Source organism: Sander lucioperca, chromosome 1 (assembly GCF_008315115.2).
Source record: "Sander lucioperca isolate FBNREF2018 chromosome 1, SLUC_FBN_1.2, whole genome shotgun sequence".
NCBI classification, from domain to species: Eukaryota; Metazoa; Chordata; class Actinopteri; order Perciformes; family Percidae; genus Sander; species Sander lucioperca.
This window is the reverse complement of record NC_050173.1, coordinates 36010356-36132251: the sequence shown is the minus strand read 5'-3', so window position 1 is coordinate 36132251 and position 121896 is coordinate 36010356. Positions and strand designations below refer to the sequence as shown.

General features: G+C 40.8%; 10 protein-coding genes, 2 long non-coding RNA genes and 1 pseudogene across 15 annotated transcripts; 8 read left to right on the top strand and 5 right to left on the bottom strand.

Annotated features, from left to right (window-relative positions):
* Positions 1-406: 406 nt before the first annotated feature.
* Positions 407-6462, bottom strand: sfxn1 (sideroflexin 1). Its single transcript, XM_031319628.2, has 11 exons — positions 6352-6462; positions 4504-4673; positions 4227-4397; positions 3575-3673; positions 3380-3455; positions 2957-3042; positions 2700-2827; positions 2473-2522; positions 2155-2204; positions 1124-1171; positions 407-939 (listed from the first exon to the last, which is right to left on the bottom strand). The coding sequence occupies exons 2-11, from the start codon at positions 4665-4667 to the stop codon at positions 843-845; spliced, it is 969 nt and encodes a 322-aa protein (XP_031175488.1). The 5' UTR covers positions 4668-4673; positions 6352-6462; the 3' UTR covers positions 407-842.
* A 618-nt stretch (positions 6463-7080) lies between these two features.
* LOC116064419 (serine/threonine-protein phosphatase 2A catalytic subunit alpha isoform) lies at positions 7081-10485 on the bottom strand. The gene is made up of 7 exons (XM_031319629.2): positions 9944-10485; positions 9255-9464; positions 8928-9101; positions 8747-8836; positions 8220-8381; positions 7986-8104; positions 7081-7860 (listed from the first exon to the last, which is right to left on the bottom strand). Exons 1-7 carry the CDS (start codon positions 10043-10045, stop codon positions 7788-7790), a joined length of 930 nt encoding a protein of 309 aa, XP_031175489.1. The 5' UTR covers positions 10046-10485; the 3' UTR covers positions 7081-7787.
* A 3187-nt stretch (positions 10486-13672) lies between these two features.
* Positions 13673-16227, top strand: atp5po (ATP synthase peripheral stalk subunit OSCP). Its single transcript, XM_031319634.2, has 7 exons — positions 13673-13804; positions 14099-14149; positions 14241-14351; positions 14641-14770; positions 15413-15525; positions 15717-15803; positions 15960-16227. Exons 1-7 carry the CDS (start codon positions 13778-13780, stop codon positions 16068-16070), a joined length of 630 nt encoding a protein of 209 aa, XP_031175494.1. The 5' UTR covers positions 13673-13777; the 3' UTR covers positions 16071-16227.
* Positions 16228-16492: 265 nt separating this feature from the next.
* Positions 16493-18543, top strand: si:ch1073-44g3.1 (UPF0461 protein C5orf24 homolog). 2 transcript variants are annotated; one of them, XM_031319632.2, is made up of 2 exons: positions 16493-16763; positions 17046-18543. In XM_031319632.2, exon 2 carries the CDS (start codon positions 17049-17051, stop codon positions 17715-17717), a length of 669 nt encoding a protein of 222 aa, XP_031175492.1. In that variant the 5' UTR covers positions 16493-16763; positions 17046-17048; the 3' UTR covers positions 17718-18543. The 2 variants fall into 2 exon arrangements, with proteins under 2 accessions (XP_031175492.1, XP_031175491.1); XM_031319631.2 differs by having other exon boundaries at positions 16510-16712.
* Positions 18544-19552: 1009 nt separating this feature from the next.
* On the top strand, positions 19553-34004 carry nsd1a (nuclear receptor binding SET domain protein 1a). Of its 3 annotated transcripts, none has more exons than XM_031319626.2 (23): positions 19553-19992; positions 20590-21455; positions 21957-22098; positions 22301-22473; positions 22555-24421; positions 24617-24741; positions 25426-25642; positions 25820-25923; positions 26028-26087; positions 26195-26416; positions 26530-26622; positions 26739-26862; positions 26945-27145; positions 28761-28940; positions 29809-29965; positions 30065-30270; positions 30406-30518; positions 30623-30892; positions 30997-31113; positions 31225-31366; positions 31498-31604; positions 31697-31901; positions 32535-34004. In XM_031319626.2, exons 2-23 carry the CDS (start codon positions 20607-20609, stop codon positions 33302-33304), a joined length of 6444 nt encoding a protein of 2147 aa, XP_031175486.1. In that variant the 5' UTR covers positions 19553-19992; positions 20590-20606; the 3' UTR covers positions 33305-34004. The 3 variants fall into 3 exon arrangements, with proteins under 3 accessions (XP_031175486.1, XP_031175484.1, XP_031175485.1); XM_031319624.2 differs by having other exon boundaries at positions 25423-25642; XM_031319625.2 differs by lacking the exon at positions 19553-19992 and adding an exon at positions 20137-20229 and having other exon boundaries at positions 25423-25642.
* Positions 34005-34876: 872 nt separating this feature from the next.
* Positions 34877-40490, top strand: slu7 (SLU7 homolog, splicing factor). The gene is made up of 15 exons (XM_031319669.2): positions 34877-35051; positions 35294-35471; positions 36108-36261; positions 36353-36433; positions 36572-36736; positions 37097-37162; positions 37252-37383; positions 37589-37686; positions 37774-37841; positions 38689-38828; positions 39356-39517; positions 39608-39709; positions 39823-39900; positions 40023-40148; positions 40263-40490. Exons 2-15 carry the CDS (start codon positions 35302-35304, stop codon positions 40440-40442), a joined length of 1722 nt encoding a protein of 573 aa, XP_031175529.1. The 5' UTR covers positions 34877-35051; positions 35294-35301; the 3' UTR covers positions 40443-40490.
* Positions 40491-42703: 2213 nt separating this feature from the next.
* Positions 42704-45272, top strand: c1qtnf2 (C1q and TNF related 2). Its single transcript, XM_031319743.2, has 3 exons — positions 42704-42731; positions 43014-43268; positions 44154-45272. Exons 1-3 carry the CDS (start codon positions 42704-42706, stop codon positions 44792-44794), a joined length of 924 nt encoding a protein of 307 aa, XP_031175603.1. The 3' UTR covers positions 44795-45272.
* Positions 45273-46075: 803 nt separating this feature from the next.
* On the top strand, positions 46076-65109 carry ccnjl (cyclin J-like). The gene is made up of 6 exons (XM_031319539.2): positions 46076-46411; positions 47123-47230; positions 50814-51024; positions 60688-60987; positions 61124-61283; positions 62833-65109. The coding sequence occupies exons 2-6, from the start codon at positions 47153-47155 to the stop codon at positions 63353-63355; spliced, it is 1272 nt and encodes a 423-aa protein (XP_031175399.1). The 5' UTR covers positions 46076-46411; positions 47123-47152; the 3' UTR covers positions 63356-65109.
* A 10244-nt stretch (positions 65110-75353) lies between these two features.
* LOC116064369 (gastrotropin-like) lies at positions 75354-76437 on the bottom strand. The gene is made up of 4 exons (XM_031319540.2): positions 76296-76437; positions 76033-76193; positions 75822-75911; positions 75354-75703 (listed from the first exon to the last, which is right to left on the bottom strand). Exons 1-4 carry the CDS (start codon positions 76360-76362, stop codon positions 75644-75646), a joined length of 378 nt encoding a protein of 125 aa, XP_031175400.1. The 5' UTR covers positions 76363-76437; the 3' UTR covers positions 75354-75643.
* Positions 76438-80610: 4173 nt separating this feature from the next.
* Positions 80611-82482, top strand: LOC116064371. Its single transcript, XR_004108512.2, has 3 exons — positions 80611-81684; positions 81894-82030; positions 82274-82482. It is a non-coding gene; the product is annotated as an uncharacterized LOC116064371 (long non-coding RNA).
* Positions 82483-82581: 99 nt separating this feature from the next.
* On the top strand, positions 82582-86139 carry LOC116064370. The gene is made up of 5 exons (XR_004108511.1): positions 82582-82829; positions 82933-83061; positions 83646-83767; positions 83939-83977; positions 86085-86139. It is a non-coding gene; the product is annotated as an uncharacterized LOC116064370 (long non-coding RNA).
* A 4794-nt stretch (positions 86140-90933) lies between these two features.
* On the bottom strand, positions 90934-92119 carry LOC116064243 (annotated as a pseudogene).
* A 512-nt stretch (positions 92120-92631) lies between these two features.
* On the bottom strand, positions 92632-105554 carry LOC116064454 (alpha-1A adrenergic receptor-like). The gene is made up of 2 exons (XM_031319684.2): positions 103841-105554; positions 92632-93849 (listed from the first exon to the last, which is right to left on the bottom strand). Exons 1-2 carry the CDS (start codon positions 104805-104807, stop codon positions 93284-93286), a joined length of 1533 nt encoding a protein of 510 aa, XP_031175544.1. The 5' UTR covers positions 104808-105554; the 3' UTR covers positions 92632-93283.
* Between the last annotated feature and the right edge of the window lie 16342 nt (positions 105555-121896).

Sequence of the window (121896 nt, the reverse complement as noted above, 5' to 3'; positions counted from 1 at the left end):
AAAATAGTTCACTGAAACGTGTTTCTGAAAACATTTTAAGCGAGAAATATGCCATACAGTTGCTGAATCGGTCTTCATTTCAGATTGACAAAGGTCAGTTTAAAAGATTTGTCAATTTTGAGAGGCATTCGTCACTCATCCCGCTCGTTATTTCCGGGTTAGCACAGATTGGTAGAGTGAGTCCGACTGCCTGCCCTCTGAACCAGCAAGTCAGGTCGGCCAAAGTGAAGGCCGACAGCTCCTCCGACGGACGACGGCACGGAACACACAGACCTCACTGACCTCACCAGACTGTCCGACGGCCAATTATCGTTTTGGTGTGTCAGGGCCATAAAAAAAAAACATTGTGAGGACAGATTTGGCAAATGCATGAACTGCAGAGGTCTTTGTATAATCAACGTTAAAATCTGATTATAATCAATTATAATGCAGGTAAGAAATAAGATGACTGCCAACCTCAGGTAGGAGAGTATGAAATGGTTTGGCGGTGACAAGTCACCAACTTAAAAATACTGTACAGAAAAAAATTTCCACTTAAAACAACCTAACACTGGCCACTATACAGTATCTGTCACGATAAACATCGTATTTTTCATCCGGCCCAGTCGGATAAAATCTTCTCTAGCAGTTACAATAAATTTCAACAATCACAGTGACAAAAGCAAACATCTTGTTTACAAAGAGACTAACTGAGAGAGGGAGTCCTCAGATATCCATCTGAATGGTGGAAATGAGGAGACACAAACTTAACTTTGGCACACTGAATGAAGCGGGCTGGCAGAGAGGCGAGGACTGAGTCTGCAGCTGTGTTATGGCAGTGTTTGGATGAGGGGGCTGCACACTCATAGCCCTTTGTTGAAGTAGACCCTCTCCACTCCGGGGTGGCTGGCCCGGATTTTTTCCTGCAGCTCCGGCTCCAGGCGGCTGACTGGCATAGAGCTTGATCAGGGGGAGGATTGGGAGAAATGCAGGGGTTAATGGGTCAAACACATATACTGTAGGCGTATTACGCAACTTTTCAGGCAGAGAAGAATCATGCAAACTGCATATATTTACCTAGAGAAAGGGCTGTGGCAATGGCAGTTACTTTTATCTCAGGGTCAAGCTTTAACATTTCACTCACCTCTTCTGAGGGAACAATGCACAGCACAGTGGAGTGGCAAACACCAGGCTGAAAATCAAACACAGATCTATGAAACATACTGCACAGACGTACAGTCCAGAGCTTCCTGTTCTGACGTCATCCGATTGTCTAAAAAGAAGAGTAAGGCTAAATTCTGCTGTGTAGTCATAGCAAGCTGGTTGTTTCATGTTTTTCAAGCTTTAAAAACAATTTTCATTATTATTATTGATATGATCCTTTTAGGGAAGATCAGTGAAGAAACTGTTTATAGATAAAACAAGTCTATCAGTCTACAGTCATGCTGGCAGCTCTGTGAGGTTTTACTATGGCACATTTACGCTTTGTGTTGCATGCAAATGCTACAATAGCATGCTAACATGTGCTCAATGACAATGTTAGTATGCTGATGTTTAGCTGGTGTAATGTTAACCACCTTAGCTTAGCATGTTAGCATGCTAACATTTGAGAATTGACATTGAATCCCTTACAATATTGGAACAATCAGATATATTTAAAAAAAATCTCTTACAGAGGAATTTACAGAAATACAGTACGACACGTCTGCTCTTGTGTGTGCTAGTTGGCAGGATATGCTGCTCAAAATCACTGTCATGACCTCTGAGCCAAACTGAAGTAAGTTACACATGATTTAATCATCGGCCACTCTGAGGTCACGGGAGGCACAGTGGAGCCAGGAAAACCTCAGCAAAACACGGAGGGGAAGGATATGTGCTTCATTTGTTAGAGGAAGACAGGACAGGCTCTGTGGCATGTTTGTTTAAACTACTGAAAATTCAGAAATGTAAAAAGGGCTGAGCTGGGCCAAGAGAGCTTTATGATATTATCAAGGGCACTAACAATCTTATGAGCACATTCCTCTTGTGATACTTCACAATAACTTAAACAGCAACGCTTTAAGTGACATAAATCTTAGGATTACTGACATTTAATATCCTTATAAGACAATAAGTGGAAATTTCAATGGACTTTGACATGGCTGCTTATCAGGCGGACGATCTCTGACGACTCACCAGAATCCCACCAGGCTGACTTGAATAGGTGCACTCATCCATGGGAACTTCTGAAAAGACCAGGCAGAAAAACGAATGAGAGGCACAAAAGCAGTGGTGAATTCCCATACTAGAGTGGCCTCATGTCCTCAGCGCTTTTCATTCCTCTGATGTGTGATCACGAAAAGAAAACCGAGCAGTAGACACGGTGTGGAACATGAGCTTCCCACCATTTAATCTAAACCTTCATGTTTTTTTAAACCTGTGATGATGAAGCTTAAATGTTGCAGAGGTTACGTTGTGTTTTAAAGAATGTAAGTCATTTAGAAATATGCTTACCCTCAGAAAGGCCTTCTTTTCCAGGTGGTTCATTAAAAACGGGGGGATTGCTGAAAAGACACAAACAAAATACCACTGCACAATGCATTTTCTGTATAACAAAGTTGGTGGTTTAGAATGTATTTTGTTTTTCTTTTGATTCAATGATGCCACCAGCTGCCAGGGGAGGAGTTAACGAACCTCACAGCAGGTGTCTAATTAGACTGATGATACAAAGACATTCATACCCATTCCTGGAGAAGCCATGAGGATTCTGGACACCACAACCTGAGAGATAGCCTGCTGTGCAGCTTTCGTCGACTCTCCTAACCTGTTGTCATTCTCATCTGTTATGGGAATACCGTGTTGAAGTTCTCTGAAGGAGCAAAGCACATTAAATCAGAATCATGGGACATTTTCACCATTAGTGTTGCAACTTCTCGAGGTCAAAGCCATTATGTATTGCAACGATGACGTACTTTTGAGTGTTGCATGGCCTCCTTACCTTTGTCTCATCAGTGGGATGTTGATACAGTTAGCAGCAGCTACAGCAGCAAATGGAACAAACCGTCCAATCAGGGGTGAGATGTGCTACAGCAGGAGAGAGGAGGCATAAACACTAAAGGTAAGAAATTAATAATTTGGGTCTGCTGTGCTCTGATAGCACAACCGATTAAACCTTTCAGACCAGTGGAAGTTATTGAAGGTTATATTTCTTCTTTCTACCATAAATCAAGTGTATAACACAAAGTCACTATAAAAGCTGGCAGGGCAACAGGCTGATACCAAGGCATGACCCTGTAAATATTACTGCTCTTCTATGACAAAGACACTATTTGTGCGTGGCTAACTTCATGTCAGCACTGCCATGCGGCTGAAGTCGATATAATTAAAATGAGATGTAGAATTAGGTTAGATGAACTGATACCTTTGTTAGTGCATTTAGTCCTAGAGCGGTGGCAACTGCCCCTGTGGTGGCAGACACATAAGCTGTGCCAAGCTGACTGCAAACAAAAGAGTCACCGGTCACATCACACAAAAACTGTCCACACACAACAAAAACTGTTGAATTAAAGGGTTAATATGAGCCAGTGTCGGTGCCAAAAAACGTCTTGTCTCTTACCTGACTGTGATTGGAGCATCACCGCTCCTGTTGGTGTAATTGACTATTGCATTAAAAGACTGATTGATCCACTGCCACAGCAGCACAGCTGGAGTTGTCCTGCAAGATTGAAAACCGCAATGTCAAGCAAGAACAGTGTAGAAGAGTCCGCAGAAGAACAGATGTGCACTGTGCTGGTTGTAGTTAGAAAGTATGAAAAATGACTTAATTCGACAGTTTAAATGACTAGAAACATTTAATATAAAATACTAAGCTTAAACAAATATTTTCATTTCCAGATGTCCTTCAGAAATACATAAAAATGCATAACATTTGAGCTGTAGGTACACTATCAGACAAGGAACAAGTAACAATTTGACTTGTCAAAGCAGTAACCGGTGTTAATAACATTAACGATGGCTCCGTTCTATTTAATATCGTTCTATCTGCACAATACCAGGACCCTGAAACTGAAGCGGCTAAATGGAATTCAGCCATCATCCATTTTGTTATTCATCACACCTGTGCTTTTCTTACTGTGACATGTCAAAATGTCTTCTGTGAAAAAGGCCCGTAATGTTACAGTTTCAGCAGTAGTAATAGTGATAGTATTAAATCTATAAGCATGGGCGGAACCGTTACAGTTTGACAATAAAATCCTTCATGTTCTTACTTGTAAAATGTCATCATGCATCCAGTGATCGTCATGTTCATTGGAACCTGTGCGGACATGCGTCCAATTAGAATCATCTTCTCCCCAGTATCAGGGTGGAAAGCCGAATCAAAAACATATTTTGCTCTCCACAGTTCATCTTCTGTCAGTCCTGGAGAGACTATACCTTTCCTAGGAGACAGGAAACATTTAAAGCAAACTTTCATAAGAGCACTGAATTTACATCCTGTTACTGGTGTATTGCTACAACTGTACTTGCAGCTGTAGCCTGGTTTACCTGTAGTCAGTGACGACTTTGTGTGCATGTGCTAGTTGTTCGTCGGTGAGGAGAATGTTCCTGGGGTCAGTGACGGTGAAGAAATGTTTAGCCCGACCTACAAATGTGGTCTGGTCCCACCGGGGCTCCTTGATGTTTATGGAAGTGGATAGCTCTGCTGCCATATTTATCTGGGGAAAGGAAAGCATTACAATAATCATATCAGGTATTTGTCAGCGCACAAAAGCATGTAGGAACGATGATTTACTCATGAGTAAATAGATCAAAGCACATGTTTCATAACTGCATTGCATTAGGCTGATATTGTTCCAGGGCCCTGCTCCCCCACTCACCCCACGAGTTACAGACCCTCACTTTTTGTTTCTTTTGCACACACAAGTCTGTGGAGGACTCGTGAAAATAATGCTCCTCTCTGGATTGCCATGCTGCTTATTGAGCATAAATAAGCAGTTGCTATGGTGATGGCTGACCTGACACAGGGGTTGTGAAGCACTAAATTGCAAAGCCCTATTATGGGCGCACACCAACCCCCAAACTGGCTGAGAAGCAGCTCTTGGAAAGTGAGAAAGCCCTCTGCATGTGCATAGATAACTGTAAATGGCTGCACACAGTTTATTTTTTTAATCAAACTACAAATTGTATTAGGGTTGTCAGCAAAGCAGTTAGGTTATGCAATCTTTTATAATCACCACCACTAGTGAGTATTTCATTGTAGTGCTATGCATTTGATCTCACAATCCAAAACCAGATAAGACTGGCCTGCACTGAATAGACGCTGCACTATCAAAAACATCAGCTTTGTGGATGTGCATGCAGCATGCTCATTCTTAGTGTGTGAGTGTGTCCAGATAACCCAGTCTGATCTGGTTTTTAACCATTTGTTCCATGCTCCAGCTGAACTACTGGGGGACCAGGGACACACCAAAGCGCATGCAGGAATCTGCAGCAGCATGATGAAACTCCACCTGAAATTGCACCAAAGATGGCTGCTGGATTGACAATAAAACCGAAAACTCTCGTTTGCTGGCGGCAGGAGGCGTGCTGTCTCTTTAAATGTAATTAAACAACATGGGATTCTCACGAGATGACAACAAAGCACACCCTTCTCTGAGATTGCCCAATGAAAAACTGTATGGATATCACTGTATGGGTTTGAACAGAGCAATTCCTGCTGTCAAACCCGTAATAACATTAATACAAATAGTTCATAAATGAAGGTGATATCAGAACTGAACTTTGTACTGACACGGCCTTTGATCTATAAACCCTCTGCGGCCCCTGCCCTCACTCTCAGCCAATCAAAGGCCTGCGTGGCTACACATTAACCTGCATTTCACAACAACTCCTCACAATCAAATATATCATCCAATTAGTACATGCAGCGTCTCATGACAGCTATTTCAACCTTCATTCCTTGTGTATCCGGCATCTATTACACTGGAAATAGCTGCTTTCTGTCTGTGGTCGCGGGGTAAACATGCTCTGTGACTGGATACGGTTAATTGTTCAGCCCGACGTAGACCAGCCAAATCTGGACTGTAACTGGAGGTGTTTCTGTATCTGAACAAAGCGACCAAACCTTTATCAGACATTACAAATCAAAAAGTATCATCATTTTAAAACGACCAATTAGGCACGGCATCTGTCCAGCCCGATAATTGTCCAGCTGTGCGCCCCAGATTCAACTAGTATCAGCCTGCCACATCCACACATCCAGCAGGCTTCTCAAGGAGCCCCACACGTCTAATGGCAGTTTCCCCGACCTCGGACACAAAGTGCACGCTGGTCTTTTTCTATATCGACGTCTGGATGGATCCATTTAAAAATATATATGGATAGCTGACTTACTGCACTGTGGGCTCCGGCGGTCCGCAAGAGGTGTCCCTGAAAGGCTGCAGCCAGCTAATTTTACATGCAGCAGCGTCAGCACAGCTACAGAGACACATCCCCCAGCGCCAGGAAACCCACCGACAAAATAAGAGTCCCGCCTCAAAGCGGCTATTCACACCGGCAAAGGTTGGAGTTGTAACGATAAATGACCGATAGAAAAAAAGTCTTGAAAGGCTACTACTCTTCTATAAAACAATACAATCGTAGGTAAACACTTGAGGTGGCAAACTAAGTTTACTTTAACTTCGTGCTTTAAATGAGGCTTTTATTTTCAGCAGCGATCTGAGCACCACATCCGTTAATGCTCTGACATTTTCGCCACCTTGATTCACATGCAGTATGAATCATTAATTACTGGTAAAACTTTGGATTTCCACACAAACGACTCTTACGACAGTACGAAGTGTCCCTTAACAAACGCATTCTTTGGTTCATATGTATACATGAGTCACCTATATGGCAAACCAGCCTTCAAATCACTTTCATGTTTCACAATTATGATATACCAAATACCTGTAATAAATACATACATTAATAAAACTGCCCAATTTCCTGCACACATTCACAGTAAGCCTGATAATCACTATGCTGATTATTATTATAACAGAGATGATTATCAGCAGTCTTTTTCTGTCTGTTTCCATCTAGTGGTGACTGATAGGGAATAATACCACAAAACTGCCTAAATGAAGTAAATGACGAAGCAACTTCAGTCTTTATTTCGTATTGCTGTGGCTGCAAAACATTAAGTCATTTTCTTTTACAACTGATGTCATTTGTACCAATGTTGCCTACTTAAATGAATTACATTAACTCCCATAAGAGACAGCAGAGCAGAAAACGAGCTACTAACACTATACCAGGGTATAAAAAAGAAAATTGTCTGTCAGTGCCATGTGATAAAAATCAAATACAAAAGTGCAAAGAGAACGGACTCATTTCCGACGTCTAACCCTATCATCTCACTTCACAAAATAAACTGTTGCGCTTCAGTTACAAAAAGAAAGAGTTTACATTATATTTCCTCCAACCTTTGAGTTGAGGCCATGCCAAGTGAAAGATGCAGCTTAAATACTGTATATGGAAACACTCTGATCTCTCATCATTAACACTCTAACACAAATATGACTTACATTTAGTTGTTATTCTCAGCATTAGTTCATTCATGTTTCCTGACAAACCAGCAGGTATTGTGACGGTATTGTTCATAGTAGCAATAATTTCTAGCAATAAAAACTTCATGCACAGAGGGGAGAAAGTTGAAAGGATGGTGGTCTTTAGCTAGGTGTGATAGTTTCCATTTCATTGTGATTTTGGCACACATTGTTTTGGTCCATGGGGTTATGAATGCTTCTTTTCTCTGTGTACCCTCTTGCCATCCTTGCCAGTGATCTTTACAGGAAATAGTCTGGCGTGCGCCGCGTCACATGCGGCTCTCCTCTGCGAGGTGCAGGGTCGAACTGTAGGCTGAAGCAAACAAAGGGCAAGACTCCTCATCAACTCACATTTTCATTCATAATCCATTTTTTAAGAAGGTGCCAAAATATGAAAAAGCAACAAGTTTATATCAATTCAAAAAAGAATGTACTTACAAGGAGTATTTCAATGTGTCATCAAGTTCCATGATTGCTGCCTGGTTTCCACAACGATAACAATAGTTTGGTGCACTGAAGATGGTCACTACATTGCGGTCGTGGCACCAATTATATCCCTAGATCAAGAGATTACATGCATGTTACCTATTTTAAATTCACAACATGTATGTCAAAGCTGCATCAGCAGTTAAAAACAGAATTACTTTCAGCAGATACACAAAGTTAAGGTACCTCCATCACCAGCTGGTGGGCTCTAGAAACCAAAGTTAGGCCGTTTGCGTGGTTGAAGGTCTCGGAAATGTCCTGCCCGAAGGTGTAACCAGCACCACGGGGGGAGATGCCCCAACCACCACGGTCATCTGGGTCTGACCATAACAAGTCACACATTGGACCCTGAAACAAGGAGGAAACATCCGTGTTGTTTAGTCTATTGTACATGCTAACACAAAATCTATCCATGTAGAAGTTTTAGGATGCAGTTAGACTTGCAGACTTGCTTTTCTATGGTTGACAATTTGATTTATCGACTAATCATTTCAACTCTAAAATGTTAAATCTGATAATTGTGCACGTATAACAGATTATGATATAATAATTGTAAAATTGTACGAGCATCCTGGCAGCTACATGCACCTTAATATAAATGTAAGATCCATATGCTATGACAGTAAATATCAAAATAATGCACAAGCTAGAAAAGTCTTCAAGAGAAGTTTGTCTCATGTCAAATGTTTAGAGTTGACATGGACTAAATTTACCTCATGAGGAACCTCCTGCAAGCGATCCAGCGCTCTGATGTGTTCCAGTGTGTCTATTGAAGGGGACAATCCTCCATGGAGGCAGAAAATCTTACAAAATAAAGAGAAAATAAATGAAGAGTGATGAATGACCTGTATCTGTGCTTTATGTCACATGATACATCTGAATACACAACCTTACCTGATTATCTACCAGTGCGGTAAGGGGCAGATAGTCAAACAGATCTGTGAAGTACTTCCAAACATTGGCATTTCCATATTTCCTTAAGCACTCGTCGTAGAAGCCGTACACTTGTGTGATCTGTCTGCTCTCATGGTTCCCTCTGAGAATTGTGATTCGTTCACGGAACCTTACCTGCAAAGAAAGATTTAAAAAACGAGAATAATTAGACATAAACATTATCTTTGCCCCAACTCTAAATTGATATCCCAGTTGTAGTTGACTTGCTTAATATGTATCACAGCATCAGTGGCATTTTGTCTTTTTTTTTTTTTTTTTTTTTTTTACCTTAAGAGAAACCAGGAGACTAACTGTCTCCACAGAATAGTAGCCTCTGTCAACATAGTCTCCCATGAAGAGATAGTTAGTGTCTGGAGACTTCCCTCCGATCTTAAACAGCTCCATTAGGTCATGAAACTGACCATGGACATCTCCGCAGACTGTCACCGGACATCTCACCTCCTGCACATTGGACTCCTTTGTCAGGATCTCCTTGGCCTTAAATGGAGAACCAAGAAAATATAGGATGATGCTGATTAACAGGTAACAGTGTAAGTTGTAGGCAGTGTAGAAGTGCACAATGGGCATGTGTTTTACACAATCCTTAATACCCTGAGACACTGAATATTCATCATTTTTCAGATTGTGAAGGATACAGCAGATCATTATAGTTTGCTGTGGTAGTGTCAGTACACTCCAGTGAGGAAGAGGTAACAGGAGTGGGCGTAGCTAGGGAAAACATTTGAAGGCATCCTCCTCCATCTTCTTGGCTAGTTGCTTTCCTTAGCAATGTAACGGTCCTGCATGCAGCTGCAGCCAAATGGTGTCCTCCAAAGCAAGGCCACATGCATTAGCTGACGTTAAGTCCAAGCAATTACTTATGATTCAGGAGATGTTAACAGCGAATGGTCCGCTAGCACTGTAGAAAGCTAATGACATGTATTAATAGCTCTCCTGCCTTCCTGCGCAAACCTTACCTTTTCACATAGGACTTTGACCTGATTCTCGCTCAACTGTTTGCACTCATTCAGTTGTTCAATCCATCCGTCCAGCTCCTTGGTGAATGACTTGTCGTCCATGCCTGTTTTGCCGTCAGCTATCGAGCTGACCAGCTCTAACCAGCTTTAAAATTTCTCAGGAAAACCGTTAGCTGTTTCGATACGTTTTGATGGCCCCGGCTATGCTGTATCCTAGCAAGCTCTCTAGTCATTCGCAGCAGCTCGTATGTGCGTGTGTGTGCTCCGCGAACACGAATGCGTCAACTGCCCTGCGTCCCTGCAGTTTGGTGGGGACAAAAGTGTTTAGTTCACATGATACAAATAAATATGATGATGTTCTTCTCCTTGTTTAACGACCAAGGTCATACCGTAGCCTATTTATTATTTTTTTTTTTTATCGCAAAGATTAGCTCAGAGAAATTGTAGACCCAACCCTGCCAACTCCGGTCCAGAGCGAGGCTGAGCAACAAATCATATACGTCATCGGATCCCTGGTGGCCCATTCGAGACGGATACTAATTGTTTTGTTTATTAGTCCTTGCGGGTTGAAATCTGTTTGAAAAAGGCTATAATAGGTTTATTATCTTGCTGGTTTTGAGTTTTCTGGAAGTCTGTTATCTAAAACGTGAATTTTTACTAGTTGATCTGCCCTCAAATTATTGAACGTGCTGGTTAACAGTCGTAGTTAGTCTGTAGATATGGGAAAGGAGTGGAGCATCACAGTATAGGCCTACAGTTGAGACAGGGGTAGATACAGGTTAAAATGTTTTATTTAAATATTTAAATGAAACAAGAGTTATTGTCCATAATATAGCTAATTTTGTTATAGTGTTGGTTGTTTAAAGTCATGATGTCACACACTCAATAGGTGGCGGCATGCACCTTAAACGTTGGTTTGTAGCCTGCCAATAATACTAAAGAAGAAGAAGCTCTGCCCTCTGCTGGACGAAAACGGGACATCCATGGACCAACCACTGCTGAACAGTAATATAGAAAACATCACATTTCACAGGTTAGTTAGCTATTAGCTAGCTTTGTTTGTGAATACATCCCAACAGTTAACTATCTCATAATAAATAACACAAGTGTAACCTGTGATAAAGTTTTATTTAATCTATTTGTAGCTGGCGGTTAGGGGCAGTTTTGGTTCTCATGGAAAACCGTAAGCTATTAAACTGTAGCTCTGAGCCTCTAACGGCTGTTTTAAAGCTAACTAGCTTAGCTGTGAAATCAGCAGTCAGCTAGCTACTAGGCTATGTAGCTATTTTAGAGATGTAATCTTTGTTTTTATATGCACTCTAGCGGTGTATATTACTCTTTCCTACTTTGTACTACAACTGCTGTACAAAATTTCCTACTGGATATAAATTTTTTAAAAAAAAGGTTATATATTATCATATAACATTAGCTAAGTTAGATAAATGGAAATGGAAATTTCCAGCCAGTTGATTGGCTCAGAGAGTCAGATCATGTGTTAACCCTAGGCTCTAGGGTTAAAGTGCTCATATTATGCTTTTTTTGGCTTTTTCCCTTTTCTTTATTGTGTTATTTTTTTTGTGTGCACGTTATAGGTTTACAAAGTGAAAAAGCCCAAAGTCCACCCCAAAAAGACTTACCATCTCCAACAGAAAACACTGTTCACAAACTCCTCCAAACCGCTCTATTAGTTCAGCCTTTACTTCCGTGACGAACGTGCGTCACTTTGTAACACGTTATAATGCTCGCCTAGCTGCTAGCATGGCACACCCTGATACTCTGCTTCTGACTGGGTAGTAGTCTTGCATTGCCAGACCTCATCTTCACAGTGTTGCAGAGGAAGGTCTGGCAACAGGAGCATACACTTCTGCATTGAAGAAAAACACTCAGGGGTTGTTTACATTTTTTTTAAACCAATCACAATCGTCTTGGGCAGCACTAAGCTCCGGACGCTGCGCCCTTTGTAAACTTCGTAAACTGTAACTTTCTATTTTCAGCGTGTAACCTTGCTCCAAGGTTCCAGTTAATGTTCATCGATGCGACCAGAGTTTAATGTAAACACATTACATTACGACTGTCTTTATGGGGCTGTAGCGGGCTCTAATGAATATATTCATATCATATGAAACTAGACCATGGCATGTCTTTTAGCTTGTCGGGAAGTGAGCTAAATAAAGCTCCAAAGTTAGGCTAAAATGTTTCCCTTGACCTCTGACCTCAAGATATCTGAATGAAAATGGGTAACCACGAGTCTCCCCTTTACAGACATGCCCACTTTATGATAATCCAATTCAGTTTTTGGCAAAACCATGCTGTTTTTCTCATGCCCGTATAAATATGTTATTTTCGCCTATTCTAAAATGGTGTATTTCAATATTTCTGCATACTGGGGTCCCTAAACAGTCTTGGAGTTGCAAAAATTGGTCTGACTGGAAAGCTGACTTGTGGATTCAACGAGCCCAATTGTATTCATGTGTGAAGTTGTAAGTCCCCATAGTAGCCATTTCATTGTAGTGAATCCATTTTTTGAAACTTGATCTTACTGTTTAAAATGACCTGTTGTGACCATAGACTGTATATAAAGAGCAGGGATACACCGAATCCAGGATTCGGATTCGGCCAAATATTGGGCTTTTTGACGGGGTTTGGTTTCTGCCAAACCTTAGAAATCTTTTCCACCGAACCCTACGCTTGCACTACGCGCGCTACGCTGGTCGACGTAATGACGCCGCCGGAACTCGTGAGCAGAAACAGTGTTGTTTAGCAATACTTTCAGTCAAAAGAAGGCGATTCAAGTCGAGCTACATGTTCAATTTGCAATGCCGATTTGTCTCGTGGGGGCAAGGACCCTAAACAATACACAATATCGCCGCTGTTAAAACATTTGCGTATGAAACATCCGAAAGAATACGAATTGTGCATGAAGGAATCTACAGACAGCAGCCAAAATGCAGCAACTTCAGGTACATTACATACATTAATGTGTTTACTGTGTTAATGGACTGAGGATGGGAGTAGGATTCGGTATTCAGCTGAACCCCAGAAATCTGGATTCGGTGCATCCCTAATAAAGAGGTTGTGACCTCTAGGATAATTACAGCCTCATGAAACTTAACAACCACAAACTAGAGACCTAGTGCATTCAGAGGATGTATGGCTCTCCGGTTTCTTGATAATAAGGGGTTCTGAGCAGTTTCCAGAACACAAGTGCTCACCATCCAATCGCAGAAAAATGCAATTCTTGCAATAATCTACAAATGTAAAATCACAGCATGTTTTTTCTGTGGTGTTCTTCAATGTCTTGTTGTCTTAATGAGGTATTATGGAGGGATTTAGGACAATTTTTATCAATCCTTGAGTATCAAAAATGGTTATATATGCACCAAATCTCTGTCAACCCAAAAGTGTGTGTGTGTGTGTGTGTGTGTGTGTGTGTGTGTGTGTGTGTGTGTGGCTATGGCCTAATGGTACCACGCAAATAATATTTATTTATTATTACTATCTGTCAGGTAGGAAATACCTAATAAACTACCAGTAAATGTACTTTATATAAAAGGTATTCTGTCAGAAGGAATCACCAGTATATGCCACTAAAACTGTGCTTTAAAATATAACATTGATTTCATCAATTTGATAGCACTTTTCCACTTGACAGAATACGTTTAGCAAGATATTTTAAACTATTTTAAGAAACTTGTAGTTGTCCATTTAGATAGCCTTTTCCAAAACTGTCAGAATGCGCCACACCGGAGAGACTACATTACCCACAGTTGGGCACCTTCCTCTCAATTGCACATGCGCAATAGATTATTCTACTCTGGACAGCTGTAGGAGAAAATGGCAGCACTCATGCTAGGGCAGCAGGTAAGACATTCAATGATTTTGGTGATTTATTTTATTTTATGGCAGTTTTGACCGAATTATTTATAGCTTAAAAACATGTCTTACTGTATTGTAATTCATCTGGAGACCAGGAGGAAACACTAAATGTCCAAAAAATCCACACGAGGCATTGTACTTGAATGACTGCTAACGTGTTAGCCTACCAGCTAGTTGTCTTTCACGTAAATGGTACCAAGCGTGCAGAAAGTTAATCAGCTCAAGTTTTGGTTTCTCTGTGTTGACATGCATTCATTTCATTTCATTACATTTGTATAGGTCCGCCAGTTCAGCACGTCTGTGGTCAGACCTGCATCAAAACTGGTTAAGGTAAATAACGTCAGACTGCACGACCGAATCGCTCTGTCTAGTAGAAATAGTGTTCGCAATCTAGTTAATGTGTGTGTAAATGTCCTTTTAGCCTCCCATCCAGGTTTATGGAGTGGAGGGCCGCTATGCCACTGCTCTGTTCTCAGCGGCCAGTAAGCAGAACAATCTGGACCAAGTGGAGCAGGAGCTCAAAAAAGTGTCTGTAAGTCCAAAATTAAGAACCTGAGTTGTAGTTTAATGAAGATCCATGAATGATGAAAGTAGTGTTTTCCTCAACATTTAACGCAAGGTGATGTGGATTTGTTGGTAATTCATTTACACGGTGTAAAAAAAAATATAGTCAAATGTGCTGTATATCAGAGGAATGATACATTGGCATAATTATCTTATCATTGTCAAATTTTTCTAATCTATGCCATTTCAACTCAACCTACCTTGCTTCTAGTACATACATTCAGTTGCCCTTTGCTGTGTGCCATCTTGTTTTTTAGCTTCTGATCAAGGACCCCAATCTTTCTGGTATTGTGATGAATCCTCATGTAAGGCGCAGCGTCAAGCAGAAGACTTTCAATGATGCTCTTACAAAGGCCAAGGTTTCACCCATCACTGTCAACCTCATCAGTATGTGATCACTGATTCCTGCTATGCGTTTTAGCATGATATTATCTTAATATAGCTAAGTAGACCATAGGTAGGCTCTGTAAATTGTATAGTGTGAGTGTAGTCTTCATTGTAAACTATTTGGTTATGTTAGTAGAGGTCACAGGAGTAATAATAAAAAGGAGTCCTCCAGCACACAACAGATAGGATACCAACGCTTAATTGTTGCATGGTTAAGAATACCATCTTGTGCTGTTTAATTTAGAAAAACAATATGTATTTAGAATTTAACTGTCATTTTAAGACTGTAGATAGTTTAGCTTATAGGCACAAAAAATGGCTTTTCCATAGGCCAATTGTAAGCTCCACAGCAGTAGTACTCCACAAACCCTATGGTTCAGTCCTCAAAGGAGTTCTATAATGATATTGATGTAAATAAACTTTGGAGCATATGTTTCCAAATTTGACATTTAAGTGAATAATTTATATTGCAGGACCAGTTGGATGAAATCCTAAACAATATTTATTTTTTGAAATGATGTAATACGAATGCTGTAAACTTGTTTTCTCAACTTAAGGCTGTCAGGTAGTAATGCAGAGAAACAGAAAACTCTTGAATGTCGCTCGATAACGTATCCTGCTGTTTTGCTTTTCTTTTTTTAGATGTTTTGTCTGACAACGGTCGTCTTCCTCGAACTGGTGATGTTATCACTGCCTTTGGCAAGATGATGAGTGCACACCGTGGAGAGGTCATCTGCACCGTCACCACTGCTCAGGTGTGAAATGGGTGGACATATGTTATGTGTGTGGTACTGCACATCCTTGTTGAATATCCTAAACTTTATAACTGGTGACCTAGTACAACAGTCCCTGTAATGTATCAGTCACTTAAAAGTAATTAATTGCATTCTTTTTTCTTTACTGTAAATGTGCTATACAATCAACCAAATAATATTATCCATTTTAGCCTTTGGATGAAGCTAATCTTGCTGACCTGAAAGTAGCGCTCAAGGGCTTCCTTCAGAAGGGTGAAACTATCAAGCTAGAAACAAAGGTACAGTGTCAATGCATGATCCCAGAAACATACAAATGACCATTTTGCAGTTGGTGTGACTTTATCTTAATGTTAGTAAAGGTGATTTATAAACCAGTCTGATGCTAATCATATTTAGAGCCCTCTGTAATTTCAACTGTTGTCTCCTCTTCCCAGTCTGATTCTTCAATCCTGGGGGGCATGATCGTCAGTATCGGGGACAAGTACGTGGACATGTCCACCAAAACAAAGATTCAGAAGCTGACCAAGCTCATGAGAGAAACTTAAGTCCTGTGGACTTAAGTTTGCAAAGGATCGCAGATGAACATCGGGGGAAATGCTGATAAATGTATATTGCTATCTGTTCTGGCACTGCAGTTGCTCCATAAACCCAGTGTCTATACTTAAGTTCATATGGATGTTAATAAAACGTACAACAAATGGAGAGTGGCCTTTGTCGTCATTGTGGCACTTGCATGCTCGTATTTCCTATCAATGACCAGTGATTATAATTTTGACACATAGTTTAGTTAATGGAAATTCTAGACAGTGTTGCAATTATATAGTTGCTGATGTGTCAATTTATAATATTTTGGTTATAACGTAACTAGTCTATGTAAATTACGTACGCATATTTATACGTACGCTTCTAAAATACTTCTTTGTTTAATTTGCCGGAACCACATTGAGTGACAATCTGTTTCCTGGAAGCGTTTGTGCGCATGCGTGGTCAGTGCATCCTGTTTTATTAAAAAAATTTCCAGGCGAAAATGGCTGCCTCTCTCATCTAAACCTCTGCTGAAAGGATTAAATGAGCATGAAATAGGCAGCCGAAATCGCAGTCCCTCTTCAAGACGATACTCATGGACGCCAGGGCGTAGTTTGTGCAGCGTCTTCACAAAGATGTTGTGGCTGCCAGAGGGGGAAAAGGTATTCGATCCGAAATTAACCCTTTCCATCTAACAACCACCAACAAATAAGGTACGAACTATTCGTTGTACGTTCTTAAAATATTTTCGCATTTTCGTGGGAAAACTAACATTTATTTTTGCGCATGCATCTTTTTTGTGCAAACTATAACTGTAGTTTACCTCGCATTGTCTTGACATCTCTCTTTTTGTGTGTGTGTGTTGCAACGCTAAAAGGCCTGTTGGCTTCCCCAAAAAGTGAGCTACTGAAAGTGTTTCTTTGGGTTTGTGTTTGCTTTGGTACACGTGTGCATGTGTAGCTTTTCTACCTAATTTGTGTATATTTCTCCAACAGAAAATGATGCATCAAGTGACCAACAGCAACAGTGACTTTTGTATGAGTGAACTGGCAGAAGACTGTCATCCAGCCAGCCACTTCGATTTATGTAGCACACAATCCAACAAATTCTACCCCTCTCCGACAACCCCTGGTCTGCAGCTGTCCCTTGCCAGCCTAGCCCCTTTGCCACAGGGCATGCACAAGGCCATGGTATGTCAAATGCAAGACACCCAGAATGACTTCCAGCCTCAGACAGTGAGAATCAGGGGCAGTGAGGCTGCAGGGCCCGATGGCTCTAAGAAGAAGAAGGGCACAGGGAAGTCGGGGCGGAGAGGGAGGCCATCAGGGACCACAAAGTCAGCTGGTTACCGTACAAGTACTGGGCGTCCACTTGGGACAACTAGAGCAGCTGGATTCAAAACCAGCCCAGGGAGGCCCCTCGGTACCACCAAAGCAGCAGGATATAAGGTCAGCCCCGGCAGGCCCCCCGGCAGCATCAAGAGTCTAGCTCGGCTCAAGAAGCTGGAGTTTGGTTGTGACAGTGCCAAGAAACTTGACTTTAGCAACTGTAGTGTTCCCAAGAAACTAGACTTCACTGGCTGTGATGTTCCACCTTTTCCATACACCATGATGGAGAAAAGACCCCTCTGTGAGCCCAGTGCCAAGGTGGATGAAAGCAGCGAATAGTTTTGCAGCTTTCTCAGTCTCCAGTGCTTGAAAAACATTTCAGTGCATGAGCAAGAAGATGCTTAGGAAAACATTTCTCCCAAATGTCGGGGGGGAAAGAACTTTTTGCCATTTAGAAATGGCTCTGATTGTTTGTACAGTGTTTGACATTGTCTTCATCCTCTCATAATACATGACTGAATTAGTAGTATGTTATTCCAGTTTGGCAGACATGCATGCATGAATTTATCACACCAATCAGTATAAGCAAAAAAATTTTTTCATCAGTTTGTTGTCAAACCTTACTAGAGAGAATATCTTTTTTCCTTCAAGCATTTCGTTCCTGATATGTGACTTGTTTTCTTTTTTTCTGTTTTAACATTTCTATGGCTGGGTTCTTGTGACATTTTCTACATTTATAAAAATTCCCTTTTAGTACAAACAGCAAATCAAATTTGTCCTAAGCATAAATATGTGGATGTATAGTTGTCCTTTCTGTGTTGTCCAGTTCAATGTGTTATTTTGTGATATCCTGCGTCATACCTAAAACGGGAGGACACTGCGATACATTTTGAATTAGCTTGAACTGATAAAACTCAGTACATAATATAATTTTGAACACAGTATTTGTTATTTCTGCACTTTGTGAATATACTTTTGATTATGTATTGTAACAGCCTGTTTTTTGTCCCCAAATTCACTTGATAAACAGATTGACATGTATGTTACGCTGTTTATTATGAAAAAAAAAAAATACTTAAACAGAAAAATGCTTTGTGGTATATGTAATAAATGCTTATGTGCTGTATGTGAAACCAAAATAAAACAAAGAAATTGTCTTTTTCACCATTTCCTGTCAAAATCGAAAGCATGCAATTCTCCCTGTAGACACAAGAGGGCACGTGTCCCCAGACAATAGTAATCACCTTGTAATAATACCTTTATTTACCCTCTGTTAAATTACGGCCTACTGACATACGTTGTCCTACCTTTTTGATGTGTTGTTACACAGTGTGATAGCAAAGCTGGTTTAAAAAAACTAAGACGGCCGTGTTTTAATGTAAACGCTAGACAGCTGATATATTAGGGTGGGTGAGTTGGTTACCTATATCGAATCTATCTAATGTTTCTACAGGATCATTCACCCAAAAGGTTAGGCAAATTAACCACCTAAAGATCTGAAGCAACATCCCTCGTAGTTTAAATAAAAACCTGCAGAGAGAGGTAAGTTCCTCTGCTGTCAAGCGGCATGTCTCTGAATGGTCTTTGTTTGATCTTCAAGGACTGGCCCACTGCAGCGAGCCTGTTGTGCTCTGTAAGTTTGCGTGTTTATTGATATGTATCAATTTGATCTACAATATGCGCACCGAATCATTATTAGTGTTATGTAAGGGCAAGCTGGAAGACGATCACGGAGTTTTTAATCGGAGCAAACCCCGTTTTTTTTACTGACTCCTTTATCTTCGTTTCCTGAGCGCCTAGCGGCCTGTTTCCTCATGTCAGAGGACTCTGGAAAGGCAACATGGCGCACGGAGTTTGGTTTGACCGGGGAGGCCGTGTGGCTGTTGGCGATGTCGGTACACGACAGGCGCTTTGCAATCATTTTGTATTCTCGATCTCCCATCGCCACACACACATGTACACAGGCCTGCAGTAGAGTTAAGCTCAGAAACAATGGGACAGACGCGCAGAAATGGGGCTTTTAAAAAAAAAAAAAAAAACCAGGTCATTCAATCATCTGTGGTTATTATATTATAGCTGTTTAATATATAGGCCTACCACTGACTATTAAAACTTCACCTGGATGTGCATGCGCGCGGACGTGCATGTTTGTGTGCGTGCGTGCTTGTGTGCGCGTTTGGAGGGTGAGTGTCACGGCCCTATGCAGACGGGGGGTTGGGTAGCAGTGCCGATTGGTTGCTGCTCACCAACACAGTCAGTCTGGGCTTGTTTTAACATAACCGGGGGCACTTCGACAGCAGGCAAAAAATCATGTAGTAAATAAGCTGCTGTGGCTGCTAGGGGACCGGTTATGGCACACTGAATTTCGCCGCTGTATGATGTTGCAGCGTAATGGAGATTTACTTGTTATTTCGTATTTAAGGTGACAGTTTTTAGGGGGCCGCCGCTGATGAGGCGATGAAGTGCAGAGAATGAGAGCTGTGCCTTGGCCTACTGCTAGTGCTGCTGCAGCTGGGATTGTGCAGATCCGCTTTTACAAACCGAGAAAAATATTCGCTTTGTGCCACATTATCAAACATCCGCTGTTGGTTTCTCTGTGGCCGATTTCCAAATGGTGAGTTTTTTGCGTTTTTCCACGTGTTGAGAGTGTTGTGAACTTAATGCCGATCAACCCTTTTTTGTGAGTTAATAGTAGCTTCCTATGTCGGTGTGTGGCTGTAGCTTGTTTGTGTGAGCCACTCACTGTGTTTCTGTGATGGCTCAGTGTCACCACCTCTACTACAGCCTCAGCGCTTCTTCATTGACTGTTCTAGTCAGCGATCGCCATGACCGACAACCATCAGACAAAGCGGTACTATTTTCTCATATAGTTTGTGAATGAAATGTGTCAAAGGAACGGATCAGCGGCTGTGTTCTGTGTTTTTTTTCTTGTGCAGTCCGACCGGCCTCTAGTATGGAGGCCATGCGATGTCGGCTTATTAGTGTGTGTGAGTGTGTGTGTGTGCACGCACAGTTCATGGCTGGTAGGCTCCTTCTGTTTGTGTTTATTCGATATGATTGTCGCTCTATTTCCGCAACGTTTGTATGTGTCTGTCAGCATGCTTTATTTTATTAACAGTACAAGTCTCATTAACTCCCACAGATTATAGTTTGTGAGAAACTTAAATGGCACATTTCCCTCGTCTAACCTGCCTCTTTTTTTATTTGACAGGATATAACCATGACAACATGAATCAGTCATACAGACCGGCTGTTAGGGGAGGCTCAGTGTTTGGCTCAGGCCAGCCAGAGCGGAGGCCCCGCAATGGTCTTATGGGCACTTCCTATGGAAACCAATGTGGCATTGTGAGACCTGGGTCAGACCAACCGTCAGCCGTGCAACAGCCATCCTCTAGCCTCAAACATCCATCTGTACTGGGGTACAGTCAGCCAGACCGATCTCACTGCTACAGCCCGGTGAAGAGACAGCAGGACCAGAACACTGTGGTCAACAGGCCTGACCTAGAAAGGGACCTCCATCCTAGGAACCACTTGCACTGTGCAAGCCCAATCAGTGATGATGGTGAGTTTGAGGCACCGTCAGTCCAGCTGCCTCCTTCTCCAAGCAATGAGGATATGGATCCCTTTGAGACTCTGCAGGACGTGAACAGAAATGGCTTCTCCCCTCACAGTCCTGACAGCATGGAGCGCTGTTCTCCCATCCCCAATGGCTACCTGCATTTTGAGTCCACGCTGTTTGACAGCAGTGACATCAAGGAGGAGGATGAGGACGGGGAGGGCAGTAGTAGTGAGGACATGGCGCCTTTTCACCACTCGCCAAAGTTGAGTCAGGACCGAACTGTGACTGACAATAAGACTTCAAGCAGCTCAGGGGTGGATAAAAGAACATACAAACCTACTGTCTTTAACCTGATGTCCAAAACTATATCTGAACTCAACCCTACACTAAGCCCCAGCGCACTGCCAGAAATCACTATGAGAGATGGGTGGAGCTTGGGTGAGGAATCAGACAGTGATGGTGAACTTACCTCTCCTGTTGACCCTGGACTTAGTTCACCAGCTGGTACCAACTCGAACGTGAGTCTGAAACACCTGGGATACTTCTTTTATCTTTACCTCTGTACAACCAAGGCTACATGATGTTGTCAAAGATTATCTTGGTTATGTATTTCCACTGAGAAAGGCAGTACGAATGCCCATGCGCTGAAGTGATAACTAAGTATAATTTGGTTGAACCTGGACCACCTGCCTGCTACCAGCTGTAGACCTGTAACAAAGCCATGCCAAGTATAATTTTATCGATCTTTTAGAAATGAATTGTACCATGTGTAAAATATGAACACAAAACAACAGAACAGTTGAGTTGAGTCAGTGCTAACACAATAGACAATACAGGTTCCTAACAGTGTAAATATTATATTATATTGGGATGCAAAGGTAAATAATGCAAAATATGATCTTATCTTGTAATCTGCTATTACTCAAAAATGTCTGAATGAATTTTGATTTGATACTCATGATATACAATACCACTGTTTTCTGTATGAGATATTAAAGTATTTTCATTGTCCTGGTTAGTCCAACAGCCCAAAGAAAAAGCCTCTTCCTGCAGTAAAATACATGGAAGGGGACTTGGTGTGGGCTAAATTCAACAGACGGCCCTGGTGGCCCTGCCACATCACCTGTGACCCAGACCAGGCGATCTACACTAAGATGAAAGGTGAGGTTTCAGTTATAAAGAGTAGTAAAGGAGAGGAGGTTTGATTCAAATATGGATTTTTATAGTCAAATTCTTTCCCACAACTAAACCTTTACCTGGCAGGTTTACACCAACCAAACACATTAGAGTGTGTGTGTGTGTGTGTGTGTGTGTGTGTGCAAGGTATTTAATAAATTGACCGTTATATTTTATTTTGTTTCAGTTCCCAGTCCCCGTCCTTGTCGGATGTATTTCCTGGAGACAATTGGGGAGATTGTAGAAGGTGCCTGGGTCCCCGGGAATGCCATACTTTCTTTTGAAGGAGGCCATCAGTTTGAAGACCTGCCTGTGCTTAGACGGAGAGGGAAGCAGAAGGAGAAAAACTACAAATATACGGTAAATTCATGAAATTACTTGAGAAATATCATATAATGTTATTGTGAACACTATTTTGAATGTTATTTCTGTTCTTGGCAGATACCCAAAAGTTTACTCACTGCGTGGAAAGTCAGTGTGGCAGAAGCTGAGGTTATGCTCCCAGATCGACAAAGGAATACTGAAAGCGTGCTTTCAATATCTGTCAACGGAGAGGAGCGTGTGCCTAGCCCACTCCCTACTGAAAAGCCACAGGAGGCCCCCTCTGTCTCTGTGGATCCTGGTCGATCCCCATCACCCAGTATGGCCCCTAACGGAAATAAGCACAATCTCATAAAAAACTCTGCTGCAGTTCAATCCAATAAGAGCAAAACTTGTAAGAAGAAAAAGAAATGTTTGTCAGACATATTTGGCCATATAGTTGGTGGCTCAAAGGAATTATCTACCATCACAAACACAGCGGATCAGTTTCATACAACAACTCGTGCACTAAAAGATGAGCCAAAGGACTCGCCTTATGCAGACCTGGATTCAGTTCCAATACTGCATCGCCCCAAACGCACAGCCGTGTCTGCAATACAAGATATAGACAGATTGTTCAGAAAAGAACAGGGTTCAACAAAAGCTAAAACAAAGTTTACTGAAAAAGTGAACCATTCTACAGATCCCCGTGAATCCTCTAGCATTTTAACAAATAAATTGACATCTAAAGATACAAATTCTGAACAGAGTTTGGGCAGCTGTAGTGAATTGTCGTACAGTTCAACTGAAAAGCACTCTATGAATCTTCCTGCCAGCAGTCGTCTGATGACGAGGGCTCTGAAAGCAGAGGAAGAGACAGATCTCAAAGATGCCCTGGCCACAAGCCAAATCTCAACAAAAGCCCTCACTGATGAGTGTCTTGACAATACACCTACTGATGCACCCATCAAAACTGAAAGGTCTCCGCACTTGGAATCACCAATCACCATCAGCAATGCATCTTCCTCCACAAATCACAGCTCTCTAAAAAGACGTGCAAGGAAACCTGATAAGAAACACATTCGTAATGGCTCATTGATAAAGTCTAATTGCGTCGATTCAAGTGCACCCACTGCACAACCGGTTAAGATCAAGACCGAAAACCCAGATCTATCCTCTTGTGCTTCCCCGTCCTCATCTCTATCTCCAATGGATCCTTTCCAGGATGTCAAGGAACTAATGTTTAAATCTCTTGTGAAGGAGGACAGCAGTGACTCTGAATTAATAAATTTTCGGCCTGATTCCAATTATAAATTCAGCACCTTCCTGATGCTCCTGAAGGACATGCACGATACCAGACAACAAGAAGGTAAACCCCTGGCTGTCCCGCCATCGCCAGTCCTCATCAAGGAGGAACCCCTGGTCATGCCTACTTCTACAGAAGGAGATCTGATGAAGGGTTCTTGTGATGGTTTAACCAAAGGGATCAAAACAGAGAATGGGAGGTCAGGGAAATCCACAACACCCAAAAACACAGCGGTGAAAGCCAAGAATAGGACTAAAGCTATCATGACAGCTGGCACCTACCATTGTGAAGACTTTCCTGTTCGCTCTCAGATCGGGAACTCAGACAAGCAGCGTAGAAAACAAAGGATACCTGCCAAACTGAAACTCAGCATTCCTGGCCTTTCTTCGGACCTCGCTGGTTTGGCTTACGGCAGGGAGTTTGTTAGCGGCCACGCTGACTTAGCTGATCCTGGGTGCTGTCCTCCCGCTGCTGCTGATCCCTCGGCCAGCTACCTCAATAAGAACTCAGGATCCGCAGTGGCTCCAAAGAAGCGCTGGCAGATGGTTGATGGGGCTGCTGAGAATAAGAGCGAAGTTATGAATGAGGTGTCTGCTGAGATGAATGGGTCTTACACCATGAGAGCATCACCAGATCTTGATCTGGGAGTTGAGAAGCAGGCAGAGAATGACTTGCACTTCTCAGAGGCAAGCAGCACAGCTGGTGAGATACAAACTGATAATGGTGAAATGAGTACGAAAGTGTTATACCTGTATATTTGTTGTGTTGAGGCACTTTTTCTTGAAGACTTTGCCTTGATCTATTGTGGCTTGGATTGGACCTCATTTGAATGTCACTTTGGACAAAAATGTCTGCCAAATGATTAAATGTGTAAATGTATTTTATGCGTTTACACAGGACATTCAGAGAACAAACGTCTCCGGAAACCCACTAAAAGGCTCCTGGAGTCAACTGAGGATTATGAACAAATATTTATCCCAAAAAAGAAATCAAAGAAACACACCTCAGAATCTTCCAAAATGGTAAGATGTGCCTCTTTCTTTTAGTTTCCAGCAGCTGATAATTAGAACTGGCAATTATAAAGTATCATTCATTCATTTGGTTCTTGAATATTCTGTGTATTCAAGAAAGTAAATTACATATCAAATTATGCTCTTACAGTATTTTTCTCTGTTAACATGAAACTAATCCCCTCGTACTTTAACTAAAGCACCATAAAGCTGCCTACACGTGCTCTGCGGTAAAACTGCTGGCTGTGCCATTTTTTTCCCCAATGGGGAGAGCGGTGGAGACAACTAGGAGGAAGCTCTACCCTTGGCCTGGGGCACCGCTCGAAATTGCCACCGGGCGCTGCACTCAAAGTAAAAATTATTTCAACCTTAACCTCGTTGCCGCTGACCTTTTTTTTTTTTAAGCGAAACCAATGAGATAAGGAGGTAGCCAGAAGCGGTGATGACGTATACCTGACTTTGCCTCTGAAATGCCTGCGCTGTGCTCTGCGCCCTACCTCGTGGGTGGACGGCTTTAGAATCACACCATTCTTATTACATGTGTACAAATAGGTGAATCGTTCCATCATTAATGGTTGTCTTGCTAGGTTATCAAGATACCATTGCAGAACCAAAGCATAGCAACTTGATAGACTTCTCATCTCTGAAAAACACGATTGGAACTTGATGCTTCGTTTTCTTGTGTGTACCCAGCAGACATCAGGGATGACAGCACTCTATGATCTCAGCACCACACCGGAAAGAAATACCTCAGCCTCGTCTTCTGTTGAGCCCACCGAGGCTCCGGCAGAGCAGGAACAGAGTCCACCTCAGTGTGAACTTTTTCCCGTAGCATCCTCAGTATCTCCAGCCATAACACAACCCTCCCTTGATGCAGAGACAGCAGAAGAAACTGATCCACCTCCTGAATCTGGTAAATAGGGTTTAAGTGTGTCTTTTTACTGATTTATTATGTTTAATCCAGCGTCAAGTGTCTTGCTGTGTGATGTAAACTGGATGACTGGTGATTATGAAATAATTATTTTTGTCCCAGGGATGCATACTTTTACATTTGAATATATAATGCATTAATGAGTTTTTTTTACTTTAGATACAGGGTTGTTGGTCCAAGAAAGAAAGAGGCCAAGGAAGCTGTCGCATAAGGTGCTGGAATGTACCATAGAAGAAGTGTCTGTTGCTCATACAAAGATGAAGGTGTGTTGGGATTTAGATGGCAGTGGAGGAGTGTTCCAACTACTCCAGTTACTGTTTTGGACTAGGAAATGTTGAATGTATTTCACAATCTGTTTGTTTTCTAGGAGCCAAAGCGACCCAGTGGAGTTACCTCAGAGGTGAAAATGTTAGCCAAGAAAACTCAGGTACTACAAAAGCCCAAACTCAAAGCAATCACTATCCTCATGTACCGCCAATGATGTTAAAAATATATTTAACCATCCCATACACAATGAAATCTCACATTGGATAGGTTGAATCTGTGAAAAAAGAGAAGCCTGTACCAAGCACATCCTCTGCTCCTGCTGCTGCCCCCCAGCACTCAGAAAGCAAAGATCTCCCCGTGGTCCTCACTCCAAACAGGCCTCCCAGCCCTCCAGGATCTAAGACCCCCAAGCAGGAGGCCGAGGTGGAGGCCTGCAGCACTGAGGAGAAACAAAATGTACACACTGGAACGCTAACTCCCAAACCTGAGGTGTGCATGTTGTCTTGTTCAGCTAATAAGACATTGGTCATCCATCGAAGAGGAAAATAATCTATAGCCTTGTATCCATTGAGTGTAACAGTATCTCTTTTTCATCTATGTAGGTGCTGTCTGTTAGTTTGAATGACAACCTCTCTTCCCAAGTGGATGTAAAAGGGAAAATAGGCGCTACATCCTTAAAGGAGAATGTCTGTCAGGTGAGATAATCTACCAGAAAGTATATATTCTTTGCTTTGTATGGCTTGGCTCCTGACACATCATTTCTTTGTAACGCGTAGATCATCAGCATGTTTCTCATTGTGTGTTTGTGCAGGTGTGTGAGAGGACAGGAGACCTGCTGGTGTGTGACGGCCACTGTTACGGAGCCTTTCACCCGCTGTGTATTGGCCTGTCAGCGGCTCCCAAGGGGAAATTCCTCTGTCGTGAATGCAACGCTGGTGGGTACACCTTGAGTCTGAATCGTCACTGTTCATAAAATGTGTCCTTACGCACTTCAAAAAATGTACTTGTTGCTTTCAGGTGTCCACACATGCTTTGTGTGTAAGAAGTCTGATAATGGGGTAAAGCGCTGCATCATACCATTGTGTGGGAAGTTCTACCACACAGACTGCATATTGGTGTACTCAGCGACCCAGCCACATAACAAAGGCTTCCGCTGCCCTTTGCACGTGTGTCTGTCCTGCCACATCACCAACCCTCTCAACATCTGTAGCTCTAAAGGTAAGCTCCACATGTGCCTGTGGATTTAAACCACATATGATATGATACCTATGACATGTTAGAAACGGTCCGCAAATATTTGAAGCCATGTTGATTTTACAGCGTCATACTGATTTTTAAAAAATGTTGTTTGACCTGCTCATCAACAATGTGTATACACTAAGTGGCTAATAGGACGCTCCTGAACAACCTCAGCACCATCCTGTAGTATTGGTGTTTTTTTTTTTGTTTTTTTTTACTAAACTCTGAACCTGCTATCACTACGTCACAGTTTTTGGTGATCATGTGCCAATTAGCGTCATCTCATTGTTGTTATCTGACATTCCTTGAGCCCATCAATGCCTTTTGCTGCTTGAGGTTTTAAGAAGTTCATTCTCTTCATCAATCAGCACACAATGTTTTAGATTAGATTAGATTCAACTTTATTGTCATTGTGCAGAGTACAAGTACAAAGACAACGAAATGCAGTTTGCATCCAACCAGAAGTGGAAAAATAGCAGAAAAGTGCAATGTAATATTGAAGTATAGACAGGACAAGAAATATAGTGCAGTGTAGACAGTAGCGTACAGTTGGTTAACAGAAGGTGGTTTAGAGTAATATAAATTAAATATAAATGTGTGCAGCGTATTAGCAGTTACCTTTTTATAAGAGCAGAATAAATATGGCTATGTAATATGAACAATGTATGAACAACATGTACAGATATGTGCAATGTAGCAGCAGTAACATTATAATAGTAAAAATAATATAGATATATGCATTGTATTATATAAGAATACATGCAACAATGTTGAGTAAGTATCTCTTCTAAACTTATTATTACAGGGCTTTTTAGCTTTGTGATTTGTATGAGTGACTCACTGTCTGTAGCAGTGAGCTGTTTGAACAAATGGAGAGCTATACCTATTATAGTGGCTGTAAGTGATAACTCTTTGGTAGAGCCCGACCGATAAAGGATTTTTAAGGCCGATATCGATACAAATATTTGGTGATTTTAAAAATCCTCACTAAAATAATATAATTCAGTTTAAAAATAAACTTGTTTGTTTTATTGTCACAACAGAACAGAGGAACATCAAAATATATTAAAGTTCTGATAAATAAAATGCATAAAAATACTTACAAAATGTCCTTTGAACAAAAACACAATTACAAAAAAAAACAAAAAAAAAAAACATAACATGGTTGAAGGGTGTTTCGTCCGTTTTTATTTTATTTTTTAAATATTAATTTATCGGCCATTATAAATGCCGATACCGATAGTTTGGAAAATGCCTAATATCGACCGATATATCGGTCGGGCCCTACTCTTTGGCATCTTTGCTCATATGTCGTTAGAAACAGTGGCAGTAGTCTGAGATTCTTTGCTCATACAACATCCTTGAAACAGCACCTGATGCTGCGATGCAAACAGTGTGTGTGTCAGCTAGGATTTTGGCAATTTATCCTGGCTCTATAAAACACTTGCTGCACACAGGATTTTGGCTAGGCATCGGCTGCTCAATTCAGTGGACTAAGAGCACTCTGTGTTGTCGGGTTATTGTTACTAAACTTCAATTAAATGTCCAGATGGGCATGGATTAAGCTGTCTTTGCTCCTCTGTTTTTATCGCAGGTAGGCTAGCTCGATGTGTACGCTGTCCTGTGGCCTATCATGCTAACGACAACTGTATGGCAGCAGGCAGCTTGGTGCTGGCAAACAACAGTTTCCTCTGTCCAAACCACTTCACTCCCCGCAAGGGCTGCAAGAACCACGAACACATCAACGTTAGCTGGTGCTTTGTATGCTCAGAGGGTAAGTCTGGTCTGGTTTTGTGGTAATTTTAACCATCACCATGTCATCAAAACCGCTTTACTACTATGATCATGCATAAGTTATAATATGTGTTAAATTATTTTGATCTGAATACACCTTTTACAAACTGTCTCCATGTTTCAAATGTTAATTAAAACCGCGAAAGGGGCTTCTTTGGAAAATGCACTGCGCTTTATTCTTCGGGAGAGCATAATGTGTTATGTAATTCATTTTTATGCCCCATCCTATTTTTCAATGAAATGCTCCCTCTTGGCAAAGTGCTGCTTTTCCTTCTTGTATGCTGTCTAATCTGACAGATCTGCCTCTGAAACCCAGGGTCTGCCATGCAACACTAACGGAATATGTCTTTGCATTACCACATGTTGGAGTCATCATTAATAACTAGGGTTGCAAAGGGGCTGAAATTTTCCTGTAAATTTCTGGAAACTTTCCATGGAAAGTTAAGCTGGGGAATTTTGGAAACATTCCAGTTTGGAAACTTTCATGGGAATTAATGGAAATTATGAGAATTAACTGGAAATGTTGGGTAATTCATACAAACTCAATCTTATACAAACATAAATATAAACATTTTGTTTTGTAATAAGCAGACATATAGCATAGACATAAGCATATACAGTCAATACAAATGTTGAGTTATTCGTCAGTAGAACTTCATACTGATATTCATTCATTGATATTCTTTCATTGATCAACAAAAAAACATGTATGTTGAATAAAATAAACATACTCCCTATGCCCCCCTAAATAAGCTTTGGGTTCTGACAATAAGACCGATGAATACAAAAATATAAGCAATAAACTAATAATGAAAATAACATTGATTTGTTTTGCTGTGATTTTGTAGGGGGTAGTCTGCTGTGTTGTGAGGCCTGTCCTGCTGCTTTCCATCGGGAATGTTTGAATATAGAGATGCCTCAGGGCAGCTGGTTCTGCAATGACTGCAAAGCTGGAAAGAGGCCTCGTATTAAGGACATACTGTGGGTCAAATGGGGACGTTACAGGTAAGGTCACAACATTGCATTCGCCATACACACAGTGACTTTAAGCAACAGCTAAAAGTACCTGTGTTTGTATTCCTGAAACCCGATCTGACTCTTTAGGTGGTGGCCTGCAGAGGTCTGTCTGGCCAAAGATGTCCCGAATAACATCTTGAGGATGAAACATGAGGTGGGAGAGTTTCCAGTGCAATTCTTTGGCTCCAAAGATTTTGTGTGGACGTACCAAGCCAGAGTCTTCCCCTACATGGAGGGGGACACTCACAGCATAGAGAAAATGGGAAAGGGTACAGATGCTGTGTACAAAAATGGTATGTACTTGGTCCATTGTTGTATTTCATATTAGATATATGTTCCTGCTTCTGATATTAAGAATAAAAGTGTCAATTTAGATATTTAGGTTGTGTTTTAATTGTGAGAGTTAAGATCATGTCTTGTCTTTATAGCCCTGACTGAAGCAGCAGAGCGGTTCAGAGAGCTCCAGGCAGAAAAGGAGATGAAGCAACTTCAGGAGGAAAGAAAAAGTGACAAGAAACCTCCTCCATACAAGCCCATTAAGGTACTGTGTGTCACCACATAGTCATTTGTACTTTTCTGCTCTGACAAGAGAGCATTTCACTGACATGTATGGTAAAAAATTCCACCCCTGTGTCCGTCTCGTAGGTAAACCGGCCCATTGGGAAGGTGCAGATCATTACTGCCGACCTATCGGAGATCCCGCGTTGCAACTGTAAGGCGTCTGACGAGAACCCATGCGGCATCGACTCCGAGTGCATTAATCGCATGCTGATGTATGAGTGCCACCCTCAGGTGTGTGCAGCAGGGGAGAGATGTCAGAACCAGGCCTTCACAAAGCGCCAGTACACACCTGTGGAAATTGTCAGGACGCTGTCCTGCGGCTGGGGTTTAGTTGGTGTGTCGGACATCAAGAAGGTACGCTAGAAGAAATCGGATAATGACAAATGTGTGTGCCTATGATACTCACATTTCTCTCTCTCTGTTATTAATACTCTCGTTCTTTTTCTGTTGCTTCTCAGGGAGCCTTTGTGTGTGAATATGTGGGAGAGGTGATCGATGAAGAAGAATGCCGAGCCAGGATCAGACACGCCCAGGAGAACGACATCTGTAACTTCTACATGCTTACACTGGACAAGGTGATTCTGAGCCTGTTGTCCACAAACACAACACTCTGTATATGATACAGCTTAGCAACACAATTGATTCATAATGTAGAACAGATGCTAGTTTGTATTTTGTTATTCCAGGACCGCATCATTGATGCCGGGCCCAAAGGGAACCAGGCTCGCTTCATGAACCATTGTTGCCAGCCAAACTGTGAGACTCAGAAGTGGACTGTGAATGGGGACACCAGGGTGGGGCTATTTTCTCTACAAGACATCCCAAAAGGTTTGAATGACAGCCTACTTCTCATTTTGTTTGTGTTTTGTATTATGTTGGAATAAGAATGCAGATTATTTCATTAATTTACAGTCTACACATCTAAGTGCAGCATCGATCTAATACAACATGTACTTTAGGTATGGAGCTGAATTTTAACTACAACCTGGAGTGTCTTGGCAATGGGAAAACTGCCTGTAAATGTGGAGCACCCAACTGCAGTGGTTTCTTGGGTGTCCGGCCAAAGGTAAAAGCTTTAGAAAAACACTTTTACCGTCCCTGCCTGAATTTACAACTTGAAAGAAGAGCTGCCTTGTAACCTCTCTTTTCCTTGTTCAGAACCAGCTGTCAGCTGAGAAACTGAAACTGAAGGAAGGTAAGAGGAAGGTCCCGATGAAGAAGAAGACCAAGCAAGAAGTGACCAAGGAGAGGGAAGACGAGTGCTTCAGCTGTGGCGACGGGGGCCAGATAGTGTCCTGTAAGAAGCCGGGTTGCCCGAAGGTCTATCACGCAGACTGTCTCAACCTGGCCAAGAGGCCTGCAGGCAAGTAGAGGTGGAGGGCTGTTATTGTTTAAGTAAAGATGACTTGGTGCCTCTTTAGCAGTATAATATGGGCTCAATTTAGTCTAAATTCTTGTGTAGCCAGCCTCTGATTAGAGTTGACTAGATTTGGTGGAATGTTAAATTTGGAAACAAATTGTATTTTAGTTTGTTTATAAAAAAATATATAAATAAACTATTTAACGTAAGGTAATACTTGTGAAAATGTTGTATAAAATTGTCCGAATTTTGCTAATGGTAGCATGGACAAATTTAGATGATATTGTTATGCTGAATGTAGATGAACGTTGACCAAACCGCAGCATTTTTAGTGAAGTACGTTTTGGGCTAAATGATGGTAGATAGCCCAGGTTTATCTTTGATAACAGGCTGATTCTGGAGACATCAGCTAGGTGAGGGGCTACCTTTTGAATTTTCATGATCTCATCGCAATGTTTTAAGGAGATTTTGACTAGACCTCTGAACTTTTTTTAGACAATGCTGTCATTGTGCAAAATAAGTAATTTTTATCAACCCGTTTTTGGTCAAAAATCTTACTATGGGCACCTTCAGTCTAAAAAAAAAAAGGAAATATATATTTTCTAAACCTAGTAATGACGGTGATCTTGTCTCCAGGGCGATGGGAGTGTCCATGGCACCAGTGTGACATCTGTGGTAAAGAGGCAGCTTCGTTCTGTGAGATGTGCCCCAACTCTTACTGTAAGGAGCATCGTGAAGGCATGCTCTTCATCTCCAAGCTGGACGGGAAGCTGTCCTGCAGTGAACACGACCCCTGTGGGCCTGACCCACTGGAGCCGGGGGAGATTCGTGAATATGTGCCCAACATGACCTCCGTGAGGCCAGGGGCCATGGCTGAGCCTGTCACTCTCTCGCAAGGCCCAGATTCCAGAGGAGCCAGTTCTGCTGCCATCACTTCCCCTGCTGGCCAGGCTGCGTCGGCCAGACAGGGGCCTCCTCCTCCTCCTCCTCGTCTCTATATCAACACAAAGACTGCTACCTCCAGCTTCGTCCCCTCCAGCAGGTCATACCACACAGACAGGACTGAAGGGAGAGGGTTTTCCACTCCTACCTCCTCCAAGGAGGAGAGAGAGGACGGTGAGGTGGAGGACGGGGAGGTGTGTGGGTTAGAGATGGAGGAGGTGGAAGACGACGATGAAGAAGCGGAGGAGGAAGAGGACGACGACATGGAGGAGATGGAGATAGTGGAAGATGAGGAGGATGAGCCGCTGTATGGAGGTGATCTTCTGGAGGAAGGTGATGATGACGAAGAGGAGGACGAAGGAGGGGATGGGGATGATGCTTGGGGTGACTATGTGGATGAAGATGCTGATGCTGATGATGGGGAGGGGGAGGAGTGGGGGAGAGTAGAGGACGATGACCAGTGACTCAGTCCACCCATTGCTCACTACTCAGCAAAAACTCTCAATAGACATTCAAAGGACAACAAAGTTAGTGAAAGACGGAGAGAGTTTGGTATTTTGGTACCTACCTGAACGCGACACTGCCTTCACTTTGGTTGCGCGTTGCCTTCTCATCCCGAGGCTGCTGGACTGACAGTGGGGATGTGTACTGGTGCTAAGGCTCGAGGACTGACTCAGTCCGTCTCTTTATACTTCTGTCAATGTTTATTTGTGTCTGGTGCTGTTATGTTCTTTTGTTTGTTCTCTCAACATTGTTTACATTATTTGGCCTTTTTTTAGTGTTTGGAATATAAGAAAAAGGTGAGAAGTTTCACCTGACCAGTCATCATAAGGGCATCTTATGTTGTTGTTACTGTCTTAACTCGTCTTTCTAAGAGTGATCCAAATAGTGTTCTCACTGATCCGTGTTACCGTTGGGCACAACAACACCTGCTTGGTGCTTCTGAGGAATGCAAAAATAAACCCACTGGAGTCCTAAAGACCTTCGATGATTCTTCTCACTACAAAAACAGCCTGTTCTTTCTTTGATTTACAGTTTCTATACACAGTGGGTCAGAGCTCAGGATCGAAGGCCAGGGGAAATAAAGTACTGTAATGACATTCTACAATCTCTAAATGCATCACAGATATAACTAACATTTGTTTTGCATCCATCACTTCTGTTCCATTCACTAAGTTAGAAAATAAAATCAAAGTACTTATTCCCTTGGTATCCAGTTTTCGCTTTCTTACAGTCACATCTGATGAATGGCAATGAAGGAAATAATAAGCTTTTTTTTTTTTTTTTAAAAGACATATATATTAGATATATTTTATATTTAAGCTCTATTAGAGGACCCCAGGGCAAAAATGAGCTGCTGGGCCCCTATTAACCCTGCTCCTCGCTCTTTCTGTGCAATGTGTTCAGTTTTCTGTGCTAGAATACAACCTGACCTCACACTTGCTGTGGGAGAATTTGATTTAACACATTCGGGGAGATTTGCACCAAACAAGCAGAACATGTCAATTAAGAGATCATAAAACACATACAAGGACCTGCCTTATGGGCCTTATATCAGTTGATATTGTGCTTTGATGTTGCATATTCCTAACTTAACTAACTAACTAACTTCAATAAATTAGCACAAACCAGAAGACACACAGGAAGTTTCCCACTTGCACTGTTGGTAATCCATCAGGTCAAAGTGAGCTTGTGCCCCCAATTTAATGGTATGAATGGTGCATCATTTACATTTCAGAGGAGTTATGAACAAGTTTAATAACATCTGCCATGCACCACACAAAAAGAAAAAGTACTGATTAGATTACACAATCATATAAACAACAGTGTGCGAGCGGTTGAGGTGGTGAATCATGGCAAGCAGCTGTGTTCACTAGATGCTGCTCTTTCCGACCGGAAGTAATGTTACATTGGTGATTTCAACACCACGATAGAAAAAAGGACGTAATAAAATAGAAAGTATTTGTGTTGTTTAGTATCGTTTTGTTTCCTGCTAATCTACTGTTTCACACTCCGGTCCAATAGGTGGCGGTAATGCACCTCTAAGCTGACCCAGAGACGAAGAAAGGACGTGACGTAGCTGTAGTTGATGTGAAATGGCGACTATCGTGTGTTAGTCAAAACAGGGACGAGCTCAAACACAGAGCAAGACATATAGAAAACTAGCTAGTGAAATATCAACCGCTGTGTTATTTGTTGGATCTTACCAAGGTAAGCAAGTTATTGATTTTCATCTTTTCATAAGATATAATATACTTATTTCACTTCCAAGTTACTCGGCAGGTAAACAGCTAGGTTAGCTAACGAAAAGAGCTTCTGTTATAACGTTTATCATTTGAACCACTGCTTGGAGAGCTATGTAGGAGCATATTTAGGACAGATATGTTTCTACTAACTAGCTAGCTAAACACTTCGCTGTGTTACACGGTTGTACTAAAAGCTCCTTTTGGCAGGTTCAGCCATGGCCGAGCAGGCGACTGACGTGGTCGTTGGCGTTGGCGTCAGCTCGGAGGGGATCGTGGGCCTGGATGAGCCCAAGAAGATGACCAGGGAGGACTGGAGGAAGAAGAAGGAGCTGGAGGAGCAGAGGAAGCTGGGAAACGCTCCAGCTGAGGTGGACGAGGAGGGGAAGTAAGTTTATGTCTGCGCAGAGAGTGGGTCCTCCCCCCTGAGGAAATGCTCCAAAAAAACAAGCAAGCACAGACTTCCACAGAAACCAGTCACACAGTGCTTCACAATCGAAGAAATAAAATCCAATACAGTCATGTAGGCCTAAATAAAGCAAAGATGAAACGCCAAATAAAAAAATACAAGGAAAACAGACTAGAGAGAGAGAGAGAGAGAGAGAGAGAGAGAGAGAGAGAGAGAGAGAGAGAGAGAGAGAGAGAGAGAGAGAGAGAGAGAGATCCATCCATCCACAGATCCACCAGGTGAGCTACACGGGCACCCATGAAACCCAAATGTAATGGATTTTGTTCTATACGTTAAGTGCGCTGTGTTTTTGACCCTCGCGCAACCGACTCTGCAATCATAGTTATCTTATATGTGAACGACTGCAAAACCCCAGTTTGTAACACAGGCTTTCTATTGTAACTTTGGAGTCTCCAAGCTGAAGCTGAGGTAATCCTAAACCCTTTTTCAGACTTGACAAAGTTTCTCCAAAGCTACAGAAGGCATTAAACAACCATGCCCCTTTTTTATTGACATATTTACAATAAAGCTACTGTATTAATTTGACCCACTTGTGCTGCGTCCTTTCTTTTCCAGGGACATAAACCCTCACATCCCACAGTATATTTCATCGGTGCCATGGTACATCGACCCATCCAAAAGGCCCACACTAAAGCATCAGAGGCCACAGGATGAAATTGAGGCCCAATACTCATCCATTGGAGAGTGGTACAAGAGAGGCGTGCAAGAGGTGAGGGTATATCAATGAGTTACTGACGTGTAGCCATTACAAATAAACTTGAAAGTTAAAAGCTAAAAAAAAAAAAAAATTCTCCAAACAGACTGCTGTCGCCACTAAATTTCGTAAGGGAGCTTGTGAAAACTGTGGTGCCATGACACACAAGAAGAAGGACTGCTTGGAGGTAAAATGCAATAAAGCAATTTTTCATATTCAGTAGACATTTAGTACACTCACACACATTTTATTATCCTGTACATTAAAAGAATGCTATATCTGTCATAAATAATGTAAACCTGACTTTTGCTTTTGTCTTTAACAGCGACCCAGAAAAGTTGGGGCGAGGTACACAGGCACCAGCATAGCTCCAGATGAACACAGCCAGTTACAGCTCGACTTGGACTACGATGGGAAGCGAGATCGCTGGAACGGGTATGACCCTGAGGATCATCAGCGCATCGTGGAAGAGTACGCCAAAGTAGATCTGGTAAGCAGTCCAGTGATATTAATTAAGCTTAGTTTAACTCTGGAGTGTTCAGTTGGTTTGGTTTGTTAAGAACAACAAACAAACTTTGGTGGCACCATATAATCTCTGTCAGTACCAAAAACGTCAAAAAGTCTGTGTTGTCTACTACCTGTTTAGCACATGAATCAGACTTATTGTTATATATTTATTATTATTATTATTACTATTACTATTACTACTGTTTTTAAATGCATCATATAAAATACAATTGCAGTGAAATGTAATCTGTCAGCTTGAAGGAGCTGACAGATTACATTTCACTGCAATTGTATTTTATATGATTTCACGTGACAAGTAAATAAATTGATTTCTGTCTCTCAGGCCAAAAGGACACTGAAGGCACACAAGCTTCAGGATGAGTTGGCCTCTGGAAAACTGGACCACGCTGTAAGTGTGCATCGTTGTCTTAATTTAAGAGATAAAAGGCTTTTGTCTAGAAGACTAACCTTTTAATTCTTTAAATCATTTCTCTGCAGGAGCGGGAACACGACAGTGAGGATGAGGATGAGGATAAATATGCAGACGACATCGACATGCCTGGTCAGAACTTTGACTCCAAGAGACGAATCACTGTTAGAAATCTGCGTATCAGAGAAGACACAGCTAAAGTAAGGGACACATTTGGAAATGCAGGCCAATTTGCATATTTGCAGCTACGATGTTAGTCTTAGCTGTCTAACTGAGATGATTTAAACCATGTTTGGTGGCCTCTAATGTCCACTGTTAAAGCTGTTGATTTCAGTGAGAGGTGAGGTCATTTTACTAACGCCGAGACGCTCATTTATCTGAACTTCTCATGTCTGTTTCTCACAGTACTTGAGGAATTTGGATCCAAATTCAGCATATTATGATCCAAAGACTCGAGCAATGAGAGAGAACCCCTACTCCAACACTGGCATGAACCCCGACGAGTAAGTCGTTGTAAATGAGTTTCCTGATAGCTCAAAAACTCTCATTGGCTGACATTGAAATAACTCTTAAACTGTTTTCTCTGACAGGGTTGGGTATGCTGGAGACAACTTTGCTCGCTATAGTGGGGCCACCGTCACCATGGCTCAAACACAGTGTAAGTCACCAAGATATTTTCCAGCTCTCTTCAGCCCGTCACCACCCCCACTCTCCTTTTTACTTCCTGACTTTGCAAAATCAGAGTTATAGGACTTTTAGTTTCTCCAAGTGTATTTTTCACTACTGCACTGACAGGAGAGTTTCATCTCTACTGGGATTATTAGCACATCAGTGTCGTAAAAGTCCTGTTGGTAGAATTCAGTCCCCTGTGCTTGAATAAAAATGTGTTCTCAAGCAATGTGGCATTTACACAGCAGCTTCAAGTGTGTATGTGCTGTCAAGATAACAAAAGGTTGCAGTTGTGTGTTAGTCACATGGCCACCAAGATTTGAGCAAGATCAAGAAAGGAAATATTGCACAGAAAAGAAAAGCAGATATGAACACTAAACAAAAGTAGTGTTACCCTTGACATGTCATAACGTTGTGAACATCAGCATCAACATTTAAATTAAAGGCTACAGCGCTATAGTGATATCTATAGGTTTTAAATTCTTCAAGTTAAACCCTGTAATTACTTCAATCAGTAGCGGCCTGAAGTCACCTTGCCTTAGCTAGCAGAATTAGCTAAATTAGACAATTTCCCTATCAAAGTACCCATATTGTTTGCATGACTGTAAATGTTATGGGAATTATTTCCCCAGCCAAAGCGTGTCTACTGTTCTAATATAACATAGGGGATTTGAGATGAGACACCAAAGGCAGGATTGATCAGTTTAGCAATAAATGGTAAATCTGATACATTCTTTGCTTTCACACATCCAAATCACATTCCCTCTCAAACAGGTATGTAGCGGGTATTTGCACCGTGCCTCGTAAATAATTGTCAATGCCTCATCTTGTGACAGTGTTTGCCTGGGAGGCCTATGAGAGAGGCTCTGAGGTGCATCTGCAGGCCGACCCCACCAAGCTGGAGCTGCTCCACCGCTCCTTTAAGGTCAAGAAGGAGGACTTTAAAGAGAAACAGAGGGACAGCATTCTAGAGAAGGTACTGGTTTTTCTTAGCAGCAGCAGATCCAGCTGCGGATCCTTATACAGTCTTAAATTAGCTTTTCAGAATTTAAGCTCATAAAATCTCTCAAGAATTCTTCTTATTATAGTAGGTCTTAAATCTTGAGGTGATGCCTAGTTGCGTGAGAAATATCTTCCTTATTGTTTTACACAATTTTGTCAAAATGAACAATTCCAAGCAACTTTTAATTTAAATAAAATTCTTAATTAAAATGTTGTTGTTTTTTAACACAGTATTATCTAATGTAAACTATAACAGTGGGAAACAGTTCATTGCATTTGTCATCCATGTGATTTCTTGATGACATTTTGCATAGGATTGTTAAATGGAGATACAAAAATATCTAGAAAAATATAAACGTATAGCTCAGCCCAAATGTGCATTTGTGTTGCTGTGGAAGGAGTATTAAGCTTTAGGTTTTAAAAAGCATTACATTTGAATTCAAAAAGTGTGCAGCAACTGAAGACGTCACTGATGTTTGTGCTTTTGTGTGCGACAATCAGTATGGTGGTGAAGAGCACTTGGATGCACCGCCACGGGAGCTGCTGTTGGCCCAGACGGAGGACTACGTGGAGTACTCTCGACACGGTGCTGTACTGAAGGGGCTTGAGAAGGCCGTGGCTCGCTCCAAGTATGAGGAGGACGTGCTCATTAACAACCACACTGTAAGGACGGCAGAAAACACTGGAAAAAATACGTCCTGCTAAATTCTGTGACATTTGTTTGTATTCTAAAACAAATTCTCCTGTCCCTAGTGTATTTGGGGCTCTTTCTGGAAGGATGGCTTCTGGGGATACAAGTGTTGTCACTCCATGGTCAAACAGAGTTATTGCACAGGAGAGACTGGAATTGGAATAGTAAGTAGATGTACTTATAGTGTTCAAAGGCTCTGTTTGATACACACATCAGTTTTTGTAACTATATTTTTTGTAACTTACATTCTGGTTTTTGTTCTCTTCATAACCTAAAGAACTACACAGACTGTGTTCCATTCGAAGAGGGACTGATGGAGCCACCAGAGGAAGAAGAGCCCAAGTCCCTGCTGGAAGTAAGTGATTTAAAGTCTTAAAATCGTATCAGTCCCCGGTAATGATCACATGGATGTTTTTGTACTCAGTGAAAATGTAGGTCTAATTGGATGTTCATTTTGTCAATGTTTTTAACCCCTAGATGCACCGAGATAAAATGATTAAAGAGAAGAAGAAGAAAAAGAAGAGCAAGAAGAACAAGAAGCGCGGCTCTGACGGCAGCGATTCAGAGGATGAGGAGAAGAAGAAGAAAGAGAAGCTGAAGAAGGTAAAGTTATTTTTGTTGTTTTTTAGATGGCAAACGGTGGTTCTGTGTTTATCTGTCTGTATCACCGGTTTGGCTGATTTCTCTGTGACCCCCCCCCCCCACCCCCACCCCCAGGCACTAGAAGCAGAGGACAAGTGGGTGAAGCACATTGAGACAATAATGCAGGTGGATGAGAGGAAGAGGCCGTACAGCAGCTTGCAGGAAGTGAAGGCGCCCACTGAGGAGGAGATGGAGGCCTTCCGCATGAAACGCTGCCGGGAAGATGATCCCATGGCTCCCTTCTTAGGACAGTGACCTGCTGACTCTCCTCAAAGACCTTTACCAGAGCTGCTGCTCGGTGGGGGAAAAAAACATGTCTCAATCTCATAAAACTCAACTTTCCTCTTGTAAACTTACAGCATGAGGCTTCTGTTTGGTGACGAACGTGACAGAAACTGTGTACAGTGTTTTGTTAATTTTATTTTTTTTTTAATACTTTTTGTTTTTGATGCCACGGGTCGATAGACCACAGGACAATGATGATGATATTTGCTTTTGTTTTTACTTCAAACTGTTCCGTGTGGGGGGGGGGGGGGGTAAAAAATTACTAATTTCTTAGATTTTGGAGCCTACCTCGGTCTCAACAGTCATTTGAGGAACGTAACTGTTTTGAGTGGGATTAATGCATCATTTTTATAATAAATATATATTCGCCAGAATACTTTATCTTGTGTAAAAGGTTCCATTTTTTTTTAATCATATTCACATTGAATTAACATCATTGTCATTGTTAACTTAGACATATGAAATTGCTCATCTCTTCAATGTTCAATGATATATAGGCAAGTATTGTATGACAGAGTAACTGAAAGAAGAAATTGAATTATTTCCGTACAGATTCTCTTGTTATGACTTGTAAGGAGTAGAGCTTGTTAGCTGCAGTGCATCAATGAAGGCATTCTGTGTTTTTTATATTGCTGCATAAATTGCATTGGATGCAAGTCTAGAAATGAACTCTCATACAATGTTTTGGAGATCACTGCCTTTTAATATTTAATACTTTTTTTTTCCACTGTCACACAATTGAAAACAAAGCTATAAAGCTAAACACAATTCTACAGTCCAGTATGTGCATGTCTAATATGAGCTGATTGTTTTGTGATCACGTCTTCTTTTTTGTTGTTGCTAAGAATGTTCAATAGAAACCTGCAACACAACACCCAGTTATGTAATTTCTGTTCACATGGTTACAGTTATAAGGGGGAATACAGTAGATTTCTTTAGACAAGGCACTGCCTCACCCAGCAGCTGGAACATTTTTATTGGTCTCTTGCTTTGCATCACAGCCATAAACACAAACACATCTGGTAATATTCATAGGTCATTTTATACACTAAACTCAGCAAAAAAAGAAACGGCTCTTTTTCAGGACACTGTATTTCCATGCTTGTTCAACGAACCATAAATAATTAATGAACATGCACCTGTCGAACAGTCAAAAAGACAATAACAGCTTGCAGGCTGTAGGCAATTACGGTCACAGTTATATGAAAACTTAGGAAAGTAAAGAGACCTTTCTACTGACTCTGAAAAACACCAAAAGAAAGACGCCCAGGGTCCCTGCTAATCTGCGTGAACGTGCCTTAGGCATGGTGCAAGGAGGCATGAGGACAGCAGATGTGGCCAGAGCAATACACTGCAATGTCCCTGTGAGACGCCTAACACAGCGAGACAGGAAGCACAGCTGATCGTCCTCGCAGTGGCAGGCCACGTGTAACAACATCTGCATAGGATTGGTACATCCGAATATCACACCTGCGTGACAGATACAGGACGGCAACAACAACCGCAAGAATTGGCCAGTTTGGTACAGTACATGAGGAGGAGATGCACTGCAGTACTTAATGTAGCTGGTGGCCACACCAGATACTGAGGGCTACTTTTGATTTTGACCCCCCCTTTGTTCAGGGACACATTATTCCATTTCTGTTAGTCACATGTCTGTGAAAATAGTTCAGTTTATGTCTTAGTTGTTAAATCTTTTAATGTTCGTACAAATATTTGCGTATGTTAAGTTTGCTTAAAATATAAAAGCAGTTGAAAGTGACAGGACGTTTCTTTTTTTGCTGAGTATATATACTACAGACTGCCTTGTTCTGTTTGATTTGGAACTTCAAAATTGTTTCTGCAAGTGTTATTTAAAATGCACAACGCTATAACTGTATTATGATTATATATAACAAAACCTACATGGCTTTGTTCTTTACATTATAATATGTCTGTTATGTAACATCCTTTTTTCCCCACAGTTTGAGTTTGTGAGCAAGTGATGCGTCACCACTTCAGCTGTACTCTACTGCTGCACTGACTTGAATGTAATGACTTCACGGTGAAAGTATTTGTTGGCAGTGTAGGCCCTACTTGCAAAACAGGGTGGATGTCATGGACTATGATTCACTGGGCTGCACATTTGTCTGCAGCTCTTCTCTTGAAGAATGCTATCTCACCCGATTATTGGAAGATCATGTAGGAAAGTTTGCACTCGGGCAGAAAAAGAACTTGGATAGAGCTGAAAAATGCCCATGGGTCATAACTTCTCAACTGGTGAGTGCTTTCTCTGTTTTTGAAACATCTGATACACTCTCTTTGCAATAACATGCTGTAATATGCATTCTTTAACTTGTGTATAACTGACGTATCATATGTCTCATTGAGAACCGAGTCATAGCATGAAACTGGTTACCCCATTAAGATAACTTTTTTCATCAGATTCTAGCTGTAGGTAGTATGCATGGACCTGCCACCACTCCTCACTTCAGTCTTTTTTTTTGGCAGATTTCATGTTTTTTTTCAATTACTTCCCCTCATCTTCTTGTGGCTCCACAGTGACCATCATGCTCCAGATGTGTGTCATGCTGTGTTTGGTGTCAGTTGTCTTCTCCCAAACATATCCCTTGCCCAAGAAAGGTCACAACATCACCATCCACTCCTCCCAGCTGGTCTGCAGTCTGCCAGGCCCAGCGGGCCCTGCCGGGAACCCCGGAGCCCCTGGATCACCAGGGGCCATGGGCCCCATGGGGCCCCCGGGGAAGGATGGCCTAGATGGGAAGGATGGAGAGAAGGGAGAAAAGGGAGATGGAGGTAGTTATTGACTGACTCTCTTTTACTGTAATGCAAACCCCAATGTTCTGTTAGGGGAAGTGGAGACCCTGGGCCCTCTTTAACAGCTCAAACAGCATACTTAACATGGTCTTATCAACTTGATACTTTACGACTTTTCCTAGTTTATTGAGAATTGCTTTGAACTAATGACATGTTTTAGAAGTCTGCTGCAGAGATACATTACTTCTGTTTGAGCTGTCAGAGACACCAGCTGTAAAACATAAATACAAACATTTTCATTTTGCTCTATAGGGTTCACAGTAGTTTTTACAAAGCATTGCTTCTCCCAAATCCAAAATCTATATATCTATTAAGTCTATTCGGATTTCTGTTATTAGAGTTTTGGAACCGTTTGCTAATAGGACGTCTAACAGGGAATTGGCCCTCTCTGGTGACCCCTAATATAAGTAACATCACAATGTAGGATAACATACTCTACATTTCTTTGGCTGTGAATGACTTTTTGATAAACAAAGTGACATGTATTCTTTAATGCCCAGCTTATATAACATATACATCACAAAATAATAATAATAATAATAATATTAACAATACTTAATGGTCATATACTTTAATTTTCCATATACTGACTGGGAAAGCATCAAATATATTTATTTTTAAATACAGCAGTGGGGTATTTGGGACCCTTAAATTTAGGAAGTACAGCAAATGTCACCAAAACAAAGGTAAATGCTTGTTTATCATCTATATAAGGGGCAATAAGTTCCTTCAGGGCAAATGATAAACTGTGACGTATAAAGTCAGATTAGGGAGCTCATCTAGGCTTTTCTGAGCTTTTGTTTTGAAAAGTTGTGCTTATTATGCTAACATGTAAAATTACAAGCATTCTGTCATCATTTCCAGGTGATCCAGGGAGGACAGGGAACCCAGGCAAGCCAGGTGTGAAAGGGCGTGAAGGTGTCATCGGCAAGGCTGGACCTCGAGGACTGAAGGGACCACGAGGAGCACCGGGGGTAGCTGGAAAACGAGGGAAAAAAGGAGAGCTGGGTGATGTGGGCCAGCCAGGAGCTCAAGGAGGGTGTAATTGTGGCAATGTGGCCCGATCAGCCTTCTCTGTGGCGGTGACAAAGAGCTACCCTAAAGAGCGATTGCCCATCCGCTTCAGCCGGATTCTGCTGAATGAGGGGAATCATTACAACGCCAGCAGTGGGAAGTTTGTTTGTGAGGTCCCTGGGGTCTATTATTTCACATATGATATCACTCTGGCAAATAAGCACCTGGCCATTGGGCTGGTCCACAATGGACAGTACAAGATCAAGACATTTGATGCAAACACAGGGAACCATGATGTGGCGTCTGGTTCTACTGTTCTCCACCTGCAGCAGTCAGACCAGGTGTGGCTTCAGATCTTCTACTCGGAGCAGAATGGACTCTTCTTTGACCCTTTCTGGACAGACAGCACCTTCACTGGCTTTCTTATCTATGCTGACCAGGACTATCTCACTGAGGCTGATAGAAAAGCTAATGCTAAAGATGACAGTTAATCCTGATATATCTTTATTTTATTTTAATAATTTGCTTAATTCTGATATCAAAATGTTAAGAAAATTTGAAAAGATTCTTCCAGGTAGTCTTTAGAGACTTTCAGTTGTTTAACTAGTTCTGACACTAGGGGGCACACAAGGACAGAAAAGTCAACCACATTTCTCCAATAACAATTATTTGCACTCCTCTGGTTTGTTTAAATTGATCTTTGACTGAACTGTTTTTTAAATACACAAATACAACATATACTTGGCAGTGAAATAAATATATTGCTATATTAATTTAAAAATCCAAAATGTATTCCTGAGCACACAAGATGGTGTGTATGTTTGCCATGTGATGCCCTAAATACTGGATCCTGTCATTTCTACATTTTTAACATACAGTGATGCATTTAACATTTGCCTTGACACAACTTAGAGTGGCTAACATGTTCTGTAATCGATTTATTTCCTAATTTGTATTCTTTCCACATCACACTTGTGTAAGCTGCATATTGAATCACGATCAGCTTCCATACTAGTTGCAATGCCACAAAGTCATGCACCATTCAACAGATACATGTGAAAACAGCTTTCTATGTCAAATGCACACACTTCATTCTGCACAGTTCAAGTCAAACATCCAAGTGAGGTAAGAATAAACTAAACACATATTTGAGTGGACTTTAAATTAGCCATCTTATTAGACGGATCAAATACTGCATCTCACTGGTTATTAATGATGGATATAGAAGCATTGTACAACATGGATAAAAGGTAATTGAAAGAAGAAATGGAATAATTTATTTCTTTGATATTTGTATCATTAATATTAATAATAATGTACAACTTTTCATTCTACTACTCATTGTTGTAACCTTCATGTCTTTGGTTAGCATTGTATGGAATTACCTCATAGCCTGTCTAAAAATGTAAACTGGGTTACTATGAGAAAAGGGCATTTTTGACTGGCGGTCAAACAATCAATCAAACGTTTTCTACAGAAACTTGGTTCTGCTGAAAAGTATGTTATAATTGTTATGATTTGATACTATAAATAAATTGAATTGAATTGAATTGAATAATTATGCTAAGCTAAATACCAAAGTTATATAATCAATAATAACATAACTAAAAAAATGTAAATAATGAAATCAAGATAAAAGATAAAAATAATGGGGGGGGGAATCAAAAAAATAATTTACACATAGTACAAAAATAAAATGAAACGGTTTTCTGAACATGTGTGGGTGTTTGTAGTTTTGACACTGACCTCTAAAGGACTACAACTCCCAGGCTGGAGGACGGCCCTTCACGTCGAGCGCACGAGCCTCGCACCGCAACAGCAGCAGCTGGTGCAGCCGAGGAGGACGTTACTTTGTTACAGCGGAGCTACCGGGAGAGAAAACGACGGAGCAAAACCTCTCGGAAAAGTGTAAACAGTTGGGTGAATACGGCTCAACCAAACGCCTATTGCCGGGATTAGGCGATGGGAGCTGTTTTATGAAATTGCCAGCGGATTTGAACGTTACATTTTTGCCGAAAAAAAAGAGGTCTTTCTCAAAGTTGAGCCGAAGAGGAGTTCAGGATGTCGGGCTGAGACAAAGGGGTCTGGGGGGCATTCCCGTCGGAGCGGTGAGTTGCACATGTAATAACCACCGAGATGAAAAGTTGACCAGTTTGCTGCCGTGTTGGAGAAATTAGGTGTTTAGTGTTTAGTTTTATCGCAGTGTGTTGTTTTTGTTTTAACGAGGCGAGTATTTGTGTGCTCTGTGGGCAGTTAACTTGTGTAGCCACTGTTTGGCCGCTGTCTCGTGGTGAAGACGCTTTTTAAATGATAACCAAAGTGTGAGATTTATAGTTAGCCTATTTGTCTTTGGAAGTGAACAACCACGAGAACATTGGCATTAGTGAAAGGCGGCTATGATTCATTTGACCTACAGCGTGGTCGAGCGGGCATTTAACTGAGCCATTTAAATTTCCGAGCAGAGAAAATGGCCTATGCAGGGAAAGAGACCTCTACTGTGGGATTAGTAAGGTGTCCAAAAACTTTATCAAAACGACTCTATTTCTTAACAGATAACTATTTTTGATCGCCTTATTTTAGTTGTTACTATAAACACAAGCATCTGGCTAGTTGATTAAATCATATAATCCATTTAAATAAGAAAATGTGTAGACTAACTTAAATTTTACTTTCACCCTCTCTTGTATCAGATGGTTGATGGTATGATGGTTGTTGAAAACTATAGCTACATTGTTCAGTTATTCTCGCCACTCTCAGAACTAGCATGCCGCCCACAAAGTTTTTTAACTTTGTCTAATTTTGGGCACGTGTCTTGGCAGGTAAAACTTGATTCTTGAAACCTCCTCTGGATGGGAAAGATGGAGAGGGAGTTGCAATGGTGGAAAGGACAGCTAGCTGCAGATATCCATCAATCGCTCCGCATCAAGGTGAGTCTGTTATTATTAAGCACTTCTTTATTTTGATGGGAATCTGTTGTTTTGTTGACAGTAAACCTGTTTTGAGTGTGACTGTTAACAAAGCCTGACATTTACATTGAGAAACCAGTAAGTCTCTGTAGCTTTTTCATCCTCCAGCAACCTGAGAATAACTGTGTTGCACTGTATATTATGATTAAAACAATAGACAAATAAGTAAAGCACAAACGATCAGGCAATTAATGACTAAGTCAATCAAAAAATTAAATTTAAAATATTAAAATAATTGCTTCAGTCTTTTTTCTCTCTATCTTATCATAAATTAAATATCTTTGGGTTTTTGACTGTTGGTCAGACAAAACAAGACGTTTGAAAAAGTCAAAATGGAACTGATGAGGGAAATGTGGAGCATTTTAAAGACGGGTAGATTATTATGAAAATCATTTTAAGTTGCAGCCTTTTGCAGTCAATAAATTGATAAAAAATTGAGAGAAATTGTATTTTTTTTCCTGACATTTTGGTGATTAAGACCAACATGCTTGCATAGCATGTTGGAGAGAACTTATAATTACATGTTCCTGTTGTCTATTTTAACATGATCTAAATTAGATTACATGGAGGAATTAAGGCTCATTAATTGAAAATGTCTTAATTAACCTCGAAGCGTGATCATATTTCTTCCCATGTGTCACTTTAATGGAGACATCTGTCACTCGACTGGCATCTTTGGGCTGGGACTCTGCTGCCAGCTCCACGCTGAGGGAGATGAATACAGATCAGGTTTTAGATATCAGGTGCCTGAACATACCGGAGATTGCATATATGTGTAGAATGATGACGTTGTGATGGGTCAGATGTTTGTAAGCCCTACATATATGATTCATTCATTTACACCCAGTTTACTCATGCTGGACAGCGTGTGACTCAGAGTGAGACATCAATTAGACTGAAAATCTGCATGCAGAGCTGGAAACTAAACGACACACCCACTCTTTTCTCATATACTATAATGAGAGAGAGAGATAGTCGGGTCTAATGTTAGGTTTGATTGCCCTATATCAGCTTTTTGGTAAAATCCCAAGCAACAGGCTTTACCACAGTATGATGCAATGCCCTCATTGTAAATGCTGTAAAGTTGTGTATGGTGAATTGAGAAATGCTTGAGACTTTTAACAGATTAGATTGCATTGCTTTATTTAGGCACCTGTAGCAGCCAACATACTGTATATTTGTCTCTGTGTTTTAACACACAGAAGGTCTGTCAGACCATTTAAGAACAGCGTGTTTTTCCAGCTTCTCGCTATCTTTTGATTGTGTAACTCACGGTTATGGCTACAACTAAGGATCATTTTCGTTATTGATTAATCTTCTGATTACTTCCTCGATTAATCGTTGGAGTTCTACTCACGATGCATAAACATACTTTTACCCGAAAGACAATCTTTTCATTCCTCGGAGGAATAAAGGCTTGATTTTTCCCCTGCTATGAGCTTACATTTACTTCTCATCATAACAGCAGTGTGTCCTGGTGTTCTACTAAAGACTGAAGTATTTGTATTTAAGGACCTATGAATTTGAAAGCTCTCAGACCCTATCACAGCCTTATTATTACAACAAACATTTGATTATCAAATAATCATTTAAGTCATTTGTCAAGTAAAAATTGCCTAAGATTTACTTGTTCTGGCTTCTCGAATGTAAATATCTGCTGCATTTCTCTGATCTACATGGCTGTAAATTGTTATGTTTTAGTGTTGGTCTACTGTTGGACAAAAGAATAGGCCAGAAACTAATTATTTTCATTACAGATTATTTTCTGGATTAGACAATTTATCATTTGGTTGATAAAACATCAGAAATCAAAATCCTTGAGGTGACGAAATCATGTTTTTTTCCCTGACCAACAGCCCAATACATATACTAATATGTAATATTGTTTTATCAAGAAAAGCTGTGAAATGTTTGCATTGTTTACTTGAAAAATGGTGTAACTGATTAGATTCTCAAAATAGTTTTTAAAGCTTTTGATGACTATGTTTTCAGACGTGGGTACGCTGAAAGCACAGTAACATTTAATGGAAAGGAATGGTGAAATGAGTATCCGAGCTGTGTTTAAAAAGGCCTTCACACAGTGTTCACATTTCCTGCATGGCGCCTGCTCCCCCACTGTCTCATCCAGCCTTAATGACGTTTGCTGCAGTGGTAGTGCCCTGATGTGGGAGATAGCTCTGGTGTGTAGCATGTGGCAAATTATCAGACATGCAAATCAGGCGGAGGCAGCTGTGGAATCCTTAATTATGGTGCGGGTCCCCCACAAAGGCACCTTCTCCACCCCACACAGAACCCCCCGGAGCCCCTCCAGACTCCAGCAGCCCCACCCTTCACATCCACCCCCATTCTCCTGCTGCCCTTGTACCCCCAGACAGACAGATGGACCAGAGGCTGAAGCAGTGGGAGGAGAGGACAGTTTGGGGAGTATTGGGTGGTATGGTTGGTTGTGGCACCCGGGGTGGAGTGGCTATATATGGATTTGGGAGGGGGTTACTGTTTATTTTAAAATTCCATTGAAGTCTGAGCATCATTGCTGTTTTAGTTCAGCTCAAAATGTTGTTAGTTTGCTTAAACTTGAAAGTGGTGCTACATTTCCCCCCCCCTCACAGCAAATTGTAATATGTTAAGTATTGAAGATAGCATGAGTTCCTTTTTGAAATATGACGCTTTAAAGCCACATTGGAACTGTTTGAGCCAGCTGAAAGTCGGGGATGTTCCTAAACAACAGTCCTGACATGATGTGGATGTTTTCTATATTTCCCCTCTCATGTAAGGACCCCTCACTGTTTGAATTTAAGGAGATTAATCTACCAATCCTCAATCACGTATTAAATCCAATCCAAAAGCCCTTGTTTTTACTCCGATTCACAGAGAGCAAGAAACATTTTTGAAAACAATTTTTGTTGTTGTTTATATAAGCAGCTTATATACAGAGCAAGTATGTGCTGTGAGTTTGTGCATTCAGTACTAAATGTTTGTTTCTTACTCTAAGAAACTGGAGCCTTTTGCTCTCCTGTTTTCTGTATCTGATTGTAAAGATACCCGAGGCTGATTCAATGCTAATGCCCCCAAGTGTTTTCCTTCCACTTTGAAACACATGCAGCTAATTGAACATGAATAGGAGATGTGCTAGGGGTGAAACCTAATCCTATCTACTACGCAACATCTACTGGAGGAACCATGCCCCCCCAACCCCACACACACACACACACGACTACCCTCAGCCTATTGCTCAGAGACCCCTGCAATGACCCAAATTAGCTCCTCTTCTTTGCAGCGATGGTGAATTAAATGAAATTGAAATGAGGCTGAAGCATAATCAAGAATTTCTGTCGGTAAATGGGGTTTTATTCCTTGGAATATTTTAGACACATCAGCTCTCCTGACAGCAGTTAAACTCAGTCAGCAGGAGACATGCATGGCTCACTATTATTATGCATATACTTTACCACCCCTACGTTTCTCAACTGCTTCTTCCTGCCCCCCTCCCCCCCTTCCCGTCATTTGCGTCTCCCTTCACACCTCTTCTCTTCTCCCTCTCCAGGAGCTGAAGCTACCGGTCTACCGAGCCCACTCTCCGCAGATTGGCATGCGGCGGTACTTTGCAGACTTGTTGGCCATCCTGAGTAATCGCTACCAGCTATGTCCTACAGCGCGTCACCTAGCCGTCTACCTACTGGACTTGTTCATGGACCACTATGATGTGGCTGTCAAGCAGCTCTATGTCATCGCCCTCTCCTGTCTGCTCCTAGCTAGTAAGTCCATTTTTTAGCTTTCCACCTTGTCCCCTAAATCCATCTACATAGTGTTTTGCTTGACGAGAAGAAACATGATAAGGTGGTCTTTAAATAAATGTTCGTAAGACTCAGATGTGTTTAAACTCATGAATTGGAAACTTAATTTCTTTAATCTAAACCTAAATCTACTACAGAGGTAACTTTACCAAGACAATGTTGTGTTTCATCTTTAAAAAAAAAGCAGTGTATTTTTTTTTCTGTAAATTTATAGAAAAAAAATACTGCTTTTTTGCAGAAGGGCTACATTGTAAATTGTCTGTGCTAAGCGAGCTACTGTGACTGTGGTTTATGCACAGATGGCACAAGGTGAAACACTTCCTGCAACAAGGCTAATTTAAGTTATGCTCAAGAGACCATGATGGTATTTTGTCTTTCAGCTCCACTTTTCAGACTGATCTCATAGCCTTTGTCGACAGTTTACTGTAGCTGCAATGTTGGTTTGAAAAACACAAAACAAGGTTTCCATTGTGGGAGGATGAGTGTGCCATTGTTTTAGGAGAAACTGTTGGGGATTACTCATGTTTCTGCAGAACTACTTGTATTGATACTGGCTGCAATAACATGTCTGGGGCTGCGGTGTGTTACTTTATTCCCATCCAGTCACTTTGAGATGAATACTATCACACCTGCCAAGGTCCAAATGTCCTCTAATCAAATCTGTGATTTTTTTTTTTTCTAACCCCTTTTTGTACCCTTCTGTCATTGAAAATGTGATTTGTTGCAGAGGACATCCTCCCCACTCATACAAATCCATTTTGTCTTCAGGCTAATTCTCTAATGGCACTTTTCTCTGCGATCAGCCTGATGTTTTCATACTTTGGTTGGCATAACGCTTAATAAGACATTTTAGGTTCCAATTAACTCTAAAGGGGGAAACACAGTGAGAGGGTCAAAGTTTAAGATGAAAATATGGTCAATGCCTAAAAACTACTTCAGGGCTATTTTAATGTACACAGTGCCAAGAATACGCATTACTAAGCCTCTGTCATGATTGACAGGTCAACATGTAGCCCCGCCCTTAAAGCATCACCTGCTTAATCGTCAATTTTAAAATAAATGGGACCCTAATTTACAAAATGAACATTATGCTGCATTGAAGAAGACCTGAAACTAGTGATTAAGGCAATAAACACGTCATGAAAATGTTTATTGAGGTAATAAATCAAGTGAGAAGTAGGGACATTTTCCCATTGTCTTCTATAGAAAATGACTTCTTTTTGCAGTCAGTGGAGTCGCCCCCTGCTGGAAATTAGATAGAATGCATGTTTAAGGCACTTCCGCATTAGCTTCACGTTTCAGGCCCGGAAGCTTCGTTGATTATTTTTACAATCTATGGTCACACCATTTTACTGGTTGACCATGTTCCGTCATTATGATGGGCATTAGTTGATCTTTTCAAGATTTACATCTCTAGTAGTAGCGTATGGGAGGAGCTTGGAGCTGACAGGATAGGGAGGTTGGAAAGTATTGACAGACGTACTAAGGAAATGGGATTTGTTAACAAAAAATGTATATAACTACATACAACCCAGAGTACAGAATCCCCCTGTTGACATTATACATTACTGTTTATTAGATATCTTTACAACCAGCCAATTGCTGTCTGACTGAAGATATACTTGGTGATTGCACAGTGCAGCTTTAAAACATTCTAGTTAGAGTTTTGGATTTAAATTCCTTTTCAAGACTGACGACTGCTTGATGTTATTCTTTGCTTTGCTTGTCAGTGTTTCTGGAGAAGTGATAACTAGTAACCAACAATAATGATTCTCGGCTGTGAAATATACAATTGTGTCTTTGTGTGTGTTCCGTGTAAACCAGGTATGTAAATCATTCTTCCCCTGCTGATGCATGGTGCAGGTTGTGGTAGTTATTAGTGTCTCTCTGTGTCTGTCTTGTGATTAACAGACTGTGAGGTTTTCTGTACATTAGTGCAGCCCTTAGCATCATGGGTAATTAGACTAATGATGCCATCTAAATGGGAGTCTGGAATAGGGCCCGCTCACTTGGGAGGGCTCTGTGTATGCATGCGTGTGTATGCGTAGTCGCGCACAGGCCATCTTTGCAATCAAGAGTAGTCTCTGTGGTGGGATAAATTTGAATATGAGACTTGAAAGAGATTTTATTTAGAAGCAATCTCATGAGAATCCAAGAATAGCTTTGACAGTTTGTTCGAGTGTTATAAATATTATAAAGCCAAACTGGACAGAGGTTCTTCTTCTGTTCTCTAATAGATTAATCTGGGTTTCTATTGAATCTCATGATTGTGGCTCAGTTAGTCAGGCTCTCTTCTCTTCTGCCTCTGACTTCTCCAGGACTCTAGGGAGTCTCCGCCATGATTGATGAAGGCTTGAAAGGGCGTTTGATTCAAAGTTGTCTTGGGTTTTTATCTGTCCTGAGGTGCTTTGGAATCTGGCCTAGTTATTGAACGGCCTCCCCAGGTCCCACTGCCTGCCTTTGACAGGCACATACATTGTCTTTCTTTAAACAAATTCTAGTTTCTGCACTTGGTTAATTAATCACTACCTTTTTGTGCCTCTCAGCAGTCAATGCTTAATCCTGTTACTCTTTTGTGTGTGTGTATGTGTGTGTGTGTGTTTTCATGGATGAGCTCTTTATTTGCAGGAATGAGATAATGGTCAGTTTTTCAGTGTTATTGACTGCTGGGAGCTTATTTAGAGACCTCACATTGTTCCAGAAAATCCAATTACTCCAAGAAACCAAAATAATGTGAATTTCAGTGAAGACTATTTGTGTACTGCATATTTCTATTTAAATCAGTCTACATCCCCAAACTTAGTTTCTATTGTGTTACATTCCATGAAGTCCTGCAGTGATCACATCCGTCTTCCTGGCAGGTCTTGGTCCCTGAAGTCAGAGCTCTGCATACTGCAGCTATTTGTTATGGTAAATGACATCATGGACGTGCCTCTGTTGCCAGCTAGTAAACATGGTCACAATGTTTTACTCTCCATTTATATATTGATAGTTAAGTTTGTTGTTTGGCACTTGATTATGATCATTCAATGCTTGGTGTATTTCTGCAGCAAGTTCTTGTTGAAACTTGATTTAATCTATTTTGTTCAGTGAAGGGTCTCTAAACAAAAAAATAAATAAAAGAGCATCCTGTAAAACGCACAAGAAGCTCAGTTATATTGACAACACAGTGCACTTAAATAGGCCTCGGAGCCCGGGGGTTGGGAGGAACTGTGTGCTAAGGGGCACCTGCCATATGCTCTCCAACTCAGGCCTCAAACAAAAGCCCATCAATGCAAGCAGGACAGCCAGCCAGGCTACCAGGCCCTTCCCAGAGAGGGGGAGGGGCGCAGAGGCTGAGGGGTGGAGGTTGTTGTGTGTTCAGGCTTGTGTGTTTGTGTGTGTGTGTATGGTAGAGATTTGCTGTAAGCTAATATTGCTAAATGAGGAGATGGTTGCTGTGGAAACCTTGTGGTGAACTCAACCTATGATTTTTGTGTGTGTGATTATCTAAGTAAGATTCACATTTCAGTAAATCCATTAGAGATTTTCCCATTGAAAAGGGCACCGCTTTACACCAACCATTTAACCGACTGGGCTCTGGCGGTGTCCTTTTACCTTTTGCTGCTGGCTCTGTTTTCTCTTCGTTCTCTCACCTTGTCAGGGACAGCCGGTCCTGGGACAGGGCGGCCAGTAAAAGCCACACATCCCTGGGGGGTTTGGGAAATGAGTGGAGCGATACTTCAAAGGCAGGTCGGCTGCTGATGTTAAACAGGGTAGAAAGGGAGGGAGAGGTGGTGGCCTGCAAAATGGGACATGTTAGAACTGAACCACCCAGCAGGGTGCCCTGAAATGTAGATTAATGGGGAACCCACTTCCCCCTTTATCCCTCTCAGAGGTTTGACAATAATTTTGTTTGAATTGTTGTCATGTGGGGCTCTGATAATTAAAGAAATTATGTAAAGATGTATAGATGGGTTTGAAAAAGTTAATATTATTCATTACCATTAGATGCTACCAAGGCACCTGTTCACCTTTGTGTTCATATGAGCGCTGGTGTGTAATTGTAATGTACGAATGTTTGAATTAAGTCATATTTCGTGTTTTGCTGTGTAATGCCTGAGGCTCTGTTTGCCCGCACACTGTGTCAGCCCTTCTCACCCATACGCCAAGGCGCTTCACACCCTCAGTCGTTGGATACCCCCAAAACACACCACACATACTCCCACACATCCACATAAATACACAGGGCTGGGTTTCTAATTTTCCTTGGTCACCCAGGCATTAGCATCAGGGGTCAAGGGTCAGCCCGGGTCTACATTGTGAGAGCTGTTGGGGCCAGGGGTGGCAGCATGGAGATTCTGTGATGGTGCTGTGAACAATTTCACACTCCCAATGAAAGATGAACCAGCATATAAAAGGAGTTTAAACAGCAGAGGAAATTCCTCCATCGCTGTCAAGTCGAGGAGAAAAAGAAGTAAACAATGAGGAAGAAAATGAAGATTGCCTTAAGTGTTTTTTTTCCACTTAACTCTTTATTAGCAAGTTACAGTAGGTGACATAAAAAACTGTTTAAAAAAATACCTTCACATATTTTTTTTATTTTCACATATTGGATTAATTTGTAGTGCCCTTGCAATGTGCCCATTTTGAGTCTTGTATGATGTCATTTTTTCCAATTTTGCTTCCAGTTAAGATTCTTGTTTCAAGAGATGTTAGCTTTTCCATTGAAAAAATGGATTCAACAACTACCAGCCACTGGTCCTGTGTTACGGGTGGTAATCCAAACTATGTGAAAGCATAACATTGATTGTGGTCAATTTACATTTTTACATTTTAATGGAACTTAACTATTTGGAGGACTGATCAAAATGGACTAGAATTACACAATGTCTTCAAAATGAAGAGCAACAGAAATGGAGGCCTTTGTCTCTGTGTGAGAATGCAGCTCTCAGGTTTCCTACCCCTATCACTCTAAATCCCTCCCCACCTCCACCTCTTCCCCAAACGGCACACCTGGGAGGAGGCCCTGCATCCCGACCTTACCTCTCCCTAACCCCTGACCTCTTAACGTCTCCCTGTATGCTTGACCTTTTCTCATCATCACCGTCACCTGCGGGTGCCGTTAGAAAGGATAGTTGTCCTTTCAGTTGCAGTGTATGGAAAGGTAGTTGGTGTAGATGAAAAGAGAGGCTGTTTTTTTTTTCTTCTTCATCAGTCTCTTTCCTGCTCGCTGACTTAAGATAGGATCATTTAGCCGCCTGCATTCCAGGTAAGCTGAACTCACAGGAGAGGAATGCACCGTCTTCTCTCAGGCCACATTCACACTGACAACAGCAAAATGGTACACGAGGCTGGATTGATGTTTCTGGTACAAGGTATCAGTGAGAAGATCAAACACAATCAGGAAGTTTAATGGCTTACCAAACACCGATGCACTGAATGAGGGTTTATGTTTGTTTGAGACGGGATTGTATATCTTGTGATACAAACAGTAAAATAGCACAATACTACAAGGTATTAAAATTGGTACGTCCACTTTCATGTTTATGGTATATGTTGAAAATGTAGTACTGAAAACTATCAATCTTTTTTATGTATTCTTGGATCTGAATAATAAATGAGCTAATATTATATATTATCCTGCATTTAGGCAATGATCTTGTACGTCTTTCTGACAAACACAAATTCTTTGATAAATTTGGCATAAATGGGCGGGAAAAAGTGTCCTGTAGTTTATGTTCCTCAAACTTAACTATTGAATAGAATTATGTTGCTTTCAGTACAGAACGTCTTATCACTACAGCTGAAACACCGAGTGGATAATTGGTTAGGTGATCTACAGAAAATCAGTCGGCAGCCATTTTTATAATCGATTTACCATTTTAAAGTTGTTTTTTTTTAAGTATTCTTTCAGGTTCTCAAATGTGAATATTTGCTGGGTTTCTTGGTGATAGTAAATTGAATGGGTTTTGGAGTGGTTGTCTGACAAAAAAAGCAATTTTAAGAGCTCTAGGCAAATGTGATGTGTAATTTAATTATTTCTTCACAAGTTAGACCAAACAATGAATCGATCAAATAGGAATATAATTGACAGGTCAATGCATAATGTATCTAATAGGTAGTTGCAGCCCCAATTAGCACTTTTATCTAACGTTGGGTTGTGCTGCAGATAAAGTGAAACCAGAATCAACTTGTTCCCTCTACTGCCCTGTGTTTTATGCCCGAGCCCTCTGTGGTGGCCCCGTTGCTGTGCTAACTCATTTGAGTGAGACCACTGTTTTGTCATACAGGCTGTGATACACACAGGCGTTCTTTTTACAGTAAGTCAAACCGGTTTATGGCTCTAATCATACTGTACTAGGTCCTTCTGAAGTTGCTTTGTTTTTTGTTTTCAAAGCTTTTGGGGATCCCATGTCTCATGTGCCTGGTCACCCACAGTAGTAAACCAGAGGAGTAATCACAGAGCACAATGGAGAGGAGATTGACTTGCTCGGTGTCTCTCAAGATCAAAGAGGCTGGGGTTGTGTGGAGATTGGGGGCATTGATGGTGTTTTATGGCAGCGTCTGTGTGGACATAGCAGTCTAGTAGCAGACAGAGCCCTGATCCAGAGGATATGAGGGTGAAAGAATGGGGCAAGTGTGGACTGGGCTGTGGAACGGCCCTGGTGGGTGTAATCAGCCCTGTTTCACAGTGCTTCCTGTTCTGCTGGAGAGATCCCATTATTGCCTCTCTGCTAATTAACCCTCTGGCCTATTGGGCTGCAGATCCCCCACACCCCTCCCATCATGCTCTCTCAACCATTCCCTCTCTCTTCCTCTCTCCTGCCCTGCTTAATGGTGGGTCGCAACATTAGTGGTAAACCTCGCACTCGGTAGGAAGACACCCCTCTCACTGGGACATGGGAATAAAGAGGTAAATGAGGTCCATGAAAGACACTGCAGACAATTGTTGCTTGGAGTATCCACTTATAACTCCAGCTCGGAAAAGCCAATAAAGCCCCTACTTTTAATGTTTGGTTGCCATGGTTTCAGATTAGAGGCCAAAATAAACGCCAACAGAAGTGTTGTTGTTGTGATTTCCAACTGGAGGCATATTTTGACAAAGCTGATACACAACTAAAAGATTCTACCCAGTGGATATAATGGCAAGTAATTATACAACGACTAAGTGGCACTTAGTCAGCAGGCACTAGTGTATGCAGTGTTTTCCCTAGGTTTGTGAAAGACTTAGGTGCACATATTTGAGGGGGGGTTAACGGGTCCTCCCTTAAGAACATTTTTTACGTTTTTTTAATTATAAAAAAAAAGCATTAATACCATATCTATATCTAAAACGTTAGAAAAGCTCGAGCAGATAATAAATAAAAAAACACTCAAAAAGCTTAAAGACAACTACAATCATTGAATCTGAGAAAAGTCATTTGGTTAGTTTTGACACTATGTATGATATCCTTACTTTCCGTACAGCTGATGTTAGATAAATCAGTCGGGTCAATATCAGTTTATTGCAGATATATCAGTATTGTCGTACAGAAACGCCAAAGATATGTTTCAGGACATTTAGAAACTTTTGCCATTAACATAGTTTGTCCACCAGACAGCACTAATAAATTTGTTTTTAAAAATAATAAATAAAATAAATAAAAGTAAAATGTCCCACTCTGTACATCTCAATAAGTAATACTTTACTTTGCATCCCCGTTTTTAGCAATTATAAACAGTATACACATTTAATGAATGATTTATAACCTACTACAATGTCTTTGTAAAAGGTTATGAGGAAAAGTGTTTATTAATGTAAAGTATTTGTCAGAAATTACAGTATAACCTTAAAGAGTTGAGTCACTAAATTGGATTTGGAAAAGCCTTTGCAGAATAAGTTGACGTAGCAAACATTTAACTCATGTGAGCGATCAGCTGCTTTGCTGTCGGCGTCTAGTCTGATATTCCCATAACGTGTCTTCGTCTCTGAATATCAGGAAACATGACCAATACTAGCTGACATCAAAGAACAATTAAAACTTACAGAATCAAAACAAATTCCTGAAGAACACTCCATTTCTCTCCCCTATATGGGTTAGATTACCAAGGTGACTTGTTTTGTTTCTGGTCTGCAACCTCTACTTCTACTGTGTTTACTGGCGGATCACAGCCATGCATAGCCTATAGCGCCAACTTCTGAAATTTCTTTTCCTTCTTTGCGACATTTTAAAAGTTCACTTTTTAATTTTTTAATAATAGTCAAATTCAATGTAAACAACTGGTGTAACCTTATCAAAAATGGTTGTCAAATGTTTTATCTAAAATCGACCATCTGTTTGTATATCATTGTTGTGTTCTCAAATATTTATATCAGCCTCAAAAATCCAGAAATGGCTGAGCTATAATTATCAGTTACCTTGTAAGTCTACTAGTCCCCACATCGTCCTACTAAAAGCTGTGTGTAGTTAAGGCACATGCTTTTTAGAGGTAACCTGACACCTGCTCGCCCTCATTCTTTAAATTTGAGCAGTGGAGGCCTGTTGGACCCTTGGATTAAAGGCAAAGTCACCCCCTTTCATTGGTCACACGGACCCCTGAGGCCTCGGGACTGTTGCCATGGAAAAGAGGATGTCTTGGGATGGGGAGGGGGCTCACCATAATGGCACTGCTGTAATGTCTCGAGTGAGTGAGAGAAACTGAAAAACAGGGATTGAGCTGACTGTTTGTTTCATAGAAAGTGTCAGACTTGTATAATCCACAGTAAGTGGCCCTACACTCAGTAAGCCTATAGTGATTTTTCCCTGTTAGTGTAATAGCTTAGCTTTATAGCCAGATGTTCAGTAGTAGTTGACTTAATTGCTAATGCTTAGCAGGCGCTTGTTAGGTTTTGTGCGTAGCTGGAGTAAAGCTCTTTAGTGCTGACCAAAAACCTGCTCCATGTGGCTACAGATGATAATATTCATTGTATCATTGTATAGATCTATTATCATCACTCCATATCAAGATGGTTTGAACTTCGGCTCTGAACAAGACACTATTTTCTGTTGAAATGTTCCTTGCTCCTTTTTTTTCTAAAGCTAGTTCATCTATTTCATGGGATTTTTTAATATGATCCTTGAAAGAGATTAAGTTCTACAGGTGGTTGCCAATTTGGCTAATTGATGTAATTGTTAGTAAGTGTGACCCAAGTGGCTTTGATTTCCAAAAAAAGTCTTACCAATAAATTAGCTGCAATTATGGATTTTTTTTTTTTTTTTTTTTTATTAATCCATCAATTGTGTATAAAATGTCAGTGAAAATGCCTGTCACAATTTCCCAGAGCCCAAGGTGACGGGAAACTTTTGTACTTTTTTTGTACGACCAACAGTATAAAACCCCCAATTTATCACTTTTTAAAGATGCACAAACGGAGTAAAGCTGCTCTCACATTTGAGGAACTGGAATGTGTGCCATTTTTGCTTGATAATTCACCTAAATAATAAATTGCATATCAAAATTGTTGTTATTTTGGTCTATTGTCGGATTGTTTTAGCTCTGCAAAAATACATTTTCATGGGAATGGGAAGTCTGTCTTTTCTTGTCTCCTCAAACTGTCAGTTATATATGAATTGCACTAGAAACTGTTTAGTAACCTCACTGCATCTCTTCCTTTCTTTCCAGGTAAATTTGAGGAGAAGGAGGACCGGGTTCCCAAACTGGAGCAGCTGAACTCTCTGGGATTTATGTGCAGCCTGAACCTGGTTCTCAACAAGAAGGATCTGATCAAAATGGAGCTTCTGCTCCTCGAGACCTTTGGCTGGAACCTGTGCATGCCCACACCTGCCCACTTTATTGACTACTACCTCTATGCCTCGGTGCAGGAGGGCGACCTATACAATGGCTGGCCCCTCTCCTCCCTCTCCAAGACCAAGGCTTTCATGGACAAATACACTCACTACTTTCTGGAAGTCTCTTTGCAAGGTGGGTTTACGAGGAGAAAGGTGAACTGGACTCTGCTTCATTGTTTGTTCCAGAGGTGTTGAACAGGAATTTATCAGCTTGGTTGTGTAAGATGGATCAAATAATTTACGAAACTCTTGTCTCTGGGTTCTTCTAGACCACGCCTTCCTGAGTTTCCGACCATCCCAGGTTGCTGCTGCATGTGTGGCAGCATCTCGTATTTGTCTTCAGATTTCCCCAAGCTGGACAACTGCACTGCATCTACTAACAGGCTACACCTGGGACCACCTCACCCAGTGCATTGAGCTCATGCTGCTGTAAGTCACGCACGCATGCACGCATGCACACACATGAACGCACACAAACACAAGAACACACGCACACACACACACACACACACACACACACACACACAGACAGACACTCTTAGCTGTCCATCGTGTTCGATGATGACGCTTGCTCCAGGGATGGGGGTGGGAGGGGGGGTGGGTTCAGCGTCCTTGCCGTTGGTGCCACTTCTCGTGGGCGTAGAGTCCGATCCTTGAGCCGCACACTCGTCCGCAGATGGAGCAGGGAAAACCAGATGCCAGGGGGGTACCAGCCGCCCGCTGGTGTCTCTTGATGCGCCTCTCGGATCGTCGGTCTTGGCTGATTTGGTGTATTTGAGAGACTGCAGCGGCACAGGTGACCTGCCAGGCTGATCTGTCGAGTGCCAGAGATTCAAGCTGCGTGAGGGGGATGTTCGCTCGCTTTAGGAGGTCCCTGGTGTAGTCCTTAAAGCGCCGCTTTTGCCCTCCAGCAGAACGCTTAGCGCCCATTAGTTGACTGTAGAGGACTTGACGGGGCAGGCGGTGTTCAGGCATGCGTATGGTGTGCCCTATCCAGCGCAGATGTTTTTTGGCCACGGCTGCTTCCATACAGATTGAGTCAGTGTTGCTGAGGATATCTGTATGGGGGATTCGATCTTCCCAGGACAAGCTGAGGATCTTCTGTAGGCAGCGGATATGGAAGGCCTCTAGGTTGGTGATGTGCTGGCAGTATGGGGTCCAAGACTCTGCCCCATAAAGCAGAGTGGAGAGACATACCGCGTTGTAAACAGCCACCTTGGTGCTGATCTTCAGGTTACGGTTTCCAAAAACCATGCTGCGTAATAGGCGTCCAAAAGATGATGAGGCTTTATTTATCCGGGTGTGTATTTCTGTGTGACACACATGCGCACACAAGAACACACATGCGCACACACACACACACACACACACACACACACACACACACACACACACACATACACACACACTCACACGCACACACACGCACACACACGCACACACACACACACACACACTCAAAAGCACACTCAAGTAGAGAGAAAAGTTCTAACAGAAAACCAGGCTGGCAGAAACACCTCTTGAAGTGTAGTGGGCAACTCAAGGTAGATGACATTAAGGCCCCTAACTCTCTATATTTTTGGTTGCCATGGTTTTGGATTATAAAATAGCTGTGCTTAAACCAGTGAAGGCTTATGTTTGTATCATCTGACAAAGCCTGTCCATCTGATAATCCTAGCTGATTAGCCTCAGTGCTGTGTAATTTGACAACTGTAATTAAATTGCACATTTCTTGGTCAGCGGCTGTGTGTTTATTTGTGTGCATGTTTAAGTGTAATTGTTTGCACATGTTCACACTAATTGTGTGGGAATAAAAAGGATTGGTACGGACCAATCTCTGCCCCATTAATGGGTTAATCTGAGCAGTCATTTTTTTTTACTTTGCTCTCTCCCTGTAATGCAAATGGTTCTAATTCAGTTGCCTGCATAGTTGTTAATTAATTTTATCTTTTTTTACGTGTACCTTTTCTTTCCACAGTGCTCATGACAATGACGTTAAGGAGGCCAACAAGACCAAATCCACTCCTCCTCACCGGCCCTCCTCTCTGCAGTCTCATCCCCAGACCTCTCACCTCTCTCCAGTGTCAGCCATCCAGAGATCAGCCTCTTCCTCCTCCTCCACCTCCTCCACACCACAGCTGCTCTTTCAGCCGGACGGCTTCACACATCTTTCTCAGCATTCCCCCTCCCTGTCCCAGCTGCAGGCGCTAGCGGACTCCCAGGCTTTGGGGCCTGTGGTGAACATGTCTCAGGACTTCCTTCAGAGCCACAGGATGGGTCTCCTAACAGCGGCTCCTTCCATGACTGCTGGGGTTGGGTTCCCCTCATACCCAACCCTGACCTCTGGTCTCCAGCCGGGGGCTCGTGCGCTGCCGCTCCAGGGCCCCATTTCTGTGCAGATGGCCCTCGCTGCAGAGCCGCGCCACTGTCTGAGTATGGCCTACAGCGGGGGCTACCTGGGGGCTCATCACACTTTCACAGCGGGCTGCTTTGACAGGTGACGCCAGGAGACGGAGAGAGAAGACAAACCCCTGCGGGAGTGCACCGCTATGCTTCCGACCCAATGCCCTACCCCGAAATATCCTTTTACAGATCTCCTCTCTCTCTCCGTCAGCTCTGCAACTTCTTCAGCTTGTCCAACTCCCCCGTCCCTCACACAGAGACGCCTCAAACGCAAGCAGAGGTCCAAAGGCAAGACAGACCCGGTGGAAGTCATCACACTGACATGACAAATGCGCCACCACCTTGAAATACTGAGGCATTGCAAAAATGTTATTGCCATATTCTGAACTGGTTTTTATAAATCTGTGTTATTATGAGACTGTTATCACTGTGAATGAGATGAAAGCAGCAGTGTGATCGAACACCCACCTCATTCAGTGCCTGTTCTCAGTCGTGTGATAACTGAGACAATTTTAGAAGTGTACAGTACACAAAGTATCTGTGATGAGGATATCTTGCTGCTTGACATGATTTTCCTTTTTTTTAATTTCTAATCCCAAAAATTGAACACATTTTTTTAGAGAGGGAAATTTGGCTGGTGTTTTTTTCTTGAGCCACCATTTGAGAGAGAAAGAAGAAGAAATAGGCCTAGAGGCTTATCACTGCCTTCCAGTTGTGTCTCTTGAGCAAGCATTGATCTAACTCCTGTAGTCTCTGTTGGAGCTGAAGGGCCCCTCTGGGAATTCCTCATCAGATAAACCCTCGGAGGGGACGAAGAATGAATTGTTTTGAGCACAGCAGGTGAAGTCCGCAGCTGGAACACGTCTGCAGTGTTTGTTTTTTTGCTTTCCTCCTCTCTGCCCTCGTCAACTCTTCTCTCCCGTCTCCAAAGTCGAGCCTTGTGGCAGAGCCGTCAAACACCCGGGTGAAAATGTGTCTTTCTGGCAGCTGCAGGCTTTGTCATACTAAAGTTTTAATTTCAGTGTCCCCGGCACCACTCAAAGAATTTAACACAAACTGATGTGACTGGACCAGCATGGTGAAGGAGACGTGGACGTTGTTAGTCTATTGTACATATGAATTGCTGCTGCCTTCTTACGAACTGTTGGTTCTGTGTCTGTGTTAATGACTCCCAATGTTTACATGAACCACTAAGTATCAGGGACTTGAACAAGATTACTTGAATATGATGCCATTGAAACATGCCATAGCTTTTATTTATGATGACCTGTTTCTTTCTTTTTTCATTTTTGTTTAATATAGTGTAGCTTTTTATACCAACTTAGAAACGCCCCATTGATTAATTATGGTTTTCTTTGTACCTGTTCGTAGAAATTGTTTATTCAGGCTCAGGTTTCAAGGCTGAAACTAGCAGCCTTCTCATTATTCTGTGCTATTATGCTTTAAAGTGGATGCTATTGCAGCATCTGGGGGGGCTGGACTATTACCCTTCCTCATCACTGGAACTTACTCTGCTGACAAGTCAGTAACTGAGTGCATGAAACGGTCTGTTTGCATCGTAGTGGAACAACCTCGTGGTCACTGGTTTCACACATCTGTGGGCAGTCGACAGTAATTGCTTCCCAATCCCCAATCTTCCACTTCCTGTTAACGTATAAACACAACCAGATTCCCAGTGTCGGTCACAAGGGTTGCCTACTGGTTACCATGGTGATACCTTAAATGACAGTGGACCCCAGGTTCTGGGATGCTGTTGACCGAATTGGGACTGAATTAGAGGTGAAACTAAAGATAATCTTCATTACTGATTAATCTGTTGTTTATTTTCTCAATAGTATTGTCTTAAAAAAAAAAAAAAAAAAAAAGATACAATAGTTCAAAATGCCAGTTATAATGTCCCACAACTCAATGTGATATATTCGAACGGCTTGTTTTATTCGACCAGCGAATAACCAAAATATTCAGTTCACTATCATTTATGATGTAGACAAGCATCAAATTGTCACATTTGAGAAGCTGAATCCAGAGAATTTTGGGGAAATTTCTTTTTAAAATTGACTAAAGTAAAATAATTGTTTGCTGTGGATCAGCTAGTCCATAAATCCACTACTCCTTGCAGCTCTACTGTGGACCCCAACTTCTGGGATGTTGTTGACTGAATTCAAACAGTTTTGCTGTGGACGTTGCACATCTTACAATGTTTTGCCTTGTCCTCAGCAGTTCTCAGAGAACACTACATGAAGCCCTCTGAAACACGCAGACTATTATAATCACTTTTACAGCTAGACATCTGTATGTTTTCCTGCCACTGAAAAGGACATGTCCTTTCAGTGATATCAACTATACTATGCCTTTTGTTTGAACTTTATGTACAGTTTTCTTACATTTTCTTTTTACATTCCTTTTCAGTGTATTTTAGTTAAAGCTTTTTGTGATTCTCCTGATGGATGCCGTTGGTGTGAACTAGATTTTTGTTTTAGAGTTCCAACTTTTCCTCATAATTCATGAGCAACTTCTCACTGAGGTGTCAAAGGTGCAATACGTTGTTTTTCTGTTTAAACTGACCACAGCCATCACTGTCTCGTGTACACCACTGGTTCATCTTTTGTAACTTATTTTTGATAATTGTGTAATTTGACTTGCTGTAGTGTGATCTCCTCTAGAGGGCAGCGGGCTCTAAATACACAAAATATGTTGCATATTGCAGCCGCCTCCTTTTGAGGGATAGATATTATACTGAATGCTTTTGTCTTTTAGCTAGAGATTTCTCCCTCCTGTGAAAGGTGCTGATGTCACTCACACCAAACTACACTTGTAATAGTAATGAAACCACAAACTTCCAATTTATATTTTTGTATTATTTTGTACCAGTTTGTAGTCTTGGTTTATGTGACACTGAATGACAGAAGGAATTCTTTAATCATAATGTGTCACGGAATAATAAACACACAAGTGAACTGAGTTTCTGAGGGGTGTTTCTTCCGAGGAAGCATGACTGAAGTGCCTGCAGCTATTAGGGAAATGACGGCTTCCACTGCAACGGTCCAATGGGTTTAAAGGGAAGACAATGCAGCAGCTCCAGTGATAAGCCCAGCAGGCTTTACACACAATCTTCCAGCTGTGACCACATGCTGTCAATGCAACACATCATTCATTTGTATTACTAAACCACATTAAAAGCCAGTGGTGAAATGTAAAATTTTTATATATATATATATATATATATATATATATATATATATATATATATATATATACTCTGTTCTTCACTACATTTCAGAGAATATTATACAGATTAAATTAATTTTGATGTACAAAACATTTGAGGGGCTTATAAAATGTGATGCATTTCTCCAGATTAAAGTACCCAGCAGTATATAGGGTTGTTAAACTTAACTTGCACCAGCTACAAAACATACATTGTTTCTTACGAATGAATGATTAAATAAACATGAGCTATTCTGCTGTATAATAAGTTCTTTTACTTTAAGTATATTTTTCTTATAATACTTAACCACTTTTACCTACTGTGCTACTGGAGTATTGATATAGTGTGGTATTGCAACTTTTACTGAAGTCAGAGATGTACTTGCACAATCCACCACTGACTAAAGCACACTTTGTATTTGAGGTCAAACAAAGCAAATATTAAATCTCTCATTTCCACACTCATAGCCATGGGTGGAATAGAATTTCCATGAGCAATTACTACTTTTCAAGCTGCAGACAAAGTTATTGTTCAGTATTTGAGAAACGAGTTCAGTCTCTCTTCTGCTTCTGAACTCCGCCTCCTCCGCTCAGCCAGAGCTTTCTGTCAAATGGCATTTTGATCTATAGAAATCTGTTCAGTGATGGCGCTGTCTCTCACACATGAGACATTATACTCCAATATAATGCTTGCAAATTGACCGCCCTCTTGTGTTGGACAGTACAGTGGACTGTGGACATTTTGAGCCTCAGCTCTGTTCTCTCAAACACAGCAGAATACTGCAGAATTTTATTATGAAACTCAGGATTTTGGTAGTTTTTTCTCACAAATCTGGAACGCAACCATGTGCAAATGCTTACACATATCAGCTCACAGATCTTTAATTAGCATTTAGTTAAATGACAAAAGATATAAAACATACTCCACTTAAGCCTGATGAAAATGTAATTAACTTGGCATACAGATTAAAGAGCAATCAGTACTTAGCACACCGTTCATTGCGTATTTTTAACATTTTGTAAAAAAGTGTGTATTGATGTTGAGATTGAAGGGGATTTTTACAAGATCTCCAATGTTAAGTGGCCCGTCTGTAAGGGGAGGGGGAGGGGGTGGAGACAGGGGAGTCACTTTGATAAAGGATCAATCTCACAGTCTCCTGTAAGCTTGGGGGGGGGGGCTCAAGAAGCTGCTGGCTTCCTTTTATGTGTCTTCGTGGAAGAATTTGGAAAAGGGTCGGTTGGGGGTGCAGAGAGAGCTGCTCACCTTATGTTTGGGGGTGGGGGGGGTTGCAGTACATTTACTTCAAACTTACAATATAAAATGTAATCAGCATTGATGTTTTGTGCTTATATAGTGCAAATTCCTAAATGAATTTGTGTTTAATCAAATAACCACACAGCAAATATAAGAACCTGGAAGTATTCTGGCCTAGAAAAGGTGTTTATAATGCACAAAGCGTCAGGGGAAGAGGGGATTAAAAGAGGCCCAGCAGTTCATTTTTAACCCGGGGCCCCTCCAACTTTATCCGGCCTCACTTTATCATTATTTTTCTTACATTTACATGCTACACAAATGGGATGTTTCTGTCGACTTCCTCAATTAACTGGAAACTTTGCATACTTAAGTCAATTGTACTCACCTCTGTAGATGTAGTGGTGGCACTGAAATGACTGTTTTGATAAAACTACATTTAATCTCTTCAATGTAAGTTGAGGTCCATCGTTGCACTATTTGAAGGATCATTTGTTGTAAATGGTTTTAAATTCCTTGCTGTTGTTTAGGTGATGTTTCTTTTATTCTCAGTTAGATAGCCAATATTCTCATGTTTTTCTCATGATCGTTCCTCTACCTGTCCCCCCCTCTCTGATTCAGGGATTCAAAAGTTTAAAAAAAAGCAAAAGCAGGCCACTGAATTTCAGCTTTGCTAAATGTTCTGTCTCATAAAAATCCTGTTTTATTCCTATTCATAAGAAGACGTGAAAAAAAAGGCTACCATCCTTCCTTGTGATGTCACACTCATTAAAAAGCTCCAAAACAGGCACCTTCTGATATGATACCATTAGTAGGATTTGTTTTTGCAAAAGCCAGAGATTATATGATGAGCATTTCTCCATTTTCTCTTTTTCATGTTGAAACACAGCATGTCCAATGTCCATGACGAGTGGGTAAATGTCACCTAGGCTATATGTTACAAGAGAGCAATGTGGTACTGTTTCTAGTTAATTTTTCAGGATTCAGCTTCGGATTCGGCCAAATTTTGGGCTTTTTGACGGGGTTCGGTTTCTGCTAGGGATGCACCGAATCCAGATTTTTGGGGTTCGGCCGAATACCGAATCCACTGGTTAAGATTCTGCCGAATCCAAAACCAAATCCTACTCCCATCATCAGTCCATTAACACAGTAAACACATTAATGAAGTAAACAACGACCACAGCAGTGTATTTTTCAAAGCTGGTAATGGTCGTCTGGTTAACACAAGTTTTAAGCTGTGACTGTCCTTCCTTTGCCGTACCTGAAGGCAACTTTCACCATTTTGGCTGCTGTCTGTAGATTCCTTCATGCACAACTCGTATTCTGTCGGATGTTTCAAAAATTCTAAGGTTCGGCAGAAACCGAACCCCGTCAAAAAGCCCAATATATGGCCGAATCCTGGATTCGGTGCATCCCAAAATAAAACACATTTCTCTGCTAAACAAGTTAAAGATTTGGATCCAAAAGTTCTGGTAGAACAGAGTAATAGGTGATTAATATTAACCCAGTCAATATAAATGACAGCTTTCCAAATGTAAATATACTCCAGCTATTTATCTGATAACATTTTATATCCATTTGCAAAAGGTAGGACCCCATTCTCTTAATGCATTGAAATAGATTACTAATAGGGGTTACTATGGAGAGGCAAACTCCCTCTGGTGTTTTATTGAGGAGAGAAGAAGAGAAGAAGAAGAGGGCGCCTCTTAGTGGTGACAATGGAAAAGTGCAGTTTTTTTGTGTGCTGCTCCTCTCAAGGAGAGCGTTTGTGAATGTAGCTGATTGGGACACTTCTCTTTGATTTTAGCATAAATGGCTGTATATTCACGGCAACATATGTTTCCTTGTTAAGGGGAAAACGTGTTGGTCCAGGTGAAGCATTCTCTGTCCTAAAGCAGGTCAGAGGAGAAGAGTGTTTATTGATACCAAATTATTTACAAATACAAAACTGTACAGTGTCCATGATTTGGAGCCAGTGCTGTTTTTGAATTTAATTTCAAAGAAAGATTTTACGAATGGAAGTTGGACTTGCTTTACTGTATGTCTGTGAAACCTAGGTGACCTCTGCACTTTGGCTGTTTTTGGCTATCTGGTGTGGACATCAGTATGTCTGGACCAAAACGTACTTTAACTGTAAAAGAAAGACGAGCAATAGTGGAAGTTATCTAGTATAAATAATAAAGCTTAGATTTTTTTCATTGTATTATTTTACACTTACAATTCCAAATAAATAACAAATATATGAAATAATATAAATATTAATAAAACTTAAATAAATATTTTTCTTTAAATACTTTGGTCCCATTATTAACATGATTGTGGTGATACTCATTTAAATGTTAGCTTGATCATCAGACAGATTTTGCCACTTTATTTTTTATTTTATTTATTTTTTTATTATTTATTATTTTATTTTTTTATTTATTTGATTGGGACAGTGCATGTTAATGAACAAACATGGAATACATGCATGTAAACATGCCGGATTGTAGCCAAGGGCTAATTTCCATCCGTAGTCCCACGGGCTAAGATCACACAGGTCACAAAACATTGCATAATAAAATTTACATCTACAGTAAGTACATTATTTATCAATAAATTAACAAAAGCCCTATATACAATATTCACATATGACTTAAAAATTCATTCAACTTCAAAAATTCATATACACATTACAAAATAAAGAAATTCAGAAAAAGATACAACATACCAACTAATGTGTGCAACTTTGGTTTGCCCATAGCCATTTTTTTTAAATGAACTTTAAACGAGCTATATGTAGGGCATTCTCTCAATGTTAGAGGAAGACTATTCCACAGGTTCCCACCTCGGACAGACAGAACCGTCTGACCGAAGGTGGTACGCCTGTGGGGTATTATCAGGTCTCCTCTAGTAGAGGCTTGAGTGGTCCTCTGCAAATTTTCTTTAGATTTGATAAAGTCCTTCAATGGTGGAGGAGCGAGGGAGTGTAGAACCTTGTCATATCACATTTCATTTCTTCAATACTATTCTAATCGCTGAGAACGATTGTACATGTGACGATTCAGAGGTCTGGAACCAGGCTGTGTATACGTTGTATTTGAAATTAATAGCACACTGCAACGTTTGCAATTCAGTGCAGCAACACTATGAACTTCAATATATACTCCAAAAAGTTAAATGAACACCTCTGTCTCAATAATTGTCCTTGCATCTTAAACTATTGCATTGTATCAGTTTGCACAGGTGTTGGTGATATTGTGTTCATGACACAAGATTCCTCCTGAGGCCCAGTTCACATTAATCAAATATTTATTTAAACATATTCTACCAGCTAGCCGAGCTGAGGCCTGAGCCTGCAGCACTTCATTTATGCTTAGTAATGCTGACAAAGGACAGACATCCCTTGCAGACATTTGGTTTAATTTAATTCATTTGCATTTGAAATAAAAATAAAAACAAGCAACAAGGAGAAGGAAACAGAACAAGATTAAAAAAGTATGATGAGACAAGATACAAACTTAAGGAGGCGCCTCCTTTGAGTTCAAGTGATGATTAAATACAATAAACAAAAACAAAACAAGTCTAAACGCTGTGTCATAACCGGTAGTAATGACGGACTTAATTATAAAAACAAAACCCCAATTAAAAATACTTGGTATTTCCTTTCAAAAAAAGTTTTTGGGATAGATATTCCAAAGTTCAAGCATGTTTCCCTCTGATCGTCCTGAGACCAGACGTACTGACTTATCATTCTGTGATCTGCTCAGTGGCTTTCTCACTCTGTCTCATGCAGGGGAACAGAGAGGAGAAGCTGCTTTAAGTGTGTCCACTGCATGCTTTAGTAGCATGTGTAATATTCTGCAGGTTCAGATCCTACAGTATCACACTTGATACTGAGCACACTTTATCAGCACCTCTGCTCTGTGGACCCTCAGTAGAGGAAGTCTGGGCAAAGGTAATTTGGTCAATACATTACCTTTTTATATGTGTTTACCTTTTCAACGTATGATCCTTCACCATGTTCATGTTCAGTACTGCTACTGCAGGCCTGTAGGACATATGTGGCATCTTGGATTCCCTCTTTTGTGCGACAGGTATTAGCAGGTATTGGCTCAGAAAACCAGGGGCGTAGCACAAAATTCTGGGCCCTGTAAAAAGGCATTTTCTATGGGCCACAGCTATTCATTCTAGCATCTTTTTGGGCCCTCCTCACATGACACGGAATATGTGGAGATAACTAACAGCGCAGGGAGGCTAATGTCATTCATATTTTCGAAGCTAATGTTACTTACATGTAAATTTGTTCTTTGGCTATTTGTACTGTGGATTTCAGTCTGACCAATCAGGTTACTACCAAGACAATAAAGTGCCCTAATGACATTTAAAACAAAACAGAACAAAACAACAGCTTAACACTGACTATGTGACTGCAAAGTTGGAAACAATAATTGAAAGAATACAGTATATGTAAAAGACACTATTTTTATTCAGTATAAAAAGAGGCTGATCATGAGCTCAGCGTAATGTTAAACTCTCTTCAGGAATATGTTAGGTTTCGATGATTTATGTGCTAAAGGTTTAGTGATGGGTATGGCTATACTTCAATGTAAATGGATATGGAAAATTCTGCTATCAATTTGCTTATAAAGCTGCATGTCAGGAAAAACACTGACAGCAGACCAACAATTAGAGATAGATTTCTTTAAAGATTTCAATCAATTTGGTTAAACTGGTGAAAAACAGCTTAAGCCCTGCCCAAAGATTTGCATGAAGGAACAGAACAGGAACAGCATAAAAATGGCTATTTATAAAGCTTATTTAGTCTAGTTCAACAAGCAGCCAAGTGTTTGCTTCATCATGGCTTTTACAGGGAAATATATTCTGGAGAGCCAGGAGAACTACAAGGAATTCTTGAATGCTCTTGGTAAGAGACCTGTGCTCACTTTCAAAAAAAGTCATCAAAAGTATGCGATTAAATAGTGTTGATTAGTGCTGCTAACAATGTCTTATATTCTCTGTAGGATATCAAGACCCCAAAGACCCCAACAGTGATGACATCATAACAGATATCTATCAGAATGAAGACTTCAGGTTGACTACATTTTTGATGGACAATACCTGGAGCAACACATTCAACATTGGGAAGGAGAGTGATCTGGAAACTCTGAATGGCGAGACATTCAAGGTAATTTAATATTTTTGTTTCTTAATAAAGAAGACTTATTATACTTTTCCTTATTTTCTGTCATATAGGCCTGCCGATATATAATGTAACAATGTCGGATGTTCATGTGGCCAGAGGTTCAAATAATGAGGTAAACATCTGTACAAGATATCCCTGTGAGCAAATGCCTCAGATTTCAGATCGTACCGAACACTTCACTTCCAACAGTTTTTTCTACTCTCGGCTAAAGGTGACGTCATTCCATGCCGAATTTCTATAGCCTATATGGTCATCTGCTCCAGGCACACTACTGCAGTTACATTACATTACATTACATACCTACACTGCTACACATGTAGCTACATGCTAACGTCAGGCAATCCTGTAATCTTGGCTGCAGATGTTAATTTCTTCCCTTTTTTGGATCACATTCCAGCTGGAATATGTCCGCTTGTGTAGTGTTTTGGTTTATAAGCTATTATTAGTGATATTTCACGGAAGAAAGTGCTGCTTTACTTTGTTATAGTCAGTCCCCGGCTGCCATGGACGGTACTGAGACAGCGTGAGCAGAGCACAGATGTGGAGATCATGGAGGGTAAAAAGAGGAGACGTCACGCGTCATGTCATTTGGGTATGACACATGTGCAATGTAACTGAAGCTGTGATGTTGAAGGGTTACAGCAGACGGCGCTAAAAATAATGGGATGGTTTCCACTCAGGTGCTCTTTGGGTGCATTTCAGCCTGACAGAACTTTTTGGCTACATTCAAATGGGTGGCGGCCAATATCTTTATTTTACGTATAAAATGTATTCCGACCCAGTAATCAATCATTCAATCATCCCCATGTTCTATGATAGTGCGCCACCTGTTGAGCATTTCGGGCAATTGCAGAACAGATGATGTGTCGATATGAGTTGTCCCCCAATGATATGACATGTGACGTCTCCTCTTTTTACCTTTCTTGGGGTGAAAAAGTGTTTTTTGAACATTAAAGCATGTCAACATGTTCTAGTAGAAACACAAAATACATGTATGAACCTGAAAATGAGGACAACAGGTCACCTTTAAATGTTTCATGATATTTTAAATGTTTAAACACTGTTTTTGTTCAACTGCAGTTTGATCATACTTGTTGTTTTAGACCACTGTCACTTTGGATGAAGGTAAACTCAAGATTCAGTTCCCCAAATACGCTTACACTGCTGAGATGGTTGTGACAAGCTTGTTGAGGTGAACACATGCAACTTTCCACTGGTGAAATTGTGTGTGTATCAGAGAATGCAGCTTTTTTTTTTTAAATATAATTTCCCTCACTTTTTTAGGTCAACACCATTGGTGCCATTACTAACAAGATGGTTAGTAAGAAGACACAGTGAACTGCTTCATTAATGACACCTGAAAAGGCTGCATTACATAGCCAACAATAAATCATTTAAAATATTCAACATTCATCTCTTTGTGTCTTTGGGTATTCTTTTGTTTTTTTGAAGGATCAGTTGCAAATGATTATAGTGTGTAAACAGGTGGCTTTTGCATCTCTGCATTTATTTACTAGAGATTTCATCAATGGTTACTGGTACAGAAAGTACACTGTTTTCAAGTAACATTTATAAAGCCCTGCTAGGAGCCACAAGTGGCCATGCTCCAACCTGACCAAAATAGTTTGAACCAACTCACTGATCAATGGTAGCATCCTTTGAGTCCTGTGCTCTCCCAAAAGGGCTACAAATGTAGAAAACAATGATGAATAATTATGTTAATATAATAATGGCAGTGGAGAGATTTTTGCTCATGTATTTTAATATTTAAAGGTTCAGATTATGACATGGACAGTCAGCATGTTTAGAAGTTATTTTAAATGTCAGTGTGACTTCAACTTGTTTTTAATTTAACATTTTGAATGACATTTGTTTCTCTTTTCAGCTCTTGTTGCCACAGCTGACTTTATAATTACAGGTTCTGCACACATGTTGCAGGTCATAAGCCACAAACCATGAAATGATTTGTTTCTTCTTTTCCATTTAGGTAAATACAATAATAGACATACAAATCACAAACATCCCACATACAAAAAAGTAATGACTAAGCAAGCACCGTTTACATTTCAAACTGAATAGGGTATGCAAAAGAAAATCTCTTATAGTAGAACACTGTATTTCCTGCTCATAAAAGATGATCAAAATGCCTGGAGGACAACACATGTAACACCAGGACCCTCATATCTGTTCACCACAAATTAGCTGGGTGTGTCTGTGTTACGTTTGATGTCTTATTATCAGTTTGTTTCCATGGATTCCAACTTTAACCATTAAATAACTATAATGTCAAAGATAATACAATTATCCTTAAACATATCTGTTTTATTTTCTTGTGAAATGGTATTTGCCGTTGCAGTGAATATGTGTTACACAGAAAATATACTGTTAGACCCAGAATGTCAAAGAACATAGTCACAATGGTTTGAAAAAAGTAAATCAGATTATTGCAATGTAATTATATTTCAATGATGTTTATTGGCTCAAACATGGATACTGGTACAGTTAAATCATTTCATCCATGTAGAAATACAGTTCATAGTTTCACTCCTTGTATTTATTTAAAATCTGAAAGTTAAACAACAAAACACAGTCCTGTGAAGCTACGAGATGCTCCACTTGCTCCTCACTACAGATGGTTACTTTATTCCTCTTGCTTCAGTAATTGGAGTGAGCATTTATATGATGTGTTTTGCGTCCTGCATGCAGCCTCTTTTCCATTGAAGCATGTTGAGTCTCGCAGCATTAGATCCTCTTGCTAACTCTTTTGAAAGTCACACCCTTCTCTCCTGGAGTAATGCAATTCTAGAGGACACAATGAAAAGATACAGATGATTTTGGATAAAACTACAACAAACAGTGAGTATTACTGGGCAATGGTGTTTCATTGCTTTAGCACATGTGAAGTGCTTCCTTGTCTTACCATCACTAGCTTATCCTCAATGATCTCTGCTGTGAAGTGGTACTGAGGAAACTGGATTGAGATCTTGTCGCCTTCCATGGTGACAAGAGACTACAGAGGACACAAAAGGCCACAGATGGAAATGTCCAATGAGTTTGCTTACATGAAAACTTTAAGACAAGTCTTCAATATGTGGCTGATCATTTCTCTCCAGTGCCTGTTATTAACTCACCTTGAATTTAGCGCCTGTCATCGTCGCCAGCTCACATTCCTGTCCAATGGTGAACTTGTTGGACCAGGTCCAGTTGGGAAGGGTTTGTGTCCAGGTGAAGTCCTTCCCATCCTGAAGCACCTCCGTTACCACTTTGTGCTCTGTCTTGGCATTGAGGAGCCCTGTGACAAAGCAGGTGAAATTTAAAATATTCAAGTTTAAATGAACGATGACTCAAAAGTATCCATTATTGTCTTATGTATCAATAAAAACAAGCCTAATACCAATTACTTCCAGAAACTCCTCATAGTTGTCTTGACTCTCCAGCTGATATTTCCCAGTGAAAGCCATGATGGTGAAAGAGAGGAGACGAGGTGAGGAAGGAGTTTATGAGACAAAAAAAGGAGTGGCCTGCTACAGATACTTGTTCTGGCAGACCTTCCTCTTCCTATCCTCTCACCATGTGTCAGACCCTCATGGGTGTAAGAAAAATGTCAGCAGTGTTTTTCTAAGACAATTTGTTGCATTGTTTTATTCTGCAATGTTGTAACTTGGCAAAAATCCAAAGTGTTTCCTTGCTCCCACACCCGGTTTTTCCAGCATGTTGCAAGTTTGAGCATGTATGGTGCAGTAAAATGCTCAGAACATAAAATACAAGTTTATCTTTTTTACATTGCTGTCAACATTTAAATAGAGGTCATGCATGTATTTTCAGCTTAAAATAACATCCTTAAATTGAAGGTATCACTAATGTAACAAATAATCTTCCACCAGCATAAACCTGCTTACAATGAACATAACCATGAGTTACAATTATGGTATGTGTTTGAGCAGTTGGCCTCAGATAGGAGTTGGTTCTTCTATCTGTCAGTCTTGCACAGGGCTGCAACCAAATATTAGTTTCACTATTGGTAATTCTGCTGATTCTTTTCTCAATTCATCCATTAATTGTTTGGTCTATAATATCAAATATAATAATAAAAATAAAATAAAAAATAGCTGTTTGGTCTGACCAATAATCCAAACGCCAAAGATATTCATTTTAATAATAATAATCATCATAGTCATAGAAGTATTTTGAAAGGGTGAAACCAGTTAATAGTGGGCCCTACTCAAAAGTTTACTTCCTTACAGTTGCTGACTGAAAGTGGAAGGGACACATAGGAAGACTATGTGCAGGAAATGTGCTGTAAAATGAAATGATAAAGTGCTCTCACCTGAATTAGGACTTGGACCTTTTCAGGAGAGCAGCCCCTCTTTCAGGTGGAAGAGTTTGAATTAAATGTGTTTGTGAAATTGTGTTCACTCAGCTACTCTGCTAATTAGAGCCTGCACTCACCTTCCAACCTTGTTTATCCTCCAGAAACCCTCTATTTATTTATTAAGTTTCTGTCCCTCTCATTGCTTGAAGAAAAACTGTTCAGATTATCTGACATCTAATATCTCAGTCATGTGTTTGTCTTGAGTCAAGATAACACTGTATATTTAGCATAAAACACAACTCCATGAAATAGACCTTGCATTGTGTCATCCTCCATGACACAACAACAAAGCATGATTATGACAAACACATTCATTCTTACACCTAATACTAGGTTTTATCTGCAACATTTAAATCAGTATCATTAGGAGCTTCCATCTTTGAACAGCTGTATAATCCTCCTTAAATGGTGAGTGAACAAAGTCATGAGTACAGCTGGTTGCTCAAGGACTGAAGTTACATTTGTGGAGAGACATACTGTAGGTGTTTTTTGTTATCTTTGGCCGGAGCCAGGCTAGCTGTTTCCAGTCTTTATGCTAAGCTAAGCTTGCCAGCTGCTGGCTGTAGCTTCATACTTATAGTAGCAAACAGACATGACAGTATTCTGTCAATCATTAATTATTATTATTATAGTGTCGCAGACATATTTTCTTTTGAAAAGGTATGCACATAAATCATTCTGAGTAGCGTAAAGGGCCCCTTTTTTGTTTATATACGTAATCCAAACACTGCAACAAAAGAAATATCCAAAAATAAAAAATAAATAAGCCTCCATAGTTTGGCATCTGTGCCAAATAGACAGACTAGAATAATCGTTGTATTTCCAACGGCCTTTGAAGGCACCATATGTGTCTTCCTGTAGTAGGGACTTCAGTCGATCTAGCTATGGACAGCTCAGTCTGGATCTGGGACGTTTACATTTGTGAGAAATGGCCTCCAAATCCCTAAAAAAGGCCTTAGCAGAAACGCTGGAGGACTTGAGTCTGAGTCACTTTAGGTTGTTCTGCTCCAAGCTGCTGAGAGAAGATCTGCTGAGAGAAAGGCAGTCCACTGTGAGCGCCCTAGCAGCTGATCACGACTTCACTGAGATCACAGGCCTCCTGGTGTCAACCTTCACCGAGGATGGTGCTCTGTCAGTGGCTGTGAAGATACTGAGATAGATTAACTGTAGCTTTTTTTTTTTTTTTTTTTACCATATACTGTTGTATACAGTCTAGAGAAGAACAGAACATGTATAAGCCTGGGACCTATCAGGCTGCAGAACATGCCAAATAATCAGCGATAAAGGACACTTATATATAACATAAACCAAATGCATTATACGCCTAGACTTCCGGGTAGCAACTCGAACATTTGGTGGTTGCTTTTTTACTATCACTTTTGAGCACGGGACTTAAAAGGCCAATCCCTGCTCGCTGATAACCATGTCTGATTGTTTCCATGTGTTATTTTCAGAGCTGTAATACTTATCAGAAATTAATCTTTTTAGAAGTAACTGGTTAACAGCCTTCACTGTAAGAAATTGGAGCTTACTTCACAAATAGGCTAACTAATAACAAAGTTGAACACATTTCTTTAAAACTTTTACATAGATATGATCTCTCTAAAGTTTTTTTTTAAAAGGTTTAATAGTGAGTGACTCCTTATTGTCACCTGCCTTGTTATCAGAGTGCTGTTAGTGCCTTTCACTTATTTTGGAACTGCTCTTGTGTAGCCTACATTGTGTTTGCTATTGTATTAGTGCTTTTGTTGTTGACCATACTTTCTGAATTTGTTTGTCTATATCCATATTTATAAGAGCAAATGTTCTAACATTAATGATAATGACATTTTTGAAAGTTAAAGTTACGCATGTTGTAACCCTTAAAATGTATTATAGTATTATTTACTTCTTATTATAGATTTTTTCTAATTATTAATTTATCTTGTATTTATATATATTTTTAATTTTTATTTATTTTTACCTTTTAGTTATTGCTATTTGTATGTAAAATGTATTTTTTTCTTATTCTTGAAGCTTTAGTGCGTAACTTTTTTATATTAAAGAACGTCCGTTACATTCAAGCCATTGCCAAATGAGTTGAGCTACAAAGCTAATTAAGACTATCAGCTCCACACTACTCTCTCTGTATTTCTCAGTAGAGCTGAAGATCTCTGCCCGAACAGAGGCTGGCCTCTGGAGGACTTATTTTATTTCTTTGTTCCAACTTCCAAGTGGCCTATAGCCTAGCCTACGTTAGTCATGAATAAATGATGTTAAAAAATGTATAAATGACTCATTCTTGACGAAAGGCAGAAGAGCTGTGTGCGTGCGGCGTAGTCTCTTTTTTTCTTTCTCTCCCCTTTCCGCCGAGTGGTGCGTGTGCCCGGTCGCTGTGTGAAGCGCGTGTCCGCGCTATTCTCCGACATGTAGCCTACTCTAATCACTGCTGATAGACGGCCTTTTGTACAGTCGGGCTGTAAACGGGTTTGGGCTTTTAAAAAGCTGTCAATCAAAATGTACGTGTCCGGCTCGGGCCGAATTCTGTCGGCTCGGTCCTTTTCGGCCGAACTTTTAAGGCCCGATTACAGCTCTATTTCTCAGTATGGCTATGTTCAGAAAATGGTGTCGTATGGCGACTTTCACAGGCAGAAAATCAAGTGAAGATAATTACCTCTTCTGAAGAGTCCATCATGTTTTTTAAATCCTCCGTGTCCTCCTTGGCTAGGCTACTAGCAACTTTAAGCTTTAATTTATATTGTATTGTATTTTTTGTCTCTGCTTAATGTCCACATGCGTCTTTACTTCTTTAATGTTCTGAATATGTATTATGTTTGTCTGCTGCCTAAAACACGTTATGGGAAAAGTTTTGCACCTGCCCCTTATTGGGCTAGAGGTTAACTCCCTACCTTGATTCGCAAAATTCCTGGTTTCAGTCCAGCCAGGGACCTTTGTTGAGACTAAGAGAAAACCCAAACTCTTGACTATCTTTTGGAAATGCTATACCAGAGTTAGCGTGTCCGTCAGTACTAACTGTCTCAAATTAAATTCCAACATATTTAAAAATAATTGAATGTAGTCAAGTCAATTTTATTTGTATAGCACATTTAAACGAACAACAGTTGACCCAAAGTGCTTTACAAGTAGAGCAGAAAAGGCAGAAACAGTATGCCTTAAAGATAGCTACATAATCAAGTGTGCAAGGTACCATGAACATATTTAAACAAAGGAAGAATTAAATAATGTAACATAGAATAAAACAGCAATGGAACGTTTGTAAATACAAAAAGGTAAGAAAAAGTTGAGTTCAGTTCATAGCTCTGAAACGTACAAAATAAAAAAAGTAAGTCATTTCTTTGTTTCTGAGACACTATTGTAGAAAATGATTTGCTCTGTTTTTGAATTCCACATTAAACATAGATGTAGTTTTTTGTTATCAGAATTAGAAATCCATAGTTTGAAAATATTAACTTTCTTCTTTCAAAAGTATTGCAGGTATAAAAATCACGCTTTATGGGTCTCTCGTCATCTTAAATCACATATCAAAAATCATATATAAGTCATACATGTTTGTGCTTATTTTACAGTAACTCTTCCTGAGGCTCGTCATGAAGGTAAGGCTTCTGCTTGAATGTGATACATACAATATTTAACAACCAATCTTAATTTAATATGTGATACATTTCCAAGAGATACACTTTGAAGATAGAAAGAACTATGTTTGGTATGCAATAAATCCAATACATTACCAATGAGTATTTCTTTCTTTAGGTTCTATCTCAAAACAGTACGCTGCGGATTCATGGAAAGATCACCTGATCCATGTTATGAGCAACGTTGAACCAATTTTGGACGAGCTCCTTACCAAGGGGGTTATTGAACAGGAAAGCTTTGATAAAATCAGCGCTCTCCCGACCTCGGAGGAGAAGATGATGGAGCTCCTTGATGATCATCTGAAAACTGTTGGAGACAAAGACATCTTCTACAACATCATTGAGAAATGGTTGCCAAGGATAGAACATCAAGGATCAAGGTTCAACGTTCAGCTTTATTGTCATTATACAATACAGGGTTGCACAATGAAATGTGGTTGTAGCCCCCTCCATGCTGCAACACAGAAAATGTCGAAACAAATATTTAAATTAGAATAGAATAAAACAACAAATGATCTATAAAATAGGATTCACAGGCTTTTAATTTTTTTGCTGTCTAACATACCTTTTTAGATAGATTTATTAAATGTGTTGCACTGCCATCCCTCATTGAGGCTAATGTATATACTAAAAATGAGGAAATTAATAAACAAAATGTATGTTTCCTTAAGCCATCTGGAGAAACAGGCCGCAAGGACCATGAGTAAACAATATCAGTTGTACTTTAACATTTCAGAGTATTTCCGCAGTCTCCAGATGTCCGACACATGGAGAGCCATGTGAGTAGATTTCTGCATTGTGTAGTTTGTGCATCTTATTTAATCGTCTTTTAATTTTGAGACTTATGCATTGATCATTACTTTCAAGAATCAATATTTAAAACCTATATATTTTTTTAATTTTTAAAAATCAAGCTTTAATACCTCAATTTGAAAAAAACTACAGTTAATCTACAGTAAATTGACAATTGTATTTTAACCTGTTACAGATGCCGTTTGCACGTGCTATAAAGATAGGTACTATTAGAGTCAACTTACTCACAAGTGAAATATCCTCTGTGGGTGAATGGATTAAAGTTGAGCCTGAAGTGAACTGTGTGTATGCAGAGGATGCTCCAACTTAAAGGTAAACATGTCTTTAAATTGAGTGTCACAGCAATCACATTTTCACAGAAGGAAAACTAAGACCTTTTTCAATGCTTTACCATTTATGCCAATGCATTATTACCATTGTTTGTAATGTTATATTTCACAGCAAATAAAAACAAGGCAGATTTAGTTTTCTCTTTACATTAACAGTTGGTCTTAGAATATTTCAGTGCAAAGGGTCCCAAACTTACAATAATTTGTTTCCCCTTTCATAAATTAGCCTACAGTCTGAAGCAGGTCATTTTGAATGCAGTGTCTCTGGCTTAAGCTGGGTTTGTAAGGAAAAGGTCAGCTTCAGGTACCAGTTTGGCTCTTGGGAGGAACACATGGAGAGACTGGAAACCATACACTACATCCCTGGAGGCCCCCTACTGGACATTACAGTAATTGCTGGAAAGTTAGACCAAGCTTATCTACCACAATGGATCTGCACAGGCAAGCAAACATCATATAATAAAACTAAATGTAACAACTTTGTTTGATAGTTATGTCTATAAAACCTTGATGCACTTGTCTTTTGTGCAGAAGACAACCCTACAATTTTAGGCAAGTTTGCAGTCCTACACATAGATGCCTGTGGAAATGTTGTGGAACCAGTGTCTGGGGTCACACCATCCCATGTAAAGTTGTTCCAGCCAATTTTCTCTCCAAGAGGAGTCCTGATGAGATCTGGCTTTCGAGTGAAAATTAACTGTGAAGTGTTAATATACAAGACCAACAAAGCATTCCTAACACTACATGTTTATCTGATCCCTCGTGATCCTGCTCTACAACAGGTTATTGCTGTCCCCATGTTAATTCAAAACTCAGACAGACATGTTAGCTGTTGTAACTTTGAAGCTTATTTGTGCTGAGGATTTCTCTTTTTTCCCCCCACAGACAATAAAAAACAAGGAATTATCCAGTGGATACAAAATAATCCAAAAGCCATACCCAGAGAAGTCCCTGAAAATGTGCGAACGTTTTATCCTCACAGCCGATATGGAGCGTGCAGAAATTTACCCTGAGGTATGGTTTGAACTGGCTTTCAGCTATTGAGTGAATTGTGGTCCGGAGATAAATAAGATGGAATAACACGGAGCTACAGCCAGAACAGGGTTATCTTAGCTCAGCATAAAGACTGGAAACAGGGTACCTGCTAGCCTGGCTCTGTCCAAAGATAACAACATCTGCTGACCAGCACCTAAAGATCACTAATAGTCTGCCATATAACCTCCCGTAAAACCACATCTTGTTTTTACGCGGTGTTTTACGTAAGAATTAAACATATAGACAAAACATAAGGAATAACAGAGCCACGCTACCGGACAGACATTTAGAGAGGTATTGATCTTCTCACATTTCTCTTGTCAAGAAAGCTAAATGTCAAACTATTCCTTTAATATATCATGTCCAGTAATTGCATTCATTTGGTGAAATACAGCCCCTTTATGTCACTTTAGCTCCCCGATTGAAGATCTCTTTAATATAAATTAGAACATTGACATATTTTTCTTTACCTTATTTGACAAATTTTGTCAATTTGTATGAATAATCACATTTAAAAAATTCACCCTGACACAAAGTCTAATTCTGCCTTATTTCTATTACAGAAATTAAAGCTCATATACGAAGGCAGTGACCCAAACTTCTTCGAAGTGTTCATTGAAAATCCATTTCCAGCTCACACTCAGACATGAATCTGAAACAGTATGGACCTGTGCAATTAGAAAAGGTCAGTAGTTATAATTATTATTAAAAAAATATAATGTATTTACGCCACCTATATACCACCCATATTAATCTACAATATCAGTCTTGTCACAGTCTTGTGTTGTGAATGAAAAACAGAAAACCACTAAATCAACTCAATATACATATTTAGTGTTTCTGCATTTTATTTCAGATGACTATCAAAACACTGGTGATATTCAGGTGATTTACGGTAAAACACTGTTCCTATGTTCCTATCCGCTAAGGTTGGCAAAAAAAAAGGCGCTACGCTTTTCCGTGTCTATTTTTTCGCTAAGAGGAAACTCAACAAAAAGCCATTTGCCAACACGAAATAACAAACAAAAGCCAGACACTATATAGTATTAAGTTGCTGTGAGCTGTAGCCTGACATTCACCACTTCTAACCAGAGGCAGAACATAATGTAATCTCGGAGATTATTCCTTCACAGCGCTGTGCAATGCGAGAAAATCTCAGAGCTGAACCGGGCAGACAGCACTTTTCATCAGACTCACCCCGGGATAATTAAGTCTACTGCTAACTAATAACATTACCGTCGCCAAAATACCCCCGTGAATCAAATCCCCTACTTCACAGTTAACTGTCAAGCCACTAAACCTATATGGAAATTAACACCTCTGCTGAAATGTTAAATTCGTTTACGATCATACCACACAAGACAACACTGTCTCTCTCTCTCTCTCTCTCTCTCTGCGCACACACACTCACACACGCACACACACACAGTCCGGTTCTGGTGGTTGATTAACGCAGATATGTGCTGATTAGCTCTCATAACGGGCCAGGTGGGTAGCACACTGCCATGAGTCCATGACGCTAATGTCTGATTACTCCACATTTTCATTGTGATATTTTGTGATTACATTCTGAATCTGCAACGTTCTCTGTCGGGTAAATCAGTAAGTTAGTAGTAGGGTATACAGGGGAGTTGCATATGAAGTGGTTTGGGGTCCTTCTGTAAGTAATTTTGGGGTACAATTTGTTTTTGATGAATTCTACAAGCAGTAATACCACAGGCCAAGCAATCGGCCCATTCCAAACAGGCACATTTTCAATGGGTACTGCACTAGTCTAATAAATTCACAAATATCTGTTGTTCTGGCGCTCCGGCGGGCAACGCTTCGGCTGTCCGACCCGTATGCACAAAAGACATCACTCGCAGAATGCTGGCATAGGACTGTTAACATGGGTGCCACTGTGTACTATCTTTCAGGGTGACAACACACTTTTATTAACTCCCATATTGACAACGGCAGTGCATAATGTTAGCTTCACTTCTTCCGCATCTACCCTTCACAATAAAAACACAACTTAAATTCGCTCAGAGCATTTTGCTTACAGGAAACTCAATACAATAGCTCACATGAGGCTAACGACATTTTTGCAGACACTAACAAAAGCCAGAGACTATATTGTATTACATTGCTGTGAGCTGTTAATTTACTACTTCTAATCAGAGGCAGAAGATAACATCATTCCTGAGCCTGACTGGGCAACGCCTATCGTCCTTATTATAATAATAATAATAATAATAATAATAATAATGCATCATATTTGAATTGTTGTAAAATCTGAATCTGCAACGTAACCAGTCACATTTCTCTGTCAGGTAATTGTAGTAGTACAATGTTTTCCTATAAAGTAAAAGTACACACTAAGTCAGTAGTACACAGTCTTTTAAGTGCTCTAGGGGCTAAGTGTATCTAAGTGATTTCGGGGTACAATGAGTTAGAATACTAACACATTCAATATTTTTCATATCTAAACCAAATCATAATAAATGTATACCTGTTTGGGGCCATTTTACCTCGGGGGCCCCATGCAGTTGCCTAATGGTACAGTCTACGCTCTTGGTGCTTTTTTCTGTGAACTAGAGTGAATTTCACCGTTGTTTCCGATCGTGAGTAGCCCCGACTAGGGTATGTGACGCAATTTCATAGCAAGTGTATTGCTCAGTGTTAAGTTTGTAGTATTTTCCTGAGAGCGCTGCAAGCAGCAATACCACGGGCCAAGCAATCGCCCCGTTCTGAACAGGCACGTTTTGAACGGGCACTGCACTTATATTATAAAATGCAGTTAAATGGTTAAACACCGCACACCCACCAACATTAATACATTGTAATAGCTTACTGTATTCTTTACGTAACATTGAGATTGTGAATACACAGTAACATTAATCATTCAAATTGACTTGGGCCATACTAGTATTACATTGTAACTAAATGTTATTAATATTTGTGCATCATGAACCACCTTAAGAACCCAACATTTGAGTTGTTGCTTCACTTTATTCTCCTAGATAAGGAGCTTGCCAGACTGAGGCCTAAACTTGTAGAGAAAGTGTCCAGTATGCTCCTAATTCATTATGCACTGAAAGCCACATTAAGTGTTTAACAGGTTTCATTTTTATTGTTAATATGTTTAATCAACTCACAGCACTCGATCGAAGCTTCACTAATTAATATTTTTGTATTACAAATTGGTAAAGTAATGTGAAAGGGGTGTCCCGATATCGAGTTTCCAGCTTGATCTAAGATGAAGGGTATATTGCATATTTTTAAGCACATATTTTCATTAAAATGTATTGTAAAATTGTACAGTCCTTGCTTTTATTTTTATTCCTTTTACTGTCCTACTACACACATGTTCCCATCTCTAAAAATGAAGCACTGATTTGTGTGCAGTGCCGTAAATTAGTAGTAGTAGTACCTTCAATTTATTTGTTTTCAATAACATACTCTTGTGCTCAGATTTCAATAAATATTCTTTTGTAAAACTTGTCTTACTTGGTATTTCTATGGTATTCCTAACATTTAAAATGGAAATTGTTACAGTACACACATTACACCAGTTAAGTTGCAGAATGAACATAAATATATTGAGTCTGTGGTTGATTCGCATACAAAACACCCCAATTCCCCCCCGCCCTCACACACACACACACACACACACACACACACACACGCACGCACGCACGCACGCGCGCGCACACACACACACACACACACACACACACACACACACACACACACACACACACACACACACACACACACACACAGTTGTCATGAAGGGTGAACTTAGCTGTCTAGACCAATTGACCCTTTGCAAACACGTCACACGACCACGTGACGGCGCCATGACGGACGGCGGAAGCACAGTTAAACAGTAGTGGACGAGCGGAAAGTTTCATAGTTTCAATCAGTTTGAAATAAATAACACTAAATAAACTGTATTTGTGGCTTTATATGGCTTCTCTATTGAACAACAAGTTGTCGTGCCGTTATCGGTCGAGGTAGGGCATCTGGTAGGTGCTCACAAAGAGAGCAGTATTTGGAGAAGTTGGAGATAGCAGGATTGGATACCGACCCTTAATTCGTTCTCCCTCCGTTTTCACGGACCTCATTAAATCACAGAGTCTGCCCGACTTCAGTCCACACGATCTGTACCACTATGTGGTAAACGGGGTATCCCCATATACTGGTGCTGATCTCAAAGCTTTTAAAAGTCTGGATGCTAACCAGTTCTTTATAGCTGGCTGGGTTAGAGGTACGTGATGCTACGCTAACGGCGGGTTGAGGTACCTCATAATGGCAAAGATAAGACATCAATCTAGGGTTTATTTTGTATTAACATCTATTCTTTACTTAAAGGAGAATTCCGGGCAATTTTTACGTTAATCTTGATCGCTATAGCTACGCGAGTACTTTAGCCGTTAGCTGCTAGCTGCCGTCCGGTGAGTGTATTCAGACAGGCTTCTGTGATAATTATCCCAATAATAATCCGCGGAGCAGCGGTGGTGTGGCTATGTCCAGAGGACAGGTCACGCCACGTCTTGAAGTTTATTCCCCCCTAAAAAAAAACACTAGTGCGGTAGTAGCTGGACGGCACTCACCGGACGGCAGCTAGCAGCTAACGGCTATCAGCTAGCAGGGCAAGCTAGCTACCAGCAGGATCGAGACAGGGACCAGGGTAGGTGAATTTAAACAATGTCTGAGTTGAAAACGCATCTTGTTGACACGTAAGGGCCCTGTTCATGTGGCACAGACATATTAATTGCATTGTGTGTCTGTTAAGAGGCACAAAGGCCCTGACCACTGCCGTTTTAGCTCAGTGGACGTTTGTAGTACGTAGCTGCAGCTTCTCCGTGTTACCTGCACTGATTCGGGTCGGGGTTTTTTCTATCGAAAGTACTCGCGTAGCCGGGGTAGTACGAGTTAAATGCAGACCCGCATTTAACTCGTTTTTGAAGCTAGTTTCCGTGCCATGTCATCTTTAATTTAACTGATATTTTTTGTTGGACCTGTTAGCTGGTTAGCACGGCAGTTAGCTGGTTGAGGATCATTTTATTTATCACTCATTTGAAACAGAAAGGCAATACATACACATGCTTGTGTTGGTTAGGATTACTCTGCATGCTTGTGTTGGGGAGGATTACTCTGCACATTGTGAATGTGAGAACACAAACACGAACGAAAACGTACGAGTTTAGCTTGCCGTCCATCTACAGCATAGCTCTTCCGCCGTCCGTCATCGCGTTCATAATTCGCGCGAGTGGAGTGTGACGTCACGTGCAAAGGGTCAATAGCATTTTTTGTACCAGGCCGTAAACATGTTTAACTCTGCTGTTAAAGGGATATTTCACCGCTGGAAAGATGAATATATATTTAAATTGGATCATTTATGTAGTAGAAATTTGATTTTTTTTTTTTTTATTGGAGCCTTCTAGACCGAGAAAAGCCAGAAAATGTGTTTTTGGCTCATGTGGATAAAAGACAACAATTCCCAGAATGCACTTGCTTCCCTTCCCTACGAGGCCACTCCCAAGCCACGCCTACCGGTTACAGAGTGCAGTCAAAGAATTTCTAGGTGCAGTGGGTTTTATTGCCATTTCAACCATACACTGTATAGTGAAACGAAACAAGGTTTCACCATGGCGTTACACACTGAAAATATATAAAAATTACATTTTATAAAAAAACAACATTATATAAAAATGACATTTTATAAAAAACGACATTATATAAAAATGACATATGAGACAGGATACATTTAGTGCACACACATTATAGACTATACATAAAGTGCAATTATTCACTGTGAGGTAAAGGTAGAATATAAGAACTTTCTTGAGATTTGTGTGGTTGAAATTACCAGCAACAATAAATAGTCCATCCGGATGTGGAGCTCACAGATAGCTCTGTAAAGTTCAGCTAATGCATTGGTAGCATTAGCACTTGGTGGGATGTAAACACAGAGTATAAACACAGCCATGAATTTGCGTGGAATGTAGAATGGTCGGCATTTAACAGTCACAAACTCCACCAGCGGTAACCAGTAGTTGGATACAAGCACCGCATTTCTGCACCAGTCTGTGTTAACACCCCACCCCATATTGAATGCGTTTCCGCTTTCTCGCACACTGCTTTCGATGTCCCCTTCCCCGGCTAGCAACATGAAGCGTCACCGCAGGCTGAGGTGCTGGTCTGCGTAGCAGGCAAAACTTGCATAGTGTGTCGAATATTTCATCTGTAATAAAGTATCCTGCATATTCTCCGATCTGTACCAATGTATTCCGGTGGTACACATGTGCGGTAGTTTGAATGCACATAAGGTTGTTGCTGAAAAGAGAGAGCCTGTTAGCTTAGCTTCAAGATGGCTGACACTCGACTCGCATCGGGTAGTGACAGTCCCACCCCCTATGGGCGGATTGAAAACATGCGGAAGGCCAAAAATGCCTCCGATGACGCTAAATGACGATTTTTGCGTCATCAGAGGCTTTTTTCAAGAAACACAATACAGAACTCTATCATCTCAGGGAGACATGAGGGAGGGAAGCACGGTCATTCGAAAATACTACCGGGTTTCTACTGATACAAAGCTTAATGCTAATAGGTGAAGTATCCCTTTAAGTTGGGCATTTTAACACTTTTTATATGGGGATTAGTCTCGCTTTGCCAGACCCTCCTCTAAAGCTCGCTGAAGGAGGGTCTGGCTACTCCACATAGCATTCGGGGATGGGAGGAAAACGTGCTCTGGTTTAATGGTATTTCTTTAAACCAATCAGAATCGTCATGGGCGGCGCTAAGCTCCGCACAGAGCCGCTGCAAAATAGTCATGCGAGAGAAAACTCAGATTGGACAGATAGTCTAGCTAGCTGTCTCAATTTACCCTGCAGAGATCTGAGGAGCAGTCAACAATAGTCCTCATAAAGCCACCAAATTTCAAATTCCAACACAAAGAAAGCGGAAGGAAACGGAAAATACATGCATCTGGTGGAATTTCCGGTGGCACCGGAGCAATCCCGGAAGTGGAACGTCCAGGATATAGACTAATGGGGATTGGCTATCTTTTGGAGCCCGCCTCAAGTGGCTACTCGATGAACTATAGTTTTTGGCACTTCTGTATTGGCTTCATTTTTCAGCACCGGAGGTTGTCGCTTGGGGCCTACTCACTGGTAAAATGAATGCAACAGTTTCCATGACAACAAAATGTGCATTCTTTGACACCAAATATTTCACAAGCCATGTTTTATTATATTATATTTATTAAGTCATAGGAGTGTTGTTAAAACTGGTGATGTCCTCATCATCACCAGGGGCGTTTACCAGAACGGCATAGTCTAATGAAAGATGCTATCAAATTTCATTGTGGGAAATGTAGGATCCATTGTTTTGGAGTTTGACCCACACTAGGGACTAAAAGTCAGGATATGTGGGTCTCTGCTGCTGCACTGCTTCCATCGGTGGGACAGATGAGTAACTCGCTACTGATTGGTTATGGCAAAACAAGACAGACTAACACTCCTTCCCAACAATAAATGATCAAGCTAATACACGATGATCACCTTGAAATGGTCTCCTGTTCTAACACAACAGTGTCTGATTGTGTTAGAAGAATTATTTATCAAGAGATGGACAGAAACACTGAAAATGTCATAAAGTTAGTTTTTACTTGCAAGTAGAGACAATTTGCAGCACTTACAGCAAAGCACAGAAAATATGACTAACGAGAAGCCCTATACATCGGCTTTTTATAATTAATATGAAGACATAATACAGAGTCGATGTCGTCTCCGCTATCTGGTCAGAGTCGATAACGTCTCCCTTATCTGGTCAGAGAGCGCATGTTCTGCCCTCAGGCTCCAGACAAGATAGCAAATTGCTTCATGTTATCTTGTGGGAGAGCAATCAGTATAATATGATATTCTTATGCAAACAGTTTTAATATTTACAAGAATTTTTCTAACAGATTGCCGACCACAAAGTGAGGAATCCAAACTTGCTCTTAACGGCCTCCTTAAAATCCCACAGTCTAACATGGCTGCAAATACATGACGATAGTTCATGTTGAATAGGGCATAGAGGAAAGGGTTCAGAGAGGAATTGGCATATTCGAGCCACATGGAGGCCTCCAGAACCAGGGGGCTGACGCTGTAGCCCTTTAGAGAATGGACCACGGTCACACAGAAGAAAGGAAGCCAACAGAACAGGAATACCCCAATGATCAGACCCAGTGTCTTAGCAGCCTTCCGTTCTTTCTTCAAAGAATATCTTTCCAGATAAGCCTGGACTCATCTGGTGGAGTCAGTCCTCATGGGGTTCATCTGAAGCTGCCCAGTTTGGTGAGCGATTGCATGGATCCACCTCGCTTGTCTCTGGGCAGCCTTGAAGATTTTCCCATAGGCAAACAGCATGAAACCCATGGGAATGAAGAAGGAGATAGCTGAGGTCGCAAAGGCGTTGGGGACATAAAACATGGCCAAACAGGTCTGAGTATCCTGTTTGCTGCTGCTTACCACAGCAGGAGGTGACTGAGTGTACATGCCGAGGTAGACGCAAAGGGAGGAGATGACCAGAGGCAGAATCCAGCAGAGCAGCAGCAGTATGGCCACACGTCTGGCAGACATTCGGGCAGGATAGTGCAGCGGGTCGCACACTGCTTGTTGTTTCGGTCCAGTGCCACGCAGCTGAGATTAAAAATGGAGCACGTACAGAAAGTGATGTCCAGCAAGAAGTGTGCTCGGCAGAAGAAACGCCTGAAGTGCCAGCTGTCGACAGAGTGCCCCAGACTGAAAGGCATCACCAGCACAGCAACCAGGAAGTCCGTCACAGCCAGGGAAACCACAAAAGCATTGGTGGGCGTCTGGAGGCTTCGGAAATGTGCCACTGCAGCCATGATGACAAGATTTCCCATGATGGCAAAGATGGGGACAGGTAGGAGCAGGAACAGCACATATACTTTAACAGTGGTGCTATGAAATAAAGCAGAATCGCTGTCGTCATTAGTCAGGCTGTGGTTATCTGAGATGTTAGTCCCTAGCATGGATATCATGATGCAGCAGCAGTCACTCAATATAAATCAGTTGGGTTCAAGTGGATGCCTTTCCTTCAGTGTGATCACTGCATGTCATGTGATGTGTACCAGACTAGTACCAGTCTGTTCATGTGTGTGTGTGCATATGTCTAGTATTGATCTATTGTCAAAACAAAGCCCATCAGGGGTAAATTTCTAACTGGCATGTACTGTACCAGGCGTCAATGGGCCATGAGGTGAGTGAACAGGTAGGTATATACAGTTAGATGTCTTATAGCTGAGCTGTGATCAGAAGGAATCTGGCTTTATAGGCAATACACCCTAATACTGATCTATGCTCACTGGAAATGTTTACCTTCACCTCAGACGCTTAAAACTGTGCCCTTCTCCTCACTCAGATCACATCCCCTCTTAAACCAAATCCATCGATGTTCTTTTATCATTAGATTGACATTAATATCTATGATAATGGTGCACATCTTTCTCAAATCCAGAAAGCAGAGTTACAGAGAGAGACTTTGCCTCCGAGCAGCATTTGATCAACGTTCTAGTTTATTAATTTATCGATCACATTTCTAATATTGATATTCTGAACTTTTGAACATCGAACATACAAACGAGATGATATCTGATGATTGTGTGCACAGCAGATAAACCAGGTTATACTTTATTTTCACAACATACCATGAAGATATCAAGTGACTGCAACAGAAAGGTGATCATTGGTCTTATCACACACTTTTTACAGGTTCTTTGTCAGAGTTTTTACAGGTCATACATGGATTTTTAACTGAAGGGAAGGCTGTTGGGTTTCTGACAATATGTCCTTTTTCCTTCAAATGTCTTTTTTTGTTTAATTAAAATGCATGCACTGGTGTCTTTACAGTCCCAAAGAGGGTGGTGAACAGTGAATTTAATTAACTGTCTTGAACCCCTAACTGTTCAATGAAAGAAACCAGTCAACCACATATACAGTAACATAGGAAAAATACCTCTGATACAGCAGCATAGTCAATACTCCGTTACCTTCACCTTACACTGACCACTAATGACAACGACAATCCACTAACTGATGAATGATCATGGGACCATGTACAGTGAATGCAGCAAACCTTTGAAATCCTGTTTGTGACTTTAATCCTTTAAGGAACTAACGAGTCACATCTCAGTAAGACTCAGCAGTCACACCTTGTCATCGGGCATCATACTGTTTTTGTTGACCACTCCCTTGTCTCTATTCTTCCCAAAGGAGAAAGAGAAAATACCACCAGTAGTCCCCTCAGCTGGTTTCCCTCCTCTTCCCTCCCCTCTCAGAGCTCCATGCTGGCAGTCTGCAGGGCTGCCAGGCAGCAGGTTGGGTGTGGAGGGAGTTGGGGTGGTGCCCCCCCAGATGTATAATGTTTCCCCTTCAGGGCAAGGTGGAAGACCTTTGCTCAGGTAGCTGGGGCTTGGGCTGGCTGAGGAGGGCAGAGTACGCTGGCTGCCGTTCAAGCAGCTAGAGTTGTGATCTGTTGAGCCTTTGCGCGAGTGTCCGGAGGAGCTGAAGTTGGAGGAGCGGTAATTGTAGGCCCTCCATCCGGGACGTTTACGCTGGTGACACTGGCATCGTAGGATGCGGATGAAGGCCAGCTTGAACTCGCGGTTGTAGCAGGGATAGATGATGGGGTTCAGGCAGCTGTTAAAGTAGCCCAGCCAGAAGATCACTTTGAAGAGAAGATCTGGTGGGCGCAGGTTCACATTAAAAGACCCTAGAAACAGTAGAATAGAGAGAGAACATGGGGATACTGTCATTTGTGGCCAATGGCTTTGTACATAAACCTTCTTTAACAGCTCATTACTATGATGTGATCTGACATAAACCTTAAATATTTCTGTCTTAACTGTTTTTTCTGCGCTCTTTTCTAAAATGTCAAACTTGACATTGATCAAACACTGACCTGTTGGTAGACCTGTCATTACAAACACATGTTCAAACTCTCACAAGTAAGTCATAAGTCTTTAATTATATCAATAACTCATCCAACTTTTTCTCTCCTGATGCAGATACCTGAGTGATGATGCATGAATACCAGTGCTCTTATTTTCTCAAAGAGGTTTGTACCTCTACTGCGTGAAAGTCATTGGAATCATTTCCATGTAAGGTAACATAAGGCCAAGCATTGCTATGGAACAAAAAACTAAGCTGCCGGCCTGTTGTGACACAATGAATATAACGGATTGGCTGGCTATTGGAAACACTGGATTTTAAAATGACACTGATGAAGAAAATGTATTCAATGTGGATTAGTTACATAATGGCCGATAACCGATCTTTTTAATTAGACCAGTATCAGATCAGAGCATCCCTGCTCATAATACATTGATATTTTGTCCAGTAGGTGGCAGCATTTATTAACAAATAAGATCTTTACAGTCAGACTGCATGCAGACAGGATGTGGAGCGCAGAGGAAAGCCAATTTCACATGTTATTTATCATTAAAGAAAGACCTTGTATATAGGAGGCATTCAATCAGAAGCAAAAAGGTTTTCCCTTTTCAAAAACCAATGCAGCCGCCCTGTCACAGTTCATCGAGGAACTTTCATAGGAATACAGAGAGAGAGGGATGACCCTGAATTCATTTTTAGATGAATACACTGAGACATGCTTCGTTTTGAGCAAAAGGTAGACAGTTAAAAGGAAATGCACCTTTTCTCTGAGAGTGAATTGATATCTTACCACCATGACAGTACAGCTGAAGTTGTGTGTGCATAAGTGTGCATTTGGGGACGTTTGTTGTCTGTAAGCCTCAACAAGACTTTTTTTTCTCCACATTTAGAGGCAATCCTAATGATGGAAACGACAACATTGTAAAATATTCTGAAGCAGGCTTGTCATGTATGCTAATGAGTTGAGTCTGGCCTGTGTTAAACTGCTTTAATCTACCCTTTTGGTGCCTTTACTCCTCCTGTGGCCAAGCTTTAACAGTTGAAGAATATCTCACAAGTTAATGAGGAGGGAGGGGGAAGCCTGAAGATAAAAACACAGCAAGTGCAAGATTATTGTGAAAGAAAGACTTTGTGTGTGCGTGTGAGTGGGCAGATGTGAGTCAAACTGTTTCTTTACACCAACCCACATTCTTAAATTGATATCACATTCCCGAAAAGACTGAGGATGCACTATAATCTCAGGCTCTCATGTGTGAAATTACCTCTGGTAAGATATTACAGGCAGACAGATAGACACCTCAGCTTGCTTCTTCATGAATATCCCATTAACAGCTTTAACATATTTCAAGCGGTTCAATGTACGTCATATAATCTAAAACCAAATGGTTAAATATAATAATATACTAATATAGCTAATATACTAATATATTTAATATATGTATTTAATAAATATATTAGTTGTGAAAATCAGTCTGAAGGGAGTTGTGTCCAGTTGGAAATAATCAAAAACATACCACACTGTTTTTGGTTTGATTTCACAAAACCTGTGCAGCAGAACTGCAACTATTCAGAGAAAACACACACACACACACACACACACACACACACACACGCACACGCACACGCACACACACACACACACACACACACACACACACACACACACACACGCACGCACACACAAAATGCTCCAGTCAATTTGTTAAAAGTGATTGTGTAACAATCTGTGTGTGTGTGTGTGTGTGTGTGCACGCTTTGTGCTAGGACTGCAACTATTTATTTTTTCCATTATCTATTAATCTGACAATTTATTTCTCAATTGTTTAAAAATAATGAAAAATGTACACCAAATTTTGGCCCAGCCCAAGGTGACACTTTTACACTGTCTGTTTTGCCCAACAAACTAACCAAAATATATCAGCAGCAAATCCTCACACTTGAGAAGTCGGTACCAGAGAATGTTTGGGCATTTTTAACTTGCAAATAGAATCTCATGACTAATCAATTTATTATTCATTATATTTTCGGTTGAATCGATTAATTGAATACTTTTTTTTAGCTTTATTTCATACCATGATTAATGCATAAGTTACCCATCTATTTATTTATTTTCTTTGAAAAGACTGATAAGCATATATGTTAGGGTGAGGGTAAGACATATTCAATGGCAGAACTGATGCATTAGCTGTGGGACCGCTTTATGTGGCTCTCTTGGCTTAGTCAATAGGTGGGATGCATGAGATAAAATACTGTATATGCTCTGATAATCTGCATTTCATGTATAAGTCTCTCAGATGGGCTACACCAGTGTCATGTGCACATGCAAACACATCTGCGTGGCTCTGCCTGCCTCCCAGGAAGGGCCCTCTAAACATCCAGAGGCCCCAACAGAGACCAAAAAATGGGACACTGCCAGCATGTTCCTGTGCCTTCTTCCTACACTTTTATCAGCGCTTGTGTAGGAAGGAGGCACAGGAACATGCTGGCAGTGTCCCATTTTTAGAAATAAATCTGGTTGACAACAGACCTTCCTGTAGCCATGTTTGTGTGTTTAAGTTATGTGTGATTATGGTCCATTTTCATCCCTTGAAGAGTGTTTATGTTGAAAGGCTATAGTATAAACGGCAGAGGATGCGAAACAATGGTATAGTGATACTTGTGGGAGGGTTATGGTTGGTGGTCTTGGCCCTTCTGTTAAGATAAATGTTTGCACCTCCTTCCTGAGGACAGGCATACTCACACACCTCTCACTATGAAACACAGGAACATCTTAACAAAACAAGGCATCCTGTTATTCTTACTAATTGGAAGAAATGATGGCTATTCGGTGCCATGTAGTACACACACACACACACACACACACACACACACACACACACACACACACACACACACACACACACACACACACACACACACACATCCTGTTTCATAACACACCCATAAATATGATTAATATGTCTTGATTTAAAACGACAGAAGTTATTGCCCTTGCAGATTGCTTTCAATGAAACCATAGCATGAAGCTATTTTTGGGAAATGGGGTTGACATCCCAGGGGCCCTCACTTTCACCCCCGCTGCCCTGTGGCAACCTCCTTTCTTCTCCATCGCTTTGACTCTTAGCATTCTCATTATTTTTCCCCTTGAAAAACCATTTCAATTACCCCCGAGCGCAAAGGCCGGCCAGCTCATTTAAAAATAAACACACTCACAAACATAGTAGCCTGTAGATCTAAATCTGTGATTCTCTTAACTTTCAATTGCATCCACTGAAGGTTTGATGTCAAAGAAAGATGACCAAAGAAGACTTATTGTCAAGTCAAGATTAATTTGCCAGCTTCATTTGTTCCACCAAGCCCCTTTGACAAAACATGCCAAAAAAACACACACACACACACACACACACACACACACACACACACACACACACACACACACACACACACACACACACGTGGGAGATGCACACATGCACAGTATCTCTTCCAAAAAACACTTCCACATGGGAACAATTGGTTAACACCTTGAAGTGTTGGTTTCTCTCACACATGCACTGTAAATGTTGATAGCTATCCTGACATGCATAAATTAGTTAACTTATTAATCAACAATGTGCATTTCTTACTGGTTTTTATGAAGTAAACGTTAATTGCACGGTAAATAAAACAGTTATTGTTTGGAGTGAAGCTAACTTTAAACAATAAGTAGCAACAAAGCCTGGGGTCCTGTTCCAAATTTCATAGAAGAAGAAGAAGAAAGGCCAGGTTCTGAGCATGTGCAGTAGCTCACTTCAGTACATGTGCGGTCTGAGGACACGTGGACTGGATTGAGAGCGAGGCCCTTGGATTTTGAATTTTTCGTCTTTAAAAAAGGATTTGAAAAAAAGGTAAGCAAGCAATAATGTGAATTTGTGTTTCTGACTGCTGCCAATCTTAGCTAACGTTAGCGTTTGCTAAACGTTATTATGCTACTGCGTTTACAAAGATACAACAAAAATATTTATTAATTTAATGATTAAATAAGGTAGTGTCTCCAAACTTACCTCAATTAAAACTTGTCTCCTGCTAGTTGTACTACAGCACTTACTTTTAAAAAATAAGTTAAATTAATACATATTTTTGTTGTATCTCTTTTCGGTGTTGTAGTTTGTAGACGGTCCCTAAGCACTCGTCTTACTGCCATCTCACCGCCGGCTGCTCGTAGAGACCAAAGCCATCAGGCAAGTGCTATTTAAATAAACTCCTGGTGTACTTACAAACTTCCCAATGCCTCGTTTTATGAGTACAGAACCTATTTGTACTACTGTAGAAGTTTGATACCATTCCGGGCATTATTAGTGGGGTAATTTACGAGATACACCTTTGGCTCCATTAGCGCCTGCACTAAGCCATTCGGCGATAGTGCTAACTCACCCAATGTTAGACCAAGGAAAAAAAGCTTCTGGGGGGGGTGTTTGGCTCGAGGTTATGGTGCAAAGGACCCTAGGGTGAAATTACTCAGAACCATCCCTTTAAAGACGGACCAGACCTTTTCACTGCGGAGACGGAAGATTGTGGAGGCTGGGCCTCCAGTGAAAACCTTGATGGGGTGGTGGCCAGCTCTTTTTACAGAGAGACAAGTAAGTACTGGTATTCGCACATTTTTGTTTTCCACTTTGATAAACTGCATTTCGTTTTATGCTTGGGCCACTAATCAGTGTAGTGTTACTGCTGTGGATGTATTTATAGACACTAAAAAAAATTATTAATATTTTAATAGTACGCTGTATTTAGAATATTTTCACTACTACCATTTCCTTAGGCATTACATTTTCTCAACATATTTCTAGCATAAGGGCAACTGCTGTGCGCTGCATTATGCTGCACATCAGCTGTTTGGATCAGATTCCGCAGTTAATGAAATAAACAAATACAAGAAAATAAAAACAAGTGATTATGACAGAGAGAAGGAAATGTGGTTAACTATGGAGACAATAAGAAACTTATATGATCCAGAGAGAGGAAGAATAAACGCCAAATTGAGAGAGGAAACTTCTGTGGAAACTGGAGGAAAGGACTATGTGACAGCAAGGTAAAGCAGTGAAAATATTCTAAATATAGCATACACTTAAACTGATATAGATGTTTTTTAGGTGTCGTTTTTTTTTTTTTTTCATGTTTCATGTTTTATACCTAATAATGTTTTATAAAACTGCTAAATGCAGGTGTATGTGGAGTGAAAACTTGATGGGTAAGGCAGTGTAGCTAGGACACATGACAGTGACTATTGATCATGCCTATCAACATTTCCCTTTTGTAATTTCTTTTTTGTGGAGTTCTTACAGGTTACGGACACTGATGAGGCCTGGGAACAAGTATCTGTTGGGGTGCTGACTGTCATCGATGAAGATGAGCCAAACACTCCAAATTATCTCCACCTTGGCCCAGTTTCTACTGCTATCATTGTTGTGAGAGGTATTGTAATGGACAATATCCAGAAACTACCTCATGCACTTTGCCTCTTGTTTGGGCTGTCATATGCTCTGCACTTGGACTACCCTAAAGCCATGAAAAACACTTTAAGCTTCATTCAAAGAGCGCTTCTTGGCTTGGGACAGAACAAACTCTCACCAAATCTGCAAACTCTTAAAAATCACCTGTTGAGTTAGAATGTAAATAAGCCTGTAAGAGTTCTGACTTTTTGGCATTCAATATAAATTGTTTGCGAGGGATTGTTGTTTTTTATTATGTTAACTACTTTGTAAATCAAGGCACTTCATTCACCAAGTTGGGTCTAGAGGCTGATGGTTTATGTTCATACATGTGTGAGATCCCTAGCCAGAGTCATTACGCTTCCATATTGTTAGGCTTATTGAATGAAGCCTGTTGGTTCTTTACCAAGTTTGTCTATAAGCTGTGTAATTATTATTAAGTTGAGTTAAAGCCGTTGCTTTAAGATTACATTGTAAATTGTTTTTTCGGCGTTATAATTTTATTTATTTTCATAAAGACTAACTTACTACTTAGGGTTAGGGTTAGGGTTGGCCCTAACTAAAAAAATCCAAGGTGCAGGAACTTTCACATTAGTTAGCCAAACTTAAATAAATTAGTTGTTTGGAAGACACACACACACGCACACGCACACACACACACACACACACACACACACACACACACACACACACACACACACACACACACACACAGAGTACATTTTACTTGAAATGATTTAGTAGTTTGAACCAGTAATTCGGAGTAGTCTATACTAAGTCAAGAGTACATCCTAAGTAAATGATCAAGTAATCTTAACTGTTTTTTTTTGTTATTGCAACTCAAGTGTAAGTGTACTACACTACATAAATATTTGTTATTCAAACTTACAATACCTATTCCAATTTACTTAGTTTTTTCAAGGCAATCGGTTTGCATGCTTTTTTCAAGTAAGGTTAACTAATTAGATTTTACAGTGGGCACACTGCTTGAAACAGTTGCTAAATGCGAGGCCTTCACAGGACTTTATTTTTTTCCGGCTGAGTTGGGAGATGAGAACAAGAGTAAATCTAGATGAGTCCCTCCATTGAATCTTCTTTTTTTAAATATGATTTATTTATTGAGTTTTCTCTCCATTGAATCTTCTTATTTTAAAAGTTAAAGCAAAACAATTTCCTACACTTTATGACAATGCTTGAATGCTCATAGCAATATATGTTTATGTTTTTATCTTGGTTTAGAGTTATTGTCTTTGTTTACATATATGTAGGAGTGAAACGATTTGTCAATGAATTGATTATTCAGTGGACAGGAAATTAATTAGCAATAGTTTTGATAATCAACTAATCTAATACTATATATAACACATTTTTCAAGCAAAATTGCCATACATTTACTGGTCTTAGCATCTAAAATGTTAGGATTTGGTGCTTTTCCTCATCTTCCATCATAGTAAATTAAATATGTTTTACTTTTAGACTTTTGGTCAAACAAAAAAGAAATATAAAAACATCACCTTGCATTTCTCAATATTTCCTGACATTTTATAGACCAAATAATTAACCAATTAATCGAGAAAACAACTGGCAGAATAATCAATAATGAAAATAAGTTTGTTTACTTAATACATGCATCTTCCTGTACATTTGTGTTCAGCTGTATGCAGCTGTGGCTGCTGACAGCTGGATATTATTCCTTCAGTGTGTCAGGTTGAGTCTGATTTTATTGACTTGTTGCATGATTTTTCTGGTGTTTCTTTGAAGAAATGTGACTAATTTATTTCTTAATAATGAATTAATTTATTGTTTTTTTTGTTTGTGACTTGTCTTGACTTGACTTCCCTGTCAGTCTGCATGAAATACATTTTATGATAGGAAACTAGCTGCTCAACATACGGTTGTAATAGAGACCTGCTGGTGGGACAGGTGTGCAGCTTGAAAGGTGAAAAAGAGTGTCAATGAAAATATATTGTTGTTATTAAAGTTAACATTTCGAAGGTCAATACGCTTTTTTTGTGAAATTTTGGCTGCCTTTATTACATCTGGCCCTTAAAAAAGCCTTTTTTGGTCAATGTCTGCACTAGTGTCTGATTACTGCTGTGCAATTAAAATGTTACGGTGTCATTTTTTCATAATGTGACACAAGAATGTGTTCTGAAATAACTTTAAGTTTAGATATGTCATCCTTACTGACAAACAAGCTAAGTAAAACTGTACTGAAATTTTGGGCTGTTGGAAGCTTGCCTGGACACTAACTTAAAATCTTTGATGTAATGTTTATTATCTTGAAGTCTGTATACCTTACTTTGCTCCAAGTTAAAGGCGTAAAAGGAGACACGATAATTCAGAACCTGAAAAAAAGGAATGACTCTGGGACTGGTAGCTGCATGCTTGCCATTTATGTGCAAAAACAAAACAACTGTTTACAGAATTTGGATCAGATAGGCCAGTTGTAAAGGAGAGAGTTCATGTATTTCTTTAGGCTGCACATGTTCTGAGGTTGAGACTTCAGGGGTCAGGGATCACAGTGGCTCTTGCTGGAAGGCAGCATTTAGCCTCAGTTTCACTTTTGCTGGTTTTTAAATTTTTTAAAAAATCTCAGCACTCCTACACACACACACACACACACACACACACACACGCAAAGCACACGTCCTGTTGCCACCTGTGCGCACACACCGCCAACCAGAACCCCTCACATAGGTTACATATCAGTGACAGTATGCAGAGGAAGCAGCAGGGTAATAACAAGTGTGAGACAGGAAATCCCACTCTGTGGGTGGAGGCTGATGAATACTCAGGGAGCAACAAGATGTTTTGTGTGGAATTCCCCAGTAAAAGACTGGTGGACTTGTTTGTATGCTTTACTTTCTCTGAGGCCAGTTAAAAATTAGCATGAAATAAGGTTACATGGGGCTCTGTCACAATATATCAGTATGCTACACCAGAGATTGTACAGAGAAATGCACCCTCTGGGGTTTCTTGGCAGTTGGTTGATTAGTGTTACATAAACAGACCCCTCCTGAACCTCACGTCCCCTCTGAATCTGCTCTGTGAAGGGTCTCTGAACTGAAAATCAGAACTTTGGAAAATTACATTTGTTACATGCTTTTGGTATCTCACTAAGAACGCCTCGAGGCAAAAAATAATCTCCACTGCTTGACACTGCATAGTGATCCCGCCCCAGCCCCAGGTAGTGATGTGTGTGTATCCAATGTGAGGAGGTGATGAGCTGCAGCTTGAAGCCAGGGGCATAAACACATTCCCATATGACCACAGTAAATATGTACACATGCAGTCACATGCCCATACACAAACACACACTCACATACATAAACAACCATAAGTGGCATAAGAGACCAATGCTCTGGCAATTAGGCAAACAATCATACAAAATACAGCAGACATGATTGTAGTTTAGACTTAATTCAGTGAGCCATTTTATCCAGATTCCATCACTAAATAAAGACTTAATGTTTTCTTAACCCTCTTCGCCACAACATAGCCAGCGGCATGAGCAATTCACCACAGAATATATTGTTTCATTTCCTCTGCAGGTTTTTAAAGCCATGACAGCGGGGTGTTGAATGCTTGCCAGTCTCAGTGGCATCAGGGAGCCCTGGCAGGCCCCACAGGCCTCTGAATAAACCGACCAGAACAGAGAGAGGCCACTCCACTTGAGGAGCGTATTTGTTGCACCAACAGATTAACTGAGACTCAGGGAATAATGCAAAGATAACACTAATAATAATGTTTGGATAAGCTTGTGAAAAATTCCTTCTCAGTCTCTGAACAACATGTTTATCCTATATTATGGACACTGAGTTTAGAGATCACAACTTCAGTGTTGGCTTTGGCATTGTAGAGTTGGAACATTTTTTAAGGTTCGTCCAAATTCAAAGTCGGTATCATAAAATATGATGCAATCTAACTTAATTACATAAACAGAGGCTGTGAAGTCAGAGAAATGATAAACTATAGATCCACTCCTACTGCGCTTGAATGCTGCAAATATGTATGGGTGATATTATTGTTTTTAACTCCTGTAGAGGTCTATTAAATGACCATTATATCATAGCCCACACATAGGTTTGGTGACAATTCAGAGCACTAAATGCTACCCAGGAGATGTTCCCAGTGCCAGCAATAGATATGATTTACAAGACCTGCAGCCGTTAACTGCCTCAGTTTAACTTCCTACAGACTTTTAGATCAATGTAATATCTTTTCTGCAGGTCTCGTTAGCTAATGTAATACAGCCTAGATGAAGTTTTTAAATCGATGTGTGAGGAAAACAATGTTTTTGTTTCATTTATGACAGTAAATCATACCTATTGAACTTACCTATGGGTAAGGCGAGAAAGAAGGGCAGCCAACAAAGCGTAAACATGCCGACCACAACTCCCAAAGTTTTTGCTGCTTTCTTCTCCCGGGAGAATTTCAGAAGTTTTACCGTGAGGGAACTTCTCGCTTGGTGCGCGCGGCCCTTGCCGGTGCTTGAACTGCCGGACTCCTCCTGCATCTGAGAACCCTTGTGGATCCTGAGGGTCAGCTCACCCGAGTTCATCCTCTCGCGCATCACACCGGCTTCCAGGTTCTTTGTGGTCCGTTTGGCGACTATGTACACCCTGCAGTACATGACCAGAATCACGATGAGAGGGATGTAGAAGGAGCCGAGGGAGGAGAAGAGCGCGTAAAACGGCTCCTCTGTGATGGGGCACACCGTGTCGTCCGGCGACGGCGGCTGCTTCCACCCGAGCAAAGGTCCGATGGAGATGACCACCGACAGCACCCACACCCCGAGCATGGCCAGCAGAGCCCGCTTCTCCGTCACGATGCCCGGGTACTGCAGCGGGTAGCTCACTCCGATGTAGCGGTCGATGGATATTACGCACAGGCTCATGATGGACGCGGTGCAGCACAGCACATCCACCGCCGCCCAAATGTCACAGAATATCCTGCCGAACACCCAGTAGTCTAAGATCTCCAGAGTGGCGGACACCGGCAGCACCGTGGTGCCCAGCAGCAGGTCGGCGATGGCCAGGTTGATGATGAAGTAGTGTGTCGGTGTCCGCAGGTGCCTGTTGCACATCACCGAGAGGATGACGAGGATATTGCCCGCGATGGCGAACACGATGAAAGCCCCCAGCACCAGGGCGAGCGGGATGGCTCGGTTGAGGTCCACCTCTGTGTGGTTCCCCCCAGAGCCGTTAGTGAAGCTGACCGGGGAAGACGCGCCCGGAGCCCTGCCGAGTTCCTCCGAGGAACCATTTTTCCACAAGTTTGTGACATTGTCAGTGCTCAGACTCATTTTGACTCAAGAGGTCCTCCATAGCAGGCTACAGATCACTTGTAAGTGCAACTCACGAAAGAGCGTTAACATGAAAACGGTCTAAATGTCCCAAGTATGCATGGTTTACCTGCGTGTTTGCAATGTTGTTTCCAGATCACTGCTGAGATGTTTTCATCAGAGAAACCCGTTCCCTGTGCAGCCGAACAGTGCCCATGCAGTCCTCCCTCCTGAGGGCTCAGTGGAGAAGTGAGGGATCTCCTGCCTCCTCTGCACCACACACAGCTCCCCCGTGTACTGACCAAACACAGGCTACCTAAACACGAGCCTATGTAGCGCGCATGCCGCATCATTACATGAAAACCCGCGACTCCACATAAAACGCATAACATACTGTATATTTGCATCATTTTAAGCAACTGTACGGGATGGAATAGCGCGTTTTGGGAGAAGTGCGTCTTTGGTGTCTTGGATTTGTTTGTTTTTCTCACTGTGGGAGGGTGCTTAACTGGACAATTATAAGCAAGACTTCTTGTTAACTTTGTTGTCAGCTTTTAGTTTGAAGTTCCTTTAAAGTGCACAAAATGCTTTGATTGCAGTGGAAAAAGATCATTTATAATATAAAAACGTGACTCAAGTGTTTGAGCATATGGGCCTATGTCTCAGTGTAAATAACCATTGAAATAGGATCTAACTACTCAGTTTCCATCTATGTGTATGTGGTCCTGGAAAATGAATTAGGATGCTCAGACAGGCAACCTAAAAAAGGTTAAGCCTTAATTGATTAAGTGCAAAAGTAGATAACAAAATCACAAATGCCCTCTGCTATAGACTAACAGGTAGGTCTATTTCTCTGAAATAGTTTCCTATTTTGGTCAAAATCAGGAGTTCCTATAATCTCACTTTGAATCTGAGCTCAGTTAGTGAGGAGTGACTGATTTAATGGGCTGAGTTCAGACAAGCACATTCCTAAAACTCAGGTTCCTCATGTTTAAGAGCTTTTCCCCTCATGATGTTACACTGGCTGAGGACAGACATTTCTTCTTAACCTGTCAGAACTGCAACTTTTATGATTCAATGTAAAAACTAAACAAATTCCTACAGAATCTTTAAAGCTCAGTGAAGGTGTCCATCAGATTTCACTTTATAGTCTTAATCTGCATCGACTTCATTGTCTTTCTCCCAGGAATATTTATAGCTTCAGGTTCATTTTGAACCATATTATCACAGAGGTCTGGGATGTTGTTAGAATTTGAATTAATGTCATCATGTTTAGCGTGTTTATTTTCAATAGGCTATTACATTTTCAGTAAGGTGACCAGATTTCTGAGACAAAATCCGGGAACATTTTCAGCTCAGAAGCGTAAATACCTCCAAAACAGGTAATGTTTTTATCTTTGTAAACTTAAAACGGGGACACTGCCCCAGGGGCATCACTAGTCACTAGACCTAGAGCTGCACTGGGGCACAAGCCCCCCTATGGGGGTCCATGGGCATGCTCCCCTGTAAGAAAATTTTGTCTTTAAATGCCTCAATCTGGTGCACTTTGAAAAGAAATTCAGACAACAAGCAGGAGGTGTTCTATGTGTGGAGTAGTTTTGGAGACATGCCTCTTTGTAATTATGACATATATATAAAAAATAAATGATGGCAAAAAATACTCCCCCAAATTATGCATATGTCTATTTTTGAAAAGTAAGTGATGTAGTATATATATATATATATATATATATAAATAAAATGTTTTTGGCAAAAAAATATTGCCCAAAAATATGAAGATGCTTATTTTTTGAAAGGAAAGTGCTGTAGTACAACCAGCAGGGGGGCTTCTATGTGTGTAGTTTTGGAGACATGACTCTGTAATTTTGAGATATTACATTTTTTTGGCAAAAAATATTCCCCAAAATTAGGCATATGCCTATTTTTGAAAAGTAAGTGCTGTAGTACAACTAGCAGGAGACAAGTTATAATTGAGGTAAGTTTGGAGACACTACCTTATTTAATCATTACATTAATACATATTTTTGTGGTAAGCTATCTCTTGTCGGTGTTGTAGTTTGTAGACCGTCCCTAAGCACTCGTCTTACTACTGTCTCACCGCCGGCTGGAGAAATAACATTGGTTTCTATGACCAATGTTATTTCTCCAGGTTGGAGGACGGCTCGTTTTGATGAAAATGAGTTTGTAGCTTGTTGTTTACCTTACTATGGTAGGAAAGATGCGTCGTTTGTGATTTAATAACATTTCGCTGCAGAGTAATTGATCCCTGAAGTTCGAATCTATGAATATCTTTCTAACTTTACCGAAGTTGAGCCCTGAGCAGCGCTTGCTCTGGCTGTCTTGAGCCTGCGCTATACATTTGGTCAATGTTTTCTTTCTTTCATTCCAATTTCGGGTCTGTCAGTCACAGTGAAAACCGGGGACATTTCCGGGGACAGACTTAATAATAACATTAAACCTTTATAAAGGCAATCTTATTGGGTGGAAGATGTTTCTTTTTATCAATGAAAACGTTGGTCTTTACTCTCTATTTCTTACTATTTCTTTACTTTTTCCTTATTTCAAGAAAACAATCACTTCAAGCATTCTCCTGCTGCTTCACTGCTGCTCATCAAGTTCAGTTTTTGACTCTTTACCTGTATGGAAACAGGAGAAACAAAAAATGTATAGAATCTAGTCGTGCTGTTGAGATGTAGGCCTACTTGTGGCTAATGATTGATGATTGACCGAATAAAAGTTGAATTACAATAAAACGTCTTCACAGTTAAAATGTAAATTGACATCTTCCAGTTCTTGCATAATTCAGAAGACTCATCAATATGCCTACAAATTCACATAGCCTATATGAAGCTATTTTTCCCAGTCCAATCCTCAATTGGCGCTAGATGATTTTGGTTTTAGTGCATTATTCTCTACCGATGTCTCTACCACTTCACCGTTAAGGTAGGGCGCAGAACATCAGGCAGACACAGCGGCAAAGCGTCCTCATTGCATCTGGCTACGTCACGCTTTGAAAGGTCAACGGAAACTGAGGTCAAAGTTGAAATCATTTGAACTCTGAGCGGTGCGCCCATAGATATATAACAACGCCACGCGCTCTCCCCATAGTAAAACAATGGCACACCCAGCGCGGGTCATTTGTGGGTGACACAAATCAAACATCAAAAATGCTGTGTGCATATGCCGTATGATGCCAAAGATGCTCTCTTTGGTTAGCTAAAATACTAACGTTACGTTAGCTAGCTAAACGCTGATGCTCGTGGCGGTCGCGGAGCCTCCAGCGGGGACTTGTACATTTGCTTAGGAACTGTTAGAGAGAACACACACCAGCCCGATAATCGGGCGTCGGGCCGTCTGGCGAGGTCCGTGACTCGAGTCTGTTCTGTGTATCCCGTGCCGTCGGCCGTCCGAGGAGCCGTCAGCATTCATTTGGGCCGACCCGACATGTTCAGTCGGGGACAGGGCAGTCGGGACTCACCCGGAAACGGGGAGCGGATGAGCCGCTCAAAATCTGACGAAAATCTTTTAAACTGACTTTTGTCAATCTGAAATGAAGACAGATTCAGCAACTGCATGGCCTATTTCTCACTTAAAATGTTTTCAGAAACACGTTTCGGTGAACTATTTTAGTACAATATGAGATCGTATTCTGAACAAGCCGCCATGACAGTCTGGCTGTGAATTTCCGGAGAAAAAAGAACCACGTGACGGTTGCCGGTTTTAATTTTCTGGGAAAGAATCAGACTGTTAATGAAAACTGTCAGTACACGATCCGTTCTGCCTGCACGATCCGTTCTGCGCATGCGCTGTTGTACGAGGATTTACGACACTGCACGATCTGTTCCACGCTTCCGGTCGACAGCCAAGCTAACGTTAGTTTAGCTAACAGCTAATTCGGCTAACTGCTAGCTGAGACAGCATGTAATAACTTTAAAAGACCATCAAAATAAAACGTGAAAATAACTGTTAACATATATAACAGCTGTTACGTCAGTTCTACTTTACTTGTGCTCATTTAAAATACAATCACTCAATACTTGTCTTTATTGTTATTACTGTGAAGTCTTAATTTAGCTGTAGCCTGCTTTTCCCATTACGTTTGAGTTAACGTTATTTTAGACTGAATCTAGCTGTCAGCTAGCAGTTAGCCGAATTAGCTGTTAGCTAAACTAATGTTAGCTTCCCGGTGGAGGCTAGCCATAGGCTAGCGTGGAACAGATCGTGCAGGTCGTATCCTTGGTAAAACAGTATTATCTTGCGCATGCGCAGAACGGATCGTGTACTGACAGAAACAATACAGAGCAGCGCCGCCTGCTGGTATGGAGACGTATTACGTTTCGCGCACGCGCAGAGCGTATGCTCAAGTCGGCATCGCCTCAGTGTGTTCTGAGGCATTTTTTTGGACCTCGGTGTCACTGCCCGATGTGAGTCGAGTGCAGATGTGAGTCACGCATGCTCAGATTTAAACTGTTTACGGCATAACGTGTCATACTGAAATTTGTGAAATCTATAAAATAATAAACGTTTCTCTTTACATACAATAACAGAAGATGGTAATCATTTCAAAAACGTTGTAGCTATCTATGACTGTTTGGTTGCTAACGTTAGCTCAAAACGCCATTCAAGTGACAGCCTTTGTTGTGTTTGATTGCTAACTTTTAGCTAGCAGTCATTTCAAAAACGTTGTAGCTATCTATGACTGTTTGATTGCTAACGTTAGCTCAAAACGCCATTAAGCGACAGCCTTTATTGTGTTTGACTGCTAACTTGTAGCCAGCAGCAGCAGTCATTTCAAAAACGTTTTAGCTATCTATGATTGTTTGATTGCTAACGGTAGCTCATAGACTGTGCGTTAGCTCAAAAAGTCGTTAGCATCTTGTAGGCTACTTGTCGCAAAGTGACGCATGCGCGACTCACATCTGCACTCGACTCACATTGGGCAGTGACACTCGGGACCGACTGATCAGTCCGACTGGCTTTTCTGCCGACGGTCGGCCAGTCTGGTTGGTGTGTCAGGACCTTTAGCCTAACGTACGTTACTTTCGCAAGGTGTGTGAGGCCTTTCTGCTGCTTGTGACAGCCAGGGAGAGACGCTGAGCAGGTTCTATTTTCGCACCGGGGAATAACGAGGTTTAACCTGCAGCAGATTGTGGAGGAATTCGCGGTGCACTCGAAGATTAACGTGTAAACAGGTGAGTACAAAAACAAAGTTATCCAAAAGTATTCGCTGTACGTGAATACGAATTCCGTTGTGCGGAAACTGTAGCTAGCTAGCTCTCCTTTTGCTTTAATATGTGCTCGTGGCTGCAGTTGCTGTTGGATTTATATGGTTTATACATCTGTGTTGTCTGCTTTGGTGACGTTTTATTCTGCTGCTGATTGAATGTGACAGGTTATTTAATCTATGTGGCTTAATAATAGGCCCTTGTTGCACCCGCCGTGGTGTCCGCTTCATTTTTGTTTAAAAGTCTTAAGTTTTGTCCGTTGTTAATTATTATAAGGCTGCACTGAGGAAGTAATATATCGACAATTAATGTATTGTTAGTTCGGACATAAGGGCTCTGTGGCTTGATGTTGTCCCACTAGTGCAGAGATCTTCAACAGGGGGTCTGGGACCCTTAGGGGGTCCTCAGTGTTACTACAGGGGGGCCACCAAATTTTTAATGTTTTGAATTTTTTTTTTGAAAATTTAAAATGCCTTAACATGAATTCAACATATTATTAGCAAATATAATGATAGGCTTACTAGCCTATAGGTAAGGTAATCACTAAGATAGCCATCCACAGATACAGTTAATATTTTTATTTGTAGCCTACTTGAGTAAAATGTATTTAAAGCAGCAGTACATTTACTCTTTCTAACCCTGGTGGATTAATTTTTCTATATAGAAGACCTCAGAGGAGATGCTTTTTATTTCCTATTATCATCACAAAGTCTGCTCATGATATAATAAAAGCATGGACACTTTCAGGAATCCTGTCAGGAATTAAAGAAGCTTTGCCAAAATACGGAGTGATGCCAGTAAACTTTTGGTAGGCCTATTTTTCTTGGTGTTGGTAGTTCATAATGTATATAGGCTACAGTTTAACAAATATTACTCAATTCAAAAATATCCCTGTATTTTTACAGTGTGGGGCAGCATTCCTTCAGAGATGATTATGCATTAGATGTAGGCATACATGCAGTCTTTCAACTCTTCAACAGACACCAGAGTACTCTGGTATTATGAGCAAATTTTTTTTTGAAGATTAATCACCTGGAATTATATCATTTCATATCTAAGACCGGATTTAAGTGCTGGGATGAAGTGCATTTCACTGCCCATTTCACTTGATTGAATACACTGAGCCTTAACATAAAAACCTCTGCTGCTTAGCGTGCTGCCAAGTGCTTCGGTTGAGAGAAAAGTTTTGGCTGGACTGCAACAGGAGCGTCCCCCGTCTTTCAGTGTGCCTTAGTGGTGAGGATTTGCCTTAAGTTGAAGAGGATCAACTTTTCTTCTTGACAGGGCAATTTATATAAATCTTGAATTACATAAGGCATGGGGCAATTAGATTTCTTTTTAAAGACATGGCTCCTAGTTTTGGGCCATCATTTGTCATTTCAATCCATTTAACATGAATCAAATGAGATTAATAAGGAAGGAGATGTTTTGTCTAGACTTCAGATAAAGACATTTCCATGTTTAGAATAGTTTGTTATGATATGTCAAAGATTTATTTATTCTGTTAAAAACATTTATATCTTAAGGGTTTCGTCAAACTCTGGCAACTGAAGGAGGTTTCCAGTTTGACATGGCTCATTGTAGTATATAAAACAATAGTTCTCTTCATTTCTGCATGAAACTGTTTGGGTTCAACGCTCTTGGTTGAAGGTTTTTTCTGCTGTGATGAGTTAAGAGGTGAGAGCTTAGATTCTCTCTTTGACCTAAGTAAAAGTACAGAAGAATTGTATGTATGCATATATGAAATGTAGGCCTACTTAAAGTATAAAAAATAAAATACTCTGGCCCCTGTGTCTAATAACTGGCAGAGGTTCTAACTAATTTATACAGTTAAGTCCAGTGGTTCCCAATCTAGGGGTTAGGTCCCCTCCAAAGGGTCACAAAATACATTTGGTGGATCATTAAAATTAACGGGGTAGGAAAGAAAAAAAAAAAAAAGGTATTGCTACACAAATTATTCCCAGTTTAGACTTTTCATTGGAACATCGGAAAGGTTAGAGGTGAAATGTTTCTTTGGTGGAACTGCTATCAACGCATACACATCTAAAATGGTCAACGTTTCCGACCGCATGTGAAGGCAGCGGAGAGAGAGAAAGAAAAGAGATGACGCAAGAGTTCAATTCAATTTTATTTATAGTATCAAATCATAACAAGAGTTATCTCAAGACACTTTACAGATAGTAGTAGAGTAGAGTGGGTCTAGACCACACTCTATAACACACAAGGACCCAACAATTCCAGTAATTCCCCCAAGAGTAAGCATTTAGTGCGGCAGTGGCGAGGAAAAACTCCCTTTTAGGAAGAAACCTCGGACAGACCCAGGCTCTTGGTAGGCGTGTCTGACGGTGCCGGTTGGGGGTATGATGAACAGTGGCAATAATAGTCACAATAAAGATAATGGAACAGTGACTAGAAATAGTAGTTGTAGTAGTTCATGGCATAGCAGGGCACTGCAGGGCGTTATAGGACGTAGCAGGGCATAGCAGGGCGTCACAGGACGTAGCAGGATGTAGCAGGATGTAGAAGGATGTAGCGACTTTGCTTTGTTGTTGCAGAACACAGTCACCTATTGTTACACAAACTCCTGGGCGGTTCAGTGCTTGTGTTCGTGCTCGTTTTTTACCTTCATAGTGTTTAAAACTTTTTTGTGGCAGTGATAGCCAGTGATGTTTTCTTTTTACTGTAACGTTACCGGAACTCTCACGCCGCGATACGGACAGACGAGTCTGATAGCCGGTTACATGATTGTCCACCGCATGTGACGTCGGGTTGCTTTTCTCCAAGAGTTGAATCAGACTCAACTTTTTGCTGCAGGCATTCAAAATAAATGGAAATACCTGACTGTCTGACGAGTGGTGACCGCAATGTTTTTGAACCAATGTTCAGCTAGCCAATACCTCACTAGAGCGTTAGCAATATTAACGGTCATACAGTGTTTGCCTTTATCAAATCGCCTGAAAACGACACCAGGCTGCTACAGTATAACCATACAGACCTCTACAAACATCAGGCTGCTCGCTTGTAACTCAACATTTCTCCATTCTTGGCTGAGATGGACGGCATAGCGCTGCATAAATTAGCCAGCAGCTAGCGGACATTTAGCTAGCGGACATTTAGCTAGCGGACATTTAGCTAGCGGACATTTAGCTAACGTTAGCGGCTTAATGCCGACAAAACACCACAGTGACTTTCAGCCTGCATGCACAATTTTTAGAATATTCCAATCCCAAAATTGAAAATTGAATATCTACCCATCGAACGAATATTCAAATATTCGGATCCAGCCCGTGAGGAAAATAAGTCTGGAAGCGGTTCACCATCAGCATTTATATAACACAGTTTTAGGGCAAAACTCCTCTTACAGTTGTTGTGATGTTTTTATCCCATCGATGGGCAGGCAGGTAGTGAAGCCCACACACAGACCTAATCTATAGCGGCCCACCTGAATGAGTGGGCTCCTGCTGCCTGGTCGTATAGTCTCTCCCACACCATATATGGATGATGTTGTGTAATATGCTGAGACCCAAAAAATACTTTTTGTTGTATAACTGTTCTTTTGGCATTAGTAATGTGATTTCGGAAGCACCATAAATAGGCTGGAGGAGCCAAGATACAAAGATAGAAAGCACGATAAGCGCTTCCAGTTTTGCCAGTTATGTCACTTTTTCTTTAAGTATTTGTCTCGGAGTGAAATTTTGGCCCTTTTTAAAGTCATAAATAACGGGATGCACTGTGTCATGAAAGGATTGAACTTGTACACTGTATCCATCACTCAGAGCAAGTTTTAGTAGTTTCATCAGCAACGTTAATACCTTTTTGCAGCAATTCCTTTTAACTTTTGCTCATTCCCTAAAACACTGCAGTAAAACTATTAACTGAACTACAAGGGTTTTGTAACTTATAGTAACATATTTTGGTTACCTTCATCTTTATTTAGGTATGTCCTAAAAAGAAAAAGTCCTGAATTCAAGAGAAACAATCTTGAAATTTAAAGTGTATTGCTTTGCTTATCCCCAATACCTTTTAGCTCTCCCGTCTCAGCTTCAGAGCTGGTGTGTTGAGTTTTGATGGTTTTGACTGACATATTATATCTAAGACTGAGCCCTGAGAGCATGAGGGAGAGAAAATGAGAAAAACAGAACAGAGAGCTGAGCTAAAAGACATTGGTCCAAGGAAGTCCCCATTAGATGAAACCATTAGAACACTCAATCACTAAAAGAGCATCACACCCACTGTCTGTCTCCCTGTCTGTCAGTCTGGGCTGTGGAAAGATCACCTAGATGGCACTGGTTCAACCACTGTTTTCTCCCGAGCAGGTTAAGTTGGAGATCAGAGATCAACCGGTGTAAAAGCACTGCCTACTGACCAATCAATACTCGGTTGATAACGCTGTCACCGTTCTTAGAAGATCAGAGAGAGAGAGAGAGAGAGAGAGACTCATAAAAGTTAAAATATTTAGAGACCGACAACCCCGTTAACATTCCCTGATGGGTATATTTATGAAATATATTTAATGGGAGGGAATTACATATCGGCTATTTCTCGGCTTCTTGAGCCGTGTGTCGCCAATGCGCACATCGGTTTGAATTATGTTTTTATATTTTTTATTTGCTCTCACGATCGCTTCCACTGCCAGGGTTGCAACTGAAATAATAGGCTAAAGCAACGGCAATTTATGGAAAGCACAAGTGTAATTATGGTCAGATCTTGTGCCTGACTGATGGGGAAGTGTTGTGATTTATGCATTTACAGCGTTTTTTTTTTTTTTTTTTTGCCAGCTTTCCTTCCTGTTTTAGGAAGCAGCGACTGTATTGCGTTTTGCCTGCAAATCCGTGTCTGTGTTCTTCATATTTATGTAGTATTATAGTTTGCTCTTCTTATGTAAAATATGCGGCTCTGGTAGATGTTTGCGATTGGTCGTGCTGCGCAAACACCGCCTCTTTTATGTGAACGCGCGTGCCGCTGGATTGGGAAGCCCTGGGTTGATTGAACTAGTTGTTAACCACCGTCGTGATACAGCTTATGCGGGACCGCGGTTGTTAGGGTTAGGTGAAGCCGGGTTACTGAAAGAAATCCAGGGCATGTTGATCTTGATTCGTAGTACAGGCCTCTGGGGTCTCATTAATAAACGTGGCGTACGCACAAAACGGATCTGAAAATGTGCGTACGCTACTTCCCACGCAAAGGTTATGATTAATAAAAAAACAAACCTGACGGGAGAATGTGCAGTCCTCCACGCAAAATCTGACCCATGCATACGCACATTTTGGAGACAATGGATATTGGAGACGCAGATGGTGAGGTGGTGAACTGAAGTCAGACTGCAGAAAGTAAATGTGGGAATAACAATTACTCGTAATATTTTCAAGTATTGATGCCTCACACACGTTCTTTCTCTCCATATCATCCATGTTATCATGAAGATAAATCCAGCAGTGTTATTTGCGCTTGTACTTAGTGATACTTGTTCCATAAACACCTTGTAAAATCCAACTCAAATCTTAAATCAAAATTCGTTCTTAATATTTAATCGGCGCTGTCTCACCGTCACATTGTCCGCTACGGAGCGCAGGAGGAGGAGATGGCCCGACATCAAATACCCTAGCATTAGATAACGGCAGAACACAGTGTAAATAACTAAATATCTGTCTTTAATACTGTGCATATATCATCAAATGTCAAAGTCTGGAAATACAGCCGTTAAGCTCTCGCGCAATCGTCACCCTTAATGTCCTCGTTATCAGTCCAAACTTTAATACTGTTGGTGACAAAACCTGCATGAAGAAAAGTGTGTTTGCCTATTAGACTTTCTTTCATTTTCAAATTGTATCTCGGGGTGGGGGATACCACTAGTTGATGCTGTGATTTTGGCAAGGTGTTAACAATCACAAATTGTTGTAACATATATACTGCGGTGACCCTGTGCGTAATGATGGCACTCCTCTGCAGGAGGACTACGGCGATGGAAGAATCAGGGGAGAGAGACTTCAGGGACCATGACGATGACTGGCTAATATGCCGATTTAAATTCCCTAAAGCTGTGCTCTTGGATCTATGTACTGAATTGGGTCCAGAAGAGAGGGCATCGCGCCGGAACCGTGCCATCCCGGTCCAAATACAGGTCCTTGCAAAATGGCAGACAGCTAAGTGTTTTATATAAATATTATAATCTTCAACTTTATCACTAAGACTTGTTTGGATATAATATATAGTTCTGTTAAATCTTATAGTAGGTCTGGTATATCAAAACTGTCCCCGAGTGCCGTAATGCCTGCCGTTTTGGACGGTATTATATGTAGTCAGGTTTCCCTACACTGCGAGAACAGGCCAAAATTATAATTCGATTTGCAGTAATTCCAGAGCGTCTGAGAAGTTTTTTGCTTTTTTCCCCGCCAGTCGTCATGATTCGCCATGATTCGGCATAACGAAAGAACAACTGCCAGGGTCATTAATATACTGATCAGCATTCATGAGGTGCTTTGCATTGACTTTAAATGGTTACAAATGGACGTGTACAGGGCGGGATAAGAGGCTGATTCATGTACGCACACTTGTGGTCAATCTGTGATTTATAAAGGGAACATTGCTTACAGACGTGCGTACGTTCGGTTTTATAAATCAAATTTTTTTTTTTTGCCGTACGCCATTTTTGGCTTTTGGGTGTACGTACACTTTTAGTAAGGATCCTACACACAGTTTTATAAATGAGACCCCTGGTCTCGAGATCCGGTTCTATTAAGGACCCAGTTCCAAATTTCTCAAAACCCGAAAACCAATAAGGTCCAAGCTTATCGATACTGCTATCGAGGCTAGTGGATCATATAACGCTATATCTAAAAATAGATACGTGCGTGAACCGGAAAAATGATTTACGAACACAGTGTGTGCGTAAAGACCATAGGTAAAGACTAGCCTCCCCACCGCAAATCATTCGAAACATAGTCGGACTGGTTACGGAGAGCACCGCTCTGTGGGCCGCTTAATCAGCTCGTTAAAACAAAAATCAAACAGTCACAGACTCACAGTTTTTGCAATAAAAGCAATAATATTTCTGTTAAGATTAAGAATTTGTCGTCTTGTCTTTTCACCAAATAATAGAAAAGTATTGATAATGGTATCGATAAAGACTCGGATCGTTAAACAGTAGGGATGCACCGATTGGGAAATTCTGGGCCGATACCGATGTTTAACATAACAACTTGGCCGATGCCGATGTTTTTTCTTTTTGTTATTTATTCCTTCTTTTGTGCCACGGAAACATACAAGTCTTTCGGCTCTTGATCACACTTTCCTAGAATGAGCACAAATTCAATCAGACCAATTTATGAAACAAAAACGACCTTTAATGTCACTTTCTGGTTGACATTAGTTATAACCTTATTTATGACAAGTTCTTTTCTGAAAAATAACATTCAAAAACCTTTGACTGCTAACTAATCAATGAAAAGATTGTTTCAGTACATTGCCCAACAAAATTATTTGAGTGGTTTTAGCCTGATAAACAAAAACTTAATGAGATTATTTTCATGGCCCAATAAAAAATATTTCTCTGATAAATAAAAAAAATGCATCAAGTGTAAATGCAAAAACAAGTGAAATAAATAAATTATGTTATTCATAAATACAAACATAAATAGGGCTATCTTTCACCTTGTGTATTTCTCATAAAGTGACGCCGGCTCGGCAGCGTGTAGCGTGGCTCCATAAACTTCATCAGACTCCGAAAACCCACGTCCTCCACTACAGAGAAAGGCTGGTCATCTAAAGCGATGAACTCCATCACCTTGTTTGTTATTTGTTTCGCTTTGGCGCTGTCTGGAGGCAGCTGTTTGGCTTTCTCAAATGCCGTGTCAATTGAAGTCTGAGTCTTACCGGGGGTTTGCGCTTTCTTGGCGGCTTCATTTTTCCGTTTTTGGTCAGCTTGCAGGTAATCGCCGTACACCGCCTCGTGCCTGCTTCTCAAATGTCCAATGAGATTTGTTGTGTTAAATGACTTTCTAACAGCCCCCCCTCTTGAAATTTCAATGGAACACGTATTGCAAACTGCAAAACGCTGATCTTTCTCTGAAACTGTAAAATATTGCCACACGACCGCCATCTTCTTTGTTTAATCTAAGTTACTGAGGAGAGTGCGCGGGTGCCCTCTTCCGTCTCGGTCTCTCCCCCCGCCCAAATAAAAAGAGGGAAAAAAAAGTTTCTCCTGAGCACAGCGTTCATGACACATATAATCATCGGCGAATGTCATTTTTATTCCCCGATGGCAGTTAACGAGGCAAATATCGCCCGTTACCGATGTTCAGCCGATGCATCGGTGCATCCCTATTAAACAGTCTCAAATGGTATTAATCTACTCACCTCCCTGGACAGAGAGCAAACAAAAAAAGGAAGTGGTATCTTTGAAACATGTATGTGGATGTATGTGGCAAGCTGGGAGCTGGATTGGAGCTAATAAATAGCTTTGTTGTGGTTAGTATCGGCTACTAATGATTGTAGGATCACGAACCCTATCGCTTTTACTGCATAAGTCCTTGACTGAACAAAAACATTCCCTTCTATCTTTCAACATCTTCCCCTCCCTCGGAAAACCAAGGAAGATCCCATCTGGTTTCCATCAAAGGAGCAGAGGATTCACACCTCAGCTCATGGATGGGACAGATATAGCCACATGGTAGCACATTTCCCAATAAACTCAATATAGAAACCAGACCCGGCTCAGCAGAAGCTGAGTTCATATTTCTGTTTCCGTGACAACAGACATCCAGAGCTGCTGCTGAATGTTTCTTATTTTGGACAACATGAAATATTTTAGACCAGAAATCCACCTCTGTCCAATTCTCCACAGATTGTCACTTGAAATGGGAAGCAAACTTAAAGTGTCCTTTGGGACTTTGCTGGGAATGAATTTGACTGGCGGTGAAGGATAATAATGGCAACATCTCGGAAAATTCAGAAAAACTTGAGTTACAACATTTTCTGTTCTTTTCTAGTGTATTTTGCATTAAACCAAAACTTTAACAACCTTTTATATGTTATTATTTTCAAGTTTGCCGACATACATGTCCTCATCTAGCAGCTGCAAAATAGATTCTTCCTGACAGCCCACAGCAATGTAGCATTGGACTGATCATTGGATTGCTAAATTGCTGTGGAAGAGGCCCAAGGCTTTTCAGCTTAAATGTAGACGAGATAAATAGAAACCATTTCCCCCCTGCTCCCCCCTATACGTCAAACTGCTGTTTTTGTGGCTTGCTACTGTTTTATAAATGCAGATCTGCTCATGCTGCTTTGAAAATGCCCTCTGCTGCAAATGGAAATACCTGCACAGACGGTGGATATTATGTACACAGCTGTGACTACCTATCATTTAATATACTTTACAGTGCGTGCATTACACATTACTTTCACAGCTCACCTTATCCTGTGTCAAATTGGAATTTGTGTGTGAACAGCAACAAGACAATCTTTTTGAATTTCACACTCCTTATCCAGTTTCTGGGTTTCGTCAGCCGCATCACAGCGGAGTTAAAGGCAGTGAGAAAAGTAGTGGTGGTGAGGATAATAATAGATTTGATTTTAAATGTAAGTGTGAGCTCATATCAGTTTTGTTATAATATTGAGTTGAATGGTGTCGGGTTTCTTTCAGTGAATTGGTGAATAAGCCATACTTAAACAGAGTTTTCAACAATTCAAAATATAAAATATAATGGAATTTAATGCAGTAAGGGAAGGCGGCTTTCACATCCAAGTACACTTGACCACAAAGTCCAGTTCATTTCATAGTATGAACAGGGCATAATGGTAACTTTGTTCCAAAGGAGCACATTTTGCTCCTAAGTTGAAAAATGCAGAAGTGACTTACATAAGGTAACTGCTATTATTGTTATAGCTAATTTGTACAATAATACAATAGTGTTATGAATACAAAATGGTATGAAGTGTAATTTCTTTCTATTTTTAAAAATATTGATCAATAAATTGTTAGTGATGTTGAATAGCCTATACAGCAGTGTAAGGGACCGCCCCTACGGTTCGGCATGCATGTGAAGTTTATCCATCATAGTGTGAAATACAGTCTAACTGCCGCTGCTATGTGAACGAGGCGCAGCAGAGTCTCTGCAACCTCTGCAGCTTGTTCAGGGAGTCAGAGCAATGCCGATGAAGCGGTCGCAACCGTGGTTTTTATGCGTAACGTTACTCCCGTACGGCTCGCATCAGGTGTTAAAACCAACTGTACCAAAACACGGAACTGGACTACTATTTAACGCTAGGGAGACGTTTTCACAGGTTTTGAAACTGTCTCAGTGTCACTAATACTAATGCCATCAGATGGCAGCGCAGGCCGCTGCGCGGACAGACAGCAGATGGAGTTCCGGCGGTATATATGTCTATTGGAGCAGTTTGTCTTATTATTGCTGGCGGTTGCTGGTTATGGTTATGTGTTGATTACATTGTAATGTGAACTTTCTCTGCAAATGCTTTGCTTATGCTTGGCAATAAACTAGAACTTTGAAATCCACAGCAACAGTTTTGTTGACACAGTGACTGTTATCTGTCTGATCGGATCCGTTCATTTGTTTCTGTCTAATGTTAGTCGGAGTAGTTTAAAAAAAATTGAATCTCGTACTTGTGGATCTTGGACCAGAGCAGTGCAATAATTTAAGGACAACAAGATCCTGGTGGTTACATCACCGCTTTAGGGTGGCTCAGCAACAGGCATCAGTCAGTAAAGAGTAATGAAAAGAGAAGAAAATGGATTTCATTAATGCTGCTCAGCTGCCATTGTGCCAGATGAGACCAAACTGTTTTGGCTGCACAAAAGAGCAGATGAATAGCCTTTCTCTTGCTTGTAAAGAGCCTGGGGCATGATTGAGCTTATCTGGTAGAAGATACCTTAAAACACTATCTTTTAGCTCTGCTTCTCTTTGGCTTTCACTTTGTCTGCCCCCTCATCTCTCCCCACCCCCTCTCTCTTTCTATCGACATTACTGGCCATCCAGGATAAGTTATCATACCTGCCCACACAGTCACAGTGACTGCTCATACAGTTATATACACCATGCAATGGGACATTTACCGCCACACACTGATATGCTACCTGCCCTGCTGGAAATGCACAGCTGGCAAAGAGGTGATTTCTTGCCTTAGTGGGAAAACTGCAAGTCCAGCACTTTTCTTAAGCACTATTTATATTTGACTAAAGGGAATCGGAAGCAGTGAAGGTAGAGCCGCATCACTTAAATTTGATAAAGCTCTGGTATGGTTCTTGGCTGACCCCATCAGAAATGCTCATGGCTGCAGAAATAAGTGTTAGTGCAGGTTGTTTGACAAAGACAAAAACAGGACCAGGGCAGGCGGTGAGTACGCGAGGCTGATGGACCATACTGTAGTAGGGTAGGAAGGTGTGTTCCTCAGAGGGGATTCTTGGACCATGATGCTTGAGGCTGGAAATGGCCTGGCAGGAGCCCAGGCTCTACATACTGTACAGAGTGCTGCTGAGTGGACACTTTAGCAGTGTGGTGAGCCCCAACCATTAGACGATTGCCTCTGAGGTTTTGTGAGGAGAGTGAGACTTGTTATGTTGTCCACTGCAGCGTCGTAATGATGAGGTCTTTCATCCACCACAGCATCCTTGGATCTTCATAAAACTGCATGTTTTCTGGCCAATGCAGGAAGAAATAACAATGAATATTATGCCGTAGTCTCAGATGTGAGAGACGCCTTCAGGTGATTGTTTGGTTTACGGCATGTGAATGAAATTGCATTATTTCTCTATAAAATCAGAGAAAAGAGTTTACAGTCTAAAAACGAGTGAGTTCACCTCCAATGATGTTAGCTCTGCAAATATGTGATGATTGGCTCTATCAAATAGCACGTTAGTAGCAACC

Bases quoted from the DNA above. Each gene is read 5' to 3' on its own strand.
- c1qtnf2 (XM_031319743.2), top strand. From the start codon at position 42,704: ATGCCCATGGGTCATAACTTCTCAACTG. The intron at 42,732-43,013 runs GTGAGTGCTTTC...GTGGCTCCACAG, and splicing joins GGGTCATAACTTCTCAACTG to TGACCATCATGCTCCAGATG. The intron at 43,269-44,153 runs GTAGTTATTGAC...CATCATTTCCAG, and splicing joins GGGAGAAAAGGGAGATGGAG to GTGATCCAGGGAGGACAGGG.
- LOC116064454 (XM_031319684.2), bottom strand. From the start codon at position 104,807: ATGAGTCTGAGCACTGACAATGTCACAAACTTGTGGAAAAATGGTTCC. The intron at 93,850-103,840 runs GTAAGTTCAATA...TACTGTTTCTAG, and splicing joins CTTTCTCGCCTTACCCATAG to GGTCTTTTAATGTGAACCTG.
- atp5po (XM_031319634.2), top strand. From the start codon at position 13,778: ATGGCAGCACTCATGCTAGGGCAGCAG. The intron at 13,805-14,098 runs GTAAGACATTCA...ACATTTGTATAG, and splicing joins CACTCATGCTAGGGCAGCAG to GTCCGCCAGTTCAGCACGTC. The intron at 15,526-15,716 runs GTGTGAAATGGG...TATCCATTTTAG, and splicing joins GCACCGTCACCACTGCTCAG to CCTTTGGATGAAGCTAATCT.
- LOC116064369 (XM_031319540.2), bottom strand. From the start codon at position 76,362: ATGGCTTTCACTGGGAAATATCAGCTGGAGAGTCAAGACAACTATGAG. The intron at 76,194-76,295 runs GTATTAGGCTTG...GCTTTGTCACAG, and splicing joins GGAGTTTCTGGAAGTAATTG to GGCTCCTCAATGCCAAGACA. The intron at 75,912-76,032 runs GTGAGTTAATAA...TGTCCTCTGTAG, and splicing joins TGACAGGCGCTAAATTCAAG to TCTCTTGTCACCATGGAAGG.
- ccnjl (XM_031319539.2), top strand. From the start codon at position 47,153: ATGGGAAAGATGGAGAGGGAGTTGCAATGGTGGAAAGGACAGCTAGCT. The intron at 47,231-50,813 runs GTGAGTCTGTTA...CTCCCTCTCCAG, and splicing joins ATCAATCGCTCCGCATCAAG to GAGCTGAAGCTACCGGTCTA. The intron at 60,988-61,123 runs GTGGGTTTACGA...GGGTTCTTCTAG, and splicing joins TCTGGAAGTCTCTTTGCAAG to ACCACGCCTTCCTGAGTTTC.
- si:ch1073-44g3.1 (XM_031319631.2), top strand. From the start codon at position 16,686: ATGTTGTGGCTGCCAGAGGGGGAAAAG. The intron at 16,713-17,045 runs GTATTCGATCCG...TTTCTCCAACAG, and splicing joins GGCTGCCAGAGGGGGAAAAG to AAAATGATGCATCAAGTGAC.
- slu7 (XM_031319669.2), top strand. From the start codon at position 35,302: ATGGCCGAGCAGGCGACTGACGTGGTCGTTGGCGTTGGCGTCAGCTCG. The intron at 35,472-36,107 runs GTAAGTTTATGT...TTTCTTTTCCAG, and splicing joins GAGGTGGACGAGGAGGGGAA to GGACATAAACCCTCACATCC. The intron at 36,737-37,096 runs GTAAGCAGTCCA...TCTGTCTCTCAG, and splicing joins AGTACGCCAAAGTAGATCTG to GCCAAAAGGACACTGAAGGC.
- sfxn1 (XM_031319628.2), bottom strand. From the start codon at position 4,667: ATGGCAGCAGAGCTATCCACTTCCATAAACATCAAGGAGCCCCGGTGG. The intron at 4,398-4,503 runs GTAAACCAGGCT...CCTGTCTCCTAG, and splicing joins AAAGTCGTCACTGACTACAG to GAAAGGTATAGTCTCTCCAG. The intron at 2,205-2,472 runs GTAAGCATATTT...TGGTCTTTTCAG, and splicing joins AAAAGAAGGCCTTTCTGAGG to AAGTTCCCATGGATGAGTGC.
- nsd1a (XM_031319624.2), top strand. From the start codon at position 20,607: ATGAATCAGTCATACAGACCGGCTGTTAGGGGAGGCTCAGTGTTTGGC. The intron at 22,474-22,554 runs GTAAATTCATGA...TGTTCTTGGCAG, and splicing joins AGAAAAACTACAAATATACG to ATACCCAAAAGTTTACTCAC. The intron at 31,902-32,534 runs GCAAGTAGAGGT...TCTTGTCTCCAG, and splicing joins CCTGGCCAAGAGGCCTGCAG to GGCGATGGGAGTGTCCATGG.
- LOC116064419 (XM_031319629.2), bottom strand. From the start codon at position 10,045: ATGGACGACAAGTCATTCACCAAGGAGCTGGACGGATGGATTGAACAA. The intron at 9,465-9,943 runs GTAAGGTTTGCG...TCTCCATTTAAG, and splicing joins TCAAAGTCCTATGTGAAAAG to GCCAAGGAGATCCTGACAAA. The intron at 8,837-8,927 runs GTAAGGTTGTGT...TTATTTTGTAAG, and splicing joins CCGCACTGGTAGATAATCAG to ATTTTCTGCCTCCATGGAGG.